The 144,179-nt window shown below is 40.8% G+C and overlaps 3 protein-coding genes across 4 annotated transcripts; 2 read left to right on the top strand and 1 right to left on the bottom strand.

Moving 5' to 3' along the window:
- The first annotated feature begins 23,725 nt into the window (after positions 1–23,725).
- Positions 23,726–27,487, top strand: LOC109368650 (transcription factor 15-like). Its single transcript, XM_085227815.1, has 2 exons — positions 23,726–24,100; positions 24,190–27,487. The coding sequence occupies exons 1-2, from the start codon at positions 23,726–23,728 to the stop codon at positions 24,220–24,222; spliced, it is 408 nt and encodes a 135-aa protein (XP_085083941.1). The 3' UTR covers positions 24,223–27,487.
- Positions 27,488–57,452: 29,965 nt separating this feature from the next.
- NXPH2 (neurexophilin 2) lies at positions 57,453–89,699 on the top strand. Its single transcript, XM_085228193.1, has 2 exons — positions 57,453–57,806; positions 87,025–89,699. The coding sequence occupies exons 1-2, from the start codon at positions 57,753–57,755 to the stop codon at positions 87,766–87,768; spliced, it is 798 nt and encodes a 265-aa protein (XP_085084319.1). The 5' UTR covers positions 57,453–57,752; the 3' UTR covers positions 87,769–89,699.
- A 14,025-nt stretch (positions 89,700–103,724) lies between these two features.
- On the bottom strand, positions 103,725–137,680 carry SPOPL (speckle type BTB/POZ protein like). 2 transcript variants are annotated; one of them, XM_085227856.1, is made up of 11 exons: positions 137,424–137,679; positions 122,389–122,522; positions 122,101–122,222; positions 121,677–121,828; positions 118,599–118,726; positions 114,285–114,462; positions 114,131–114,186; positions 112,528–112,650; positions 110,224–110,366; positions 110,085–110,138; positions 103,725–107,968 (listed from the first exon to the last, which is right to left on the bottom strand). In XM_085227856.1, exons 2-11 carry the CDS (start codon positions 122,464–122,466, stop codon positions 107,824–107,826), a joined length of 1,179 nt encoding a protein of 392 aa, XP_085083982.1. In that variant the 5' UTR covers positions 122,467–122,522; positions 137,424–137,679; the 3' UTR covers positions 103,725–107,823. The 2 variants fall into 2 exon arrangements, 1 of the variants encoding a protein (XP_085083982.1); XR_014884319.1 differs by having other exon boundaries at positions 107,825–107,968; positions 109,980–110,138; positions 137,424–137,680.
- Positions 137,681–144,179: the final 6,499 nt, after the last annotated feature.

Below are 144,179 nucleotides of genomic sequence, written 5' to 3'. Positions count from 1 at the left end.
CAGGTTTTTTATACCAAGAGTTGATAGAAATAGAGATAGCATAATATAAGGAAAACAAGTTGTTCACTGAATTGAGTAGCTCAGTGATTTTGCAGAGAAATAAAGCTGATATTCTTTAAGAACAAAAACCAGAAGCAGCAGCAAACTCTCTGAGGCATAAAGTAAGTTCTGAAGGGAGTAGAAAAGAAAAATGGTACAAAGGATCTGTGACCTCCCATGACACACATAGCAAATGACCAAGCAGTGTGGACTAAGAAAGACCGAGGCAGTCGGGGATTTAAGACTGAGCATCATTTTTTTCCAGCAAGACCATAAAAACGTATGATAAAAATATCAAATAGCCCGCAATGCGAACAAACAGTAAACATCATGAATTTTTTAAATGTATTTGAAGGATGAAAATCCTGCATGAGAAAAGAGAAAGGAGAATGGCTAATTAAGACCAGCAAGGCAGGCTGGCTGTGCGGGTTGCTCCCGGCTCAGGCACGGACACCCCGTGTTGCTGCAGCACATACAGCAGCCAGGTGAGCTGATATCACTGTGTCCAAGCCTTCTTTCTCCTGCTAACACAGGATGCATTCATATCAGACTTCGGTGTTTACACATTGCAGTCTTCCATTACAAATCAGCTGAAAAACCCCATTCGGTTATGCCGTACACATAGCAGCATTCCCTCTAATCTCAGCAATGCATGCAGGAGCTTTCTGTGAGTTACTGAAGTTTAATTTTCTGTTTGTCGCCAAACAGCGATCATCTATTTTCTATTCCCCCCCCCACCCTCCCATCTCCAGTGGAATTTTCTATAAACTAATTATTTCAGGCCTAGGGAAAGTAGGAAAACTGCCATTATGTGTAAGATTGCAGAAATACTTTCCATGCAATGGGATATTTTTTGTTTAGTTTGCCGCTAAACTGATTTAAAAGTTGCCATCCTTCCCTATAAAAGGAAAAGGATTTCTATTTGCAATTCTGAGGATGAAAAAAAAAAAGAAGAATAAAAACAAAGAATAAAATTAAGTACTCCAGCAACGGATCTATTTTTCTAAGGGAATATTTCAACAATATAGCATGTCACACTACTCAGTTGATGGGAACTTCTTACATATCCTTGTAATATTTATATAAGTTCATTATTTTGATGTCCCAAGTACCTGAATTTGGGCTTCTGAATTTGAAACTATCATCAAAGAATTCAATTAGGAATGAAAGAGACTGTAATTGTCGCTCCTGGCAGTCACCCAAGATGTAGTTCCCTGCATTCACCAGACCACAAATGACTATCTACAATTGCTTAAGTTTGCTCATAACGGGGGAAAAAAATATAATATTTCTTTCCCAGTTTCATCAAGCAATCTCAATTTTGCAGGATGTAATAGTGAAGTTTGCACATTAAGTCCTTAGAAGCTCAATTTTCTTTTAGAAGGTGTAGAGGGGGGGGAAGAGGGAAAAGTGGTTTTCTGTTGGAAAAGAAATAACCAAGTGACAGTGCCGTGTACAAAAGTACACTACAAAATGCAAATTTTTTGTAGCTTGACTACAGGAAGAAGGAAGTCAAACATGCTATTAAAGAAAAAGAAGTTCTATCTGAGGCCATTTCAATAATAAAGCACGATTGCTGCACGGGGCATACTTTCTATTGCCTCGTTCAAAAGAACTTGAAGTAATGAGATTTTCACAGTTATCTTTTGACAAATATTGAGTAACCCAAAGGCTCAACGCAAACTTGAGTGAAGGTCCTGCAAAGTGTTATATACCTCCTGAAATAAAAGAGCTGTGAAATCCATGAAATCCAGTACATTACCAACTAAAATCAAAGAACTGTCTAAGAGTTGAATATGGGGATAAAAATCATCATAGAATCATCATAGAATGGCCTGAGTTGAAAAGGGCCACAATGATCATCCAGTTTCAACTCCCCTGCTATGTGCAGGGTCGCCAACCACCAGACCAGGCTGCCCAGAGCCACATCCAGCGTGGCCTTGAATGCCTGCAGGGATGGGGCATCCACAACCTCCTTGGTTAAAAAATAAAAAATAAAATAAAATTAACACAAATTCATATTAATCTCTGGAAATATAGGTAGGCAATGAAAGAAAATCACCTTAAGTACATTATATATAAAGAAGATGGATTTTGGGTGGCTGGGAAAACAGGTTCTGGGTGACTGATCAAGAGCAGAGCAAAAGGAAAAGGTCACGCTTGAACATATTCATGCTTAATAAACATTTTGGAAAGCTCAGGTTGAAAGAAGTGGCTTGACTAGCCCAAGGCTAGAAAAATTCAGCAGCAGAATTAGGAAGACAGTGTGGGAAATCCTCACGAGGAAGGCAGTTTAACCTAAAGACACCTCGGTAAGCACAGCCATACGCTAGCAAATACATGGTCACCAAGGGACAGTTCCACTGACCCAGTAGAAGCAGATGGTGCTCACAGAAAACCAGAAAATCACAACAAAGAAAGCACAGCAATCACCAGGGATTGAACACCCCAGCTAAAACTCCAGGTTGTCTTCTGGCACAATTCAGCACTGTGCTGAGAAGCTTTCACTGAAGCTGAAACTCAAGAGGAAACAGAAAGCCTATAACACAGATAACTGAAAGTCTTCTATTTTCTGGGAAAAAAAAATAGGAGGAAATCTACATCTGCAATTTTTTGTATCTTTCTGGAGTATTCAGACCTCACCAAAATTTGCATTTTGCTCAGAGTGAGGTTTTAGCATTGGTTTCATGATTATCGATGCCTTATTATTGATTAATCACTGTTAGATTTTCTATTAAAAGCAACTGAGCCATTTTCTGGAAGCAGGTCTGAAGAAATTATGTTTTGTGCGTGCCAACACTGGAGAACAATCAAGTTCTGAAAGAAGAGACCTGGATTGTTAGAAGAAATCCACACAGAAGAAAAACCGTGATGCTATCAGATGCTCTCATGTTAAACTATCCAAATCCAGATACCTTTTTACACCATTGAAAATATTTGCTAAGTTAGAAAATCAGTAGACTTTTATAGACAAACTCTCAGCTGTGTTTTTTATATCTTCAGACTTCCTTTGTCCTTACTGGACGTGTGTCTGATCCACAAAGTAACTCCAGCATTCTTGGCCAAAACTTGAACCATCTGAACACAGAACTGAGAGCCTCCTTCTGTGCAGCTGCTCCTTTGAGAAGAGAAATGGTCCTGTCCACAAGCATTGCCCAGCTGGATGGGAAGCAGTTGGTTCACCTCTTCTCTATAATTAGCTCTTCCACCCTCTCCAAAGGGAAAAAAAAAACAAAGCCTATCTGGCTGGGACGCAGGAGGAGAATTGTACTTCTGTGTTTTTTAAGTTAGGATGTATATATATGTTTTATATATACATTTTCTACATACTATACACACACACACACTTATATATACACATGCTGTTGAAAAATCTATTCCAAGAAACTATGCCAAAGTAAACTGTTAGAGTTGTAAAATGGAGCACTTCAAAATTAAAATAGCAAAGTGAAAACTGCACAGAGGCTTGTTTGGCCCAATTAGACACACAGATTCTGATACAACTGCTATGTATTCAATCATATAAACTCTGAAGATGAGTTCCCCTTCATTCAGAAGATAAGGTCACAAATTCAAGAGCAGACACCTGGGGTTTGATTTCTAGATATGCTGAATGCTCATATCTGTAACTGAGATCAACAGAAAATGCAGTTTGAATATACAGCATGCTGTAGAAGGCACGCTGCTCTGTAAAACTGGGTACCATCATTTCAAACTGGATTTCCAACATCAGCAATCACTTCTAATCTACGCTCCAGTTCCTTTCCCCAAAGGAACCAACACTACCTCACCTTGCAAGAATGCCACGCTAATTAATTCATGAACAACTGCAAATCAGCAAAGCACAGCACTGACAGCAAATGGAAAATACCAGGATGGAAAACTTTTTTTTTTTTTTCCTTCCTTGATGCAATGTTTCAGTAGCACTTGGTAAACGAGAACAAAGACTAAAAGAGAAACTGCTACTTATTCAGTCGGAACTCTGTACACGAAACAAAGCAAAGGTCATCTGGAAGTAGGAACAGCTTTAAAGTTTCATAGGGGGCTTTGATTTGGGGTCTTCTAAGTGCATCAACCCAGGCAGAGAGGTGCTCAAAGCCATAACATTAAAGTCACCTGCTCACATAAGCAAAAAACACATCATAGGCAGCAACACATGATGAAAACGTTTACCATCTCTGCTTTCCTGATTATCATCACTCTATTACCAGACATCAAAGAACTGCTATTATTCTGAAATAATCAGAACTGTTACCTCTCCCTCCTGAAACTTAGATTTAAAATATAATATATATTATATATTATATGTATTATATGTATGTATAATACATATATACATAAATACATATATATATATATGCATAAATACATATATATAAATAATGTATATAAATACATACATATAAATATAAATATATATAATATATTATATATATTATATATAATATATATAATACATCTTCCAGGACAAAAAATCTGTAGAACAAGTGTCTGAGGATTTCCTACCAGGCACAAAGAGGGGCTGCACAGTGTATCCAGCTGCAGAGGATGCAGCTGCTGTCATACAAAGCACAGAACTGAGACAGATGTAGACATCTCACAGAGACCAAGGGATATCTGGTTACTGCTTGGCATCCCCTGGCACTGGCCAGCTCAATAGCTTCTGGTCTCCATCTGCTTTCTTAGCAAGGCAGCCCTGCTTCTACAGCTATGACTCCATCACTGCAACTGGCAAGTGTGAATACGTGCATTCTGTCCAAGTGTTTCTCTTTGTTGGTTCTTCGTGTTTCCTGCCTGCTGTTTCCTCCTTTCTGCTCCCCTATGTCCCTATATATTTCCACATGCTATATATTTCACATGCTGGGGTTCAGTTTAAAGAGCTAGGCAGAGGCTGTAATCGGACAGAATCGTCCAAACATTGACAAAAGGATTTACTGGGTACAGAAGGAAGCTTTGACATGCTCCTGACCCAAAGGAGAGACACAAGCAGATCCTGGCAGCTGTGTGGCCCCAAGCTGCTTCTATTCCTCCTGCTCCCAGGCTGATGCTGTGTCTGCCTGTGATACGGGCTCCATCACTCACCTTGATTCTTCTTCTTCCTCCATGGCACAGAAAGGAAAAACGGAAGGAAACCAACACCCATGCTACACCATAGGGCCCAGAAACTATCGGTCATGCAATGACACATCTCAAGATCAAAGGAACAGATACAATCGTTTCGAGCAGCACCTTGCGTACATTCCGATTCTCAGATTCAGCCTTTAGTTGTATTTTCTCCTGTGCAAGCCAAGTCTTCTCTTACAAAGTAATTTTCAATCTCTCACAACCCAAGGGAGCGCAGTTAACATAGACTAAATGAAATACCTTGGCATTACTCCGTCTTTCTCAAATGTTGTGGGTGTTAAAGTGCAGAGAACGAGCCATAAAGAAGCAGAGAGCATAATAGGTGGGGAAGGCAGGGAGGAGGGAGGCATTGGCTGAAGCCTTCACTGCTGATTGAACAGAACAGTACCTTTACACAAAATTAATTGGCAGCGTTGAGATTATATTACAGTAATGCCAATCAAAGGAAGCACTGATAGCAATACAATGAAACTTTAGGGAAAAAAAAGGCACTAAATCAGAAGAAATGGTTGACGCTATGTTAATTTCTTCAGCTTTCACCTCTGTTTGTGCTATCATTGGCACCCCATGTAACCAAGCACATCACTCGCAAAGAGTCAGGGAGTGGAAGTAAATGAACGCAGCTGCCATTAGGCTCCTGTACATTGTAGCAAGCAAACGTAGCAGCTCACTGTGACCTTGATCTAATAGCCCCAGCAGTCAGCTCAAAACCTCATCAAGTACTGCATTTTTGAATATTATTTCACAGATAATGCATACAGAAAGTTACATTTCTGTCACCAGTCTTCAATTGTAACAAGTGAAAGGCTATGACAGATCAGAGTCAGAAAATAAAGCTGAGAACACAACAGGAAAACAGAGAGAAGTGAATCAACAGCCAATAAGCAGATCTCTCTCAGGATTCAGGTAGGTTCTCCAAACTGTTTAACAGGTCACAGGTAATAGGGGACATTTACCTGGGTCACCTTAGCACTAGGTTAGTAAGTGTCCTTTCCAATTTCATCACTGCAGAACCTGACTCAACAAGCGTGCTCTCATGCATCTAAATAACTTTAAATAAATTACAGCAGAGTCCCGTCAGCTTGTAATTCAGTCGCTCTGATCGAATTTCTCACAGGGGCTTTTTCCACTGGGAGAGAGGATACACTGCATCATAAACTCCCATTTATTCAAAGCAATGAAAGCCAGGTTTGGACTCCCCTGAAGCCAACAGAGAATTCCCCACCAACTTCAATGGACTCTGAATCCTACACTGAGTTTTCACGAGCCCTTTGCCTCTGTTTTAATTTATCTGTTGTCCCCTCTGCTTCGGGTGCTTTGCCCTTCAGTCAAATTAACTGCTGTCAGATTCAGGAGATGGGTTTGGGATGTGGCTCTTACTGCCTCTGCTATGCTTTCACTTTATGCAGCCCCTGCTTCTTTTTAATGTGAAAATGACTTTGTTAAACTGCATTCAAAGGAAGTCTGTTCAGGCCAGCAGATGCGCTAATGAAGATTCTTTACCTTAAAATTGTGCAAAGGGTAATTTTCTTGTTTCATTTAATTTCAGAAAGATTTTAGGCCGTTATTTTTCAGTTCGCATATCATACCAGAAAGAAGGGACAGAAACTTAAGATTCTTCGTTGTAATCTTTATCGGATTAGTGGTATTGATCAAAGAGCTTTTGGTGCTGATGCGAATTTGTCACCTAATCTTATAGACATGTTTATCTATCAGAGTGTCAAACTACAGTGGTATGAGGCCAAGGGCTAGCACTTCTGCTTCCATAGCTGGAAACACTAATTAAGAAAAGGAAATAAATGCTCATCAGCATCTATGAGGGTGGGGATTGCTAGTTCTTCCTCTAACTCAGAATTGCACTTAACTTCATCTAAGCAGAGTAGTTTCATCAGTGACAGAGCAATGCAAGACAACATTCTGTAGCAAATTAGGCAGTAACCTGTGCAGTGCATGTTAATGGGAAGAAAAGCTGCATCGCTGGGATTTCTTTCTGTTTTAATTAGATACAATCAGTTTGACTAAAGGACATTGAGTAGTCTCGATTTTCATTTCAGAGTGATGTGATCATGCTTACAATATTTTTTTAGGCAATTAAAAAAAATGCCATATTAGATTATTAAATTAACTCCTTGCACGTATCGTATTGATAATTTAAATCAAAAATGATCTTGGAAGAAAAAGTTTTGAATTTAAAAAAGGATACGTTTTTGAAGAGAACTGAGGTTCTCTTGAAATTCACAATATGTTCACCATTGACTCAACACAAAACTTCAGCTCGCCTTACTTACTCCCAAATCCTTTACAGAGAACAGATTCTAGGATTCTGACTTCGTTCACAGCAGGAAAAGATAAGTGGGATAAGAGTATGTCAATTGAAATACCACGGGAAATCACTGTGACTACAACCTGTTAGTGGCTCAAAAAGAGTGGAGATAGGAAAGAGGAGCTAAGAAATAGTTACTGTCAGTGCTCCAGAGGTTCCCTGTTCAGGAAATGGGAAAGGACAGTCTGAAGGCAAAAGACAGTGAGAGGTAGAAGAAGACTTGTCCCAGCACTGGGAGTGCTAAGAAGATGGTGAGAGCTTGCCCAGGTTAAGAGGGCAAAGTGAGTCAGCGTAACTGTCAGCTGCACGAGGGCAGTGAAGAAGAGACTTCAGTGCTGGGTAAAGAAGATCCACAACGAAAACGGAGAAGGCAAAATGGATAAATTCTATTTATGTCATCAGCCTTGAGAAGCTACAGTACTTCTGGTCAGAGATAGAACAGTACAAGCATTGTAGTATTGTGGAAATGAGCACTATAAAGTAAACTGAACAGCCAAATGAGCCAGAAAGAATGCAAACCATCCTACAATTCCTACAGTTTGACAGGATGGACAGCTATCTTGCTTCAAGTGCATTTCAGAAAGCTGCAGCTGAATTCAGATGTGATAATGTTTCCATTATCAAGACTTTAATGTAGTATTTGCTTCTGGAAATTAAACTTCATTGCAATTTGGAGAAGGTATTTGCATATAATAACCTCTGATCTCTTTGCTCTTTCTTGCTGCCTGGTTCCCAGCTCCTACCACCAAACTCAGGTCTCAATCTGTGCTTTTTCAGTCCTCTGATCTTTGCTCAAGGGATGACACTCCTGCTGTGGACTCAGGAGGCTGCAATGTATTCCAGCATTGGTATGGCTTAAGAGTGCATGATGGGGCCAATTCTGTTTCCACTTGCCTGAAGCTTTCCTTCTGTGGGCATAATGGTTAGCCAAACACATCTGTTGTTTGTTTTTTCGTTTTTGTTTTTGGGTTTTTTTGGGTGTGTGTTGTTTTGGGTTTTTTTTATCCTACAGAGAAAAATTGCACATATTTTAAAAGCTGAGAGCTCCAAAGACCTGGAAGCACTGACTGGGGAGGTTTCCTGAAACACAGCTAGGAGCCACTCTCACAAGTAACTTTGTGAGCAGAACCATGCTGAGCTACATCAAAAGTATCCCACTAAAACAGACCTCCAGTTCCTCCAGGACATCCTGAGCTCCAAAAAACAACCATGCTTAATGGACTGTAAACACCTTTCTACTTCTTTGTTTCAGAGTGTGAAACAGCGAGGTTTCTGCAAGTTACGACTGAGTATCAGCGCACTCCTCCGTCTAGCAACATCTTTGTTTTCTCAGTTTTAGATAGATCACCATAAAAGCTCATTTCTCCTGGAAGTTGCAAAGAAACAGTTCAGCAATGTTTCACATTTTTTCCTCCACCTGCTCCAGGTTGGGCATAGGCTCAAACACAGACAGATTCAGAAGACAAAGCAATGAGGTCTACAAAGAGCATTTTCACTGGAAAGACAGATTTATAATCTATCCTCTCTGGGCCACAGTTTTAACGCAAGTAAAGGCCTGAAGCTATGAACACTGTGCCAAGAAAACAGAAAGAGTGACATCACTAGGCACTAAGCATTTGTGTTCAATAAACTGTTAAGAACTGTATTTCTGAACAGAACAGTTACAAAGATAGTGGAGGAGAAAACAAACTCATCACGGGATTCGTTTCTCCTCTGTTTTTAGTGGTGGAAGTAACAGAATAAGGGGAGACCAGAAGAGTTACCAGACAAGCAGAACATCTTCTGCCCTGACCCAAAACTAAAACTCTGCCGTTTATTCTGACCTGAAATGACCCCCGAAAGAGCCAAACTCTCCTAGAAAATGGAAGCCCACATTTAGCTAGACACAAATGCCATCCAGTGCAAATGCCACGTGCTTAGAGCACACACAGACGCCATCTTGCAGTATCTCCTTGCTTTACCATTTCTCCTCGTGCAGAGGAGATTCAGGCCTGCTATCCTCCACAACCATCCAACTTCTGCATAAGCAGCAGTTTGGTTATGAAATGTAAACCGCACACAAACAAAATAAAAAGATGCTGAGGAAACTTTAGAAATGACGCTGTTGTCAGCAGAGATTAAATTGTATACCAACAGCACAACGGTTATGCATTGCTACTTAAACTGTGACAAATGGCTGCAAACATGATAGTTTCAGGATCTTTAATCTAAATGAATGGCGCTTTTAGCCCACCTCTGACTGGAATTCATTTTGGAAATAAAGAAGCATTTCCTACTGGGTTCCACAAAAAAACTAAAGCTACAAGGAGCATCAGGGCTGGAGCTGCAGCTCTCTGCAGCACTACACTGCACTGCAAAAACTGCCAGCACACAGTGCCTTCGTGTGCCCATTCCTCACTGAGTGCTGAGCAATGTCTGCAAATGTAAATTAAGACCTTACCTACCTGACAACCTTACAGGAACTGTAACTGTTTTCAAGGAGGTTTTTCTACTCCCTCATTTTTCTTCCCATAACAACATGCGTTATGTAAGCTCAAATAAGGCAGCAGAGATTACATTAAAATGTAATTTTTTAAATTACAAATATCTCAGACAGTGAGTTATCCCAAGATCATTTCAATCACCATCAGTTTAAATGCAATATTCGCTGACAGCGGAGGAAGTTTATTTTACTCTCTCTAAATTTATTCTTGGAGATGGAACCGAAGGAATTAAAAGACAGCTCTTACAAATAAGTATTTGCAAAGTGATTTCTTAGTGTTTACAGTGTGGCAATACAATGTTTATAAAACAATCTAATTGCAAACATTCCAAGGTGTTCTTCAGCTGATAGCACAGGGGGAACAGGCATGTTGTGATGCTCCCCCATTCCTCCATGGTCTCAATTGATGGCTTCACTGCGTTGGCTTGGAGATATTTTGAAGTGGAAAAGAAAAAGAAAGAACAGAAAGGAAATGAAAGCTTGCATGAAATGGGGAAAGACATTAGGATAAAAATGTTCCCTTAAAAAAAAAGAAAAAAGAAAAAAAGAAAAAGAAAGGAAGATAGACTGGTGCTTGTGGTGCTTGCATTACACATCTGCAAGCCCCCCCGCAAACGGGCGACAAACTGAGAAAAAAAAATCCCCTCAAGTTACTGCTTTCAAAGCTAAGTTTGCTCCAGCCTTTGTCACAGCTCCCATAACTCCAAACACCGAAGGGAAACAACTCCCGGGCCGGCGCTGCGCTGAGCCGGGCATAGCGCAGCGCGGCGCCGCAGCGCCACCTGGCGGTGGACGGGAGGCTGAGCGAGGCCTGCTCACTGTCGGGCTGCCCCGGGCTCCTCACGCCCACCCCGCGTCCTCCTGCGCAACGCAGAAGGGCCGGCAGACTTTGTCCCACAGCTGTTCTGCCTTCCCCTGCAGGGAATGGCCTGGATATGAGCGCATCTCCCACTCCTTTTTCCTTATAGCAGTTCCAATATATTAGAGCCAAGACACTCGAGGCTGCCTGAGGGTTTAGAGAATTAGATTTGCAATGTTCTAGGCAGTTCTGAAAATTCCTAAGAGGGTGATTTTACAACGCTATGAGTCTGATCCTTCAATCCCTACTCGTGTAAGGAGTGCTTGCTTAGAGAAATGAAGTTTAAATATTACTGTCTTGGAGCCAAGTTTTGACATATAGCTGCTGGTCATGCCGGGAGCACATTTTTCTTGTGTTCTCCAATCTGCAAGCAAACTCAGTGGGAGCACAAGCATCTTCCCTTTGGGCAAGGTGCACTGCTGAATGTGCACGCAATTAGGAGAATGTAACAAAACATGAGAGATGCACTCGGTGCACATAAATGGGAAACAGGCTCGTTGTATGCCATGCTAGAAGTGGGGAAGACTTTAATTATTTTTCTTGGCTTGTTTGCCCGCTATTGTGCTGTTTTTTGGGTTGTTTTTTTTTTTTTTTTTTGTGATATCCAGGCTTACAATCCAGCAAAAGCTAACAAGTACGCAGACGAGATGAAAGGATCCACATGTCTTACTGGAATACATTCACTCCCAATGAAAAGACAGAGCAGAAGCACAGTGCTGCGGGTCTGAAGGCAACAACCCGGAGAAGATGCAGGAACCAGTCTGCAGCAGTTCCAAGGCCACAGCACAAAAGCTGTGGGGATGAAAGACCTCACCACAACTAAAAAGCAGACCCAGAGAGAGAGAAGGTAAATTTACCTCTGGTTTAAAGCAATGTAAGGGACAAACGATTCAGACAGAACATGATCTGTTAAGCTGCTGCATGAATTTTCAGGGCAACCAATACGTGTGTCTGTCTGTCTGTCCATGTGGCAACTCCTTTGTCTTTCAGCTGCTTTAAACAAGTGTGCCAGAGAGGTAGCAAGCTGGAAGGCCTTCTATTACCAACACAAATTGTGAATACAAACACTTAGACATCAATAATCCTCTTTGCATCCCCATTGAGAAAAGAGCTGCAGCATGAATCAGAGCTCAGTCATAACTGAGGCACAAAACCATAGGAAACCAGGCTTCAGGAGCTGTGCATTTTGTAGGGCTCCTATTTTAGCACATTTTTCTCCATCACTGCAATTAGCAGCTAGTTTTCCTTCTCAAAGCATAGAAACTATTATATTTCAAGTGGTAAAAAGCAGACGGGATGGAATGCTGATTGAAGAACGGGATGAGCAGTGAGATTTTGTTTGGAAAGGAGCACGGAGACAGATCTACCTTCTGAAAGAAACAGCCGGGAGAAAATAAAAAACAGGTCATAGCTCACCCTGAAAGCATAACGCCAACCCAAATTCTGGCCCTGACTGAAGGATGGACAGAAATATTCCCCATCCATGTCTAAAATAATGCTCCTGGGCAAGTATATCCTGCACATTGGACTGGGTGCTCACAGCCCTGAAAGCAATCTTGAATAAGGAGTGCATGAGAAGCTGGCACGAGTTCCCCTGAGTGTCTGATTCCACCTAGTGAAGCTTTGTGACAGGAGGAAAGACTGAGGATTTTCCACATTGTTTCCAGCTGGTAATTGCACTCATTATTCTTATTGCATACAGGAGACCGTAGCACACTGTGAGGATGTGTTTTGTTATGCAGGATAGAGATGAAGAACCTCGGCAGAACTGGCAGAAGCTTGGCAGGGATCTGAGTGTCAAAAACTAACTAAAATTTATGGTGAACTCAGATCTGCATTACTCTTTATCTCTCCAACACAATCACTGGACTGCACTAACACTTTTCTTCTGTTCGTATCCATTAAAGTCTCCCCATTGGTGCCCACTGTTTCTCAAAATACAAGTGGATGAGCATCAGAGGAGTTTTCTGCAACACATTTGACAAGCTCAACAATAGGACACTGTGCCAATGAAAAATAAAATCCCTGTAAAGCCTGTAATGAAAACATGAGGTTAGTGCATTTCCTCCAATATAATTCCATTTTTAAAACGCGCTATTCCAGTCACTTCTCAGAGATGACTTAAACATATTTGGAGTAATAACCTTCCACACATTATCAACTAATATATATGTAACAGCACACCATCTTATTAGATACATTTCTGGGGTTTGCAGAAAGCAAAACTTGGATTCAAATAAGCATAGCTTCAGATGTGCAGATCAAAAGCTACCCCCAGCTAGTGACACACAGTAGTACCAGGCCATCTGGTAACTTGCACAAATCTCAGATTGGTTTATGAACAGCAAGTCGACCCCTCTGCACATGCCTGGGAAGTGGGTGGACTCTGCTATTTCCCACAAATGTACTCTTTTAACAAATCCCCTACACCAAAATGTTTGCTATGTTTTAACACATGCAACTTCTTACTTGGAACTGCACATTCACTCCCTCTCAGCACCCAGCTCCCCTCTCCCGAGCAGGTTATGACTTTTAGCTCAGCACAGCTCCACACAGCTTACGTACACAGGAAAAATCTACTTTGTCATTGGTAGCCATTGGAAACTGTGAATTTTGTCAACGTTACGTCTGAGTGTTGCAGCAGTACCCAGAGGTCCAGCCCGGTCACCATCACACTAAGTATAGTTGCTGCCTCCTAGGAGCTAATTCACAATGAATAATTTAGCTGACAAACTTAGTCTGCTTGAGAAATACCTAGGAGCAGATTTCAATTGCTTCAACCATAATCATTAGTCAAAATATGTTAGAATAAAGATGGGGCAAAAAAGGTTGAGAAGATGAAAGAATTAAAAATGAAGGGGATCGTACCTCCATTTCTGAATAGCATAACACAACTCCATGCTCCTGATTTTTATTCCTCACACCCCGTGTATGAAATTAATTTGGGCAGAAGAGAAAGCAAAAGCTGTTCAGGTAAGCGATGCAAATGTAAATGCATGCTGGGCCAGCTACAAACTGGAGACAGCTCGCATTGGGCAAACCCCTAACTTGTGACAAAGCACACCACATCCAGGCCTGGGGATGCTTGCATCTTTGTTCAGGTGGAGTGTACCCTGTGCTCCATAGTGCCCCAGATTTAATGTAAAACATGAAAAAAATACATGTGATGAGAGCTACTAGACCACCAGTGGAGTAGGACAGACTATAAAAGAAACAGAGTAGAACCAACAGATGCTGAAATACCTGCTGCACTTCCCAAATTAACACATTTTCCAAACACGTGGGACTTGTCATATTATATCAAATGTAAATATACATAAAGGAAGACTCTTGCTTCTTCTGCAAAACACAAGCAGAGCTAGAAGAAAACCTAATCATGGGCTCATTCCATCTCTGTCAGAGTGGCTCTATGCTGACTGCCACTGGGCTAACACAGAATTACACTGATATATTTACAATATAATATTGTATATAATATTGTGTATTGTATAATTGTATATTGTATATATTATTGTATTATATTTACAATATTGTATTGACATCAAAATACTTACTAGCTGATCTATCCCTCATCAGGTGACTTAACTGCTGCAGGTTAACGGCCTTGAGAACGTAAATGTCACTTCTCCTTAAGTCTGATGTCTGATCTGCAATCTGAGCTTCTCTAAGAAAGCAACAGTAAAATATGTACAGTTTCTTATCTTTTAAGTAGTAATTGGGGGTTTGGTTTGACTCAAGTAAAGCATTGCTTTGATTAAAAATGAGCAAATGGCACTTAGAATACTATATGAATGAACAGGTTCCCTGACTCACAATGATCAGATGCACTTTTTAAGTCTGTATATTTAAACATACACTCTCTACTACCCCCTAGTCTCCAACATAGAATAGAAATTTTGAATTAATAAAGTCAGCCCGCTTCCCTCCCTTCCTCCCATTCAGCAAGTCTGGCAGCAAGACTGCTGCCACAGAAGTGAGCATGAGCATGTGCGAGCTCTGTGCCATATTAGCAGATTTTTTTGACAGGCTTCTTTATTTTTCTTAACATGGGAGAAAGACGTTTGTTTTATTTCCTGTAACATTGCAGTGAATGGTGAATAGCAGACACAGCGATCGGTCAGAAGTAGAAATGTAATTTACAGATTCAAATTCTACAGGCTCCTTTCAGAAATATGATGTTTGGGGTAAATAATTGCTCAGGAATGTCTAGCAGAAAGCCTATCAACCCAAGTACTTCCCAGGCAGACAGCAGTTCAGTCTGCTACGGACAGAACTCCTCATAGAGTGGCTTCAAAGATGGAAAAGATAACTAGACAGATCTGCCTTGGAGGCAGGTCATCAGCAAGGGGATGGCTCCTAGACAGGTACCAGTTCTTGTCTGTCTGCAAGTGAGTTATAAGCCTTTGTACAGCACCTTTCAGGAAAGCAGCTCATTGAGGTCTGTCTAGAAGGCAGGTCGGCATGCAGATATACCTAACAGGCACAGAACTATGCAAGCCTGCCTCCCCATACCTTCAAAGATCTCAAGACAAGCCAAGAATTTCATTATAATGATTTCTGCAGAAGGCTTTTATTTCCTGCAAGAAATCACTTCCAGTATGGTTGCTGGATATGTCAGGCTGCAGTTTCTTTAACTACTCACTCTTAATGCCAGATACAAGAAAAGAATTCCTTTTTACAAGGGTCTTGTAGTATTCCTAATACAAAAGGAAATGTTTCATAAGATTTGGCAGTAGGTTACTACAGAGAGCAAAATGTCCAAAAGAACAGTCAGGTACAACAGGAAAAAGGAAAGCTGAGAGAAGCTGATTATATGTGCTCTATCCATATAAACATGGGTGCTGGCATACTGTTAGCTCTCAGAACAATATGAGTAACAACAACATCTGCACAGGAGGTTTAGGTAGTATTAGCAAAAGCAATAAAATGAACTTTAAATATCATTCATATTAAAAAGTTTTAAAAGTCTCCCGTCAGCAAGGATTTGAGAAGAACCATGACTTTAATCACTCGACTAAACCGCTTTTTAATAAAGATGAAGTGCTTACTTTGTATATAATGGGTATGGTTTCAACATATTTTTTTATTCAAACAACTCTCCCTTAGGTATGCTCAAGTCAGGATTTCAAGTACTCTTCATCACAGCGCTATTTGCACATTCACTTTTTACATGAAGGCTGAGATTGGGTACAAACTGGACCAGCACCTGGAATGCTGTGATAGTGCGTGCTGGCCCAAAATGGACCCCAGAAACCTTAGACAGAGAATCTGAATGAATTCTGAAGTAAGAATGAAAAACCTGGCATGCTAATTATCAGTTGTTTGTTACGAAAAGGTCGACTCTCTCTCAAAGAATCATTCATCAGCATCCACCAGGAGAGATGAGCACCACTGTCAAATGGAGACCTGCAGTGGACATCCCAAACCTTCCAGGGCCCCACAAGGCTTCTCGAAAGCTGTAGTTATTTTCAGAGAAAGAGAAGCAGAAAAGAGGAGATACAAGGTGCTCCAAAATGTGCTCGAAGATATACATCAAGATATTGGGCACATCTGGAAGGGAAACAGCAGTAGCTGTTGAACTGCAAGTTGCACAAAGACAGAAAAGAAGGAAACACTAACCAGTGCTGCAGTTGCTGAATTCAATACTCTATTCTGACCAATACATATAGCAATCAGTAAGCTCTAAAACACTGTGGCAGTGAGTTCTCGAAATATCATATCCCAAAACATTTCATATTATTGACGGTGTCTTTGAGGATAATACCAAGCACAAAGACACCTGTCTTGCAGGGTATAGTCAGGAAACATAAGGCAAACAGCAATTTTTAAGCCAAAAAAAAGACAGTTTGGTTTAACTCAGAATATCAGTAAGCCACTCTTCCTACCTGCACAATCTTTGAAGACTAGGGATGTAAGACCCTGCACTTGTGTTATGTGGGACCACCTGGCTTGCCAACTGTCAGCAGGAATCTTAATGAGAGTGGCTGTTTCTTTCAGAATGATATCCCCACGGGCACCTGCAGAAAGGTCAACTCATTTTTGTAGAGGGCTCTCTGTGTCTGAGAGCTTGATCTTCGGTGTGCAATCTTTTACAATCATATGTAAAAGACTTCCCACGTAGCTGAACCAAGAAAAAATGTCTATTGGTACAACCCCCAAAAAAATGTGACTCATACTTGCAAGTGCACGAGATCATTAGTCTATACATCCCCCCAATCTAGATAGCTTAGTCGAACTTATTTTACACAACCCTACATTGATAAAGCTAAAAGTTCACACTAAAAGCATAATGCTGGCATCATTTCCTACTTGTCTGGCACTACAGCACACCCTTTTAAGCTTCCAGACTGTGAACTCTTAGTTTGTCATAATTCACATGTTATTCAATAAACTGTAATATTCCAGCTCCACAGAACCAAACAGAAATACTCATCAACAGCTGTATCTTCAGCTCTCTGAAACGCTCTTCAATTCAAGGACATGTTTTGTTTTTACAGAAGGTTGTGTTTTGAGCAGATAGATCGACGTTTTTTTATTTTACTTTTTCCAACTTGCAAAACGTTCTGCCTTTCTGTTTAGGTTTAGCTAGCAATTGACTAACAGAACTTCTTAGAGAACTCTCCAAATCCCTACCAAAGAAAGATAAAAAGTAGTATATGCCTGAAAGCCCCCATGCCTCAAATATGAGCAAGAAGGTCAGGAATGAGAACATTTTATTCTGAACTGCCTTCTGTTCTGAGGACCAAAGGAGATCCTAAAACACCTCAGAGATACCCAGGGGCCGATTTAATTTGAACAAACTGAAATAACCCCTTAAAGGTCCTCTCCAGCTGGTGATCAACTGATCAATCAATCACACCACACAGGCTGTGCATCCTGCTCATCACTGGGATAGCCTGCTTAAACCCCTTTTAAATCTGACTTTTTGCAGATGTTGAACTGGATTCACACAGGTCTCAAAAGTTTAGTTTTGAATCTTACACAGCACTTTTATATCTGCTGGAGGAGAGGAGAGGTGGGAGGAATGCCAGCACTGTGTGACCATGCCTGGCCACACAACAACACGTTGGCACCTCCTGAGGCTGCAGCACTCATTTCTCTACTTGGCACAAAATTGTTGAACTGTCTTCCTGATAACACATATTGGAAATTACAATAGCTTCACGTTTCTATGTTCTGCTTCAACTTCTGTTTCAAAAACAGAGAACATAAAGGCATTTAACCTTCATGCCCTCAGTGTGATACTTCCAACAGCACGTTCCCAGTGATGCCAGCTTGGAAGTAAAGGGATTACTAATCAGCAAGGACCAACTGTTGTAATCTGCTTTTGAAACACTGAGCAATTATAAAGTAACTTTAAAGTTTTGCCTACAATTCAGGAGTTGATTATCATTCTGATTATGCCATCAGTTACACTTGTGCACAGACAGTTAACTCGACTGATGACAATGAAGTCAGCTCTGACACGAACCCAAGTCACCAAAATTGAATTTGTCCTCTAATCTAATTTGAGCTCTGGAAACACAATCACAGATTTCTTTATTAACAGAAGCTTAAGTGTTCAATTGAAGGACTGAGGAGAAAAAAGTGGACTATTTGAAGAATGTCAGATTTCGAGTATCTTCATAGGAGAACACTCAAGAAGTGAAGAGGAGGGAAAGAAACCACACAACTTCAGCTGCAGTTACATTGCAGAAGTTCCAACAATTATATACTGAATCATATTTGTCAGGTCTTAGCACTTAAAGAAACTGGTGAAAATACATTCTTTTAAAGTATCTACAAAATCTTGTGCTCTTCATAAATGGAGACTGTAAAGCTACAAGTATGAGAACAAGGCTTTCTTTGCAAAATCTAGCAGTCATGGGGAGTAGAGGAGAACAAATCAACTGGCAATGTGCATTCTGAAGTGTTTGCAATAGTTGTTCCACACAAGTGGATGATTCTGCATCTCACTTTCATTATTACAGCAGACAACTTTTTTTTAATAACTGAAACTCAGCTGCATTTCTACAATATCATTCTACCATTATAGCATCGTAGAATCGTTAATGTTGGAAAAGACCACTAAGATCATTTAAATCCAACCACCAATTATTACTAAGAACAATCAAAATAACAACCCACCCTACTCTGCAAGACAACTCTATGCCTTTCTAATACTGTATGTTCTACTCTTACAGGTTCAGTGACTCAGATGACTCCAGTGAAGCTAGAAGAATCTAGATTCTTTATCAGCAATGCTAGCTGCTAAGTGAGAATTATAAAACATTGCAAATCACACTTAGCAAGTCATGAGATTCTGAAGGCAAAATGGGAAATGTGGGCTTGTAAGACAGTACACAAATTGACCATCACACTTGATAGCACCTGAAAGTGAACAGAATGAGCAGAAGTTGCCGGTACTTTGTCATATGAAAAGATTGTAGTGTCTGTGGCATGTTGCTGCCCGGTGCTTGGAGTCCCTTTTCTTGAAGGACACAAAGAGAGCACATTCTGACAGTTGTATGTTTGAGACAACACAACAAAGTACAGGAGAGTGGAAGAGCTCCACCGCCAGCCACGATGGGTCAGGATGGATTTCAACAGAATCACAGAATGGCCTGGGTTGAAAAGGACCACAATGATCATCTAGTTTCAACCCCCTGCTATGTGCAGGGACACCAACCAGCAGACCAGGCTGCCCAGAGCCACATTCAGCCTGGCCTTGAATGCCTCCAATGATGGGGCATCCACAACCTCCTTGGGCAGCCTGTTCCATTGTGTCACCACCCTCTGGGTGAAAAACTTCTTCCTAACATCTAACCTAAACCTCCTCTGTCTCAGTTTAAAACCATTCCCCCTTGCCCTTTCACTATCCACCCTCGTAAATATATTATTTAATATGCACTGAAAGAAGAGAGCATGTGGGGACTGCTCCAAACACATTCAGCTTTCATGAACAAAAAAATCTCCGCTTGGAAAATGCTTTGTTTTTGAGGGCAAATGTGCTGTCCTTACATTGTTCCAGTTTGATAGAGAAAAGAATGTGCCTTGTCATCATTCTGCAGAATACAACCACAATCAAAAATTACTTCTGAGGCAGTTAATAACAACTTTGGGAGTATCAGCAGAATTGTATAAAACACCCCTTAGATTTGGCAAGTTTAAATGGGTTTGAAATAACAGGTGAATAATACATTCGGATTTGCTCCGTGGGCAGACAGAGCAGAGAAAATTACTGCAAGACAAATTTTTTTGACAAAAACTCAAGATAAACAACTCAGCTCTTCTTTGTCAAGAGTAACAGAGTGGGCGTATAAATAAAATGCAGTAGGCAGGATGTCTCTGGAGTTTAACAAGGCCCCTAGCAAACTACCACACAGAAAACTCATTAACACACCGGAGAATCATGGCACCGATCAATTCAGATGAAGAAGAGAGATTGCAAGTGAAGAGATTGTGAGTGAAGAGATAAGTGTCATGCTAAACCCGACTGGATGGAATATCAAGAAGAGACTGGCGAGATCCCACATTAATCAACTACCAGCAGCCCAGAGCAGAGCTGGGGCTGCTCCTGCCCTGCCAGGGAAATGACACTGCAGAGAGGCTGCTGCCTTTCTTAGTTCAAAATACAGAGAGGATATTTATTATCATCTGGCCTTCCAAGATTCACCATCCCCCCTGACATGACTTGAAACAGGGGAAGCCTCCAATCCGCTTCACATTTAATCTTTTATAATTTAATGTGCTCCACAAAAGTCCTCCTTACCCAAAAACTTTCACGTACCATTCTGTATTGACTACTTCTCCACCTTTTCTCCTGAAAATCACTCTCTTACAGAACCTCCGCAGGGTAAAATGTCATTAAAGGGCTCTTCAATCAACACTTTTTTTTTTTTTTTTGGAGAAGTCACATTTATTAAGAACTGCACCACAAATGACAACTCAATCATCCAGGCTGGCTGTGAAGGACAGCAGCGGTTGTCACAGCCGGACGAAGACACACAGACAGGTAATGAATAGCACTGTGTTCTCAGCCACGTGGACACTTCCAGCCATCAATGTCCTTTATTTGTTTCTCTTCGTTAGATTTCTCAGGTCTCTCACCTGAATCTGTCAAATGCAACTGAAATACCTCATGGGTCTGCTTGTATCAAGTGCTGCACAAGGAACACCCAGGGCATTAGCATGCAAACAGGTATGTCACTGACTGCTCCACACAAACTTGCCTGCCCAGACCCTGTACATGTGGCAGAACAGTTTAATAAAGCAGCTTCCACTTAAAGCTTACAAATGCACTCGCATCACCACCAAAATGCGGGGCTGGTCAGCGTTGCTCACCTAGGAGCTTTTCCAAGCCACACTCACATCTGAGCCCCACGGGGCACACACCACCAAACCCAGAAGGCCAGCGGGTGGTGAAGCTCCAGTGAGGCTGACATTAGTCCTAGCAGTGCATGGCAAGGCCGAGCTGGACCCTCAGCCAGCAACGCAGGCTGCCCAAAGGCCCCGGATGTGTGGTGCATGGCAGGCATTGCCACACAGATGGCTGCTCTGCATCCTCCATGCTGGCCACAGTGACACTTGCCAAAGCCAAAATGCAAACCAGCAGGTCGGACCACTGAGTTGGTGGCTCAGAAATCTCTACCATGCAGATCTCTACCACTCTTCCCTGCAACAGACCTTCAGACAGAAATTAACATATGTGTATGTTCAATGGCTTTGACAGAGAACACAAACAATAACAGGTATAATCTTCCAAAAACACAACATGCAGAAATATGAGCCACCAGAAGGAAGGCTTCCTGGCTACGACCGCAAACATCTTTAGCTACAGATTAGATTTGCCCTTTACTTATCCTCTGATTAACTTGCTTTTTTTCCATAGGTAAAGCTTAATTTTTCTACAGGCAAGCCTAATTCTTTCTGTCCTTCTATTATCACTGTTCTTCTTCCAGTCTTTTGAATATAGATAAACACTTCCTCGCAATGACCCTCAGATATCTTTCTCTGTGTAGCATAAATGCAAATTTCAGGCTAAACCCTACTACCACGCATAAAATACTGCCCACTGTTCTGCCTTACGTGCATGCAGCCCCATTCTTACTTGTTATTAGCAACTCGGCAAACTTGTAAAGTAACAGCAATTCTGCCTTTCTACACCTTTCTGGAGGAATACACTCCCTCTAGCACTTACATAAATGTTATCCCAATCAATAACATTGTAATTAAAGTCAGCATCACTCTGGCCCTTTTGCAAGTCTCCTTACTGGAGGGGAGGGGTCACCCAACTCCGATTCTTGCTCTACTTTTCCAAACTGCCTTGGAAACAGAAAAGGAATCATTCGGCCACCCCTTTGTCCTTAACCTCTGGATTAGTTATTGCTGTGATGTCAGTGAAAACAGTTTTGTTTTTGTCTACAGACACAGCATCATTTTCTTCCTGAGCACTGCTCATCGCAGTCCATTCTGCCAGTTTACCAATAAACCATACGTTCTGGTTGTGTTAATAGCAGCAGCAGCAGCTTTGTCTTGGGGTTCTGAAACTGCTGGGGATTTTTTTGTTGAGGCATTTCTGTATTTTGTCTTACTTTCAGTAATAACAACAAAAGTAAATAAATTGATTTAAAAAAAAAAAAAGAAGCAGAAACACGAAGGACAGGAAAACATTGGTAAGCAAATGCCTCAGTCTGACAAACAATCAATTACACTGCTCAGCTGCAAGAACATATCAAGGGTGAAATCCTGCCTCCATTAAAGTCGATGGCAGTTTTGTCACTGACTGCAACAGAGCCAGTATTTCACTCTAGAAACATTGTACGCAACAAAACTGGAGAAATCCACGTGGAAAACAATGCAAGCTTGCATGGGGACATCTTTTCTGAGGAAATTAACATTGTCATCATAAGCACTGAAATTCAACTTCAGAATATTCTAGAATGTTCACTTCGCAAAAGCTAAGCTAGAGCCTGTAGTGCTATGGGAGTCTAACAGCTATATTTACGTCTCTAGGGAAAGCTGCTGCTTTTTGAAGAGCTTTACCCTGCTTTGCACCCCAACGCAACTGCTTCAGGTCAACAAGCACTGCAAACTGCACTTCTGCAGCCTGTACTGGACAGTAAGGGAGAGTTTTATATACATGTCACAAATAAAAATCTGCATTAGGTCAGTTTTGCTCATTGTTACGCTATGGCATGGCTATGGTACAACACACACTGCTCATGGATGTCTGTGTCTCAGGGAGGTGACACCCAGCAGTCACAGCTCCTGGAGCTGCCCCATCCAACTGCGTGTCCACCATTAACACTGAATGGCTGCTCATCCAGTCCTGCTTCGGGAAGAACTCGTGTTTAGACAACACCACTACCACAAACAGGCTTCTGGGACAGCATTAAGCAGTCCATTGAGGATGCTTAATCAGGTAGAGATGATTCATTCCAGAAAACCTGCAGCGTGACCTTTGCCGAGTTGGTGAGCGCAGACAGGCTTGTCAAACTTCTATGGAAAAGAGAGGTGGTAATAAACTAGTGCTCACGATGACCTTTTAATGAGTAAATGGCTGAGGGAGGCATACATTCGGAACAGAATAAGAAATCAGATTGGTGTGTAGGCACGGCGGCTGCTGGAGAAGGCGATGTGACACACTCGGTGCCGTTATCAGCCCGCCGTGCTCACACGCGTGTGTGACTGCACACGTACAGCGGGACACGGCAGGGGCGCAGACCGGGGAGCAGCCGCTCGCCCTCTCGCACCCCCCGGGCTCCGGGTTGCAGCGCAGCGTCGCTTTCTCAACCCGGAGCCGTCGCCGGGCCGCGGTGACAGGTGCGGCAGCCCCCGGCCGCAGGCAGCAGCAGCACGCGGGGCGAGCAGCCGGCGCGCATAAAAGTCATGGGGCGGCGGCGCGGCGGCAGGCAGCATGAAGGCCGCCGAGGGGGCGGCGGGCGCCGGGCAGCAACGGGCGGGAGACGGCGGCGGAACCGCGGGGCGACCACCGGTCGGGAACGGCGGGAGGCGGAGGAGGCGGAGGGAGGGCGGCGGCAGGCAGCGGGCGGCGGCTAACGCCCGCGAGCGGGACCGCACGCACAGCGTCAACACGGCTTTCGGAGCCCTGCGGACGCTCATCCCCACCGAGCCGGCGGACCGCAAGCTGTCCAAAGTGGAGACGCTGCGCCTGGCTTCCAGCTACATCTCGCACCTGGCCAACGTGCTGCGACTGCAGAGCCCCGCCGCCCCGCAGCCCTGCCCGCAGCGCCCCATCTGCACCTTCTGCCTCAGCGAGCAGCGCAAGCGGGTGAGGGCCGGCGGGGATGGGCGGGCAGCCGGGCTTTAAGGGATTTGGGGGTGGGCTGCCCCTAACCTGCCCTGCTCTCCCTCCCGCAGCACCGAGAGGCCGAGGGGCCGCTGGCGGTGTGAGCTGCGGACCGAGAAGCTCGCGGCGGAGGGAAGCAGAATTCTGCGCTGCCCTCCGACAGTTGCTTCTTGAGCCCTCGTGCTTCGGTTCGCGCCGCTGCGGGTTTGTTCGGGGGCACCGTGAGCATGAAATCGAACCCTGCGGAGACGCTTGCACCTGGCGCAGCAGCTATTTTCGCACAAGAAACGTTAAACCTGAGCATCCCGGCGGCCCCGCTGCCTCCCCAACCTGTGTCACATGGTGGAACCTGACCCGCCCCACGCACCGCCGGCAGGGGCTGACACGAGGCCGCCCACTCCTCCTCACGACCCCATCAGCAGCCCCAGGGAAAGGTTCCTTCGGGGTGTGAGAAGCTCCCGCTGCCAGCACTTCGTGTCCCAGCCCGGCAGCACGTGATGCCTTTCCCTTCTTAACAGAGAAGCTCCCCCCAGCCCTCCTAATAGCAGCGGGTGGTGGTATGACTGGCAGCAGCTGTGCAATAGAGGGGGGTTCCCAAGGGCTCTCTAAAATTACCCCTCACCGAGGCCGTTCCTCTGTTGTGCCTGTATGACACTGATGTCACCTATCTCCCTGCCATTTATTAACTTACATGCTCTGTGTGCTTGCTTTTTAACAAAACTAAAAAGCAGATGTGCATGGGATGGTTTTGGTCCGTGAATAAAGTGGCAAGCTAGACATATAAGGCCCACTAGTGGTGGATTGAAAATATAGCTGCTGTCTTTTACGTAGTTACATACACAATCATAGAATCCTTAGAGTTGAGAGGAACCTCTGAAGGCCATCTATTCCAACTACCCTGCAAGCAACAGGGACACCACAGCTAGAGCAGATTGCCCAAGGCCTTATATATTTCATTAGCCCTTTATTATTCATTTTACTTTGTGAAGTACTTTCTATTCTTTAAAAGTTTCTAACAGTACCGCTGAGAAGTGCTCCAGAAACAACTGCCCTTTTTGCCTCCCCAGTGCCAGCTGTTCAGTTCTCCTCCACAGCCAGATTTGAGGGCTGAAGGAGCAGCACTCATGAACTGCACTGTGAAGGGTCTGAAGCACAGACCTACGGGGAGCAGCAGCAGGAGCTGGGGTTGTTCAGTCTGGAGGAGAGGAGGCTCAGGGGAGATTCAAAGCACAAAGCCAATTCTAGCATATATTATAAAGAACTAGTATCATTACCAAGAACATCTTGGTGTATTGCTTATGCAAAAGCACATTTTGGTTTTCTTTCTCACCTCCCCAACGCACGCTGCCTTATTTTGACACACACAAAAAAAATAAAACAGTACCTAGAAAACCTAGACTACATTTCTTAAAATCCAAGTTGAGGAAAATACTGAAGCAAAGTTCCAGTGAGCCCACACACTACCCACTTACTGAAAACTACATGCCATATTTTTCTGGATTGAGAAGAGCCTACTGGCTTTAGATGTTTTCCATCATTACTTTTCTTTCAAATTGCTGCCAGATTATGATTTTTGTTTTGCTTTGGTATTGATTCTTCAAGCTGGAACTCTTTATACAGAGAGTTTTTTCATTTTTGGTATTGTCAGTGTGCATGAAGGTATAGATTTCTACAAACACATCTTCCAAACATGACTTTCTTTTTGTAGGCTTGAAAAAGTTTGTCTGTTAAAAACTTCCTTACTTTATAATTGAACCTTATCGTAGAACACGTTCTGCATCCATTAAACCAAAGCATCAGAGCTGCTTTGCAGCCAACACTATTCATTTAGTTGTGTAATTCAATGTAATGCACTGAAATGAAAGAAGTAATGCAATTTCAAACAATTTCAGGTAAATTTTGTATTGATTATCTCTGAATTTTACAGTGCTGTGATGTCACTGTGGTTACAGAAGTGGCTCTTAGGCTATTAAAATACACTGCATTTGCCATCTCTACAGCTATTAAAAGCATAAAGAGCGAGGTCTACCTTTTCACTGTAATATTAGTTGAGAGCTCATTGCTTGAAATTTGTGAATCATCTGCACAATTCCACAGGAATTTGACTTTTTCCACTGTAAATGAGATCTCCCTAGTTTTACAGGAGATATATACAGAATATTTTTTCAATAACAAAAGCAGGAGCAGGCTGGTACAACTTGGCCATATCTCCTGCTTAAAGCAGCTTTGTACAGCTTTAAATTCTTCTCTCTTTACTCAGGATGAATGGTTGAGTTCAACTGGGCTTGAAGATTTCAGTATTATGCTCAGAGTTTCAATTACTGAATAATATTGGAATTTCAGTAACACTGATTGAGTGTGGCAGAAATTGGGCCCCAGAGTGCTGTGGCCCAAATATTCATGGTATAGACAGATAATACTTATCCAAAACAATTATGATCATAATTTCTCTGAGGAACAGACCTTAAGCCCACACATATACAGACTGAATGCTATGCATTTGTATACAAACAGGGACAGATCCTCACCTTCCCTGAAATTTGTTTATAATTTACAACTTCTCTGCCCCAGGAGCGAGAAGAGTTAGAGAAGTGAGCTGTTACACATCATGTAAACCCTATATGCCCCTAATAAACCCAGGGAAAGAGTTCAATTTCCAGAGAGACAAAATGAATTGAGTTCTCAGAGTTCACCTCTAAACCGTGTAAGCATCAGGTCACTCATTTTTTTCTTCCTTGAGTTTTTACTGTATGAATTCATATATCTTATAAATTCTATTGTTTTAACCATTTGGTAGAGAGTCATTGCTCATAACATGCACAAAAATGCATTTATGAGACCAAATTGTGAAACTTGGGAGTCTAAGAACAAGTACTTTACCAGATGCTCAGGCACTGGGATGACAGGAGCTTTTCCAGACCTGCTGAGCATCGTCTTGTTTTACCAAATCTTGTTTTCCTACCTATTTGTAGGTACATTCTGTTCTGTTAGAACAGAAACATGCCTAATGCCAATTCTGGCTCTATTATCTTGTATACACACAGATATTCAATTTACATGATACATAAGTAAAAAATGGTGAGCTATATCTGTACACACACCATTTGATCTTAGATCCTATTGACTGTTAAAATATTCCAAGCACAGTACTTTGTATAAATCATTGTACTTAGTCTGCTTGTTACAGTACAAGAACAGCATCAAGCAAAATGAATAAAGCACATTTGATTGTACTGGTTAAGTTTCAATAACTATTTCAACATAGTACTTGGTTATCTATGGATTGATCATAATGTAAGGCAACGTATTTTACTGTTTGCTACTGTTTTCAGTTCTGTACTTCAAAGCATAAGTTTTCTTGAGAAGTCTGCTTCTTTACAAATAAGATTTGTTGCAAAATGTGCTCATATTTGCTAAAATAAATAGTATTTGTTACTAATTTAAAGAATAAAATTTGACTATTACAGTGGTAGTTCTCTTCTACACCCATCTCAGTAAGGCTTCAAGTATCTCCTTACATTTTTCAAATTCATCCATATGTTAATTTTAGCAACATACAGACATAATAGTAAAACTTGTAACAGGCCTGACAGAATTTTAACCCACCACCCATGGACCAGTTGTGTTTTGGAGACAGCATTCCTACCTTGTAACATTTCCCAATATTTAGCACTGAGAGTCCATGCTGACACTGAGCTAGCCAACAAACACAGCCAATTTTTCCTCCTACATCTACTCCCCCTAATAGAGCTCTGCACATTCTGCTTTGCATTTCTAAGATAGCCTTAAAAATGCATCCTAGATGCTTTGACTAAGCTGTAGGGATTGGTTTGCACGCTATGCTTCTTGACTTCCACTCTTGTTGGCATGTATTTGCAGTAGAGAAGGAAGGTATGCCAACAGCTTAGAAAAAGGAACAGGATCAGGGACTGCACAGCACCCTAAATGCCAAATAAGGGGGAAATTAATAGTCAAATGACCACCTTAACAGTGCTGAATTTACCCTTTAAAAAAAAAACTTCTTGTCAGTGATTCCCACAAATAATGGAACAAACATTTGCAGCCATTTCTGAAAGGCAAATAGCAGTAACCAACCTTTAATCACCACATTTAATCTTATGTCATCATGTATTCCTCCCTTATATATACATGCACCATATGAGCCTATGAGAGTCCTTACACAGAAGTCACTAGGAGAGCAAAGAAGCATTCTTTGAGAATGAGACAATTCTTTGATGCTCTAAGGCCATCAGATATCACAGATGCATTGGAAGAACACAAAGCAGACTTTCAGCTAAATCCCACCAAAAAAAAAAAATCTGTTCTCTGCGATTTTGGCCAGTTGCATTATGAGATGGTATCTTGGAAGAGTGTCACAAAGAATGATACAAAACCTAAGCCAGTTATCTAAATAACACTTTTCAAAAGAGAGAAGTACCACCTGAGTTGTAGCCAGAGGTAGTGGATGATATAAGGCTAATATACAACAATTAGCTAAAACAGACAGCATACTGCCAAGCCAAAGGATCTGGGATACATATTATACCTGGAGTCTTTTGAAGGTTAAAGAAACGTGTTTCTAAAGAATCAGCATGAAGGTTTGTAGGGGAGGAAGAGAAAACTAATAGCAGAGGAAAAAAAAAAAAAAACAGATCTGGGAAATCTAAGGAAAAAAACCTGACTTAATACTAAGAATGAATTGGCTGCTCTGAATTTATTTCTTCAAAAAACTTTCTCAAAGTTTGGGTATACATACACAGCCAGACAGCCTGCTATCATATTTCAAATGAAATCCTTTAACTGCTGGAACATAATACAGAGGTGCAGAAACTTTGAAAATTCTCACCATTTTTGAAGTTGCACAATAATGAATAGAAGCTTCCTCAGGAGAGGAAGGAGGAACAAGACAGGGCACAGATGAAGAAGAGTTGCCCGCTGAGTAGGATATTCACTGCAGTGCCCAGAGAAATCCCAATTCTAGTCCAGGTCAAGAGCTACCTTTACTAATCACTGAAAGGCTATACCTCCCCCTCATTCTGCTAGCAGTGCATATGAAGCACATTTGGTGTCTGCCTTGAGACTCCCAAGGATTCCCTGGTGAGAGGCAGGTATCCAGGTACTGAGCTCTGCAAGGACTGGGCTGCATCAAAAGAGGGGTGGCCAGCAGGGCAAGGGAGGTGATCATCCCCCCTCTACTCTGCCCTGGTAATGCTTCATCTGGACTACTGCATCCATACTCAGGGTCCTCGACACATCAACAATGCAGAACTCGCAGAGTAGATCCAGAGAAGGCCGTGAAGATGATCAAAGGGCTGGAAAACCTCTTCTTGAAAGAAAGGTTGAGGGAGTCGGATTTGTTTAGCTTGGAGAAGGATCTGAGGAGACCTTATGAGACATTCCAGTACTTGAAGGGAATTCTTTACACAGAGGGTGGTGAGGCACTGGAACAGCTTGCTCAGAGAGGCTGTGTGTACCCTATCCCTGGAGGTGCTCAAGGCCAGGTTGGATGGAGCCCTGGGCAGCCTGAGCTGGTGGGAGGCAACCAGCCCATGGCAGGGGGTTAGATCTGGATGATCATTAAGGTCCCTTCCAACCCAAGCCATTTGATGTTTCTGTGACTGCAGAGAAGTTGGGCATAAGCTAGTCAGCCAAGGGTTTTTTTTCTGTGGTGGTGGTTTTAACGAATGCTTAAGTATTTATGATTCTAGTGCTGCAAAATTAGGTCGCTAAATTATGCCTAATTGAACATGGGATGGATGTGTGTTTTCCCCAGCAGAACACCCATCTAAGGTAGTTGTTTCTCCATAGCAGCACTAGATATTTTTGTGCATCCTCCCTGAATCCAAATGAGATAAATCATGATTTGCATTTAAGACAAACAAAAAAGCCTAACTTAGCTCTCAGAAAAATGTGACATCCTGATATAAATGAACTATAAGGCAACAAAGAGGAGCATCCCCAGCTTTAGTGCCAGTTAAAACAGGAGTGTAACAAAACATTTAGATACCAATTGTTTGAAAGGGCCTTATCTTCTCTCATTCATACACTGTGTTACATCACACTAGCGTTGTTAGGTTTTAATTAAACATTTGGAAATTGCTATGCACTCTTCCAAGGGAGAAGCCAGTATAAATAAGACAATTACTCTGAAATGGGTGATGAAGTGATAGAAGTAGTTCTATTTGTTATGGCAACTCTCTAACATCCGATTGCTTTTCCTTCACCTTATTAAAATAAACCCTACTTTACAAACATATGTATGCAGATTTTTTTTTTTTCATTTTTTTTTAACTGCAAGGATTACAGAAAAAGGTATTTCTTTCAAGAAGAGAATTGTGCTTGGCAGAAAGGGTTGGCATCTGTCTGGATCAGATAAGATCAGACAGCTGTGCTCTACAAAGCAAAGGGTATTGTGAAGCTAAGTTTTCCTAGGGAAATAACGTCTTTGGTATGAAAAGCAGCAAAATGTAATAAAGTCTCCGAATAAGTAAGCTGAGAAAACAGTCACAGTGGTCATTTTTATCTAAAATACCAAACCTGTATCAGGAGAAAAAGAGAGCAGAAAAAGAGGAAGATAACATCTTCACCAAACAGTTAAAAAAAAAAGAGTAAGAGGATCATCTCACTGTATATTCTCAATTAAATTAATCCTTTAGATTAAAAGAGAAAAAGGCAAGAGGCAACAGAGAGCTGCTGGATAACAGCAACGCTGGGATGCAAGACTCCTAGGGCCATGGGAACAGGGGCAGCTACAATAGAGACAGGAAAGCAAGCTAGGCAGAAATCCAGTTGCTGGCTTGAAATAAATGCAGGAGAAGGTGGATTCAGGCTGTTCAGAAAGGTGTATAATGGAAGGAAAGTAGTAATTAGCACAAACCACAATAAGGGAAACATGGGTTTGACTAAAGGAAAAAGCATTCCTCACTGTTAGGTGCTGGAAGAGGCATGCCAGGAAGGCTGCATGGGGATTTCAGCACATGGCAGAGCAGGGGCCTGAGCAGCTCAGCCTCACTTTAATGTCAGCCTTTCTTTGAAAGCAGAAGATGGACTGAATAACTCAAGAGGTTCCTTGAATGTAATTTTTTTTTTCTATGATCCTATGAAATAATGAGCTTATGATTCTCTCAGAAAGAGGGCTATGGACCAGAATAGTAAGAAAAGCTTCATAAATGCAACAACTTCATGGGGAAAAAAAAAATAATTTACCTCCTATGCATGTAGGCAGTCCCAGGGTCTGTTAATTCTGATGAAAACAAGGGGCATTCTAGGCATCCATGTCAGCAGGACAGCAATTAAGATTCTTGGAGAAAGGAGGAACGCATGTCTAAAAGAGACTTCCAAAAATAGGAAGGGCTCTAATTATACACTTAGGTCCTCTCAGATCCATTTTGGGCTTAAAAGGTCTTAATTATTTGTTTGGATAATGGGTTAAGATTTAAACTTACAGGTAAGAAGTTTGCAAGGTAGGATTCGAATTTATGATAAAATGAAAAATAAAAATAAAAGGAGAAGTGTTCTTTAAAGGTTGCAGATTAATGAGGAATCATGCAGTACTACAAGACAAGGAATTATCAACTGCACAAATAAGCGATAGAGAGTGGCAAGCAAAATTATTTTTAGGTGTTTGTGATATGCAACATCATGATAAACCTTCCCAAGAAAAGTAAACCTTACACAGGATGCATATTTCATCAAGACCCCTTTGGGTGCTATTTTTTATGACTATTAGAATGTTAACAAGCTCCATCTGAAATGACTGGCTGAGTGGGTGGAAAATCCATTAAAAATAACTTGGAGTACTATGTGTAGAGAAATGTATAATCATAACTATTGTGTGCAAGTGAAACTATGGGACTTGAGACAGTCAACACCAAACTGGATCACAGTGAGCCAGAATTGCAGAAGATCTGTGACTTACTTACAGGAGACCAAAGACATCTACAGTTGTATTAAATACAGAAGTCATGAGGCCCTGAAATTTTCAAGTGTAATGGTTAAATGAACATACGATGCTGCCAATGATTGAATATGTGCTAAATAAACAGACACAGCAATTACTACATCAAAAATGCACAACAGAAAGTTTAGCATCACAGTATGGGACATAACCTGATGTATAAGAGGGAAACAGGAGCCAAGCTGCAGAGCAGAAATATCCCAATGTGTGCTGCACTGCTACCACTGCAATAATTTATTTGCCATACTGCTCAAAGAAAATCTGAGACAGCCTTTTATTAAAGATGCAGTGAAAGATAACAGAGCAAGCAGGAGTTTCTGGCTGATGAGAGAGGCAGTCTGTAGCTCTGTAGCTGTGCTGGCCGAGCCCCAGCCCTGGAGTAGCCAAGCTTAGGTCAGGACACAGCACCAGTAGCTACCACTAAGAGAGACCCAAAGAGAAACAACCAACAAAAGCAACCACGACACACTTGTACTGAGCAATATGCAGCTGGATGCAGCTTGAAACAGGCAAAAAAAAAAAAGAAGACTGCTTTTCTGCTACATTTAACATGTTACTGCCTATTTTAACATCTGTAACTGAATAAAGCAGAAATAAAAACGCATGTTATGGTGTGCCTTTACATTCCAGTAAATGCTGTACCATTGCAATGTACTTAATTACAAGAGACAATCTATTGATTGGCACATTTTAGCTGTCACTAGCATATTACAGATGAGTAGATCCTCTTCTGTGCAGAATTTCCATTTCCCTCCACCATCTCAGTGTTTGCACATACACGGGCAGCACAGCTTTCCCCAGCATGGGAAATAAAGAGCAGAAATGACTTAAGTCAGTACTGCCAGGAAAACATCACCACCTTCACAATGCTTTAATAAAGCTGCTTAAGCTGTTTAATTAAAGCTACGTAAAAGGCACGTTCTCATTTCCATCGTAGACTTCAGAAATCTTACAGCCTCAAAGAGCACAAAAGGGTCCAAAAGTAGTCATGGTGTAAATAAGTATCACCACTATTATTTTCTCAGTGGCTTTTTTTTTTTTTTTTTACAGTTAGTGATCTTGTCCTGTGGTTTAATTACCATTTGCTTCTAAAAGGCTAATAACTTCATTTTGTTACTCTGTTCTCTTTCATAAGGCTGTTGAAATACAAGATTGGCCAATTCCTGCACCAGTGATTTAGAGATTGTTGCCCACACGAGATGAACCTGGGAGATTCCTGGAGTAGCACACAATCTTATACAAGATCAATAGCAGTTTCAGACTGCTAGTTGTGGTGGTAAGGATCCAATTACTTTTGCCAGCTCTGCTACCACTTACTAATCATTGCCACAAACTTAGAACTGGGTCAACAGCTTCTAAAACCAGAACTCGCCTGCCAGTGCCCAAATCCATCTGAATTTCAACAAGATCCATGTCTGTGAAGACAAGAAAAATTCTAGTATGCAGACACAGGTTGAAAATGACAACATGTAGAACCATACATCTGCATACACCCTAACATATTCCAAGTGCATTTCTAGACCTGAAATTCACTACAATTGCCCAATGCTGAAATGAACGGGAGCACAAGAGACCATCTTTGCATACTCCAAACTGAGAAAGTGATCAAACTCAGGCAAACAAAAAGGGACAAACACATGCAAAGAAACAAATCCCTGACAAGCCAGTCAGCTGTGTAGAATTACTACATCAGAAAACATTCAAGTCCGATTTCTTTCAGGATTGGTACTCCCTTTTGCCCATTGTCCTCCCATTTTAAGCAACAGCAAGGATGCTCATGGCTCAGTTTGCCTCCACGTTTACAGTTTCAATTTCTAATAACTCTGCATTACCTAGGAAAATTGAAGTAAAGTAAAGCTCTTGTTCTGATTGTATACAAAGGTATGGCTAAAACAATTCTCATGACTCTGATCAAGTACTGTATTTACTAACCTTTAGAATCCCATTATGGACCTTCTCACAGTGATGTTTGCATATGCTGCACAGTGAGTAAGAAAAAAAAATAATCAAACTTTAGGTGCTTGCAAGCATGACAAATAAGCACAGAAGTTGGCCTTGAGCGCTGTAATGCGGTAACTGAGAGGAAATTGAACAATTCAATATTCTGAGGTGCCTGAGCCCCCTGCAGATGGGTTTTGAATACTTGCTATTACTCTAGCCTAAAAAAAAAAAATGCCTCAAGGTCTGTTGTTTTTTGCCTTTTTTTCCTATGGCAATAGGCTTTTGTTTTTTTTAAACACTGGAAAAGAAATAATTTTAGAGTATCCGTATTATCATCATTAACAACACATTCTTTGTGTTCATCTCTAAATGAAATTAATGCAAGATTTAGCTGAAGTCCTTTGTACGATAAAAAAACCTCCAGCTACATGTACATTTCTTTATTAATTAGGAGCTTTGCTGAATTTAATGTGAGGTTGCTGACAGAAAGGCTTACGATCAGGAGTATTTTAAACTTGTGACTGACAGAAACAGCAGTGCTACAGCCTATGCTATAGTTGGACTACGTGTTCTGCTCATCTTCATACCCCCACATCTCACTAAATAATTAGGTAATTAATAACTCATTTAAAATGCACATGTATTTGTGTATCTTCAGCCTTGTTTACGGCTGCGTTCTATAAGGGAGTATGTAATTAAAATGCAGACATTACATTGTTTTCTTTTATTTTTGTGCCTTTTTCTATCTAGCAAGTGTCTGGGAAGAAGTGCATTCACAGAAATAGACGACCTGAAAGTATTTCTATACTATGTCTAATCTGGTCAGGCATTCACTTTCGGTGATTAAATCCAGTTTCAACAGATATCTGATAATTAGGTGACATTAGCCCATGCACAAAGAGAAACTGTAAGCTGGTTCTACTGCACTGTAATTACAGAGGCTTAATATTTTTAATTTAAGAGCTTTACTGGATTAGATTTTCTTTTAGGCAGAAATTCTACAATTCTGAAGTAAATTTAACTGTTATAAAAGGCCCGAGAGATTAGAACAGTAATATTTAGGCTGACATTTGTTAGGCGCTTGAGAATCACTGCAATGATTTGTCGTTTCTCAACACAAATTGATGCCTAATCTTCCAGTAAGCATACTTCTGTATCTTTAAACAAAAAGAATTTGGATTATTGAGGCTGTAGGCCCAATCAGAAATGCAGAGCACCGAGCAGGTTAGAACAACAAATTGGCTATTAGTCAGTAACGCATGCAGACGAGACCCAGCAGAGGTCAATAGCCAAGCAATTTGTTGAAGTATGGAACGTTATAAATAGACTGTGCAAATGTAGTTTATATAAATAGGTGATGTATTGGCCATAGGAGGCTACAGTACAAGTGTGTTTATTACCTAAAATTAAACTGACCTGCACAAGAATACAAAAAACCCACCAGCTTCACGAAAGAAATGAAATGGTGCTTTATGAGATTATTAGAACTTGCATTGATTTTGTGAATAGTTGTGTCCTTGATTACGCTATCTGTCTTCCTACACATTAAGCCATCCCTTACAAATGAAGTTTAATTATTGTTTAAACAGGATCTGAACACATCCTCAAGCACAGCAATACTGCTCATGATAGCACAACTCAGCAGCTCCCTGCAGCAGTACACAGAACCCATCCAAAATTCGATTGCATCCCAGAGTGCTGCAAAGCTACACTTCGCTGGCTCTCCCTGTGTTATCAGACAAAGCCACGACACCCAGGGGGCAAAATCAGGTAACTGGTGCTTGTATTGCTGATTCTCCCCTAGAGCAGACATTCACATGCCTACAGTTCCACATGGATGAGCCTATGGACCCTAGTAGTGGTCTCTGCTGACAGCCCTGGCCTTCAGGGGGCACAGGGAGGATGGTGGACTGGCTTCCTTCTCACTTGAGAAGAAATGAGTTGAAACATCAGGAAAAAAAACCCACGATTGTTAGCTTGGTAGTAACCAGGACAGCACTGAGTGGTTGTTTCACGCTGTCTGAAGACTTGGACAGACATCACAGTCTGGCCTGAAGTAGTAAAATCAGCTTCATTTTGAGATATTCACACCTCCTTTCAGGGGAAGAAAGGTCTTTGAAATTTTAACATCAGCGTAAATACAGCCAAACCTCGTATCCAACTATGACATTTCTGCAAAGGTTGCAGAGTCACAAACCAGAGCTGGGCTCAGAAGCCGCCTGTCAGCTGTGCTGACCAAGGATACCAATGAAAAAGAATGATTTAAAACTCCATGATTTCAGTATTTAAAACGTACATCAAAAAATATATTGAAATACGTCCTAATCATCACTAATTTTATAAATGCATCTTGGCAAAAGCACCTTTCTGTGCAATTTAACCCTTTGGAAGTACAATCAGCTATTGGACCAAAGGTTTCTTTTAGGTTTAGAAGGTCTTAGAATTCAAAACATACTTGGCACTTATGTTTCAAGTGAAGATGAAAAGCTCATAAGAAAGTTTCACACAGAGCTAAACCCACACCAGAGTGGTGTTATAAATATGCAGAGGCTACAAGGAATAACAACAACAAAAAGAAGACTGTTCAGCAAAGAAAGCTGCTTCCTTTTCTATTCAGGATCAAATGCAATCTCCAGATTCAAGAGAAGAATGTGAAAACTATCAAAAACCATAGCAAATGAGAATCTGCAGCAAAATTTAGAACTGAAACACTCTTTACTGATGCATATGAGAACAAGGAAACGGGCAGCAGCAATGCCATAAACAGTGGTTAAATATGAATTAAGGCTGATCTGACCATGACTAAAATTGGCAAAGATGATATTATAATGTCTGGTTTCAGGTGTTTAATCTACACAACTCAGAAGGGAATCTTTTAGCTCCTGCCTCTACAGTTCCAAGTTACCTTCCTAGATGGAGATGTGCCTGTCAGTCTCTATGGTTGCTCACCAAGATGGCCACCCTCAAACTGCCAATGAAGATGGGATGACCAAATCAATACATCCAGTAATAACCTTTCCTGAATAAGAAAAGTCTGATTGTTTTGTTAGGTTTTTCCAGTTTGTTTTTGTTTTCAATAAATCACGCTATCCAATTTGGGCTTGGAAAAAAGAAAGCACTGTTCATGTTTCCAAGTGTTGGATAGAATAATTTGGAAACTTCAAATTCATTTGTATTTAAATGCAGTCATACAAGTCTTTAGAACACACTTTGAAGGATTCTATTTGTTAGAAGTAAATGGAAACAAAACTAATGGCCCCGTGCAGCAAAACAGATTCTGTCATGCTTGTACACTTTCCCAAGGGAGGGGAGTAGGTGGAGACCGAACAAAAAGAAAACCTCTGCATCTATTTGAAGGCAAATGAGCATATGCAAGGCAAACATGGAGCCATCATGCTTGCTGTAATATTCCACGTGCAGCTGTGAATGCTTGTATTAATGCCAGTTAATCTGCAGGGCTATGAAGGGAGAGAAGGGAGCATTGGCCACAGTACTGGAGTTACCCACTACTTTCCTAGCGCTGTAACCGAATCCTACACAAGCTCCTGGACTCTACCAGAGCTGAGCAGATGGAGCCTAACTGAGCTGCTCATATAAACACAATGCATAATGAAGCAATAAACATTAGGGCTTTGACATGACACAAAAGCAGAGCAACAGGACTGGTTTGACTGAAAGTATTTCTCGCTTAAATCTTTGTGGTGCTTCCAATGGATCAGTGCCTTGATGGACTAGGAGTATACAGCCAAATCCCAATAAATCTTGTTTACATTAAAAAACAATCTAATTAAAACCACCTAAAAGATAGACTGCTTTTATGCGGTGCCTCAGCTTCAAGCAGCACTGAATTTTTCTGAGGTTTTGCATGCTTGTAATTAAGGCAGGACTTTCTCTTCATTGCATAACAAGGACTGCAAGGACAAGGACTGTCTTTGTATCAATTGCTTTGATTTTAGGAATAGTTTCACATGCTACATAGTCTTACAGATCGCATCCCCCTACCCATCAATTCCCACTTCATTTTATTAAACACTCAAGAACAGCACTAGTTGTAACAGGTAAGGAAGAGGATGTGAAATGCAGTTTTAATTCTGAATTCCCCAACCAACATTGTTGTTCAAATGGAAGTAGAGTACGGAAGAAAACCAAAGAGAAGAAGGCAGAACACAGTTCTCTTTGAATAAGTAGAGGGTAACGATGTCCTAAGGGACCCAGGGAGAGAAAATGCAATTGTACAAATGATACCTCTGGTATATCTAGTAAATCTCTTAGGAAAACAACAAAAATCAATAATAAACTATTCGCAAGGATGCTAAATAAAGCAAGCTAGGGATAAAGTATTTTGAAATGCATATATTGTTTTCTGGGTTCAAAGACCTCAAAAAAATCAGTGTTCATAACCCAGGTTGAAATTCAATAAAGATATTTACCCAGTGTTTACCTCTTGTTTTATGAACCTGAGTTACTGGGCAAAGAGAGAACATGGCAAACCTCTTCAGCACAGTGCACACCACGTAGTTTCTGCTCAAAAAATTTCTGCATTCAACCAAATAGACAGATGTATTTTTTAAACAAGGTAGTTGATGTGTTATTCTGCTCTGTTTGCATAGATGGTTACTCCTGTTAAAGTTAGTTGATTTTTATGTTAGAGAAACGACAAACCAGAAGTGCAAGTTCACATCCAGAAAGTAGCGTGCCGTTCCACTCCACAAACACACCAGCAACTGAGCAAGGTGCAAAAGCATTCTGAAAAATCAACTTGACTATTCCATATTGCAGGCTTAATACAGTGTATTTTCCGTATTCCACCCAATTAAAAGGAATAGTCAGACTCTCATCCAAATTATGACCTGTTCCCATCGAAACGAAGCACAACAAAGCAGCCTGAAGCATTTTTGCTTAAGTTTGTAAACAGAGGGAGGTGTGGTAGGGAAAGCCAGCAAGAGAACTGAGATGCCACTTGAGAGAATGGCAGGAATTAATCTTAAGATTAATTACATACATATATCTTAAAAAGAACATACATTACTAGTCCAATGCTTAAATGCATAAAACAACTTGTATTTATTGATGATGATGGCATGCCTTTCTGATTTATAAGTATGTTCTTATATAGCTATCCAGTGTTTTGAATCTTCCAAAGTTTTGGAACTGCTCAGAATGGCACCTGCATGCCACAGCAGTACTTTTTCTTCAAGCAACCCAGAATTCACCTTTAAGTTCCAAGAGTATTAAGATATAAAGTACTGGCATTTCAAGCTCTGTCTGTTGAAGGATGCATCTTGTAAAAAAAGAAAAAATTCAACAAAAGCCCTGATTTAGTGTATTTAAAGATATGGCAATACCAGTGTATCAATATTAAGTAAGTTTGGCAAACCATTTTGGAAATTCGTATTAATACAGCACTAGATTCCAATGAAGTCCTTTTGGTTCATCAGAAGCATTGTTAAAGATTTAAACTAGGAAAAACACTATTGCTTCTGCAAGGTTTCTCTGCCTTGTGTCCAAACCCAGCCTGGAAGAGCTTCCTACACGTTGTATCTCCTGTATTTCCATTCATTTTCAATAAGTGTGACAATGAAAGGTGTTGGTTTTTTTTTCAGTACTACAATTAGCATGGCATTCACACTTCAGGAACTGCTGAAGGATGGCAATGATAACCGAGTTGGCTGCAATCAAACTTCACGCCACTAAAATCACTCTTGAGTGTTGCGTATTTTAGAGTAAAGCACAAGAAAGGTGCCATGAAAAAGTCCTGAGTACTCGTTAATCCTATTCCTTAGCTTAAGGACTAACTGTACCAAAGTTTAGAACACCTAACACTTACACAGCCACCCTCTATTTTCCCCCTGAGGTGTGCTTTATCACATGGGTTCACAAATAAGTAGGGATGGTCTGACTGACCTCTCCCTTCTCTTAAAAATCCAAGATGAATTCCCACTTCCTATAAACAATCAAAGTTTTCTGGACTAATGACAGTTTAAAATACTTTTTTTCCCCACTTTTACAGCAGTACTGTCATTAAGACTAACAACCTAAAGTAGCTAAGAGAATGAGTAAGCAAGATGATTTACGCAGATGATAGTGCAGTGATAAGAAGTGGGGAAAGATTCTTTGAATTTTTTTTTTTTTTTTTGGTAGCTAAACCATTAAGAAGATTTACACCAAGGTCTTTAAGTGAAAAGAGAGCATTGCCAAAGAGGTCTGGTAAGCTTTGCTATCAATAACATTCTCTGCCATATAATTCAGGCAAACCCCTCAGCTTAAAGCCTGATTATTAAAAGCTAAGAGGTACTTGTTGTGTTACCAGATAGATTCTACCAACCCAGTATCCAAAAAGACCACTTATAAAGATGCCTGCATCCTGACTGATTTTATAAGAGGTTTCTACCATCATTGCATCATCTTCATTTTTTCCAAGAGAACATATACAAAAAAAATAAAATTCAGGAATATTTAGAACAGAGAGCACAGGTTTTAACCTGGAAAAAGGTGTGTTGAAATTACTTAGGACTGGGGACACAAAGCCATATGTTTCCATAGCTGGCTGACTGAGACTTACAAGGATGCCAAATTTTGAGTTTTCCATAAGGCTTTGTATTTAACCTCTTTCTAAATATTCTTTAGTTAAAGGTTATTTCAGTACAAACTTGTACCTTTCTACCTTTCCTTCTACCATTTTTGTTCATTGCAGGTGGTCTCCGGAGGCTGTCAGATCTGGATTTGGGTGTAGGGCAGGCTCAGAGTTGAGACTCAATTTTATGCTTGTACCAGAACATAAATTTGGAATCTGAAAGCAGCAGCATTTGATAACGTTTCAACAAGAGCAAGCAACAGAAAGAAAACAGGTTTTCTGCTGCTCAGTGTACCAGAACATTATTTGTTTTGTGCTAAGAATGGGATTAAGGCTGTAAAACAAGTGTCTTGACAGTCCTTGCTTCAAGATCAGCTGCTGGTGACATTTCCATCAGCTTGGACTGCTGCCCATCCAGATCCAGAAAACAGGTGCTTTCCAGTTCTGGCCTTCACACAAAACCAAAGCAGTGGGGATAGACATTCAAATGCCCTCATCCCCACCCTAAGGGTCTGAATAAAGAGATGAGCTTTATGCAGCACACACCAACAGACAACACATTTGATGGGGATGAAAAACAGGAGCCAAAGCGGCAGCCTGATAAGAAGCGATTGGTCTTTTTATACTGCATGAGCGTAAGTGCTGTCTGAAGGCAGAGGGTCACAACCATTTAGATACACATGAGCCAAATTCTTTAACCATCAAAAAGAAACCTATAGAAAGAAGTCCATGGGGATCGCAGGCAGGGGAGTTCGCCAGCTCACAATGGTTACAAATCCTGGGACACATCCCAGGAAAAAGGTAAACCCCACTCCTCTTTCCGTTCTTTAAACACAGTTTGTATACTTTCAAGTATGATCCCAGAATGAGAACAAGGGCTCACATCAGACTGCTGTTGGCATTTATCTCTTTGAGTGCCAATACTTGTATCAAAAAACTATTAGGCTTCTAGGCATATCTGCAGTTTGGGGAGGGATACTTCTTCTGCAAACATAAATGCACCAGGTTAGTAACAGCAGATGATCAGGTGAGCCATAAGCAAAGCAATTTTACTTTCTGATCAACATTCAGCCATATAAAGCAACAAGTATGTTCCTTTTTTCTGTGTATGAAGGAAAAAATGTAGTTATTTCTCCACTCATGTAAAAAAAAAATACTTCACAACATTCAGCACGCAGCTTTTACAGAAGTACAGTAACTTTTTCCTCCTTCCTCACGTGTTGCACAGCGGTCTGGGAAAGCAGATCATGCATTTAAAAAACAGGTCTCAGAGTGATTTGTTAAAAGCACTGAGAAAAGCATTCTTGCTTATACATTCTCCCTAGCTGATGTATTGGCTGCATATACATAAGCACCCATCCCTAACAGACCTTGTCCTAAGAGACTGAGAGCATTAGAAGCAATAAGGTGTTACTTGATTCAAGTGTGTGAAGTTCAACAGGTTCAGAGGGGACTACAGACATCTTTTTTCCACCACATCCCTTTCACATGCAGCACTGCTCACTGCACACATTCACACAACATTCCCCTTTGCCCGCAGCACTGGTTGCTTTCTGATTTGTAGAACAGTTTCACCCCCCAAGGATGATACTTGAGGTAATGCTGCATCTTTTCCCCGTTCTCAGCACATCAGCAAAGAGATGAAACTCGTAAAAGATTATCCCCCCGCATTTTCTCCCTACTGTAAGAACTGTGTTTTGCACATCACGTCTTGACACGCGCACTGCTGTGATTTATGGCACTCGTTTCACTCCTTCTCACTGCAGTTCTTTACTCCCAACCAATTCATTTGCTGCTGTTGCAGTGTACTCGTTCGGCCAGCAGATGGCAGCATGCAGCTGTGAGAGCTCTGCGAAACGCCTGCAGGGGAAACTTCCTGACAGGAACGATTATGGGTTGTTTGTTACCAGCTTCTGTGCATTCGTTAATCCACATTCCTATATATATTCTCCCACACCAAAGTATTGTATTTCCGCTCCTTGCAACCCCTCCTGGAGCTGAAGCAAAATGTGAAGTTTTCCTCAGTTTATTATTTTTTTTATTATTATTCCTTTTAAAAATGAACATTTGAGAAATTAAAAGATTTCTGGAAAGCAGAGATAAGCTGGACAGAGCCTCTTGGTACAGATATTCAGAAAGGTTTTTATATTTGGAATTCCAGCCCTGTATCTGCAGCTCTGGACATCATTTCTCATAACAAAAAACAGCTCTTCACTTTATTCCTACCTCTTCAGAGTTGTTGACCATGAAAGATGGTGCTATTGAACAATACACAAACATTAACAATGTTCCCTCTCCCACTGATACAACAAGCAGCAGCAGGATAGCTCAGATATGTATATATATACACACACCTAAAAACTTCTAACATACTGGGCTCCCAAATTTTAATGCTGTTCAATGATTACCATATGAAAATTTTAAAAGTAATTCGTAGCATCAGCCATTCTAAATTCCTAATCTTTGCATTTTCAAAACCAGCACCTGAAAGAATGGTCTTGGTTATTTATTCTTGTAACAGGCAGTTTGCTCCTATAAGTATTAACCTATAGTTATTACATGCTGCTCTGTTGACCACAAGAGCATCTCTCTCCATCGTACGCAAGGTTGATTGCAATTTGTAGGGCGTGGTTGTATCAGGATTGGAAACTCGGGTTGTATCTGTTATCAAGTTCACACAGTGAACAGGCAGCCTTCTCTCGTGTCCTCTTGCACCCTATTAAAGGAGGCTAGAGGCATCCCTGTCACATACTGCTGAGAAGTATGTGCAACGAATCAAGGGACCAGCTGGCACATCCCTTGTGTCACCATGCTGCTATAGCCAGAATGGCTTGGCCATTTCAAAATACACACTGACAAAAAAAATCTATCTATATTCTTAATGCTTGCCTCCCCCCCACTTTCATATCTGAAGCAATCTCATTAGCCCACCCCATCCCACAGAAGAGGCCAAAACATCACATTTTCCATATAGCAAGGAGCAGCTGCTTCAGCACTGCAGTAGAAGACAGAACTTCTGTCAACAATGCAGTGCTTTTATGTTACAACATACTACGCACACACAAAAATCATAATAAAGCAAAGCCTCAGGAGGGCCTTCCCCATGAAAGCATATATATATAAGCAGCAAAATCATTTGTTTGGGCTTGTAACGTTTGCATGGCTGCCACAACAGAGCTGGCCTGGTGGATTTGTCTCTTGGCAGCCACATCAGGGCTCATCCTCAGCTCCTCTGGACAGGTGGGAGCACCATGCATTCCCCCAGGCTTTTCTTTATAGAGACTAAATAGTCTGAGGAGCTCTAAGTCCATCTGCCAAGTAGATGAAGTTGAAACCACCTGCTCATTCATGGGCAGCATTACCAGGCAGTTATCACCATGGTCTACTTCAAAAAAGTCCACCTTTCAACCTGCTTTGAAATTCACTGTGCTTTGAGTTGAAAAAGATGAACTGAAAAGATACAAAAATTCATCATATTGCTAAGAAGTATTAATGGAGTAAATGAACTTCTTTGCACCTTAATAAGCTTGATGTATCATAATATAGAAAGGAAAGAAGGAATCTTTTCTGAGGTAATAGTTAACAAATGCAAGGTTAAAAAGGGGGCAACAGGATCTAATGTCAATATATATTTATATAGCAATATTGCATGAGCAGGCGTGCCAGAATCCACCAGCTGCTCCCAATGGTACAAGCCAGCTTTCCATCTCCTCGCATCATAGCCCAGTTTAACCTCTGCTGTAACATATCTTAGGACAAAGTAATGGAACTTCCTCCATTAGAACTGGAGTTCTAATTTATCTGCTTTCAGAAGTGTTTTCTACCTTCAGAAATATGAAGAATACATGAAGTGTTGCAGATAAGTTTAATGGTATTTGTTAAAGCAGAGTGGGTTAGTTTGCATAACAGGAGAAGATTCTTTAGAGCTGACTTCACACGTGTACATAGAGAGAATGATGGGTTACTCCACATACAGATGAACAACGGTAGGGAAAAAAAACAACTTCACTTAATTTGGAGTCACATATGGAAAACAGCTTTGATATTGAAGTGTGCTTAAAGTTAAGCCACAGCCCACCAGAGGCAAGAGAATGAGTGCAGTCTCTAGCAAGTAGAACAACCATTCAACTGGCCCAGTAATATCTGATCTGGACAGTTTCAATTGCTTAGGTTAAATGGCACCTGAACTAACTTTGAAAACACATCAAATGTATTAAGAAGCAAACTTCTTGCCCTCTGCCCCACTATTAGGATGCAAAATAGGGTCTACAAGTTAGAAAAAGAATGAATTTCTAGGTGTGCAGATGCAAGGAATCTAGATACTTTCTTTTGGTTATCTTGTATATACATTTTTTCTTGATTGATTCTGTATCTGAAAAGTATTTAGTCTCATCTTGGACATCCACCCAGGACAAAATAGTCTCTGGGTGCCTGCTGGGCCTGTTTTGTTTCAGATCTTAAACAAAAGCTGTTTTATATTGTAGAATAGTGCTCTGAAATTCTTCTTAGACAAGTTGCATCCTGTTAGGGATTTTTTCCACTCAAGAGAGATGAATTGCTTGCTGACAAGAAAACTTTAGCTCCACTGTTACAATATTTATAGTTTAATACCATCTATATTTACCACTTCAGCAAACTTGCACACCTGTGCCTAATCAGTGAACAATCATGGCTTTGAAATAGACTTGATCTCAAAAATCTAGCCACATTCAGTAGCAAGCAATGTTCTGGTGAAGTCTCTGGTACAAAAAAACAGAAGCATCAAGCAGCCATTACCTTCTCAAAATTGTTGGAAGTCCAGTTTACGTGGCAGGCTACCAGGGACAAAAGCATATTTCACACATCATGCAGGCAATTAACATCACTAAAGCTAAAACTTCAGATGTGCTTCACATTAAGAAGAAAATACTTCAGTCATAAAGTGTCCTCTCATTCTTTCCTTGAGTGCACGGAATGCTTTGGAAATGAGACCAACTAAAAAATAGAAGATATAGTAGTTTGAAGAAGCCAGCTGTGACCTATAAGTGACATTACAGCCAAACTTTGTACTTTGCCTAAGGACAAAAGGTCTGATGATGTTAAATAACCTGGCCTTGTCCTGAACAAGAGAAAGGAATTAGAAGGAAGGAAGATGTAAGCATATAATCAACTAAGGATATAAGCTGTGCTCAGGCAATCTGAAAGCTTGACTTAGTGCAATTCCTCTCAGCAGGCAAAATCTTGGTTCCACCTTACTCTCCCTCTGAGTCACCTGAGCCAACTTCTATCATGGGTAAAGATCTAGGAGTTGGAGGCTCACATGTAAAAACACAAAACAATTGGTTATTGCCCAATACAGAAATGATTTCAAGGATTAATGAGCAACCAGTCTAATCTAATCATTCAGAAGGTCACTGCTCCAGAGATGACATCCAACCAATGTTTGCCAACCAGACACATCGTGTGAGGAGGGTTTTTCTCCATTCTTTTCAATGCTGCAGCAGTACCATCCTCTGACCCCTTACGTTCTTACAGTTGTGTAACAGTTCATGTTTGTTTTCCTTTGGAGTCCTTGAGCTGCTGTCTGTACAACTCTCACCAGCCTTATCTCAGTAGTTTCACCTTTCCTGTTTGGCAGACTATATTCCCTGTACTTCTATACAGTGCTTTCTATCAGCATCACAGATTTCTCAGAAGTCTAAGCTAAGTTCACACGGATCTGCTGTGTGCAGGCTGGGGCTCGGATCACAGACAGCTGAGCCCCTAGAAAGAGGGTTACAGGTATGACAGGCTATTCTGAGAACAAACACACAACTACTGACATTACCTGATGAAGAACTATCTCAGTTACTGTCAAATCCTGCAGCTGGGAGGAAGCAGAGAGCACTTAATAAAAGTACCTCTTCGCACCTCATTCAACTCTGACTCAACAGCTATAGCAGCAGACAACTCATCGTTTAGGAGCACCGATCGCACAAAAGCAGATAGAAGCACATACCAGACCTCCCCATTTGTACTAAGTTAAGCAACAATAAGCCTCCTTATGCCTGCAGATGGTTCAACGCCTATGTTTAGCTTGGGTTTTAACGCAGGAATATCAGAAACCGTTCGTGACAATCCTGAATGACCTCTCCTGTCAATGATTTTCTTTTGAGACTAAATACATACTACAAAGTGACTGATGATATTTGGGGTCTCATTAAGCAGTCATGAGTGGAAGCAAAAGAGACAGTAAGTAACCACCTTTGCCCTGAGGAGTAACTGCAGGATATCCACGAGGGCTGATGGTGGCTGAAGAACCTGCATGCTCTGGAAGTGCATCAGCACAGGAGAGGTTGCTTTGTATAGCCAGCAAGTGTAGCCACCTCACCACAGTGCTTTTACTATGCTGAACATCCTAGCATCTTTCCACTCCTTGCAGTAGGCTTTATGTTACCGCATACATTATGTTAAGCACCAGTGTCAACAGATCTCATCTTAAATATCAGTTGCCCTAGAACATGAATAGTGGTATTTCAAGGAAACTTATAAATGTTGTATAACTGTGGAACTGCAATTACTAAATGGCATTTTTTGGTACGTTTTACCAAGGAGCACTGAAGGAGTCCATCTATATCGTATTCCTGCTTTACAGGAAAAAATGCTTTTCAAATGCTTTTTCTGTCCCCAGTAAATTGATAATCTATGTTGGTTTTTTTCTTTTGTCTTAATAAAGTCTCATCCCAAATGCATTGTTAGTACAGCATGAAATGTAAACTGTAGGGTTTGTTGGTCAAACTGCCCTGGTGTGCAAGACCTGCACAACACATCCTAAATTTACATCTACTGTTGCTTTGCACTGGCTGGAAGGGTCAGTGCTCCATGTCCTGTCATCAGCAGTATCTATTCACAGCAATGATTTTGACTCCTAAAATGAATTTTGACCTGTAGGCAATCAATCATTGAGCACTTCTGTTTCTCTAAGTAATGTTTCTACTCCCAACACTTACATAGACTACACGTGCCTTCTGTGATCTGATTAATAAGGACAGAACTGCGTGACTGCACAAAATCCCAGGCTGTCTTTCATGATTTATTTAATCCTACAAAGCATATGTCCCCTGCTTCATTACTTTATTGATGATATTTGCTGATTGAAAAGTTACAGTAGTACTCGCTTCCACTAATCATCAGATCAAAGAAGTCTGTTTTTTGTGTTTGGCTTTTTTTTTTTTTTAATTTTATAACGCTTTGGAGAAGTTTCTACTGATTCAAGAAGCCCAACTTTTCTAATCCACCTGGGCAAACACTTGTTTTTCCACCTCCCTCTCAATTGCACCCTCAGAATTAAAAAATAGTAGTTAATTAATCTGTCAGTACTTTCTTTCTCCAATTCTGAGAGTTTTAAAGAGGGAAGAGGCTTCCTTGGGTCTTTCAAGCTTAGTCTTACAAATACAAGAACTGACAGAACTCTGCAAGTTAGATAAAATGACTATGACAGATTTTTTCAAAGTCTCAGTATATCAAAATGAAAGCAACAGGACACATATATGCCTCCTTCCTCCCTAAGAGGAAGAAAACCCCTTCAGGGAGGCCAGCTGAACACCCCCTCCCTAAGTGCCCAGTCATCCCAGGTTTGTGGCTTTGTGTCCCTGAAGCAGAGGTATTGTCTTCCAGGCGGGCCAGATGTATCAGACCCAACACAACACTAAACTCCAGTAACCTCAAGCCATTGTAGACTAATTGCTACCACACTTTTTAAGACAGAGTCACCTTAATCTGTTCCAAACCTTTCGAAGAAGCGTAGCATCACTGCTTTATTTCAATCCTCATACACATTTCTACCCCCCAAAATTCATAGTAGGGTAAAACCAAAGCTCAACACAGAACAACCCGTACCATGAACTCACATAGCAAATGCCTCAACACACCAATGTCAGGCAGCTTGCCCTTGTTAAGGCAAGCTTGCTGCAGCAAAGGAAAAAATAGAGTTGACTGCAATATGTGACAAACTTCTTTACAAACCCATGCCTGTGCTCTTAGGCTTCTTGTCCAAACAACAAACAATTTCTCCTGGCCAGGCTTCTTTACTCCCACATTTGCTCAAATGCCAAGCACCCAGTCTCCAGAGCTCACAGATTTTTCAAACCAAGTTCCAGCAAATGCCAAATGAAAAAGTACAAAACCAAAGCCGAACAACAACAACAGAGAAAGAAAAAGAAACACCACCTACCTTGATTCAGGAAGGCCTCCTCAGTCCCTCTGATTTATTCCAGAGCTCTTCATGCTCAGAATGAACCAAGCACCTTCACACGAGGTTATGCCAGATCTCTAACAGCTGTCCTAGAAGGCAAGGTCTGCCTCTCTTCATCCACAGAGGGAAGCTGTATCTCTGGAGAACCAAAGCACTGCTCCACCCAAATCTCTTCAGTGTTTCAGGTCTGGATTCTAAACAAAAACAACAGATTTGCATTGACTTCCACAATCCTCAGCCATCTTCTTGAAACATTCCTTCCCTCCTTCAGCCACCCTGTCCCCAGCTGGGTCACTAATTTAAGTGATTGCAGCAGGCTGATGTTTGCACCAGGTGCACTTACATTAAAGGGCCAACAACCACAAAACTGAGAACAAATACAAAAAAGGAACTGATATGTAAAATATGGGAAAGGGACACAAGAAAGTGAGAGTGAAATAGGGAGGAAGACAGAGGGAGAGGCAGTCATCATTGCCTAAACTAAGATGCTAAAGAATACAATCACCTTTACAGTGAACAACAGTGTCCTGGTTAAAAGCTAGGGATGTTAAATGCTAGTGGGTTTTTCATTTTGTTTCCTTATCATTTAAGCTTAAAAATTTTATGTTGAATGTCAAAGAAGACTTTGGAGTTCTGAAGCAGAAAAAAACCAATACATTTTTACGTTTCAGCTGACAGACAGACGAGTAACTAACTTGAAGCTGCAATGTTCTGCACCGCCTATAAGAAGTCATGCAGCAGAAGGGCTTGCATTAAAGCTCTAATTCTTGATCTTATCTCTAAGGTACTGAGTACAGGAAACCAGTAGTGTGTATTGTGTTTGCTCTTCACTTTGGCTGTGTAATGACAAGCTTGGAGCCAGGGCCTGGGAGGCACAAGTCCTGCCATAGGGTACTGCCATCAGCAGCCAGCACTGACACTAGGAAAGCACAACATTCCAGGTTTACTTCATGTATAATTAGCCATCTAGTAAATAATTGCTTTGGCATTGGGGAAGACAGCAAAGAAAACATACAATTTGTGCTAACATTCAGAAGCAACTAAATATGCATTTAGTTGTAGCAATTAGACAGATGAATATAATGGGAAAGGCATTACAACACACGTGATGATGAAAGGACCAGCATGATAGAAAGGTGCTATAAGGGAAGAAGATTGCTCACCTGTACCAGAAGATTCCAGGTTCACAGAGGAAAGCTCCACCAAGAAAGGATCTCCAGAAAGAAAGCCTACCCTGGTGACAGTCAGCCCTTAAATGAGGTCTAAGAGAGGTGCAGCCAGGCTCCACCCCTTCTGGTCACACACGTGAATTGCCTTCACCTGTGCTCCCAGGGCTGACCGGGTCTTTTCCCCAGGTGCTCAATCAGTGGATCAGGCCGTAACTCTGCAGTTCCCATACATTAGTCCAATATCTGTGTTATTTGTCAACCTAACCGTTCCGATAACATCATGCATGTTTTCAGTGTTTCATGAAGCATTTTAACCCCCAAAAGATGCCAAAGGCTGTTGCAGTATGCACGTAGGGTACCTACTTTGTATATAGCCTGTGTAGAAGTTACTCGTGAATTGCGTGCAGGAGACAAACAGAGTAATACAATCTGACAATTGCTGATAAATAATATGAAAGTAGATGCAGGCCACAGTGTTGTTATCAGTGATTCAAATCGCTGCTTATGTTAGAAATGATGTAAACAAAGGAATAACCATTTTGGTCAAACTGGCCAGAAAAACAATCATTTAAAAAACCATGCGTGACCTCTTTATAAATATATTAAAAATATATGTTTTACTCTACCTTTGAAAAAGTTCATTATTGTATCTCTGTCTTCCTGACTAGCTAAAGCTCTAAAAACATTTAAATATTTGAGTTGTTTTACCCAGAGTTCACCTTGATACTCAGCAATCACACGTGTCCCATGCAGATTTTTATAATCACTCCCCATATGAAAGTTGACAGTGGAAAAAAATTGCTTCTTTTTATGTAAGAGATTATGACTTAGAACTGTAATAAAGGTGAAAGTGAAGTGGATTTGGAAGTGTTCACTGAACCAAAGATCGCATTATATTTTCAATACTAGATGAATGCAATAGCAAATTCTAATCTCCAGTCACAGCCTTCATTTTAGCAAGGCTCTCTGATGTTTTTTTCATAATGTTAAGCAGGAATTTTTTTAGCAGAATTACACTGCATATATTTTTTGTCATAATGCAGGTGTGCTTATTTTGTCTTGTGGTTCAAACATAAGCAACTTGGTACAGTTGTAATGATACTATTTATTCATATCCTCTGGGGAAAAAAATAGTTAAAAAATTAAAACTCTCACTTGCAAAAACCCTTTGAAAAATAACAAAATTTTAGAACTACCATCGATTGGAAGGCTGCAACAGAAATGAATCTCGTGAGGGTCCCTTCTAAATTATAAAACACTCCTGTGCAAGAAATTAACTGGTGAAATGATATATCCATTTCTGATGATCACATTAATGATAGTGAAGGTGAAAAAAAGTCTGAGAGTATTAATGCAGGGACACCGTGCCCTCAGATGCTATGGTTGCTCTATGTGAATATTTAGCACTTCAATAACTCTAGCTGATACAACTTCTAAAGCCAATTTTATTGAGTAGTTCTTTTTAACCAGTTACAGACAAGTCGCTTGCCTTTAAAACAGCAGCAGTTTTCAGCAGTATTTTTTCTCAGTATGACATCTTATAAAATACTTTCCATGATCCTGTTTTATATGTGTCTAGCCATAGTGTATAAATTATGGAAACTTAACTATTTTACCAATTTGCCTTCTAGATCTCTTTGTATCAATTCCTTTCATATTCGCTCAAGTGTTTTGTCTCTCATTATATTTTAATTTCCTGGATTTCTCTTTTTATTCATTCTTTCACGTTCATAAAAAGGTTTAAATGTACTGACTGGCATACGACCTCCTTCTCAGATTTAATAGGCGATCTGCTCTCACTGATCTTCTTCTGGTAGTGCCAGCATGTCTACTGAAAACATTTCATTGGTCCACAGAATTTGACCTGGACGTGATTTTTTTTATTTACACACCGATCTGTGCTCACTGGTGAACTGTGTGATATTTTTCTTCATTTCTAAACTTCTTTGAATATATATATACTGTAGGAACTCAAAAGGAGTCAGTGGGTACTGGTGACTCTTTCAAATGGTTTCCAAGATCAAAAATGGTGTTAGAGTGTACAGAGGAACGACAGCTCTGTACTGCGATCACTCGGAGCCCTCTGAAAGCAAGCTTTAAATCTAAATGTGTAATAAACTGCTTTGAGCAGCTGAACTAGAACTTGTCAGCGCTGCTGCACGGATCCATTAACTGAGTTAGAGCAGCAGCAGTAAATAGCAGTAGCAGACTATTATTCTCTATTTAGACTGCTCATGACAGAGAGACCCAGTGCGCCAGTTGCGCTGAGAAAAAGAGTTAACTGATGGGATACAAAATTCCAGTGGAAAGGCAATCTCTGTTTCAAGCAAAGCTTACAGCTCTACGTAAAGACAGCTGAGCACCTCAGATAAATGAGGGAACCGCAAATGAAGAAAAATCGGGAGGTAAATGGATGGATAGAAAAGGAAGAGGAAATGCTGCTGTTATTGCAGCCATAGAGAAAAAGTGGTAAAATTAAGATTTAGAAACTTAGATGATCAGAGGGCTGGAGCACCTCTCCTGTGAAGAAAGGAAGAGGGAACTGGGCTTGTTTAGCTTGGAGAAGAGAAGGCCCTGAGGAAACCTCACTGTGGCCTTCCAATATTTGAAAGGAAACAGGAGGGGGAACAGCTGTTTATGAGGGTGGATAGTGAAAAGACAAGGGGGAAGGGTTTTAAACTGAGACGGGAGTTTTAGGTTAGATGTTAGGAAGAAGTTTTTCACCCAGAGGGTGGTGACACACTGGAACAGGCTGCCCAAGGAGGTTGTGGATGCCCCATCATTGGAGCCATTCAAGGCCAGGCTGGATGAGGCTCTGGGCAGCCTGGTCTGCTGGTTGGTGACCCTGCACATAGCAGGGGAGTTAAAACTAGATGATCATTGTGGTCCCTTTCAACCCAGGCCATTCTAGGATTCTATGAAACTATATGAAAGATACTACGTATACATTGCATAAAAAAAAAAAATTAAAAAAAATAAAATAATAAAAAAAAATTACACAGCCTGATTTTCTTACAGCATAGCTACGACATTTAAAGAGCTTGCAATGATTTTTAAAAGGAAATTTATATTGACCAAATTCAGTGAATAGAAACATAAAAATAGGCTGACAACTAAGGTTCTTAATGTCACAGTGTCAGGAGTGCTGGGCCTAGCCAGATAAAATATAAAAGATAAGCACAGGCCACAAAAATGACAAAAAGGATTGATAATGAAAGCTAATGTGTTTATTAGAGGTCAGGAAGTGCAATAAAGTGAGAATCATAAAAATTCAAATGGAAAAGTAGGCCAGCATTCTTCAGCCTCATAAAAGAGTATATGGAAAGAAAAATGCAATGCACTATTTCTTTAGGATGAAGAAAGAACTGAAAACAGCAGGGATGTGCCCTAAAATGAGTCTTCTGCTTCAGTTTTCAATATAAATGAAGATTCTGGATATTAGGCAATTGTAGATAATACAAAGGGCAGGGGAAAAAAAGTGAAAATGGAAGTTTTAACAATGATGGCAAAACTGGGGTCTAACAGTTGATGTGTTCAGACAGGTGTAGATACAGAAGTGGTCGCAGGGAACCAACATGAAAATAACCAGCATGGAAAACTGCAAGTCAGGTAGAAAAGATTTGTAATAGATCCATACCGTCAGGAATGGTGTATATGTAGAAGAACAAATTCAGTTCTTCTCTCCAAGGACAAGAAACACGGTATCAGCAAACATGAACTTTGGAAATGTGCACAGCCACTGGAAGGAGAAAAAAAAAGAAAGGCCTGAAAACATAGGTAAATAGAAAATGGAATAAATGTGTTGGACTGAGTGGTCTCTCAAAGAATCATTGAATGGCTTAGGTTGAAAAGGACCACAATGCTCATCTAATTCCAACCCTCTGCTTTGCGCAGGGTCACCAGCCAGCAGATCAGGCTGCCCAGAGCCACATCCAGCCTGGCCTTGAATGCCTGCAGGGATGGGGCATCCACAACCTTCTTGGGCAACCTGTTCCAGTGCTTCACTACCCTCTGTGTGAAAAACTTCCTCCTCATATCTAACCTAAACCTCCCCTGCCTTAGTTTAAAACCCTTCCTCCTTGTCTTATTTTCGGTGGGTTTTTCCCCTCCCAAAAAATGGAAGATTGTCAAGTAGGATGATCATTTAATTACCAGTCTTTGATTACATTAATAATTTTTTAGACACGTGAAATAGAGTCATCTATCAAGACCTCAGTCAAAATGGGATTGGATGTCCTATGGGGAAAAAATCAGATATGCTGTAGAAAGTGATCAGGAAAAAGTTAAGTAGAGCATAACGTATGATTTAACAAATGGTATTAAAGGTCTGGAATGAAATAACTAAAAAAGTTCATCAAGGATTGGTCCTGGGACCACTACTATTCAATAAGTTAATTAGTAATTCCAGGATAAAACTTAAGAGCTTACTGCTGAAAAGTGTTGGTGACACAGAACTGATAGGCTGTCAGCAGCGTGGAGGATCTGGATAACATTATTGGAACAACTGAAACAGAAGAAAGAAAGAAGACAGAATCGCACAACATACCCAGTCACACACATATCAGGGACCACAAGAAGAACTCTAATGGAAAGTTGATGTTATTGCTTACAGCAAAGCAAAGGAGATGCACTACAATCAAATATGTGACATATTCTTGAAACTGAAAATAGGATAACACCATGTATTACTGAATGCATTTCCAACAGAATAATGTCCCACAAGACCGCTAGCATCTAAATTTAGATGCTCACTCTCATTCAAGAAGTTTTTATTTTTTTATTTTACATAGAATCTGTTCACACCTTGTAGAGAGCCAAGAGCAATGGTCAAAGCCAATGTTTTAAATCAGTGCAGAGCACATGAGAATTGAGTTAGGGTCGAATGACAGATGAGCTCAGTGTTAACTACAGGCTGAACTTGTTTGTGCTTATAAACAACTTGACAAAGGAACAAACATCACTATTGACTTTGTGCACGAGCATTACAGAACATGTGTTAAACAGGTATTTTTCACTGTCTCAAAACAAAGTAGGACCGAGCTCTTACTTCACTTTTGGCAGCGGTATCATCAATTCATTTATGGAACAGCAGGATTAATTCCTGCAAGTATTATTTCCTGAGATTAAGCAACTATTTGTTACTGTGCCTTAAAATTAGACCAGAAAATTTTCACTTCCCCATTCCAATGATGTTTGAAGCCAAAGCCATGCAGGGAATGCAGAGCTCAGCCTTACATCCCGTTCTTAACCAACACTGCTGTGACTTTTCTGGGAAGTAGTACAAATAACAATACTACTTATCACTTACTGTGCATGATACTTTTCATCTTCAAAGAGCTTTACAAACATTTGCAGCTGGTTAATCTGGAAAAAGTATGATTTAGGGCCAGCTTCTGATAGCATGTGTGACAAAGTTAATGTCATTTAAATTGAGTCTGTTTGTACTTAATAGGATAGAACTACAGTACTTTAGTTTAAACGCTATTGTTCCATTAAAAGCCAATTACAGAAATTCAGCTTTCCTTGAATTTATAGAGCCCAGCTTTTCATTTCAAAAAAAAAAAAAAATCTATCTAAATACTTCATCCGACTTCGGTCTTCATAAGTCTATCTAATTGCATAATACTCTTCACCCCGCTGCATAATGCAATTCGTCACGAGGAAACGAAGCCCTCACAGCGGCTCTGCGGGCAGTGAGGCACTGCGAGCAGCAGAGAGCGCCCGAGGAGTTTGCATGGGCTGCAGGGAGCCGAGGCCGGGCACAGGACGCAGGGAGAGCCGAGCGTGCAGCCAGGGATACTTCCACTCACACGTGTGCTATAGGGATCGTCATTTCTTTTGCCCTGGTAGGAAGAGAGTTGGGGGCTTAAATTCTGATATTTAGGCCCTAACTTATGCGGCTTATGTTGATTATTCTATATTAAAAAAAGGTCGCTAAAAGTCAAGGTCTATAAAGAACTTTTTGATAGTGTTAAAAAAAAATTAACTGTGTGGGTTATGTTATAGTGTGCAGCTCCTTTCGAAAGTAATGCCTCCTGTTTAATTGCATGGAAACTACTCCAGACACAAAGAGCACGATAACACTGTTTGATTGAGCAAATTCAGCTGCAAAACACTACTTTGCATCATAGCCACCGCCATCAGCTGTGCATTTTTACCAGCCATGAACAAGAACCTGCATGCCAAGCTCGTAACAATCTGCCCCAGTGGAGGGTGACCCACTGCCACAGTTGTCACTGCTGAAACACACCAACCACCCCACACTGTACTCACGTCCACTGTTTGGTCTCAATAAACATTCAGCAGTCATTAATTGAATGTCAATGGGTTCCATTTTTTCCACGTGGAAGAGTTCAGTGACACACCTTTGCATCACACGCACTTCCATGTCAGACACCATTCTGCCAGTCTGCCCCTCTGCTATCGTCTGTGGCACAGCAACAAAATATCACAGAATATTGATGGGAAGGTTCAACCTCTACTGCTGTACCCCAATATCTGCCTGTGAGATCACGGGCCAACATCATAAAATAGGAGGTATTACTTTCGGAGCAGCCTTCATGTATTGATTCAGAGAGCATCACCGATTTGGGTATTTCTCTGTATCTCCTAAGTCTGGTGCACATTAACCCATCTTAGAGTAGTTCCGTTTAGATTTAGTTTCCATTTTAGAGCTGTACGGTTTAGATATAGGCTCCTTTGCCACGCTTCAGCGTATTTTCTCAAACTAAATAGAGGAATTAGGAGGAAAAAAAAAATCATCTCAGAATGAGCAGTGATGCAGTGGCAGAGGCTGCCCAGGGAGGTGGTGGAGTCACCGTCCCTGGAGGGGTTCAGGAGCTGTGGAGACGTGGCACTGAGGGCTGTGGTCAGTGGGCACCGTGGGGTGGGCTGGGGTTGGGCTTGAGGATCTAAGATGTCTTTTCCAACCATCATGATTCTATGATTCTATGATATTATTAATGCAATTTGTGACTCGTTCGCATCCCATGACACGTTTTGTCAGACATCCAGCAGCAGGTCTAAGGAAGGAGCCGGTGGGACACGACCCCCAGTAACCACTGCTGTCGTGCGCGAAACTCGCGGCTTCTCCCAGGCGCTTCCAAAGCTCTTAACACCGCCGGGTGTTTTAAAAGCTGAAGACACAGGGCTGGTCAAAGTGTAACCTGAACGCGGGTGTGGTAACAAGACACGACAGAGCCGCGAGAATTAGGAAACTAACCTGTGAATAACGGGCAGGGTTTGAAAACTGAAACCTCCCAGCTCCAGTGCGGCTGGGGGTTCAGACCCACGCGAGGAAAGCACAGAAGCGCCAGGCAGTGGAGCGGGACGCTTCGCACGCCTCTCAGAACGAGCGCGGGGTGCGAGGTCAGGGCGGGCTGCGGGGGGCACGGACCGCCCCGGCAGCTCGGAGGGACGGAGGGGGCGGCCGCTGCTCCTCGGCTTTAAACTTGCCGGGAAGGACCACCTCAACGCCCGGTCCCACCCCGCCCGGGTTCCGAGGTCTCCCCGCGGCTCGGAGTCGGCGGTGCGGCCGCCTCCTTCCCGCCTCCTCCGTCCCCCCCCTCCCCGCCCGCCCGCCCGCCATGGCCGCCCGCGGAGCCGAGCGGCGCGGCGCGGAGCGGCGGGGCAGTGCCGGGGGCTCTCCGCCGCCCGCCCGCGCCCTGTGAGGGGACAGCGCGTCCCCGCGCTCCGTCCTGCCCCCCCTCCCTCCCCCTCTCCCCGGAGCGGAGATGCGCGAGGCCGGCGCGAAGGGATTCGCCTCGTAGACGGCAGCCAGCATGGTGCACCTGCAACCGCTGCCGCTCGTCTTGCTCCAGGGCGTCCTCCGGATCGTAAGTGCCCCGAGCCCCGAGAGCAACTTTGGAGGTCGGGCGGCATCGCCCGGCGGCGCGGGCGCGGCGGTGCCCGGAGCTGGGGCCGCGTGTCGGTGCGCGCCGGCGGGGCTCGATGGGTTTTAGCCTAAATCGCGTCGTGTGCGATGCGGGGCGGGCGGCGGCGGCTTTGGGAGCGAGAAGGGGGAGAAGGCGCTGCAGGGAGCCGTGAGAGCGGCGGAACGCTGCCCGTTCTGTTAATTCTCCTGCCTAATGTTACGAACAGCGGTGTCGTATTTGCGAGAGTTCGCGATCTTCATTTTCAGAAGGTGCAACGTCGTTCCGAAGTTATTTATTTCAGGCGCCCGTCATTACCTCAGGCTCGCGCTGCATAACTTGTGCCTCTTTTTCCCCTCATCTGAAAGTTTGCGGCTGTGTGTAATAAACCTTGAAGGGATTAAACGCTCTCCTAGAGAGCCGGATTCCAACCTTAGGGCGTGAGCGAGTGGGTTCTTTGCTAGGAGAGCCGCTGTCCGGTCCTATACCGGCTTGGCATCGCGCTGTGCCGGCGCGGCGGGATGGAGCAGCGAACGGTGCGTTGAGGGGGACTCGGTAACGGCTCTCTCTCCCACACCACACGTTTACTAAACGCCTATCAAAGGGATTCATTAAAACTCGTAGCGACAGAGGTTGGTGTTGTGGCACGGCGTTACGAAGTCGCCGCACTCTGGAAGTGAAGGCTGAGCGCGGTGCAGAAGTTGCTGTCTCGACAAGACGTGGCACATCTGCGGGTGGATGTGGCACTGAGCTCCCAGGAGCCTTCCTTCTCTGCCTTCTTCAGCCGCGAAGTTTCAGAGCCAGTTAGTTTTATTGCCCGTGTGGGTTAGTTGTGTATAAAAAATGTCATTCTCGTTTTGCTTTGCGAGATGTTTTAGGTCTGCTTTTTAATGGTCATCTCTTATTAAGAATTGGAAGTGAATACATTTCAGCATGCTGTTACCAGAACATCTGGGCAACCTCTGGTTAAAGCTACAGCTCCTTATAAATTAGCATCTGGTTAAAGCTGCAGCTTCTTATACGTTGAGGGCAAACACTGGAGTGAGTGTGATGCACAGAATGCTGTGTTCTTTGTTCCCTGCACTGCACTCGGGGTGCTGGTGGCTCCAGGGGGCTGTTCAGCCCTCGCAGCAGGCAGGCATTGGTGATGCTCATCCCTGACACTGGCTTTTAACCCAAGAATGTGCTTAATATTAATACAATGGAAAAAGCCCCGTATTAAAGCCAATGGAGAAAACAAATGTGGCTTTCCATGTTGTAAAACAGTAGCACTACAGTAACCTAGAACTGCTACCATCAAACGCTCACTGATTCACAGTCGTGTTCTTTAAATGCAAGCAGAGATGCTACAATGCAAAATATTTTGGTGCCCATACTCTGAGTATTAATGAATCCAGAAGTACTTTATTTTTTTCTAATTAAACTTCACACTTGCTTGTCTTTCAAACACAAAAGGGTGTTATCTATGTATCTACTTTCTAAAGATGCACAGCTGCGGAGTACAACTTCTCAGATCCGAGGACATGCTATAGGTGATGGCAGATAATCTCCCTGCAATTCTGAATACACAGAGTTAGGTGACTGCATACACACAATAACCAATATCATTCAATCAGAAGTTGACATTTGTTACTCTTAACAGAGGTATATTTTTGTAACGCTTTCCTGGGTTACTTTTAAACTAATAGACTATAGCCAATATGCATATGAACTCATACATAACACATATATATGTATTTCTTTTAAACACTTTGCATATTAGGGCACATTAAGTAGTGGGGATGCATGCTGTTGTGTCAGTTGGAGGACCAACTGTACAAATGCATTCAGTTTAAGTCAGGTTTACCTTGTGCTGGCTGTATAGAGCACAACAGTAATTTGCAGTGCTCAGTCACTGTAAGCATTATTGATAAGAAGATAAAAAATTGTTATCTTGTGTTGTCACCAGTCGGTACTTTACCATTAATTGTCCTCAAACTTTTCATTTGTCCCTAATTGCTCGATGCTCTGTTAATTAATCTCTGTATAAATGAAGGAGTTTTAGAAATTGGAGATTGAAAAGACTGGGGTATGAGTAATTTTCATTTTGAAGAGTTCTGGTTAAGGCTGTTAGTGTTCGGTGCCTTTTCTTCCTGTTTTATTAATTTTCATGGTTAACATATCATGTTTGGGGTCTTGAAGATGTACGAGACTTCTCCCTTTCAGAAAGAGAGAAGGGTGTTTGTGGGGGTGGACACAAGAGAGGCTGTGTGCAGGTTCGACATCCAGTCTGCTGCATCTCCAGATAGCCGTCATGGCGAGGCGCAGCAAGAGACACTCACATCAGGGTCGGTGCTTCCGTGGGGCAATCAGACACCCCCACTGATTATTTATTCCTGCAGCCTCAAATTAACAAAGGGTTACGGCAGCGTGTTCCAGTGCCTACAGCTGAAGGTGTGTCAGCAGCCCTAGCAAGTACCCTCACCCATCTATCGGTGGGCAGAGCTGTCACCACGTTATAAGCCCAGGAAAGTGATTATTTTACAGACATTGGGCTTGTATAGGTAACAAAACAACAACAACAACACAGTAGATTATTTTAAGATTTTTCTCCACCTTGGAATGAAGTACAGCATCACATTTATGTGAAATTCAATGACGCTTCGTTTTGGACTTTTAAAAGGATGACGTTTTTACGTATGATGAAAATCATTTTGTTTCTCAATAAAGCCAAACATTTTACAGAATATTTAGCAGTTAAAAGCTCTCAACAGCTTAAGTACAACATTCATACTGTGCTGTACAATGCTTCATAAGCAGAAATAGCTTGAAAAGTGAGATAAATGTGCGTGTCCACCTAAAATACATTTGTGATATGAGGAACACAGGTGTCTTCCTCCTGGCTGCTTGAATTTTGCTCCCATTGCCTTGCAGACTGGCTGTGTATTACATGCCCTTGCAGTGATAATCAGAAATAGCCACCACATAAATATCCAACCCCCATTTCATAAATGTGAACACTCCCTTCCTGTCATCTTGAAGCGCACAGATGGAATTCCAGCCCTCTTGATTTCAGTGGGAAATTTGTCAAGAAATCCATTCGGCCCCACGTTTCATTTGGTGCATTTTGGCATTTCCCTCAGTGCTGTAGGCACTGCATGCCCGCATCTTACTGTTCTGTAACAAAGCACTAGAAGTAACGTAAGGAGTGAAGTGAAAGAATCTGAGTTTGGAGCTGAAGATAGCTTGAGAAGTGCTGAATGAGATGTGGTCATTCTTGGGCACTTCAGGGAAATAGTTGTGATAAGGAAAGGATCTGTGCTGTTTGATGTTCAAATATAGAGTTCCATAAGTAAGGGCTGCTGCTTTGGCAGAAACCAAGCAAGCTGTTCTAGTGCTCAGGGCAGATAGCCGCGTGTGAAACCGAATGCAGCAAGGAGAAGGGAAGGGTCTGTTGCCTTTATCACAGAACTGTGTGATAAGTGACTATCTGAAAGCAAGCGTACTTCACAGAGCAGTGCATTTGCTCTGTTACTGTCTCTAGTTCTGACTTTTGCCTGCCTGTTTCTAACTCACTGCTTTGATATACCCTGTTACAAAGCAAAAATGTTGGCCTTGAATTTTTCACTAGATCACAAGGAAAGTTCCCATTTACATGACTGCTGTGCATCCATCCTGACCTTGATTTCCAAACGTCCTCTTTTGGACCTTTCACCTAAACAGCCTTTACTTCAAACCTGAAATATGTTGTGTTCTGTTTCCAGCAGAGCATCACTTGTGCTGAGTAAATCCATGAAAGATACATTTCACCCTATTAGAAGCCCTTTTCCATAGCTTAATATTTCTCACGCAGGTTTTCTCTGATACTCTTCAAGTTCATCCACTGTTGCATCGTGGTTCATACTTCAGAAAGTGGAAGGGCAAGGGAACAAGAAAGCACTGAGAGAGGAAATAAAGAGCTGTGAAAATGGGTCCATAGTTAAGACAAGGAGATTTTGTCAGTGTGGTAAGGATTTCAGTGCTGTCACAGTGCTCTCCTGCATGGCAGTGCTTACTGTAAATACAGAATTTGAATAACTTTACGTTGTAGTCATTTTTAAAGAGCTTTAAGAGCTATAATTCTTGGGGCTTTCTCTTTGTTTCCGAACGGCTGGTAGTAATACAAGTTACTAACAGTAGAGTAGTGAAAAGGTAAGAACAGGGAGAAGTAAAAATAAAACTGAAGATCTAATGTCTCTAAAAGCAAGTGCATTGGGACCGATGGTGGTTATTGTGTCATTATAATGCAGAGGTAAGGTTATTTAGAGAGCTCTGATTGTGCTTCTCCAGATGTAGCATGTTTGTAGCTTAAGTTGGTAGCAATCATTTGACAATTTCTTTTCAATACTTGTTTTTTTTTTGGTGAAGACCTGGTATTTCCAAAACTATGAATCACCAGTGCATACTCAACCTTAGTTTCATCTTTCTGTAGCCTGTATCTAAGAAAACAGTGCTTAGCAATACTGCTGTGTTTGTGTTATTATTGCCTAGATTTTGGGGCTTTTTGTGGATTTGATGGCAAAAGAGCTGGCTGTTTTGGAGGCTTCCCTGGAGAAAAGAAGCAGCAGGACTTAGCTGTGGAGATGAATACGAGAGAGGAAGACAACCTGAGCAGTTACTGCAGGAGGCAAGGGATAGGCACAAAGCTCTGCAGTGACAGCAGTGATGCTGCTGTTCTGCTGCTGTTCTTCCACATGAGAAGCTGAGGAAATGTGGATTGCTTCCAGTGGCCTTTCAGTAGGGAGCAAGCAGAGAAGGAAGGTTTGAACTCTCTGGCTTGGTTTGTGTCTTTGATTGGATACATGTGAGGACCTGTTGGTTTCCATGAGCAGCTGTGGGTGCCGTCACTGCTTTTATCTCTTGAAGAGAGTGGGAACCACAAAGCTTAGCAACCCCAGGATGCTGAAAATATGGGACTCTGGGTCTGTTGTCCTCTAAAATTGATTGCTTGGCTTCTTTTCTGCTTGCAAGCATCTACTGAATGCTTCTGTTTTTCATTGTGCATGTTGGAAAAGATAGCATTGCTGTTCCCCATGAGGCTTTAGAGGGTCTTATGGCCAATGATGTCCCTTAGGCCTCCAGCTGTAGCTGTAACTACTGAGTGTGTTGCTCCACCACTACCAGCCTTAACCACACAAGGCAGAAACCACTGCTACTGTATCTTGCTGAGAGAGAAGATCAGTGTATATCACTACGTTGGAAGCATCCTACAGACAGAAACAGGAGAAAAAAGTCTGTAACTCCCGGTTCTGGGTCATGTAGAGATGTTCTGGGTTTTCTCATATATCAGGAAGTAAGTGTCGCATGCAAGAAAAAGCTGTCTTGTTCTTTGTTTGTTTGTTTGCTTGTTTGTTTATTTGCTTTTGTCCTTTGGTTTATTTTTAAAGGAGAAAGTAGCATAGCAGCTGAAAAGAGCTGCTGAATCTGATTCAATTGGCTAGAGATGGGAACATCTGGGGAGGGATATGATGTGAAGTAAGGGAGGAGCAAAACCCAGTTCTTCAGTTTCTTGGGCAAACAGTGTCTCAGGGAGATGGCTAAAGCCTCTGTTGTTTTCCACTCATTATGCTAACAAAATGCTAATCAGCTTTGTGGATAGATACATAGCAGATAATGTTACCTTTGTAGCCACTGAAGGGTTATCTGGTGTGTTAGGCTGGTCCTCTTTAATTTAGATGATTGAAACAGTTATATACAGCAATCACTAACTAAATTGCATGTTGCTTTCTTTAAAAATGGATTTTTTGCCATTGGCTACTCTCAGTATTATGACGAAAAAACACAAAAAAGGCTGATGATAAACTTGTTGGGCTGAGATGGATGCTGTGGTACCTCTGGAGTTGAATGCAAGACCTCGCTACTGAACCATTGTGTAGCTTACAGTAGCCATGGAAATAGTTTTCCATTCCTAGAAACATCAATTTTTGAGTTAGTTTTGAATCACATTTCTTATACTTCTGTCTCCTAAGTTAAAATCATAGGATCATTTCAGTTAGAAAATACCTTCAAGACTGTACAGTCCAGTGGGCTCCCTTTTCCTCCTGGAGATGCCCACCCCATCCAGAATACAGCAGCAGGACTGAGTAGAAACACTGCCTTCCTTTCTACTACCCAGACACACTTAATTTTTATTATTTTTAAGTAAAGCATACTTTATTTGTACAAAAAACAGGAAACTAAGTAGTTACAGCCACGTTTCCAGGATCTAATAGGGGCCATTAATTCACACCTTGCTGAGAGCAGTCAAACTCTCTGGTAGAAGCACAATCCAAAGTCCTTATCAGTTTGAATCCCAGATTGTCTTAGTTTGTATTTATGGAGGCCAAAAATACCATTCTGCAGGAATCTGCCTTCTGATGATGTGTACAATATTCTTTCAAGGAACAACAAATTCTTTTTCTGGTGGAATAACAAGATTGATGTGGCAAAATCTCTATAATAGTTTTTGTATCTTTGGTTTTGATGGATTGGATTGTGTTATCCAGTTCCAACCAACAAGTAGAATTCTTTTCATGGGTGCCAATTAGCTGATAAATGTAAAGGAAATTTAGCTTTGTATTATTTAGACTACAGTAAAACTATAGTCCTGAAAATGCAAACCTATAGGCTTGTCCTATACCAGTGATACTCCCTAAATGCCCTGAAGGATGTTAGTGTTGAGATAAACTGGTCTGTGAGCAGGTATTAATAAAGCCTCTTCTACAAAGAATGTGCACTATGTCCAGATTTGTCTTACCCACTACAGCTATTAAATAGAAATCTAATTATCGTGGAGGTCAGCAAGTCTTTTGGATCCAGCTGAAGTGCACAGAATGGATGAACAGTTATTAGAGAGAGACTGACATATAGCTGACAAGCAGCAGCATCATAGAAAGTTTGATTTCCATAGGAAATGGCCTAAAATAACACTCAAAAGAGAAATGAGCCTAAAAGCCAGAGCAAACCTGCTTCGGACTTTGTGGGTTAGCTGCACTTCAGAGTTTTGGTTGTTATTTTAGAGGCTACAAGACATTTTAATCTTTCCTCAGCTTTGATGAAAATGTGGGCTACTACATAATTCATCTGGTTCAGGTTCCTCTTCAAAATACTCAGCTGAAAAAGAAGTAATCGATTTTAGTGGGGCAAGAAAACCTAGACAAATAAAGGATTTTTTGCTCACTTTCTCAGTTTGAGAATAACTAAGTGGTCAGGCAGTTCTCTACATTTCTGGAAAATTCCAGGTAACGTAAAGATAGCACAGAGATTATCCATATCTCAGCTTGGAATTAAACACCTGCAGTTTGCATACGGTGCCTGAGATGGGATTCAGAGGTGCACAAAGGGAAATATAATACCTGATGAGACACCCCAAGAAGGGAGCTTGCCTTTTAGAAACTTAGAAGCCCTCCTTTAGCTTCAAGGAATGCTTCCTTTCCCTCTAGTCCAGCAGCCTTGTTACACTAAGCTGTTCAGCTTAACACACAGCAGCAGGTAAGGACCAGAGGTGCCAGGACACGGTAGCAGAATCATTGTAAGAGTTTTTTTCCTCTTCTTTGACCTTAGTCTAAGGTGTGTGAAAACTGACTGGATCCTTGATGGAAAAAAGCCTGTATGTGGACTGGGGGCTGCGCAGTGAGGCATGCTCCAAAATAACCTTAAGGGAATTCTCATCCTTAAAACCTAAGGAGTCATTTTTCTTACAGGGTGATTTTAAAAATGACAGGTTTAGGACCTAGGCATCCGTTATGGACCTCTGAAAAACTTCTTTGCTGCCTCAAGCTCTCCCTTATCTTTTCTCATTTACTTTAAAAGACAGGCAGATGCCAGGAAAAGGTACCCCATATCTTCCTGTAATGCAGGATTGCTGCTGTGGTACATTTCCCAGTATTCTACCTCCGTTTGTTTTAAAAGATCTTGTGACAGCCCCTAGGAAGCTTCACAACTGACGGCACTGTATTTTTTAGTAAGTTTTTCCTAACGTTCTGCACAAAGTTATCTTAATTCCTGCCTGTTCTGCTTAGCTCTTTTCTTTTCTATCACTACTGATGTATTTTGCTTTAGGCTGCATTATTTGCCTGTTCCTAGGGATCTTTTCCTCAAAGAACTACAGTGGTAGCATTGTGAGTCACACCAACTTTTACTTCCCTATTGATCTTTTGTTTACCAATCATGTGGGTTTGAAGTGAATTGTGTCTTTTTTTCCCTTCCTTCTTCCCTGGTGGCTTTCATAGAACTTCTTAATGTGCAGATATCTGCGGTGCTGACCTAGTCTATGTTAACACAGCTTATTGGTGTTGAAAGGTGCCATCTGAGCGTGAGGGGTTGTTAGAGAATCTGGTAATTCTGCAAACTAAGAAAATGGGCTGATAGATTCAGGAAGAAGACCTATTCCGAATTCTCTTTACTAACTTTTCTTTTGAATGAAAACAGCCTGAAAATGGTAAAATTAAATAACTCGTACTTTTATCCCACTGTCTTCTTTCCTGATCTATTGATAGAATTCTTTTTCCTGTTTCAAACAGTGATGCTTTCACTACCCTATATTCTCATCCATCTCAGGACACTGTGTCTAGGCAGTGTTACTGTGGACATCAGCAGTGAGCCTGTAAGAATGGGACACTGTACACTGTGTGTCTGTTCTGAAGATGTGAGCTACGTGACAGTGCAAGTGAACAGCACAGTAGCAAAAGGTAGGAGGAGTACAGTCACTTTGATCAGCTTAGAGCTCAGAGAGAATGTTCTCGTTTCCAGCCAGGATACCATTACCAATCTCCCTAATATTACTTCCATTGCAAGCTCTTCAGGAGTGCCTTCTGCTTCATGGGCAAGATTGAACACACATCAGTGCTCAGAGAAAATACGGTGATGACTGAAAAGTAACAGCAGGAATTACATATCAACAGATTGCATACCTACATATTTTGCTCAGTCTCTTAATTTCTGGTTAAAGATATATGCCACAAGTTCCTTAGAGACACATTTCTTTGCAACCAGCACCAATTCTCATAGCTGTCAATATGTAAAAACAGCTTCTGCTGAAAGATGCTGTAAAAATTCGTCAGGTGTTTTGTTGATATACACCTGATAATACTTCAGATTTCCTATTCCTGAAAGAAATGTATCTGTCAAATAGCCCTCTTACCTGGCACCACAATCTGTTTCTCATACAAGTGATCATCTTTAATAGATAAACTTTCTATTAGGAGCTAGACAAGGTGCTATTTTTTTCTTGCTGTAGTCAGAAATAACAATAAACGTGTGGGAGAAATTCATCAATTTTGTTAGAACATCAAGGTGCATGCCTATCTGAAATATAGACTGTATGGAAACACAAATCAGTTCGGAGAAGGCTCCAAGTATAGAATTATTGACCCTGGAGGATAAGACACAGAATAACCTTTCTAGGCTGCGCTTTGTCAATTTTAAGCAGTGCCTGCAAGGTGAGTATTTTAGTATTTTAACAGTCTCTTTCCTCTCAGCAAAGACTTAATAGTTACTGCATTACAGCTTTTCCTAAATTTTGTTCTTTTTATAAATTACACTATTATAAATATGTATTAAAAGTCTGTGCTGCTCTCTAAAGCAGTATAAAGTAGTGCAGCTGATTGATGTGAGTCAGTGAAGCACACACACGTCTCTATTCTTCCAATCTGATTGTAATCCCAATCTTAGGACCAATTGATTGGGTACTCTCTGCAGCATATCACAGTGCTGGAAGGGATGGGGTCTGCAATGCTGCATTGCTGTGTAGGATGATAGATGAAGACAGTAGATCACAATGAATCATTTTTCAGCCTTGTGAAATATAAATGCAGTTCTCAAAAGTTAGCTTTTAAGATAAATTCTTCTCTCATGTGGTGTTAGTCATGACTGTACTGGGAGATTTTGAAGTCCATCAGCTCCCCCCCAAAAAATGGAAAAGTCTAAAACCTTTGTTTTCTTCAAAATCCTTTTGAGCACTGGCCTTAGCCATATATTCAAGAAGTGCACTTCCTTCCAGACAACTTTAATATGAAACAATCTGTGTCTAGTTTTATTACTGAGCAAGGACAAACATCTCATCCTATGACACAAAGTGTGTGTATGTGTGTGTATGTGCACAGGGGTCCTTGTCCAAGGCAATGTCCTTGGAAGTTAGCAGATGAAAACTATCCTTGAAGTCTACCACGTAGTCGTATTGTTATTTGTTTCAAAGGATGTGTAAATTCATTTACATACTGCCATACTAAGCCTATGAATGACAAAATCAACTGTGAGTCACCATGTTTAGAAAATAAAGCTGCTAGGAAAATGTGTTTTTTTAATGGGCCATATCCAGCATTCTGACACAGGCATTTCTCTAGTGAAGTCTGAGTGGGAGGATGAGGTGACAACACCTCTTCTGCTGGCCGTGCTTACTTAACCTGCCGAAGGGAGCCCACCATTCCAGTTTTATTGCATCACTGGATGCAGACACTATGAATGTGAAGAGCATCCATCAGTGTCTGTCAGACTTAAATTTTCATGACTATAGAATTTCAATGCGTCCCTCCTTCAAATTCTTCAATTTTGACAGCAACAATCAATGCAGTTTGAGAGTAACTTTATAAAGAAATTTGAAGCAAAAAATATTGTTTATCTTATTCAGCAATTCTGATTTTTTTGTTTATACCATGTTTATGAAAAACTATCTCAAAACAGGTAGGAAAGCTGAAACCTAGAAAATCCCTCTGTGAATACTGTGTCCAGTCTTACAGAAGACTGGGACTCCATTTGTTATTGACCTCCAGTACAAGTAAGACCCACAAGTCACAACTTCTGAGCCCAAGTACAGACATTCTCTCATCCAAGGGGCAGCCTACTTACCTAGGCTGTGACATCCCTTGCTACTCAAAGTAGAGGTCATTCCTCTGCTCCCCCTGCACCCACAGATCAAGTCTTCTGATAAATGTTTGGCAGTCAGTTTAGTCAAGCATGGTAAATTTAGTAAATCCATGGTAAATCTAACTGGCTATTCCCAGTCATCATCTTCCCCTTCATGTACCCAGATATGACTTTAGAGAGGATTTGCTCCCTGATTTCTCCAGGGACTGAGTGGAGTCTTAGCAGCTGGTAATCCCCCGTATTGCCCTTAGCCTTCTTTGAAAGCAGTAACTACATTTGCTTTTCTCTGCATCAGGGGACCTCTCTCAGTCTCCAAAACCTTTCAAACTTGATAGAGAAAAGCCTTGTAAGAACATCAGCCAGCTTGCTCAGCATGAGCTCACCCATCCAACCTCACAGACTGAGATTGTGTGCTGAGATTGCTTAGGGGATCCCTGTCTCTGTTCTCTTCTTCTGATAGTAATGATTATGTAGGGAATAGAATCAAGGTTTCAGGGGACTTGAATTACTTGCACTTAGATGTGCAAAATCAAATTAATCTACTGTGCTGCCTACATTATATCACTCTATATTCAGTGTATCTCTGAAACTTGCACTGCTGTTCCTGCTTAGTGGCAGATACTAAATGATCATTGAGCCAAAATTTAAAGAATCTGCTGCGAAGAAACAGTTGCTGCTCATCTTTCTTTTCTCCAGTTGAGCTAGAAGGACATGATGATCGCACTGCAAGTTTCTCCAGGGAGATCTAAGACTTCCAAGACTTGAATTCAATCTTCCAATGTTGCTGCAGCAGATAGGCATGCAGAGTTAGAAGCAGACATGCTTCTGAGCAGCAGATATGCTACTTTAGGAGGAGGATGTTCCAGGGAGAAACAGCACTCTTGTGACTCTGTTTCACTCTTGTGAATCCTGTAAGAACTGCTTCAGTCCTCCCTTTTTTTCCTCTCTGTCCCTGTATAGTTTCAACAGGGTACATCTCTCCCTAAAGTCTTCATCAGCAAAGATTCAACAAAAAAATTAAACATTAGTGTGTGTCAGATACCTTTTGGAGTAGAAACTTACGACCAGCTTGCCTAAAGCACTGATGATTGCATTCTTAGCTGTATTACATATAACTATACCGACAGGTGTAGATACAATGTCTGCTTAAGGCAGACACAGAAAGGTGATTTGTGGTTCTCCATAAATCTTGTCTTTCTGAAATCAGCTGGTATTTTATGGATAGAAGGCTCAGAGGTAAAACTGCCAGCTGATGCTTTGAGTCAGACTAACAACTTTTGCTCCTGCAAAAATGATTTGCATTTTTAATCGTGTTAGTGTCCTACGTATTAAGGGCTTTTAGATAAATTATTAAGTTGAGCCATTCTAGATAGATAAATCAACCTCAAAGCAATTATAACACCTGAAAATTGATCAAGCGTAGTGACACTGATGGAAAGGAATTACAGTTAACCACTGTGAAGTTTTCTACCATACGGGAACTTCATTCTTCCCTTAGTTTGTTAGCTGATGTAGTGACAGGCTGCTGAGAGATGACAGATTTAGCGAAGGATTTGGAATCTGAACACCTGTGCAGTGTCATGCATTTAAAAATAGAACGTGACAGCAAAACACATCAGCCCTCTAATGTCCAAATGGAAACCACAGGGGTTTTTCCTTCAGCTTTTTGCCGGAGAGGTAGCTCTCAATCATCCCTGCTCAAGTAAACATATACAGCTAAGGCTGTTTTGTTGAGGTCCAAAATAAAGGGGAACAAACTTTGATGGTAGGCATAGGAGCAGCAAAAAGCACCATTTCTTTCCTCCAAATGTTGTTCATCTTTGAGGGGTGAAGGTTATTCCTGGTTAGAGGGAACCTACGTCATTGACAGTATTTGAAAGGATCATCTCCACTTCCCATCTCCTCTAATAGTATCCTTGAAGCCTTAATCAAAACTAAAGCGCATCATCTTGTTCTGCTTTCCTGCTCTGCCGCTAAGCCCAGCACAGCCTCGCTCACTCCCGGAGTGCTCAGCTCTGGGAGCACTGCAGGCTGGGAGCAAGGCAGCAAGCCTGGCTCATCCCCTTCCTATTGCAGAGGTAACCTTCCAGAGTATCTTTTCTTCAGCAAAACAATTCTTTCTGAAGGTCGAGTATTTTTTCTAAACATTGGGTGCAATAATTCTGAGAGGGTAATTTTTGCCTTTCTTTTCTGTTGCAATCCTATTAATTGCCTTAAAAAGAGCAATCTCAGCAAAGCCATTTATTTGGTGTTTTGGACATCAGTTCTGTGTGATTGTGTGATGGGGAATTAAATAAGGTCCGTATTTAGCTCATCTGTGTTCTCATTTATGTATGAGATACTTTAAACTGAGATAACAGCTATCACACATGAATGGGCTGCTTCTTGAAATCAATGATATAAATTAGACTCCCTGTTCAGGAGCATCTGGCACCCTTAGAACCTACTTCATATAATGATATCTCTGTTTATTAAAAAGAATTATGTAACAATATGGTTGATTCATTTCAATGTGATTGGCTTAGCAACTTAATTGGACTACACAGTATACGAGGGCAAAAAAATAATAATAATAATTAGCTCATTCATCTGTGGATGACTGAAAGCGTTGCTTAGCAGGCTCAGCTTCTTTAAAGGTGTGCAGCCATTTGATCCTGCAAGGAACTGAACCTTTTCAACACTCACAGAAGCCTCCTCCGCATTTTACGGGGCTGCTCAGCACCACACTGATGTTCAGACTCTGAGCCCCAGTCAAAGCCCACAGAAACCAGCAAGAAGTTTCCTTTGAACTCAAAAAGCACTCGATGACTTCGTGCAGATAAAGGAACCTTCCTTGAGAAACAGCAGGACAAAATGCGCCTTGAAGAATAAAGCAGGTTTTCCCCCACTGTGGTCTTTCTTTTCCCTTGAGCTGAAACTCCCACTTTCCAACTCCCAAATGCTATTAACATACCAGAAAATTAGCATGCAGCATCTAAGTTTTCACATTCAGCCTGGTGCTGAGTGTTATTTCCTCTCTTGCCAGGGGTGACTTACTCGCACATGAGAAACATGCTCTCACAACACCGTCTGATTGCTTTATGAGGTTACCACTGCTCAGCTGTGAGAGAGCAGTAATCGTTTTTGTTATCGATGCACCTCTTAGTAACGCAAAAATAAGTGAGTTATTTATGTTCAAATTTCTTAATATCCAAATAGTATTTTCAGAGTATCGTTTGACAGCGATTCAAGTAACTTTCGGGATCCTCCGCTTTATTTTAGTTCCAAATGCAGCTTGTTGTGTCAGCCAAGAGACTGCTGTCTCGGGGCCAAATTCCCCTTAAGTGGAATTAATCACATCAGCCTAAGTTGTTTCTGTCCTCTGGTTTTACACCAATTTAAATAAAATTAGAGGTTTGGATGTGGATTTCTCTTGTGTTTTTAACTCAAGACACTCTTAGTCCCAGATGATTATTCTTTTTCCATTTCTGTAATTGAACGCCAAATTCCCCATCACTCTCCCACCCCCCAAAAAAACCACACCAAAACAAGACAGAAACCTAAATTAAAATCAGAGTAAGGATTTGACTTGAAGCATAAAAGAAGAAATGAGGCTGAAATTCCATACTTATCGCACCCTGTTGTACCTAGATACTGCTGCACATCTGGTGTGTGAGATAATGCACTGTTTAGAGAATGTGCTACGAACACAGAAAATTGGAAATGAGTTTCAAGTCTTAACGCTACATTTCTTTACTACTGGGAGCAAGCAAGGCTCTGTTTTTCACTCTTTTTGTAGGCTGCGCGATTTGATTCCCTCTGTCTGCTATATGAATAATGTAAACATGAAGGAAACGAGAAAAGGGATGGTTCTGTAAGAAGTACTTTGTGCAGCACAGCTCAGAAGACTTTTTAAAAATTCCCAAAGCGTATACCAAGGTTTAATTACAATATCAGCCATCCAGCAAAAAATAAGAGCTGCTCAGTCGAAGCCATGTGTGTAGCAATAAATGCACGTATTTCTTGTTCGGTCATTTATCACGTAATGTAAATAATATGAATATAAATAATTAAAACCAAGGGCGTTCTTGGCCTTCTGCAACAGAATATCTCAGTACTACCTGATGTTATAATTTGCTCTTGAAATGACCACACACGTCAGTTATTTGCACGAGTCCTGTGGCTACAAGACATGAGAAGTCAGATCTGCACCCAGCATGCTTTTGAGATGCTCCTCAACAACCTGTCACTGGCTGTATCAGCCTTGGCTTCTTGGAGGGAACATTTTCCTCATGCAGCCACACAGAATGCAAGATCTTTAGTGCAGATATGACCCAGGTGCAGTACATTTGGATTTGGGCTTTAACATACAAGAAATCAAACACATCTCTAAATGTAGAACTTCAAACTTTGACTTTTTAGTACCTACATTCTTCCAAACGACCTGCTTTCTCTGTGTTGTGTGCATATGGCTGAACACCTTTCCCCTGACAACGTGCAGTGAGGGAATTCCAGTGACACAGTATTAAAAACGTGACTTTACAAGTCTCCCAGCTCAGGTCAATAAACTGCTACATCAAATAACGTTACAAGTCCTGATCTCGGTGAAGTATTGGCTGGCAGTGATGAACTCTTTCAGGAACGGCCAGGAAAGCTGCAGTCCCATCTAGAGAGAACACCAGTGAGCTCTCCTCCTGCCTCCCATCCAGACTGGGCTTGCCACATGTAGTGGGCACAAGGACAAGGGGAGATAAAGCAACAAATTGAAGCATGCTGTTGGAACCTCAGGGAAAAGCATCCCCTTCCAAGCATTGGTCAGCAACAAAGTGCACATCCAAACTGTTCGATCCATTTTCCACTATCAGAATTTTGGCTGAAATTCATCCAAGAGGTAAGCAGTCAGACACAAGCCACAAACACCTTATCTGCTCTTACGAGTATTGCCCTTTGCTGTCTGGAAGGCCATCTGCTAAGATTTTCCTTTCTGGAGCATTATTTGGAACTATAAAGTCTCAATGTAGTGAAAGTGCATTTGAGCACTTGTTCTCTGAATGCAAGTGACAGCAACCTGAGTATCACTGCAGACCAACAGTCTTGCTCTCATTGGTGTGGGACATGCAGGTAGCAAGGAGCTGCTATGCCTCAGATGGGAGCTGGGAGGTTGTTTGCCTCCACCTCAACCAAGAGGAATGTGGAAAACAGATTTATTTACAAATTCCTGATCCCAAACCCCTTTTGTCCTTCCCTCTGCAGGCAGACAGGACAAAGCAGCCGTTCCTGAAAGGGTTCATTACTGCTAGCCAGCACTTCATAGAGATCAAGACTTATAACATTATTTGATGTAGCACAGTTTATTGACCTGAGCACGGAGACTCGGAGATTTGTAAAGTCACGTTTTTATTACTGGTTCAGTCATGCACATACATATTTATAGACTTTAAAAAATCTTTGTAATTGATCAACTAAGGCAGCACATTCAATTTTAATACAAGGGATTACTCGCAGTCCCTGTAGAACCACCTTTTGTATGCAGTAGAAGCTATTTAAAACATTTACAAGAGTTGCTTTTTTGGCTGTCTTAAGCTTATTACCATCTTTGGTCTAGGCAGCAGTTACAGTTAGATTTCTTTCCTTCTTCGATCGCCGTAATGTGTATGAAAAGATGCATTAAAAACAAGTAACACGTGCCTCTGTACCACTTACACATCATCAGATGTACCTCGTGCTCATCAGATCTCATCTCATATCCTCCCTGAGAAGCTGTCCTTCCCAGCTCTGGTTTGTTCAGTTTTCGAGTATTAACAAGCAGCATGAATAATCTCAGTCCCAAACCCATTCATAAATTTTGGTAAGGCTTTGTATACAGATTCAGAATATAATGAGAAAGGCTTTATTTCATGTTAAACCCCTTTATGCAGGAATTGAACTAAGCAGTGACCTGTAAGGCTTGTTTGTAGTTATGGATTCTGGAAAGCAAATTGGAAGCAAATTCATTATCTGCCCAAGAGATCAAGACTACGATTAACTGGAAAAGAAAAATCTCCAAAGAAATTTAAACACTGATTTACAAAAGAGGCACTTGTTTCCTGTGCATGGTCAAGACCAGGATCAGTGAAGAGAATGGCAAGAATTTTAACACAGAATCATGGATAACGCAGACATCATCTAAACTTTTTGGAGGAAAAAAAAAAAAAAAAAAAGCTGCTGAGTGAAGTCACCAAAGTCAACAGAGCCAAGATTGCTCACTGAATGTTTATCCAAACTGAATTCGTATTCAGGCCTGCTGAGGTTCTGCAGTCAAAGGATTGGGAAACAGCCTATATAGAAACATTGATTTTTAGAACACAGATATCCACTGAAATATGCATTCTTATTTGCATTATTCATGGTAAAACAGGGAAAACTTTTTAAGGTTATGCGTTTTTATAGCCTTTCTTCAGAACACCCTTAATATGCATATGAAGAGAATGCTTCCTGCTGACTTGTTTCTAGGATTGTACATTTTCTAGTCCATACATTTTAGATGCACGTACCTTGAAAGCACTGTGCCAGAGTCCCATCTCCCCCAGCCTTCTCTGCCAGTGGGGGTCTTATCTGCCTTTTCTACTTGCTTCACCAACTGCAAGCACCCTGCCAGCGTTGTTCTTTTATTCAATCTGGAAATGTTGTTCTGTGTATGCTAATTGAAATACTTCGATTGCAGCCTGTGATGAGGCCAAATTAATGTTTGGGGTTACATGCACAGTAATTTACAGTAAAAGAAAGATTGAAAGCTGTAAAGAAGCACTGAATTTATTCCCTTCCTGTTTGATACAGATACACATGGAATAAATAGGCTTGAATTTACATTTTTATATGCAAATGCAGCAGTTTGTATTAGTGCCTGTTGTAGTAGAACATAACATTGTATCTGATATAAGCTGTCCTTTTTTTTTCAGATCCTTTTTATGTTCTGACAGTGCAAGCACAAAGATCCTAGACATTCAGCCCCTCTGTAAATCACTGAGCAGCAATGAGCCACACACACACACTGTGACATTCTTCCAGTCAAACTGGGTACCAACCTCAGCTCTTCTGTTTTGGGAGCATGAATTGGTTACCTCTGGGCACAGGGCAGATGACAAAACCACTCCTAGTTAAACTCCATTAAAATAAATAAACAAATCACATAGCAACCTGGCTTTCACGTTTGGGCCACACCATTTTTTAAGTGTCTCAAAACATCCGTTTCCTTTTGGCATTAACTATTCGTGTACTTGCAGTGATCTCGAATGGGAGCAATTCTTTGTTTTCAAAATTAATCCAAAAAGTTGAGTTGTTAGATCGATCAGTAGCTAAAGAAAAAAGCTTAAGGAAAACATTTCTGTTTTAGGAAGGTACTCATTTAGAAAGGATTTGACCAACTAATCCCTAACTGTTCCCCAAGTCTTCAAAGCACAAACAATTTCAGACTGAAAGGAATTGTGTATTTCCTTTTCTCAGGGGCACAAAAGATGGCTGACTAAATCAAAAGGGGTTAACACTGGCTTTAAACAGGACTTGATAATGGAAGTTGGTATTTCTGTCCCACTGTGTGGAGCGCAGTGGCTGCAGGCAGGGCTGACTGCTGACGGCCAAAGGGCAATATTGTTTCACCTTCAGACTTAATAAAGAGGCAGCGTCAGTCTACGATTTCCTCATCTTTAGGAGAGTAATTCATTTAGGAAAGCAGCATGCATGCCTGTGTGTAGGCAGCAGTAAAACATCTGGAAGTGCCGTTGTGTGCTACCTCATGCTAAGTGGTTTCAAAAGGGAAAAGATTTTAATTTAATTTACTGAACCCCACGGTCTCTCACACACCGGGGCTGTGCCCACAGCCAGGAGCTCAAACCAGAGGCCCCTACAGCCTGAAGACAGCAGTGGATCTGCCACCCAGCATGGCTTAGAGCCTCCTGGCATCCAGGCAGCCCCATCCTGCTCTGGGAAGCCAGAGCCAGGAGAGCACCTGGTTTGCATCCTCTGAACAGGACATTTCCTCCCTAACATGTCAGACAGTTACGTACCCTCTGATAAGAGGCACACAACAGTGAAAGCTGAAATCAAGTTCAGAAACTTTGATTTTTGGAGCTCTCCCCTAACAATGGTTGCCTCCCAGGGAAAGCAGCAGAGTTAGCAAGCACACAGTACCTTGATGGAGCTTATAAGCAGGAGAGGGACCAACTTAGTATGTGGTCTGATAATGATAGGACAAGGGGGAATGGCTTTAAACCAAAAGACAGGAGATTTTGATTAGATGTCTTTACTCAGAGGGCAGTGAGACACTGCACCGCTGCCCAGAGCTGCGTGTTCCCCACCCCTGAAGATGCCCAAGACCAGGTTGGATGGGCCCCAGGCAGTCTGAGCTGCTGGGGGGCAACCAGCCCATGTCAGGGAGCGGAACTGGATGATTTCTAGGGTCCCTTCCAACCCAAGCCATTCTGTGATGGACTCTTTTCATTATCTCCATCACTCCAGTGACAGCTTGTTAGGAAATCCAGCCTGCAGTGAAGCAACAGAAAAATCGTATGCCTTATTTAAATAACAGTGTTCATTGCCCATTAAAATGTAACTTCTTGCTTTAAAATAGGATTAATTAAAATGTACAAGAATGCAATTCAGTTACATTTTATGCTTCAGCCCAGCGCACGCTTTTCATAACTCATTCCCAAAAGTAATATTCATGGCAGCACAGCGTTCTCAGCCCTGCCATTAAAAGCACAAATGAATATAAAACCTGTTCTTTTCAAAAACTTGGCTCCAGTATTGCCATTGTTAGGCTTTTCATAACGTATTACTTTGGCCATTACTGTTTTGCGAGATAATTGTATCAGCGATCTAACTTTTGACTGTATCCAGAGTGGCTGAAAATAGTTTGCTGCAGCACCTTTGTCTTTTAAAGGCCATTTGGGGCTTGTTATTTTAATCCTTGTGCAGCCTGATTTATCACTTCAAACATCTGTCAGCTGCGCTTTGTCTTGAAATTGATAGTGATAGTGTTACTGATTTTTCAACAGCAGCTGTTGGAGGTTCATTAGTTAGGCTCTCAAAGGGAGTAGATAACTGTAATATTTTTCTTTGTTAATCATCTCTTACGCACTGCTATAATACAGGGTTTGAAAGCTGCTAGAAATCAGCTTCTCCCTGTTTCTGAGTTGTAGGGAGCATCCTTTTATTCCTTTAATCTGTCTAGATTATTAAAACTCTTCCTCATAACGCAGTAAAACATTTGAATCTGGCACGTGAGTGGTGAGATAGAGAAATCACTATTTTATGCATCGTGCTCAGCATGGAGGAGGTCAGTCAGGTTTCAGAGTTCTCATCCAAAAATAAATCAACTCCAAATAGGAGATTAAGGGCCGTTCTGTAATTGATTTTTAATTTAAAATTTATAAGGCATACAAAACCTAGGTGACAACTTGAGTAAAATCAGGTTGCTTTCTAACAGGCACAGCACTTTTCCACTTATGTACTTTCTCCAGTACATAAAATAGTCTTACTAGGTGACTATGACTCTTGAAACACTTCCCCTAAGCATCCTTACACACCCACCTCTATCCAAGCACCTTGGAACCTTCTCCTTCGGGGGACTGGAGCATCTATGGGCTCTCCTGCAGCCGAGAATATAACAGTACTACTGCTGGTTCAACAAGCAGTACTCATCAACACATAATTACAATTTGAAATCAGTATCTTAATGAACTGATCTCAACTAAAGTAAAGAGAAATCTCCCAGACATTAAAGAAATCAGCATGAGAGAGAATTATTAATTGAAAAGTTCAACAGATGACCAGACAACAGATGCTACGTTACAAAGAAGCTGTTGGAGCATTCCCATTTTAGTTTGGTGTAAGAGGAGCCTTTTGTAGGTTTTAGTCCTCTGAGCTGTCGAGCAACATCTGCAGGTGTGGTGGTGGAGATTGGAAGCACCTGGGACACCTCGCAGGCTCGCCAGGTGAAAGAGATGCCTTCAAAAAACACCTACATATTGGTTGGATCTCTAACTTCATCCTAAAACACAAGTCTTAGTCCCGTAAGCTGATATTTGTGTCCAAGGCTATGAGAAGCTCAAACACAGAATAGATTACAAGAGTACAGCTGGGATTTTAAGCAGCTGTGTTTCTCTAGCACCAATGGTGCTTTCTTCTTAATGCTGGCCGGGTGCCTTGGTGCAGTTCACGTCAGTTATGTGGCCAGGCCAGTTCAGAGAGAGGGCTGTAGAGGGGCAAGAGGCTGGCAGCAGCTGCTGGAAGATGCCTGCCTGAAGACGTGCCCCTGGCACACGTGGGGATGAACAAACACAGCCCACTGAGGCTGAAACCTGCGTGTCTAGGTTACCTTTCATCTTCTCCCTTCCCCTTACCAGGATTAGAGACGTTTCTTGAAGAAAGTGTGCTTTGATTTTTGAAGTCAAATTTTCAGCTTTCAGCCATCTAACTTCAGAAGTTCCTCAGAAGCCCCATCTGGCAAGATTATCCCATTAGTATCTCAGAGACTTGATGACCTTTTTGCTTATTTCCTGAAGGACAGTTCAGCTCTAACACAGTTGAGGCCACTGCCATGTAGGTCAGGTAGCTCAGAACCACACCACAGCATTTCCTTTTTTGTCCTGGGATCAGCCACGTCCTTCTTGACCATTTCACGTATCTACATACCTCATATCTCAACTAAGATTTGTATATCTTACTGAAACTGAATTAGGTATTTGGTACAGCACTGTTTTTCAGATCATTCACTTAATGTCCTTCATTGCTATTTCTTCTCCAACCTTCAAAAAGAGCTGGATGCCTCTCAAATGCCAAAAGCTACTTAGAAATACCAATATCTATATCTAATTAATGTCAGACAAAATTATGAGCCTTCCTTTAGAATCGTAGAATCACGAGGTTGGAAAGGACCTACAAGATCTAGTCCAACCGTCCTCCTACCACCATTACTACCCACTAAACCATATCTCGTAGCACCCCATCCAGATGCCACTTGAACTCCAGATGCCTTTTCCTACAGATAAATAAGGTACCTTTTTTTTTTTTTTAATCTCAAAAACCTCTATTTTAACCTTATGGGGAAAAAAAAACCACATAGAACAACGTGAATTCTTCAACAGCAGAATTTGTGCTCATTTGTTGAAAAGAAGCAATTCTCAGAACAAGTTTTCTGTTGTTTCAGCAAAAAAAGGTGCATCAATGCAATACACACATATCATTTAAAAGCCTGCTGGGCCATTTCTCCAACTGGGGCTGGAGGGAACACTTAAGCTAAAACTACTGGTAGGCTAGTAAGAAAAAATGGCAAATACTTTCCCCACATAGGAAAGTATGGAACTGTTAGGAAAAGGAATTAATTGTAGGCTTCAAATTGTAGGCATCAGATTTTCAATCTTTGCTTCTGCTTCTTCCTCCATGTAAATTCGTTTCTTTACTGAAGTGTTGTCTTAAGTAAAAGATTATTTTGCTGCCTCACAAAAGTGGAAAATTTTAAAGCAATTTTTTTCTCTGTAAAACACGACTCTGAGGTTGGAGTATCTGTTTTGTTGAAAAATATGCAATGGAATCATAGCCTGAATTGGAAGTGCTTCCAGTATGGCCATTTGTTTTAGACTGATATGTTTGTCAGTAGGTTATTTGAATGTTGGCTTATATTCTTATTAAAGACTTCTACTTGTTACCTTCTCCAGCCTTCAGGTGTACATAGGTATAGAGAGATTTTTTTCTCTCAGATCCTGGGAGGAAAAACAGCAAAGCACATTTAGGTAGTGCTCAGTGAATCAGCTTCATTCAATCCCTGTATTTCTGCAAGGAACTTGCCGTATTATAGTGAGGGAAGGTAGCACTGAGTCTGCACATTTGCTTCTATATTTCTAGTGTCTGTTTTCTGCCTTACCTTCTGTAACAGTCTGAAACTCCTGAAGGGCAAACAGCTAAGAAGTTAAGGAATGCTTTGGGCTCACCATTACTGCTGCATCCCCTGCAGGTGTTTAAGTTTTTCTTGGCATCAGTTGACTTTCAGACAACGGTATGTCAGAAAATCCAAACATTCACAATTAAAATATGGTTATATAGTTTGATTCTCCCCTTTCTCCTTTCTCTCTGACACTTCACCCAAGGTGCTGGGATACTGGGAGGACGTCACATAACATCACACCAGCACAGTGCTGCAGTGACCAGCTGCTTTGTAGGATTCGGTTCCAATCAGAAAAGTTAACAGGCAGCACAGTTCAATCATGAAGGCTTGTTATTTCTGTTGAAGTAGTTTGTCAGTGTGGTATTAACTACAGGAGACAGGGCACAATTGTTAAAGCAATCCAATTATATTCGCTCCTGAGCAGGGGATTTCTGGCCCCCTTTCCTGGGTGAAAGAAAGTAACCATAGCTGCATGAGTCTTGAAAACTTACTGCATTGCAACCCCCTGACGTGACCCTGGGTGTCACAGAGCAGAGCTCAGTGCTGTCCCTCCAAACCATGAGGTGCTGCACCACCATGAGGGCATTGCTCAGCTCCCCTGCTCTGGGCCCAATGAACCCAGGGACCTCAGCCACATTCCCTGCTATTGGGGCAAGGAGGAATCAGAGTAAAATCTTATACCTCACCAGACATGAAATATCTTCAATTCAGTGCAAGCAAATCCTTGTTTCTCGGTGCAGGCTGACCTGCACAATCTCTTGTTTCCTCAAGGGAAATATTAAGTTTCCCCACAGTTTTTTTGGAGTAAAGGGACCAATGATCCAAGTTTTCCAAGCAAAAACCTAAGTATGAGTTTGGGCTGCTGAAGGTCTGGGTATCCTGAGAGATTTTTCTGTGTGACAACCCAGGGTGTTAAGTCAAAGTTTTCATTCCTAGCAAAAGCTGCAGTGGTAAAAGAGTCAAACCACACTTGCAGCACTTATGCCTATAACACCTTGCAAAATAAGGCTGTGACGAGACAGAACAAACGCATCCCTTTCGTGTAGTCCTGCTAAAAGAAGACATTGCTTAATTCCTAAATTCCTTGAAGCATTCCTGACAGCAGTCACATCTGCTGCCATAAAACCTATCACGGCCTCAGCCTTTGGGAAAAGCGTGTTTAATAATCAGCAAAGTTCAAACTCAGCTTGTTGTGATGAATTATTAGAACCCGTCATCATTTTCTAGCAAAAAAAGGCCATAATGGAACACAATTTTATGTTTTTTCCATTTAATTCATGACAGTCTGAGTTTTTATTAATCTTTCTGGGCTCTGGTGTAAGATGCTGAAAAAGCTAATATGAGATCATTGTATCTGGTTAATGCGTGTGCTTTGCAAAATTGATAAGGCCCGTCAAGGCATAAATTATTTAAAATTTGATAAATGTGTTGAAATCATTGAATTTTCAAACAGATAAAGCAGAGCTATTTCTCTTCCTTCTCTCCCCCCTATTCAAAGTGAGGTTTTTGTGAAGCTGCTCAGTGATCCTGCATTATTGCTGCAGGAAGATGCTGAAATTAGCAGGAGGAAGCCAAAGTGATCAGCATCCTATGCAGCTATGGCAGTGGCATGATTCTGAACCCTTGTGATGCAGCGTCAGGGCTGGGACCAGTGGAGAGCTCAAAGTCTGCTGGAACTCCCCAGGATGAGTTTTCCCCACTGGTGAAACCCAGGACAGGTGACCATTGCTGTGTTCCACCTCTGTCCTACCACCCCTTCCTCTTCCTCTGCAGAATAAACACACTGCAACACCAACCAGTGACCAAGTAGGGACTTGAGCTCTGCTTATCCCAACAGACCTATTTATTTCAGCTAATTGCTGACAGTTTTTAAATGATTCTTGGCAGGGGTGAAGCTATAGAAATGATTGCTGGTGAATGATGACCTGGATAAAATCCCCAAGGCATTGAGAAAATTAACTCTTGTATGGCTACTCTTTCATTAAGTGCTTTGCCCACAGAGAAAGGTGTGGGAGCAAATTCCAGATGAAGGATTGTGAGTTTAACTGTGCAAATACAGAAACACAGCCTTCGCTAACACCAGCATCTCCTCCACATGGGCTGATTTCTCATAAATGGTTCACGAGAACATTATTTAATCCCAAGCCTCGCTATCATGATCAGAATCATAGAATCCTAGAATGGCCTGGGTTGAAAAGGACCACAATGCTCATCTAGTTTCAACTCCCCTGCTATGTGCAGGGTCACCAACCAGCAGACCAGGATGCCCAGAGCCACATCCAGCCTGGCCTTGAAAGCCTCCAGGGATGGGGCTTCCAAAACCTCCTTGGGCAGCCTGTTCCAGTGCATCGTCACCCTCTGAGTGAAAGAAATCATGCTTGGATGCAAAAAGTCTTTGAAGAGTAATCACAATTGGTCAGAGAAGTGCTCAGGAAGGACCAATGGTTTGAAGTTTGAAATATTCACAATGTTATGCTTTGGTTTGAACTGTTTTTGTGTTTAGTGTACTAAAATGTAAGGGCAAGGCGCGTCATGGATTCTGTACATCTCAATGGGTCCAGAGAGTGGCCCTTCATGGAAAATATCCATAGTCTAACAGAAATTTTGGGGTAACTGGGTGACACTTTACAGCCTCCTTAATACAGAAAATAGATTAGATTATTTCCTCTGCTTGGAAATTGATGGTTTGGAGGGAATGGGAAAATGCAGGTGCAGCAGAGGAGAACTACAGCAATAGCCATCTATTTAAATGTATATACTCACTTCCTTAAGCTAGTATTTTTTTCAAATACCCTACCAGCAATATTTTCCACTATAGAGAAGCATTATTGTGAAATGGGAAGATGCTGAGGAAGCCATTTTTCCAGCATGCGCTGCATTCTTTTAATACAGATTTTTTTTATTTCCCGGAAATTGCTAACCAAAGTGAATCAAGTGGGCATGTGCCCAACCTTGCTAATAGCAAAAAGCTGTCATCGAGTGAAGGGCCTTTGCAACGCATAGAAGAAAATGATGTGTTAAGCGTTCGATTCTGTCATTGCAAGAGGCTTTATTTAAAATAGAGCAACTTCTGAAAGTGCACAGAAATAAGGTTTTATTCTTATTCTTTGAATTTTACGTTCAAAAGGTACGAATATTATTCACATTTCTGAACAATGCACCTTCATTCCTGCTCCAGCACTAAGCACTGAGCAGAAGCAGGCTCTTTTTTATTAGCCATCAATTACTGAACGTGTGCAAAACAACCATGTACTGTTGGGCGCTTGCAAAGTCCTCTTTCCTGCAACTGATTGTGCTGACAGCTCAGCCCCGTTCCTACAACCAAACGAGTGAAACAAGGCAGCAGCAGGGCAGAGTCAAGAAATAAGGCTGCACAAGTTTGGAGTCCTACAGTCTGCAATCTGCTTGAGAATTAGAAAAACTGCTCATTTTGATAAAGGCACAAATTGTAGCCGTGTTTATTTGGTGCTGTACCTGCCTTAAACAGGAATAGTGCATCGTCATGATTCAGCATCTGAACCATCGTGTGTTCACGTGTGATGAAAGCTATTTAATTGCCACCATGTCACCTCAGCTGAAGCAGCTTGTTTGCTGTGAGCATGCCAGCTGCTCATGCACTGTAACACACGTAATTAAAAGTGGTTTAGCATGATACCACTCTGAAATAATTGAAATAATTTTGCCCTGATACCTCACTGATGTGACAAACCTAGCCTGTCTGAGCATGCATCACTGCTTCCCATCCTGCAGCCTCTCTGAACCTCATAGCACATTTTTCTTCTTTTTATATCAGAGCCTGCTGCAAAAAGCACTTGAGGAGGCAATGCTCTGCTATCTCATTTGGAGTGAGAGCCCCCAGAAGAGACATACATTGAGCATTACCAGTAGCACATGACTCGGTGCCCTGTAGCTCTTTGTGAAAGGAAGGAGAGAAAAGCCAAAGAGCCGTAGCGTGGCTTTCAGTAAGTGCTGCAAAAGAAAAGTAGCCCAGGAGGACAAATGCGGTGTTCCTGTGCCCTTGCCAAAGGACAGGCACAGCTGAGTGCAGAAACAAGAGAAGTTAGAACCGCCTGTGTGCTGAACAGCTCTGATTCCATGTATTTCTCCTTCAGATTTTTAGCTGCTCCCAGCTCAGTTACTAGCAGTGACACCGGCTACAGGTGCCCACATCTTCGCATGGCTATGAGCATTTCATGCAGGAGGCCATTTAGCCATGCAGACACTGAGAAACGTTTTGTCAGCTCTACCAGGGCCCTGTCTCTGCTGGAATCTGGAAGTGCAGCAGTACAGCTTCTCATAGAGCTCTGAGAAGCCTCCGGTTGGGTTGGGGTGAAGGACAGGTGAGTGTGTGCCTCAGCTCCTGCTGCTCTGAACCCAGCCCTGGCTGCAGCTGGGAGCTCACCCAGGCCAGCTTCTGCAGGTTCACCCAGCTGATTTTGAGCATGTGGACTGGCTTAGAAGTGGCTGAAGATCCATGCATAAACATGACATTGCTTCACTGAGAACTTTCCATCACCGTGACAGCTTCCCTCGGCATCGTTATGACAGCTATTTGTGCTGGTGCAGATAAGCATCTGTCACTGCTTCCATTAGGATCTCCTATTTTCCCAAGTTCATAGCTCAGCCATAAAAAACATTGTGTGGTGGCAGAAACTTGACATACAAGGTCTCAGGCTGAGAGTGATCATTGGTGCCTTTTTTCTCCCTCTGTAATCTGAAGAAGAAAATAATTTGCTTATGTGAGCCACACCTAACCCCAAAGTATGGATCCAGCCACAGATTTATTTAGCGATGGCTGCCTCTCAATACACAAGTAAGGTAAAGCCTATCTCAAGTACTGCATTAGGGAAGGTAGGAAGGATATGTGTTAAGCTGGGTTCAGGCTTCTGATTGGTAGAAAGCAGGAAAGGACCAGTGGTTTTGGAGTTCCAGGTAATTGAATGAAAAAAAAAATTGAAGATTATAGAAAATAATGATTGAATATGATAAAGTGCTAAGAACTACGGGTAGCTTTGGTACATAGCAGGGGAACAGTAAGCCCAGCATTGCTTCTAACATTTTCTCTTGTGAGACAAGCAGCACCGAATTCCATCCCACAAAGTCAGCATTACCCAGCAAGTGAAAAGGATGGCATTCATTCCCTGTTTTGGCTGCTTTAAGCAACCTTCCACCCCATAAGTGGTGCTGTGGTTGCCTACTGATTAGTGAAAACTGTGTCTCAGTGCTAGCAATACTAGGGGTCTACCACACTGACTCTGGCCCTGCAGGAGCAGAGGTATAATCCCAGCAGCATTTTGCCAGGAGGAAGAGGAGGGAGTATTTCACTGGGGATTGGACCTGGTACAGCACTGTTCTTTCCCTCTTGAGCTTCTTTACATTTTATTCATGCATGTGTTTACGTGCTGGTTAATGATGAATAGAGCAGCTGAAAATCTTTTCTTTGTACTTGAAGATTCTGGCATAAGCTTGAAGGGAACAAACAGAACTAACAGGCAAACATGTTTTACAAAACTCGTGTTCAGGACTTCAAGGATGTGCAAAGAAAGGTCGACGTTCATTTCTAGCCTGCAGAAACACACATCCTACTTCTGATCTCTTCAGAGCATGCTCTAGTTCTGTATTTTCAACAGGGCTCCACTTTCAGAGTGAAGAGGAAGGCTGTACACAGGCAATATGCCTGTGCATTTAATTGGGCATCTGATACTAAGACACACCTGTTTGAAAGCTAACATCTTTCTGTTGATACTGGATGTAGTAACATGCTTCCTGATTGCAAACCTTTTTGCATTAGACTTAGCTTGGCCTGATCACACTTCTGTAAAATGGTAAGATGTGTTGCTCAGCCCTTCTTGCAGGCTTGGCCTTGCCATACACAGGCAAGTTTAGCACCTACCTCCAGCACACCAAAAACCATAATTACTTTCAGAATCTGCTAGAAACTTGGGCAAGACAAAAATACAAATGTAGAGTAAGCAATTTTAGTACACACAGATAACAGGATTTTAAGCCTAAAGCATTTGTTAGGTTAAGTAAGGAGAATAACAAAGAAGAATGGAAAAGTTCTGCTTTTCTCTTTTCACTCTTTTAGCGGAGGTACCACTTTGCTGTTTCCAGTTTTCTTGCATCCTCAGGCACGTTTTTATCTAACATAACTGTGAGAAAAACATGCTTGCCTTGCTTGATGCGTGACGGTCCTTGACCCATCCAGAGATTTATGCATTTTTTCCGCTGGATGGCTCCTAGTGAGTGTTTTGCATCTTCTGTAAGCTATTGAATAAAATCTTTGAGATTTCACGGGGCTGCAGAAGTTACTCATTACTGCAGTCCACTGGAGTGATACAAAAGCGAATATTAATGGCTCCTGTAGTAGCTTGACATTTTTCTTTTCACAGTTCATACAGTTCTTTTTCTGTTTTGGAACAGGTATTTTGTGATGGTAATCAAGTCGTACAAGCTACAGATGTGCTGGACTGGGAAGACAAGGATGCTGCAGAGACATTGGTGGACAACGTGGTCCACTCCAGGATCATCAACCCGCTACGTCTGTTTGTTAAGCCATCCCCAGTACTGAAACATGGCCAGGTGTCCTACTCGGACAGCATAGAAAACTTTTGGGATTGGTTGTCCAACATCACGGAGGTTCAGGAATCTCTCGCACGAACTAAACGCAGACCTATAGTAAAAACTGGGAAATTCAAGAAGATGTTTGGATGGGGCGACTTCCACTCTAACATCAAAACTGTTAAACTGAATCTCCTGATCACAGGGAAAATCGTCGATCACGGCAACGGCACCTTCAGTGTTTATTTCCGACATAACTCCACAGGTCTGGGAAACGTTTCTGTGAGCCTGGTGCCACCTTCCAAGGTGGTCGAATTCGAATCGTCTCCACAGTCAACTTTGGAGACCAAGGAATCCAAGTCCTTCAATTGCCGCATCGAGTACGAAAAAACAGATCGCGCTAAAAAAACTGCCTTGTGCAACTTCGACCCCTCAAAGATCTGCTATCAAGAGCAGACCCAAAGCCATGTCTCCTGGTTGTGTTCTAAACCATTCAAAGTTATCTGCATTTACATCGCCTTTTACAGCGTAGATTACAAACTGGTGCAAAAGGTCTGTCCTGATTATAATTACCATAGCGAGACTCCGTACTTGTCCTCTGGCTGACACAGCCCTCACTAACTGTAGAGATCCAGCACCAGTCATAAAAATAAGCATCTCCATTAACCTTCTGGAGAGGAATATGTTTTTCCTATCAGGTTCAAAAGTCTTTAAAAACCGTAGCTGTGTTTGTGCTGTATCGTAACTAATCAAACTGTTTACGTAACGAACATTTTCATTTGAGACCATTGCATTTTAGTACTCTCATCGTTCATAAGGGAGCTACTAGGCAGACATGATAAAAAAAAATTAAAAAAAACAAAGAAAATTATGTCTGTAATGAGCATCGATCTTGAAAATCAGTTTTTTTAAAGTACACTCCAAGGCAGAGAGGTTATCTTTCACTTGAATTGGACAACACTTAGCAGGAAATGAATCTCTTTCTCATTGGGAACCTTAGGAGATGACAATATAAAGAGCAAGTTATAAAGATGATTCTCAGCTGCTTCCATACAAAATCCAAACGAATGGCTCTCCCACTAATTTCATAAAGTATCGAGTCCAAATATGAAAAGAAAGCATTATTTCTAAGGGAGGGGAGAAAGGAAGGAAAGGACATTTCTATGAGCTGTGGTAGTTGTACGTATTCATTGAAGTGAAGAGTGAGTAGTTCTTCCTTCAGACTTCTTGTCCATGAATATGCAATGATGTAATTAGATATTGATGAGCTTTAGTTTATTAGGCCCACCAGGTGTGCAGGTTTGGTGTACGTTTCCTCCTTCTATTGTCACCAATGCTTCTGACCATCCCCAAGCATTCACACATGCACCAGTACTCGTTTCACAGTGACTGAGAGCATATGTACCCTAGAAAAAGATAATCTCTGTTTCAGCTGCAAACGGTGCCAGCTGTGAGGGAAGTGACTGTCTTGCTTCCTAGGCCTCAGCACCACGTTGTGGCAAGGAGAATCCATCAGCAGGAGGAGGAAATTTTCTGCTTAACGGCACCCAGTTGTCTTCCTTAGTACTCCGTATTTAAGATCAATATATTAAGCAGTGAAAAACAAAGAGGACAACACAAATCTATGCACCTTCACCTCATAGAGCAGATTCCAAACAATTGCTGTTGGTATAAAATCCTCACCTGGACCAGCACACCCACATGGAACCACATTGCTCTGTCACGGTTGGGTGTGACAGAGCAGGGTCTGCCTGTGGTTTGGTTCTGCAGGACAGTTAGCTCCAGCAGTGCAGCTTCAAGCACAAATTCCTTGCCATTTCTTTGGGTGTTGATTTACCACTGCTGTCAGTCTGCTGTCACAGTCCCTTATCACAGGTCCTGTGGAAAAAGCTAGCTGAGGGAGTGCTTCTATTGCCTGTAGTCTAACACGCAGGGAGCAAGAAGTTGCACGTGGCTTAAATGAAGTACTGCTAAAATAATCAGTTTGAGTGCTGTGTACACCCCAACAGCTCAGAAGGACTCACTCATGAGATCAATTCCCATTTCACTGATAAAATCTCATAGAAAAAATTACTGTTAAAATATGAAAGTAACGATTAATTTGTTTCTTCTTCAGGTGACCAAACTAAACGTGTGGTTTTGTTTCGCCAAGAACCTAACTGCTTTGCTTTCCTTCTTCTCATACAGAGTCCCTCCTGTTCTAAATAATGTTTTTCAGTTTGTCTCTCACTGTTGATTCCTACAAGGTGTTCTACTTTGTATTCTGTATAGCGTGTCCTTGTTCCAGCTGTATATAAGCTCGGATTTATTGCTATGAGTTCAGTGTCTGGTGCTTTTGTAACTTAGCTGTAAGCCATGATTTTATTGCCATGTATTTTTACTCAGCACTGTAGGCAATTAAAAGAAAACCCTACATGCTATTTATTGTAGAGTATGTGGAAACCATGTATGTATATACACTTGAATATGTGTACATATACAGAATGTATGTGTACATGTATTTGTATGTAAATAAAGAGAGTTTGCTAAATCTGTCACTCACTCGCAGCATATTTGGTTGTGTTTTTTCTCCCAGTTTTGTTTGGTGTCTTAATGGGGAAAAATTAAATGACAAAACACTCAGACCCCACAACATATTGCTGAATATTTGTGCCAAGTGCCATTTGTTCTTCTGTGAGGTATTGAAGTCTGCAGTACAATGGGCAAAATAGGTTCAATAGCATTCATGAGGGTCAAGGAAGGAAGTGTATGCCTTGCTCAACACAGTCATGAACTGCTTCAGCAAATGCTCCCAAGCAGGTCACTGAAAGTAGAAGAGCTGTACTAAACGAGAGGTGCTATGGAGCCTCAGGGTCTGCATTACAGCAGCCCAAGCATCTTCCTGTGGAGGAGACTGCCTGCATGTTGCTCTGGCCCTCAGCAGCAGCATCTCACCACTTTTTGGGCGCCGTGCATGGTGTTCCAACCAGCTCCTCCCCAAGCTTTGGCACAAGATGACAGTCTGACAGCTACGCCAGAAAACTCACTGTGAACCACTGCATTTTTTCCAGTCAATGCCTTAAAAATCAGCTTAAAAGCATCACAGTACACTTTTTTCAAATCAATTTTGAGAAACTGACTGCAAGAAAAGACTTGTGATCTGATTGCAGTCAAAACCAGGGGAAAAAGAAACCGCTTCAGCCTAGCAGGTTCAGCACAACGTGCACCAATGAACCTAACAGTATGGCTTTGCACGTATTTAAATACTTATTTGCATTGATATAAAGTCCTTAGTAAGTATGCCTGTTCCTGTTCTCCCCATCACTTGGATATACATCGCTAAAGCTAGCAGCAGCAGGCAAATGATGATGTGCACCGGAGTCAGGCGGCTTTTTTTCCTTCAGGCAGTACATCGTACATAAATGCAGGAACGACAGCCATTTGGTGTTTTATTTTTAATCATTTCGATGGACGTGGAAACCCCTGAGCAATTGTGATGTGGCTGGAAACGCTCTCACGGCAACGAGGCGAAGGCATTGGGTGCAAATCAGCATCCCGTGCTGCCCTTTCTCCCCCATCAATCACCTGTAATTCAAGGACATTAGAATTCGCTGTTTGTTTTATGCTCTGTTGACCAGCGTAATCTGGATAATGTTTTATTTATAGTATAATAATGATTTGTCATTATCACTGTTCCTATTCAAATATGCACAGTAGAAACGACAGTAACAAGTCACAAACCAAGCAGCTCAATGAGACGCACATCACTCAAGTACACTTCTAGCTGTAGGCTGCCTCATCTGAAAAAACAGATCCTGCCATTCCCATCTGTGCCTCGTGAACACCTCAGACGTCCAGCAGAAGCAGTTTTAATACAGCTAATAAAGCTAATAAAATGTGTCTAATGGATTGGCAACTGGTATTGAACTGTACTTTGAGAACGTAGTACTGTATTCATCACTGACAAAAAAAAAAAGCCCCTAGAAATCAGAGTAATTCCTTCCCAAGTTACGAGGTAACTGGATGGGAAGAGCTGAACCCAGGTTCACCACCGGCTCAAGTCTGCACTTGGAAGTGACACGAAGTGGACATGATCTCCTGGGCGCACAGCAACACTTTCCTGCAGTGCTGTTGCCTCCAGCCCAGTACCTCGGTAGGCTTCAGACAGAAGCAGGTCTGCAGCTGTGGGTACTCCAGCAGGAAACCTGGAAACAGAGACTGAATTTTGTAGGCAAAAATGCACAAAGGATGCTTTTCCTAAGATGCAGCTCAACACAAACCCCCCGGGTGCTGGGATGCAGAGGCAGTGCAGTGCATCCTTCAGGTGGTCACTATGCCCGAGCCTCAGCTTGACATCAGGCCACACCATCAGGCCAAATCTGATTTATAAAAGCCGTATACGGAGTCAGAGTGCCACACTCATCCCTTTCAGCTATCCAGAAGCTGCTTCTGGAACACTTGCTGTGTGCCATTGCTCTCACTGGGAAGCAGCACAGTTCTATTACCACTGACCCCAGACCATTGCCTCACATCTCAGCTATCACTCCCTATGCCCGCCCCTTCCTGCTGTACACTTTAGCCACCTCAAATGCAAATCCAGCTTCTCTATTCTCCTGTCTCATTCCCAGACTGTATGTGGCTCTTTTGTCATTATGCAGCCAATTAAGTTTTGGCTACCTTATCTTAACAGCTCCAAATAAGCGGGCGATATTCCTGAAAGGTGATACATTATAATTGGGTCCAAATTGGCAAGGAAGGGAACAGTGAAATAGGAAGCAGTGAGGTTATTTGCATTAGCTCTTAAGGTAAAAATGAGGAAGAAAGCAGAACCAAAGCTATCAGTTATCTCCTAGTATTTCAAGGTTCGTATTGCCTGCTACAGCCAATGTCACTTCCCAAGACATGAGACTTGGGATGTTTTGGTGTGGGGATCCTACAGGTGACAGTGATGCTGCCAGATCCAGATGCACCAACTGCAGTTACCACATAACAGCTCGCGTTATTTTCGTGTAATCTGCTCTTAAAACCATCAGTCCAAGTTTTCAAAACATATCAGGCTGATTTTAGGTCAAATGTTTCAAAACTTGAGCTGATGTGTTCCAGCTTAGTGAGAACTGAGCAGTGCCTTTGGTCTATGTAAGTCAGTACAACTCTGTTCTTGCCCCATCCCTTGGGTGCTCTTGAAGCATACACCAAAACAGCAGGCAATGCTGAGCAGACTTACACTGCTCACCTCACATCTAGGTGTGGGATATTTAACACAGATTTCTGGGGAGGGAAACCAAGGGATTAAAAATATTTCAAAAAGCCACATTTAGGATGATAAGTGAACCTATTTAGTATCATACAGTACTTGAGAAGTGGATTGAAATTAAGTAGTTTTATGTCAGATATATTTAACTGTGGTGTTTCTGACGTCCGTCACTGAAGATTTGGATTAGCCCAAGAGCTCTGGGAAAGCAAAGGAAACGATGCTCACCTGAGCTAGAGGTGATGCTGGCTGCCATCTCTGCTCCCTCTACCATCTCCTCCTCCTGGTTTTCATACAGATGCAAGCAGCAGACCGAGCACAACCTGACTGCTCACAGTAACAGCAGCACGGTAGCTGAATGGCACTCGGCAGCTCAGGTTCTCTGTTGAGATCTGAGTAGCAGCTGTCCTTTCATTTGGCCAAAGGAGAAAGGTATTTTCATACATTGCACCAGCAGAGCCCCGTACTTAAAACTTACAACACTAGTATTGAGTGGTGTTACCAGAAGCAGATTAATTGCAGCTTCCAGGGAAAACGGAGCTTATTTCACACTGACTTTTATTCCCACTTGAATTAAGTTCCTTACGTTGCTCTGCCTCATTTGAATTTTTTGAATTGGTTTTGCATAGTATCATTTACTGATGTGCTATCTTTAATTACATAACACACATGCTCTCTCCAACTGCATTATTAATGGAAGCGTTTTTAATTAAATGGCTCTCAGCATAATATTCAGTCATTAATTTCACACATTCGGGACATGGAGAGATTCTATTCTGATGGTCCAGAGAAGTTTTGTACTTTAGATGAGGAATACTTCCACAGTGATAGTTTTAGAGTGAAGTTGGAAATCATTACGAGCACTGAATCACCCTCTCAGCAGCTGGTGCCACCGTTCTGCTCTGCTGGGTGTTATCTATTCTTGGGCTCAACTGCTCCTTTTGCTCTCCAATGCTTCACCGTTGGTAATTTTCACATGCCTCTCACTGGGCTCATGTATATTCCGCAGTGCATAATATCAGAGTTCCTTCCAAGGAACAATTTGGGACAGTTGCCACTAAGGCTGCCCCTTCTAGAAGGAAAAACGGCACACCCTCCTTTCTAATTGCACCCTGCCCATTTGCCTCAACTCCTATGCTTTTGGAGCATCCCTGCCCCCAGGTCTGAGCTTCCCTCCCCCCTCCTCCAGTTGGAGGGAAGAGTGACCTTGGAAGTCACTTTTTGGTCTTTCTAAAGAGCTCAAGGAACTCAAGAGTAATGGGTTCACATTACCTCACACGTTTGACTGGCAGGTTTTGCAGTGTGTGTCCATTTCTCCTTAAAAGCAATTTCACATACAAAAATATTCCAGTAAGATTCTTTCTGGGACTGATCCTGCTATTAGTCTTGAAGCAATCAAGTCCTAGATTGAAAAGGACCACAATGGGACCACAATGCTCACCTAGTTTCATCCCCCTGCTATGTGCAGGGTCACCAACCACCAGACCAGGCTGCCCAGAGCCACATCCGGCCTGGCCTTGAATGCCTGCAGGGATGGGGCATCCACAACCTCCTTGGGCAACCTGTTCCAGTGCATCACCACCCTATGTGTGAGTAAACTTTTTGAATTAAACTCTTCCCAAAGAGCTGTTCTCCGACATCTTAGGCTTAAAAGCCTTCCCCCAAAGCAGAGATCAGCAGCCCTGCACGTCCTCTACACTGCAGGGAGGTTGGACTCAATGACCTCTGGAGGTCCCTTCCAGTCCCTACAACTCTGTGATCCTATTCTTCTGGCTGACATCACATTCAGAGGTTCCTCTCTGCTCATGCTTTGAGATTTCTCTCTGCTCTGCCACTGTACAGCTGCAATCCTGTGACACCGTTATGCCGCAGCAAGGCATGGCCCCACACTCCTGCAGCTCCACCTCTGCAAAGAGCAACTTGTGAATGAGGAGGGGAGACACAGGGGCAGTATAAATCAGAGTAAGTGCTGTGAAATCTGCCATCAGGAAGGTGAAATCTATCTCCGCCTTCCTGGAGCATCAGAACCGAAAGGACTTCTGTTATGACAACAGGATAGTACACACAGACCTCCAGTGCATTAGAAATGGATTTCAGAAGAGAAATATTTCCAGTGCTTTTATGTGACAAGACTAATTATAAAATATGCCCACATCCCAAGCACTTCATGTCTACATAACACATTGCGCCATAATGAATATAATTGAAAGTATGACTTCCATCAATATTTAATTAGCATTTGGTGCTAACTCATTATTTTGGCACAATTAATTTGACATCTTGCTATATGGCCGGCGCAGATCTCCTTCTAGAGGGCTGTTTTATTGGTGGGGCACGAGCAGCATCAGACATGTGCACCTTCCCCGAGGCTTCGGAGAGCTATGAAATATGATGGTGTGATTGACGTTTTAATCTACTGCGGGATATGAAACCATAATATTGATGCTCAAAATATGCGTGGGTATTGGGTTAATGCATTTCTGTAATAAAGGAAGTATTCTCCTCAGCTCACGTCTTCAGAAAACAAATTGTGCCGTCATTGTGCCTTCTATCCCTGAATCTTCTGGCTCACACACTGAGCGATCACTCAGTACGGCTGACTAACAGAATAAAGCAGATGATCACAGAATACAAGGTGATACCTACTGGGATACACTTTGCAAAGGAATCATAGAATTGCTTTTGAGTTGGAAGGAACCCTTGAAGGTCACCCGGTCCAACCCTCTGAAGGAACAGGGACAGCTACAGCTCCATCGGGTGCTCAGAGCCTCGTGCTGCCTGACCTCGGGTGTCACCAGGGATGGCAAAACAGGGAAAGGACATCCTTAGCCAAGTGCTTCTCACCCAAAGGACCCTGCACATAGAATCTTACTGTGATGAAGGAGAGGCAGTGCTAACAACAGCCTCAGCTGAAGGAAGCTGGCTTGTGATCCCAGATGTTAAGCTAGCAGTTTGCATGCATGTTCTGAACCACCCTGAGCCAGCAGAGCCCATTTCCAGAAACAGAAAGCAACTGCTTCCATGGGAAGCATTACCTTTTGATGGGAGGCAGCAAGAAACAAAGCTGGAAGCAGAGCCCACAGCAGTCTTGTCTGAGCTAGTCGGACTTCATGGTTTTGACTCACCTGATGAGACCTCAATGGATCAAGGCTCACATCTGGCTCACCCTTCTCCAGCAACCATCTCGACCACCTGTACTGTAGAACTACAGTGCTCCCCCTACAAAATAGCTCCATTTCAGCAAGCATTGTGAACCACGGACCCTGCAGTCATTACTCTCACAGAGCATAGGACTGCCTGAATTTTGTGGTCAATTTCAGAAGGATATACGAGCACATTTAATGCATCAGGACGCCTGTACTTCCCAGTGGAAAACTTCAGGTGCTTTACTGTTTCGATTGCAGCAGTGTTTAAAAGCCTGCAAGAGACCCTCCAGTCAGCATAGTGCATTCAAGGGCTGCAGCTCTAACCTATGCTGTGGCCATCTTCACACATGCACTTAAGTTAGGGATCAAAGAAGGCCTTCTGTAAGTAAAACAAATAATTGCACTTCCAAAATACCACTGCAGCACATTCTAAGTAGTCATTCTTTGGAAACCTGACCAGTTCAAAGCATCTCAAAAGTTGGCCACAGTCCTGAAATTTGCTTACATTTAAGAGGATGGAGTGAAGTGTTCAACAAAACTCTAACCAAGGTCACAAATTAAGAATTGGTACCGAGAGCTGTAAATGAGAAGTACCAGGATCTGCTTTAAGAGCTGTTTCTCTTCACTTAGCACACACCTACTTGTGTTATTAAAGATAAAACTCACACTTGATTGATCTTCAGCATTTTCCTCACTCGTAAGGACATTTTCAAACACGTACAACCTGTTTTTAAGAGAAAAAGAGCTTTTTAAAATGATTTTCAAGTGAAGGCAAATCTAATGAACAGCTTCTATAACTTTGTCACTTTCAAAGGCTAATAAGACAGCAATATTCATGTCTGGCATGCTAATGCAGCAGAATATCTAAAGCACCACTAACAAATTGAAGAGCATTTCCAGCCAGCTCGACAAGTACCATTTACAACCTGCAGCTTTCGCCTATCTTTCTCAAATCCCATTACAGGGCTCCAGAAGGACACACATCTCAGCAACACAATTCTGGGCAATGAGCAAAGAGATGACTGCACCCCCTCTGAATTCCTGCTGCAGATTGCCCAAGTGCAGCCCGAGTGATAACTCTGCCATCCACCTACTCAGAAACACGCTATTGACCAGTGCTCACAGTGCAGCCAGAATCTATTTCTCAGTGTCATTCCTCTTCATCTGCTCCTGGAGCAGCTGTCACCCTGGGGAGTGGAAACAAGAAAAATCTGCTAGGTGCAAATGGAAGGACGAGTACTTGGCCTGCAGTGCGAAGGTGTCGTGCCCTAGCAGCTCCAACTCACTGGAAACAGAAGGAATTAACACCTGTGCACATTCTTCTTATCAATTATTTGATAACAGTAGCAGATATTTACTTGAGGCATAGAAGAGATCTGCAACAGCATCTTTCTCCTTCTGGTTTGCAGAAGACATTCCCACCTAGGACTGTGCCCATGCATAAGAATTAAGCATGAACAACTTAGTAAATCCTAGACTGGTGGTTTTGCTTTGTACACAGAGCTTATAACCATGCCAGCAGTGAGCTGAGCTGCAATATCCAACAGTGCAGCATGCTCATGGGGGTATATGTTAAGTATTGATTCAACAGCTGAAGTCTGGCTATAAGACACAGCCACCACCAAAACAGGCAGTGACTGGGGTCCCAGCAATGCCCAAATAACTGCAGAAGCACACACAGCCCCTGCCAGCATGCAACTGAGCACCGAGGCCCCAGCCCTGCCCTTCCCATTCCTTTGGGCAGCTTGGGGGCATCGGAATTAGACACTCAAACCCTTCTTATCTGCAGGAAAAGGCAGTTCTATGACACTCAAAATTTAGCCTTGAAGAGCCCAATAAAAATGACAAAATTATGCCCGCACTACTGATATTGCCAGCAATATTGATGGTTCTGCAATAGGAATCTCTACATACAGCTAAATAAGCTTTTATTTTTATTACTCGTGTGACCTCAGTGGCACCGAGCATTGCTGAACCAGCACTGTATTTTTGTGGGTTTGTTTTTAAAGAATGAAACAAGAGGGAGAAAAAACAGATCATGTCAGGAAACACTCATCTGTAATTCTTGCTAAAACACAAGCAAGGATTTTTATTATAGACCCTCTTCTGCCTCTACACATTTTGTTTGTAGAAAGTTAGAGCAGATCTGGTTTGCTGTCTGCTAACACGAGAAAAGGGAAGACACTGAATTTTTAGCTAGAACGTTAATCATAGAATGAATCACAGAATGACCTGGGGTTGAAAAGCACCACAGTGATCATCCAGTTTCAACCCCCTGCTATGTGCAGGGTCACCAACCAGCAGATCACGCTGCCCAGAGCCACATTCAGCCTGGCCTTAAATGCCTGCAGGGATGGGGCATCCACAACCTCCTTGGGCAGCCTGTTCCAGTGCGTCACTCTGTGTGTGACAAAACTTCCTCCTACCAGTTAACTCAGTTACCTAGCAGCCAGCACAGGGTGGTCACCATCTTAAGAGAAGGGTACTGAAATGCATATTGGAGATCTTACCTCAAACTGCACATATCAAAACCCAATTTGGTTATCATCACTGAATCCAAAAGATGTCAAAGGAGAGACAGTACAACCAGTGTATTCCAAGTTGTGAACAACGCTGCCTAATCCCTCCCCACCACACCCTGTTCCCTCTATTCTGTAACTTTCCAAAACCTAAGCAGTTTTCTGCGCTGATGCCCTTCTCGTGGCACTTGGACCAGCTTACCAAGAACACATGTGGAATATGTTATCCGGTTGCTTAGACTCCATCTCGACAATTCCTGGATGTACATACAACATTTCTTTCAGGAAAATTCTTTTGGAAAGCCAGCTTTGGTATTCTGCTCGAGTATTTTGTATGGAATATTTAGAGAGGTGAGCATGACCAGGGCACGCTGCCCCGCTACATACCGCATACTTAACTACACCAGTGACAAGGCAGGTATGAAATATTTGTTGATAAAGCAGCTGAGGCTGCAAGCACTCCATTGCTTTGATAAAGCACATCTGAATAAATTGCCCTTCTGTAGCTTTCAGACACGCAGACTGCAGTCCTTGCAGGCTTCCAGGGCTCTGGCAGCCTCATTCCTCCACCTGTGCCAGATCCAGCGGTAGCTTCAATCACTAACACTGAAACCTCACCAGTTTAGGAGTACTAAACCAGCCACAGGCAGAACACAGCCCTGAATCCAGCCAGAAGCTTTCTGAGGGTCTACCAGCAATGAACTATCCCAATAAACATCTTATTTCAGATCCTACTTCATCTCATTTCTGCCCTCCAAGCTGCAGGCTGGAAAGCTGTGGAGAATGACCAATCCTCTCACAAGAAGCTGGTGAGGACACAGCCAGCTTTAGAGATGATGGGGCAGCACCAATCCAAGGAGCAGAATGCTGGAAGTTTATAGTGAACCATTGTTTGTTTCTGCAAGGTTCCATCTGCGTTCATTAGAATCTCAAGGTATTTTTCTGCATTAGCAGCTTTAAAGCATCTCCAAAAATCTGTTTCAGTTGATTATTCTGCCAAGCACTGAGTTGCATTTCTTCAAGCTGCTTCTTCACATCTTGCCAATCCATTATAGATTTTTATCCTGCTGTTCTTTTATTTATGGAGAAAATATGTACTTGTTTCATCTCTTTTCTTTCTTCTGAATTAGCATTTGTGTAAGAGGCAAGACTAATTAAGCAGAAACCAAGATGTTTTTAGAGTTAAAGGTTAAGTACCTGCAGAGCAGCATGGAAAGCTTCAGTTCCTACGCAGACGAAATACAACAAAAAGCAACAGTAAAAATATCCGACTGATTTTAAACAGAATTCATATGTATATTAGCACAAATCTCTCCACGTGTGCACGTTACAAGCAGGGCAAAACTGAATGACATCAAGGAGGTATGCAGACACTGCATCCCTACGTTCCCTATCTCCCACTTCAAGAGGAGCTGAGCAGAAACCTCTTTACAGAAGAGCTTTAAGACATCAGTTATCCCCAAATTGTATCTATGGCAAAGGCATAAGAGACTGTTTAAGGCATCCACCATATTCTCCCTGCTTAGCTGCTTGAAAAACTGAAAAACTCCAACAGCCCAAAGAAACAACAGAAACGTGGCTCACCTTCATACACAGATCTATGTTTTTTAGAAACACTGGAGCCTGAAATATGCAAATGATAAGAATGTATTAATTATCATTAATCATTCCTTCACAAAGACTAGAACTAATTGGAGAAACAATTTGAGAAAATTGAAGTACATGACAGAAAGCATTAAGATTCATTAAGTCTCAGTCCTCTGGTCTGTCAGCTTGTCAGAAGTAGATGTTTGCTATTTTGCCATTAATGGTAAAACACTCTTTTCCTTATCTGTTATACAATGTAACCCCTCTTGTAGTTTGCTCTGAGCTGACTCAAGTTGATGTGATGTGTGTTCAGATCAAAGGCACTATTACAAAGTAGATAGAAGTTCTATTCCCATGTCTTTTAAATGATGAAACTAAACGTGCAGGTATTTTATTATAAATTATTTGCAGGTGTTATTGCTTATATCATTTCAAAGCCAGCCCATACTCTGGGGAAAAAAAAAAAAAAAGGGTAAAAAGAGAGAAGACAGCAAATCATACAAGACATTTACAGGGAAAGGTCAAAAAGATCTCCATGCTGTTCCATATAAAGCCTTCAACCATAGCCAGAAAACACAACAAGCTATGCAATGAGTTTTGGACATTATTCATCACAACAAGAACAGCCAGAAGCATTTTGATATTTTTAAGTAACAGCAGTGAGGCAGCTTAGAAGTTGCCTGTATGCAGAAAGACATTGCAGCTGCAATCAGAATTGAACAGCTCTGGTCAACTTCAGCTGCACTTTTTTTTTTTAATCAGATGTGCCTTCACCCAGTAGTTAAAATGGGCAATGAAATCTTACATCCATGTATTTGATGCCCTTAGGCAATTCCACCTGAGTTGAGTTGCTATGAGTGTTATTAATTAAAACATAAATAATTATAAAAACATCATAAAACACAGTCCTGCTATATGGGAGAAATGAAGCCTTGGCACTGTAAGAATTCCCACGTGTGTCTGAAGGGAATAACCCATCTGTAAGATCTGACAGGGACAAGATGAAAAACTTGTTAGACATTTTCCATTTCTTTTACAACAGGTGGTGTGAGCTGTATGGAGAGCATCACAGCTCTTAATTCAGGGTGGCACAAGGACACTACAAAGCTACAGTCCTTGCTGAGCAGAGCAGGCCAATACTTCAGCTCCATGCTTTGGTAGCAGGCACGTGGTTTGTTTCAACATTTCAAGACTTGATAAACTTCACACAGCTGGTTCAGAAAATTATACATACATAATACATAAAATTAATTTTACAGCTCACACAAACTTATTAACTTAAAAAAAAGAAAAAACTGAAGCGTCTACTTGGCAATTTAGGTTGAAGTGTGTTAGCCTGCAATTAAAACTTCTATGCTTTAAGTCATGCTATTAGAATGTGTGGCATCCTCTCCAAAATCTACCTTTGCTACCAGAAATGGCTCAATCAACTCTTCAGCAATGTGAGAAGTCACAAACCATAGCTGCTTAAAATTCAGCACAAATTGCCTCCCTTCTGATTAGCAGCACAAAGTCTGACACAGTGCAATTTATTTTCTACATGACTATCACTGCTAAAACATGAAGCACACACAAGTTAGGCAAAGTACAGCTTTACATTCATCATATATGTGCCCCTGATTAAACTATACTATCTGCACAGAAATATCATTATGCTCCAAGCTCTACTAAGAATGTAGCACAAATGAAGGTAATTGAAGGTAATGCCTTCAAAGCAACGAGAGCAGCCTCTCTGCTTTACAGGATGGTCACCACGTATTCCTGCTGATAAAAAGTCTGCTTCAAAATACTTGAAATGAGCTCAAAACAACCTTAGTAGTTGTTCTACGAGCCAAGGCCAAGCAAACTCTGCAAAATTATTTTTCCCCAAACATAGAATTACAAGCTCATTTATCATTTATACTTATTAGAAACCTAATTTTACACTTAAAGCACCAACTTCATATACGACATAAAACACATTATTTGGCAACCACAGGAATAGCACCTCTGTTCAAAAGCACTCATGAATCCTCACAGCTGCTTTTCTGTTTGCTTTGCCTAGATGCAGCAGTTCTAGTAGAAAAAGCCTCCATCAGAGATCTGAAATTTTTCATTCAGCTTCCATTGCATTCAGCTGCATTTCTTCCAGCTTTCTCTGTGTGAACAAGGAGGAATCTTCAAAAAAGATGATGTAAGATGTATTACTCTGGGGGAAAAATAGCAAAATTAGCAGAAATATCATTCAAAAATGCTACAGCTTTAACAGTGATTATTTCCTCTGTTATCAGACAATCAGAATGTTAAATGTAAAGTTACTTCATGTATAACAGAAACAGTTTTACATTTAACATAATTTACCCAAATTTGGAAAGTAACATCTGTAGTGGAGTGTGCAATACTGTTGTTTAAATACTAATTTTAACAAAAGTCACCTAAACATGGGAGAACACAAATATTGTAAGGTTATATTCCTACCTACCAAACACAAAGCGTTCATTAAGCTTAGGTAAATCAAACTTGCAAGATCCTAGAATAAATCTAAACTTCTTAAGGTAAAATTAAGGAGTTACTGAATAGCCACGACAGCATGCAAACCACAGTCTGGACAAGTGGCACAGACACACACCTTAGTTGGTATACATTACCCATGGCTGCTTAGTCTGCACTCTGAAGTACTCATCTTCTGTTGGCAGTAACAGGAACTGCTCAGCAGGACATCAAACCACACAGAGCTGGCAACGCTGCACAGAGAGATGCTTCTTGTTTTAATATCTTTTAAAGAAAGAGGATGCACATCGCCCTTCAAGGACCAATTCTCAAAGCTGCTGAAGAAAAGCTTTCTCATGGTTTAGTTAAAACAAGATTCATACAGATTACACTGTGAAATACTCATGCCCATTTTCCACACAAAAGACGATTCGAATCCAGTTTAGAAGGAAAACAGGTATGGTGTGCTTTTTTTTTTTATTATCAGAGATTGGCTGAGTTATGTAGTAACCTGGTATATGATGACAAGATATGCATTTTAGAGAAAAAAGTACTTTAAGATGACTAAGGATAAAACACAGCCTTCTTACAAAGAAGAAAAAGCACAACATCCTTTATCTCAAAGTTGGAGCCCATTTGAAAACCTGGGACCTGCACAAATAAATTTGATTACCATTCACTGTGCAACCCAGTCAAGTTCCACTGGAAGCTGCTGACGAGCTGTGATGGTACAAAGTTATGTCACTGCTGCTATCAGCCCCACGAGGCACTTCAAACTGAATCACTGCAGAGCAGTGATTAAGGGATGCAAGTTTTGGGCACACATTGAGAATCTCATTAGTACCTTCACACAGGGAAGTGGCATTCCACAGAGACACTCAAGCCATCCCTGTAGCCGTATTTGTTACCCAAATCATCTTGGGAATAGCTGCAATTACCAACTGTGCTACATTCTTGCAATAGCTAAGTAACACAAGGTAGTTAATTGCATTCATTCCAATGGCCTGTGTCATTGTACAAAAGGTAACCTACCTTGATTTCATCCTTTCCCAGGGTTCAGTGTTTCCAAATTCAAATGCATAGAACAATATACTAACAGTTCTACATACTTTATTAAAGAAATTCATCTACGTGGATGAAAACCCGTGACCCACACACATAGATTATGCTTACAGACCACTTCACCCATGTAAATGGGAATTGCAGTGCATGTGGTCACTGTAAACCTGCGTTCATGGACAGAAAAAGGAACTGTAGGTAAAGAAAGTCATCCTCTCAGAAACCACAAGCCTCACCTTCATAGCAACAACTCTCCCTCCCACTGAGCATCAGTTCTGACAGTGCATGCAAAGGCAGTCGTTTCTCAGGCCAGCAAGTTATAGACTACCCAGAGCTCCCAGATATTCTGAAGTGTCAATGCAGAAAAGTAATCAGTGGATTTCAGGGCAAGACAGCAACAGGAGCCTGCCCAATGATTTCCAAAAGGACAGCAGTACGTTTTACACCAGACTGATACAGTGCTGGTAAAATAGCTTTCTGAAAGGACACAAAGTTAGGTAGCCATTGTGAACACATACATTGGGGGAATAAAATACAAGCCACACAGACACGTTCTGTATAAGTAACAACTTTATTGTAACTTGATGTGCTGAAACGCAAAAATATTTTCAGCAACAAGGTACAAAAAGTATTTCACCATTAACATCAGCTGATAAAAAAGGCTGGATGGTTCGATACAATTGTTTACATATCTGAATTCTCTTAATCATCTCCACCCCAAAACAGGTCCAAGTCATTTCACTGGCTTGATTTCTAAAATAGGACTCATTTATCTTAAGCCTTCAAAAAACAGGTTACAAATACAGTGAAGTTCCTTGCAAAACACTTGAAATAGTGAATTCCCTTTACAAACATAGTCCATTTACTGTAAGCAGAAGCCAAGTTATGAAATTAAGTCAGTGTCTTGCTAGCTAACAAGCTAAGCTCTTTACTACAGAAGCTATCAACATCAGATAAAGAACATTCCATTCGTCAAAAAAAAAAAAAAAACAAGATATTTTATTAACCAATAGTAAAATTCAGTGTAACTCAACAATATTTCAGGTAGCAATACCTCACATCTGCAATTCACTGTCTTACGAAACACAGTTTCAAAAACTGCAGATCATTTTATTCTCCCAAGGGAGAAGCCTTTCCATGAGGATTTAAAAGGAATAATCTCCACGTAGGTCTTCTACTGACCTGTAGAAAGGTGAGTTTTGTGTTAAATACCCATTGTTGAGAAAAACATCAGAACTAGAGTGACTTTTAAAAACTAACTTCATGTCCATGATTATCACATTTTGATACACACTCAGCTTGTAACAGCAAATATTTTCACATTTTCACAAAATAGACCATTATTCAACTTATATGTGTTATTCCAGACTTTTTGCAGCAAAACTTAACTGCAAAAGCAGGAGTCAACATGCAACAGAGCTCAAAGGTATGATCTGTAACTTCTGTCTCAACAGCATATCAAATACTCTCCTTCACCTTTAAAAAATACCTTTTAAAAAGATTTTGTTTCCTGTTAAATCTTCCCTTCATTCCAACAGTTTCCTAAAAAGGCACAATGTGTTCACACTTCTGCATGCAGTAAATGGACTAGAAAATAAGGATTGTTTATTGAAGCCTCTTCCACCCAAAGCATCTCCTTAGGAGAGGTTCAAATGGAAAAAAAAATAATAATAATATATAATACATAATAGCATTTTAACAGCAAATGGAGTCCTTATTTTTAGAAAGTCATTCTTGACAAAAAACACCGCACAGTCATACATACACACACGCACACACACAGGACACACATGCAGGGTTCTCCCCAGAAAAGTATGCAAGCGGTGGTTCACATCTATCCAAGGGAGTAGTGTTGGCAAGCCAAAACGTGGCACCTTCATACAATATATTCCTAATCTGTATACAAAACTAAGAAAAAAAATCCTATGATTTCATCCTGAAAAAGAAAAAACAACCCAAAATCTGTCCATCGTATTACATAGTCTTCTATCTGCTGCACTTAGAACTGACAACTGATGCTTTGAAAGGCAAGTGTTTGAGATGTAGGGGATGAAAACAAGCTACTGAATCCAAAGGAGAGGGTTGCAATTAACAGCTATCCCATCCCAGAAAGACAAGAACACCGCATGTGTTTAAAGAACAGAAGAGGTGAATTTTAGTGCACTCACTTAAGAATACAGCAACTGTTTTGCCTCTTTCTTAAGAGCTGACCAAACTTAAAAATATACATAATAAACCCAAATCCAATCAGATCATGTGGTTTGTTTTCTCTCCTGTCAGTGTAACGTACGGTATACACTGCCTAACTTGAGAAGTGGACACTTCACAATGTAGGTAATACCACAGCACAGTGTCTGACATTTTTTGGTACAAGTGTGTGCTATTAAGCTTCTGAAAAAAAAAAAAAAGTCTTGTAAAATCCTTAAGCTTTCCATTAGATTACTGTATGTTGTTACTTTAGATCAAGCTGAGCTGGACAATCATTGCAGTACTAAATATTCAAGTCACTCAGTGTGCTAGGGCTGCAAATCTTACCGGTGATGGGTATGAGGGTAATAATGTGTTCTAACATTAAACAGCGCAGCCACAACAGCACTGTTTTGGAGGGAACAATCATCTCCACATCTTATTGTGGAAAATGCTTGTCAGACCTTATTTTAGATAAATATTTAAAAATTGATATAAGGATAAATCTCTGTAAATATATAATTTGATGCCTTAGGTACTATTAAAGTTTCTGGTTTTACACTTTGTCCGTCATAAAAGATTTAGTTGGAAGGTCAGAAAATGCATGTTTAGAGATTATTTTGTTAAGAAATTGGTGTGGGCATTTTTTCCAATTTGCCTTTGCTAATGGCCAGAGTATAAAAGTATACATTCTTTCCTCTAAAAACTTCATTTAGAGCAATTCATAAGAATAAGAACCTTAACGAAATGAGGATGGAAAAAGACTGTAAGAGAGTAAACAATTCCTCCTCTCTGTTCCCTGCATAATTTTTTTTTTTTTAATTATTTTTAACAGGCAAACTAAAGCCTTTATCCAAACATGATCATAAATTAGGTGAGATCTCCTCCCAATCCCCACTGCTAAACCCAAGTCTTCCCAAAGAAGAAATGCAACACATCACTATTACAGTAAACTCAATGTAATAACTCAGGAAACATTTTGAGTGTGCACTACTGCAAACCTTTCCTCTCAATTGTAAACAAAGCTATCAAACACTGAGGATGTTGGTATTAAAGCTAAGGTTCATGGAATAAAGAACTGGCCCATGACAAGCATTTTATAAACGTTCCATCCTTTTCACATTATGCAGAATTTCAATACCATCCACAATGCTAGTACAATAACTGAAATGCAAGACTGAGCAAGTCTCTGCCTGCCGACACATCTGACATTTCAGGGAAATATTCCTCCTGATGCGTGTGGAGCTTCCCAGGTGCTAAGAGAAGCTGTGCACACATTGAGATGGGGAAAGCTTTTCCTCCACAATTTTGCCTTCCACATGCCTCTTTCAAATAAGCAGAAGTATTCTGGTATTTAAATATGAAAGCTTGCAATAGTCACCTTCAAATGAGTCTTAAAAAGACATGCCTTTCTTTTCTAACAAAACTAAATCCCATGTGGCTGTGGGCATCTGAAAATGTATCTAAAAAGTTAAGCCACAATTACCTGTACCTCATTAATTCATCAAAAGCAAAATATATATGTACCACACAACATACAAAAGTTACACGTTAAAAGTGCATATTAAGAATCCATTTGGCCCATTTTCTTCAATTTACATTTGGTCATTCTATGCATTCTTTACTTTCCTATGTAACCGTACATGTGGGATATATTTTTTTCCATATACAATACTTCTCTGTTTTCACATTGAACTCTTCACCTCTCGTTCAGTTCTGCATTAAATGTAAACTAGCGATGGACCACAAAGAAACACAAGCAAGAGGTTCATATTCTGTGTTTCTTTACACCGTTTGGACAGCTTTGACACACACACAATAAGCATTACAAACTGTAATGAAAATACATTTTTGGGCCAAACCATTGCATATTTGCCCCCACAATGAAAAATAAATTATGTTCAAAGCAGTATATTGCCATAAATAGCCTGTAGGCATTCGCTGAAGGTAAACAGGCTCTCCCCATACACAGCACTTGTCTAGGGTACATTTGTGCCTCTGGTTCAAGTGCTTTCAATGAGAGGCTAGTTAAAACCTTCCAGTTAGCACAGGACCAAACTATAATAATCTTTTTTTCTTCTGAAAATAATGGAAGATCCCTTTCAAAAAATTAATCTTCAGTTATCAACTTTACTGCATTATGGAGCTAGTGCAATCCTGCAGAGCCTAGTCAAAAAGACAAGGCACATTAAAAAATAATAATAATAAAAAAATCAAGATACATTAAACTATATGGACTAGAGTCATTGAAGATAATTTAAGGCCTTTCAGTGAATTAGAGTAATCAGTCTAATTTAAAGCTGAGGATTAAACCATAAATTATCCATCTGAAAAGCAAACAATAGGCTTTTTCAGCTTCTGTTCTGTGGACAAGGATAACAAAAACTCTTGTTATGGTTTGTGAAAACACCTCTGGACATGGAGGAGTAGAGTCAATTCAATTTCTCTAAGTCCATGGAAGATTTCAGGACTGTTTTAGCCGTTTGCGTGGAATGCCAAACTGTGGACACTGTGCAGACGCGAGTGCACGAAAGGCCTCTGCTACTAAGTGAGGGTGGGAGTGGATCATGGACTTCCAGCCTGCTGTTTCCATTATGTCTGTTGCTTGGCTGAAAACAAAAGCATTGAGAACAGTCACACACTTTTACAAATCAAATGCACAAACACACGGTGGAGAAAAGAGCAGGCAGGGCACGATTACAGCAGAAGAGCAGCTGCACATTACAAGACAAACATTATGAAAGCAGTAACAACACCGTTGGGAAGCAGAACCAAATTTGGATATACCAGTAATAGCGTGTGTAGTACACAGGCTACTCATCCTGCTCTATTCAATACTTGGCAGACCTCAGGAAGGGAACTGTGTCCGATAGAGCACAGTGTAACATAACCACCTTTCAATCACACACGAAAAGCAATAAAAATGTTCATATAACTAGAAGAAATATAGAAGTTCATTGCTGAGAAAAGAAAACCAGGGGAAGACATAAGAATCTCATTACATAGAATACGCTCTATGTGGGGGGTGAAGGAAAGACAACAAGATGAATCAGCTGAAACTGCAGCAAAAATGAGTAGTTTGCATACTAGAAAAAGTCATGAAGACAGATTAGCTAGGTGACAGCAGAACCCTTCAGTTAGAGATTGCAGTCTCAGTACCAGTGACAGATACCTGGGGGATATTCAACTCTTTTCAGTACAAGATCCCAGACTGCATTCAGAATAGCTTTCAGCAGCCACTGTCAATTTTTAACAACAGATTTCAGCAAGCATCGTGTTGACATTCATGAAATAATGTATTTTCTCAACATATTTATATTATTTACAAAAAAGTTGATGCAATGTTGTTTTGAAATAATATAAAGCAAAACCATAACATTTACTCTGCAAACAAAGAATACTATGCTGGTTGAAACATGTGGCACATGGACACAGGATAAATTTGCAGTTTGGAACAAACAGCTTAGCCACTGATCCCAGATTTCCATTGCTGCATTTTCATAAGAATCTTCATATTGTCTTGGGAAATTGTCAGGCATAAAGTTAGCATCTGATCTCTATGCTGTATAATCTCTCTCAAAAAAAAAATGTTTTGCCGATTTCTAATGCCAGCCTTTAATCTTCTGCTGCAAGTCAATAGAGGTAAGTGCCTTGAGCAATAACACCAAAGTTTGGACTCCTTAGTTCTCAGGCAGTTAAGCCAGGCCCTCTCAAATTGCTTCAGTTAAATCATCCGCAATACATCAGAGAAATAAAGACGGCCAGCATCCTTACTAGCAATTACCCAAGACCAAAGTCAACTAGTAAGCTCCAAATCACAGGAAAAATAACACAGCGACTAGTCCACACTGGTCACAGAGTTTTATTAGTTTTCCTGCTTTGTATGTCATGATTTCTTTCTACCATACCCTTCCTTTTCCACACCATGCTCATTCACGACTCCTGTGAAAATCAAGTTCTTCAGGGAAAACACTACTAAAGTAACTGGTATAAGCACAAGTTCTTTAACTGTTCCAGACATTCTGACAGCAAGAAGCAAAACCCTGCTGTCCTTTTACTACATTTCAGCTTACCACTATTCACCGTGAAGCTGGCTGTCTTCTGTCCCATGATTTACTTGAGCTGCTTTAAGTATATACTGCAATCAGTCCTACAGTATGGGGGACATATTCTCAACTGATTTTTAGTGCAGGTATGAGCACTAGAGAATCAGTCAGAGAATCAGTCAGATCAAGGGACACGACTGACCGGTTGTGTGGCCTCAAAAGTATGAGTGCTGGCACATGGGAAGGTTTGTTTGTAGCAACAAATGTGTTGCCAGAGGCATGAAGAGAAACTGCCCTTCTGTTTTGGTAATGGTGCAGGCTCAGACTCATCTAAGCAAGTCTTGAAATCACACCAGCGTTGCCAGTGCACCAGGCACAACCTGGATAACTGAAAGATTTCCTTTACTGAGGGCTGATGCTGCTTTTCTCACAGCACAGACTCTTCCTCGGAAAGGGACTGAAATCTAGCTGTTGTTATGACCTCGCACCGGAGGGCAGTTAACTCCCCATATCATCTAAAAGGGAAGTCACAATCGTAACTGTGGTAGTATCTGCCAAATCCTATTTTACTTACAGTGAGTGACAGGCCTCAGTAGTGTGGAAATGAAGTAACAGTTCTTAAGATCTGCGGTCTATGTAGCAGTGTTTGTACAGAACATCAGGAAGCAGGGAAACTTACTTGCTATTCCAGTTTTTCCCATCTTTACACCCAAGTTGTCTAAGAACACTGCACCTGAAAGAGAGAATACGTGCTAGTATTGAGAAGGTGTGCAAAGCATAAGTTAAAATATATTTAGATTCTCATTAACATTACTTGCCTGTTAATAAAGTCTATTGCTTGTGCTTTTAACTGCTCAGCGCTGTGCAAATCTGCGAGGATAAGAATGTCAGCAACGTTTTCTACCGAGAGGTTACTACAGAGTGCTTCCTCACACATGACCTTCAGCCGTTCCAGTGCATACTGATAAAAGAAAAAACTACACTAATTATTCTTCAAACTTATTCTTTTTACCATTAGTTCAAAAGACAGACCCGGCCATGAAAACACTTAGTGTCTCTCAAGCTTAAGAGCCAACAGGAAATTCAATACACTGCATTGGAGTCTTCCAATGGTAAGACATCAGGTTAGAAATTATTAGAAGGACTTTTATTAAAAAAAAAAAAAACAACACAAGAAGTAACTCATTTAAGAGTTTGTTTTCCTCCAGTTTGGTAAAAGAAGAAGAGCAAGGAAGACACGCACTTTATTAAAACCATCATCAGATAAGTTTACATCTCAAAGCATGAGGCAAGAAACTGTACAATGGAAAACTTCATGAAACCTCTGAAAGCAAAAATATATTAGTCTGCTTGAAACTGGCTTGTTCCGAGGTGTTTTTCCTCTATGAATTTATTCTTTTAAAAAGAACTACTTAACTTTAACACAGTCTACCAGAAAAGGTATGTAAAATGTTTCCATACTATATTCTGCATGAATAAAATGTGCTTATATTTTGAAGGATGTCATACATTGAATAGGTTTCATTCAGCTGTATACACTTCTGCTGAAATCATCTCCAACCCATTTAATTTAGCAATCAGTTTTCAAGACTGAAAGAAATTTTAGATGCATAAATGGCATATATATAGTCAAACTGCCATCTAATACATTTGTATTAGTAACTGTACCATGCAAGAAATAAATGCTACTGAGGAAAAGTGAAATTCTTGGGCCAACTTTCAATGTTTCTATGCCTATGCATTTTTTACATCCATTTGTATCACTACACTACTCCTCAGGATACTTCTATTTCGAGAACACAAAAGTTATGTTAACTCTGTACATACCAGGTAATAAAGCAGTGCAATCTCTCTAGTAATATGCAGAACACTATATTTAGATTATTACTCCATACTCAGGAGAAACTGAAAGATTTTAACCATTGCAAGAATATGAAGGGACCTTCTTGCTCACTATCTTTACGCCTGCTATTGCAGACTTATTATGTAGATTCACCTTAAGACATTCTCCAGCATCTATCAGTGTAGTCAATAAAACCAGCATTCATAACATGACACTGTTCCACCTTCCCACTTGGGTGTATAGAACTGGACAAAGCACTGAGTTTCAGAAGATGAGAGGCTGGCAGTGAGATTTCAAATGAATACATGTGGTAAGTCACCAAAGCCAGAGCAGTGCCAGTTCAAAAATTCTTAAAAAAAAAATTGAATATTAAATTGCCAAGAAAACTTAATTGTTTCTTGAAATTAAGTACTGGGATGGCTTACATTACTGTGATAGAGTTGACTATAAGAACAGAAAGCTTTTCCACCAATGTTTTGAGGATGTACTTCCACAACCAATTTAGAAATCACACAGGTGGTTTAAGAAATTACCATACTCTGAATTGAGAGTGAATAGGTTACAGATTACACATACTAAAAGGAATATTCTGAGCTCTAAGCTACTTACAGCTCCCCAAGGAGAGACAACTACATGTCCTCTCTGCTGATAGCTAACTAAAATCTCAATCTAAGCTGTGAAGGAGTGAAGAGAAGAAAGAAAAAAAGCATCAAGTTAAAAAAAATAATCAGAATAACTAAGTTACAACTTCAGTGTTGTTTTAAGACCTCTCACCTCAAGCAGTAAACAAGAGAAGGCAAGCAGATAATAGTAGACAAGATTCCCAATGCAGAAGAGTCTATGGAGTTTGTAGGGAAGACAAAGATAAAAGTTCTGAAGTAGTAGTAACTTTATGGTACATGGTTTATTCAAATACTTGCATAAATCCTCTAATGAATATCAAGACCTAGGACAGATTTTAAGATCCACTTTTCCAAATCATATCAATGGTCCCTATTTTTTATTTAATTAATTATAGTGCATTGTATTTACTATCCTTACTTATCCTTACTATACTTACATAAAGTCTGGAACACTTGGGTAAAGAAAAACTTATTGACAGATTGCTAAGATTCTACTGATAAAGAATTCTGTTCTTCCCATCTTTCTGTATTTCAAATGAGATCTTTCTCATGGTATTTCAAAAATTGAAACAAATCAAACTGAAGGAAGATTATTTTTTAGAAGAATGTTTCACAAACTAACATCAATTTTGAGACCTTAGGGGTTAGTTACTTACTTTGTCTGCAGCAGCCAACAAATTGTCAGCCATTTTTTCAAGGTTTGGTGCTTTTCCTGTGTAAATGAATCTCATCATTTCTTTAAAAACTTCAGGGTCTACATCATTTATTTCCACACGGTTCTGGTAAAGGAAAAGAATGGTTATCAAAAACCTCCAGAAATCAGCTATGTTTCTGAAGCAAATGTATCAAGTATTACCTGTGTGCACATCATGTTTTCACTCCACACCCATCATACAAAACCCTTACAATTTCAAGCTACATTCTAGAACATTAAGAAGAGCTACTGTTTACTTTCTGAAGAGTCAGGGGGAAATCAATTAGGAAACTTTACACGAGAAGAATTGATTGCATTTTCCTTCTTGAAATATCTAACTTTGTGGACTGTATTACACAAGATGCACCTGAAAATCAAGGTAGTTTCAGGACTATTTACAAGTGCTCTGAGTTTTGAACCTGACAATGACATGCTTGGAAAATCAGAAAGCAGAGCAACAGAGAACACTGAACCGACTTAAACAGTCAACACAGTTTGGTTTTTTTCCTCAAAAATCCAAAAAGCAAACAAAGAAACATCTCATGGACATCACATATCTCACAGCCTTCCTAATAGAACAGTGGTATTGCATGTTCAACCCCTTACACCATCCCCTATAAGCAAATAAGGGAGGAAGGAGTGACAAAGATGCAGAAGCAAGCATTAGCCTTTTGAAGCAGGTATGAAACCATCAAAGCACAGGACGATGTACAAGAGCAAGGATGCACAGGAGATTTGTTGTTAACATAAAGCACATTACTGAAGGTGGAATGCATCTGAATTTCTTTAAATCAAGAATTCCAAGCAAGTGCTTTTTATATTCCAATTCTGTCTGAGAAAGTTTCCTGGGAAACTGCAAAAAGGAAAAAATGCCACACAGTTGTATTACACTTGATGGATTCATAGACACAAGTGCTACCACAGCAGCCTGCAAGATTCAATGATGATCATCCATTACAATCCTTCAGCAAGCTGATCTTCATAGGTTCTGCCTATAACCAACCCATTTTAGATGTGGATAAAAGCAGAGACAACTCTGCTGACTAAATACCTATCCAACCAGAACACTTATCCAGGTCAAGTGTTTGCAGGGAATCTGAATGAAAAGCAGTTCATCCCCTCAAGGCTTAATGTGAGTTATAATTCACCTGTTGGTCCTTTCTGTCCTAACAACCATATAAAACTTTCATGTTTTGCTCTATCATACTAATCAAGTCAGTTGGCTTATATGGGAGTTGAAGCTTAAGCTGAAGGGGAAAGAGTACAAGATCAATTGCATTAGCAGCTGAAGTGTTAAAAAACAAAACAAAATGCAGTGTAGGGCAGATTTAAATATCTGACAGAACAAAGTCCACCAGAACCTTTCCACAGTCAGCCCTATATGCCCTTTCTACACAAAGAAACTCCAGAGAACTCATGCACGGGAGTCTGCAGAAGTATCAACTCCAATCATGCACCACCACACAGTACACACCTTCCTGTTAGCAACACTTGAGCCATTCAGCAAGCTATCCCTTTTTCACAATGTAAAAGTATTTATGTGCAAAGTCTTCAGTAAGGCTTACCTTTTTGCTTTCTTCCATTTCATGTTCAAACATTGCATTAAAAACTGGAGATCGTGCTAGAGCAAGAGAGGTGAATATTTATTAAATATAGCCAATTTTTAAGCTTTCAGCAATTTTAGTAACAAAGTAATAGCAATACAAAAGTAGAAAGTACCTGCAAGGACAGATTTATGTGCTTTGAATTCTTGTCCTCCTACGTAAAAACTGCAGTCTGTAAATCTTGTTGTTTCCCAGAGATTCCCTAAATCTTCTGCTAGTCGACATTCAGGTACCTTCAAAGTGTTTGTGTTAGACTGTCCTGATATATTTACTGAGTCTTGGACCACACTTACCTAACAGAAAATCACAGCAAGACAATTCTTTCATAACTGAACACCAACAGTAATTAAATTACAGCACCTATTGCTAGAAGTTCAGCAATTCCAAAGCAAAGCAAAACACAGTGGTGTCTCTGGCATTAGGCCAGAACCATAAAACAGTTTCTTACAGTTTACTTACAAGTAACATAAAACAAATAGGATTTTACTTACAGGCTAACGTTGTGCATTCATCCAACCAATACACCACACGATAAAAAAGCAACAGTAAGTCAAGAGATATGGTTCCTTTGACACCATAAATACATGTTAATTCTATTTCAGAGATAAGCTAACAGTTCAGTCTTTACACATTTAAGTAAAATGTATACAGAATCAAGTTCTAAACAGATCAGTAGGATCACTAGAGCACAGAAATGTTTTGTAAAATACCAGTAGCATAGCTCTCTTGTTACCCCATTTTACTCTCACAATTGTTTCTTCAAGCAAGATTAAAGTCATTATTTGAGATGTGCATGTCAACAGAATATAAAACATAGTAAATAAATAATGAAATGCATACTCACACGTTTTAAGTTTCATACAGAACTAGATAAACTGAAATACATGCAGCTGAAGTGAATGCTACCACTACTCTCCATGCTTAAGTCTCTCACATAAGGAACAGTATGGTATCATTCTTACTTGCCCCTGTCAAATACCTTTGCATACTAACTCCTTTTAATCAGTCCATTGGGAAAATGCTCAGCAGGTTTTATTTCTGTTGTCTGAGAATACACACCTGAGAATAAAACCTTCCTTAAAATAAAACCTTCCTAAAGAAGAAAAGCTATGGGATTTCAATTACTGCAACTCTCAAATGCAGAAAATTAGAATTACATATTAAGAAAATGCTGATATTGTTAAGATTGGTGCTCCGTTTGATTTCTAGAGGCAAAGCAACTGGAATAAATCTGGCATAAAGCAAAAATAGCACAGCTAAGCTTCACAGAAAGTCAGTGTGAACCAACCAGCTCAGAAGAGGATGACGATCCAATTAAGACAGCAATTTGAGGATTTGACTCACTGACTAATTCCCTTTCATCCCATACCCCCCTGTGATTATAAAAACTTTCCTTCTATTCTTCCACCTTTAAAAAAATGGAATAAAAACATTTTTTTCATTTTCACAATAAGACTGTATCTTTAAAACATTCAAAGATCAAAGCTTCAGTTTTCACACAAGGCAATCTCACGAAGTATGCATACACACAAATGGAGTCTCAGCTTCACAAAGCTTATCATTTGTCAATGGAAAGGGTTGGCTCCTCAAGACTTCACCTTAATTTTCTGCTCCAAGTTGTCAGCACAGAAATCTCTTTTCTTGTTAGCTACAGACTATTCCTAGAAAGGTCATCTACATGTTCTTCAGATTTACCCAAGCTGGTCTCCAACATTTCAGAACGTATTTCAGAATGATTTCCAATATATATTTGATGGTTGTACATCACTGTATGAGTTATTCTTTTTAGATGCAACCTGAACAAAATTTTTATCTCCCATAGCTGAATGAATGTATTGTATTGTCTATTGGTCGGAACTTTAAAAGTCATTACTAACTTGCAAATCTGATGTTTCATGTATCACATATCCGGGCAGTATGCTTAGAATCTAAGTGCTTTGGGGTTCGTTGTAAATGAATCACTAAAATCAAGCTATAATCCAATCACTTTAACATCACAGTCATTTTTTTCCCCCCCTCAAACACCTTATGCTAAATATTTCTTTCAGGCGCTTCATAGTGGTGTTTATAAAATAACTCATGACAGTAAAGCTACTTCTTCCCTAAAATGCAGGATGAGGAGATTCTAAAACTAATTGCAAACAACCTATCTTAACAAGAGTAGTATTTTAAGCAGGAGATTCAAATATTCCACGAGGTCCGATGTACTTACGTCATAGAAAGCTATGCAAGATGCAGCTTTTCACACTACACCAGTGGCTGCACAGATTTTTTTAAATTGTATATCCTCGTGTATATGGATATATAAAAATATATGAATTATGACTTGTCCAAGTTCAGTAGGCAAGATGACAACTAACATGGGAAAAGTCATCATTTTCTTGAGTTTGAAGCTGGTGGTCCAACAGTAAGTGTGATAATCTGTGATACTCCAGACTGCTCTCTATGTAAGTCACCTAAGAGCAGCAAAAGCACTCCATAGGAAAACAACTCTGCAGACAAATTGCTGTTCTATCAGCAAGTGAAAATAGTTGCCAGACTTCGGAAGTTTCAGATTCTGTGTAACTAAAAATTTGATCTAGAGGCTCCAAAAGATAGTTATGCAGTTATATTCAGTAGGTTTGGCAGGGGCAGCACTAGATTTTGCAAAGTATTTGACCTAACCCTTCAGTTTTCAGTCCAAAGACATATCCAGTGATCTTGAGAACATTCTGCAGCATCTTGGTACACGCTGCCTGGGAAGACCAAATAATCCTTCTGCAGAACCAGTAGGATAAACAGGAGAAAGCCAGTACAGGTGCTATTCAGTGATCATTACTGAACACCCACCACGATCAGGAAGCTTTACTAAGCAAAAACCTTCTCAGGGAGGTCAGTCAGTCTTCAAACACAGATACAAGTAGGAAGGTGAACACAGAAATAAGTGCTTCAAATTTAAAATGACAGATTTCAGAACTGCATACAGAAACAAGTCCTTCAAAGAATACCTGTTATTTTTAGTAGCATGTGCAAATCTGTTTTTAAGAATCTGCATCTTCAATCTTTTTGCTCGAATTTGAAACAAACCGGAAGATATTCTGAAACCCTCGCTGTGCATAACTCAAAAATGCTGTACTTCTTGCAACACTTACAATCAGGGTAGGTCAAACACTTGAACACTCCTTAGAACTTCTCCATGTTTTGTAAGGAAACAGTTATGTTCAATTATTAGCATCAAGACAAAGTATTTTTGAGAGGAAAAAAATATCAGCATTTGTTCCCACTAAAATTAAAGAGACACAGTTCCAAAAACGAACACTAAGAGCAGCTTATAGCAAACTATTCATAACAAGAAAAACTTCAAGTAAGGAAATACTCCTGAGTATCTCTGCAGAACCATAAAACACTTGTTACCTCTGCTTTTATCGCCAGAATAATTGTATTCATAACAAATTTATCATGCAGCTAATTTAACTTGTCTATGTGAAAATAAGATGCGCTATATTTGCAATATCTAGTCTCAGGGGCCACATTTCAATTATTCTTCCTACACAGCATAATGACATATAATTAAATTGTAATCTTGCCAAGACAATTTTACACATTTCCTGTAAATACACAGATCAAAGCAAACTTATTAGCAGTTAAAGCATCTATCATCCTCCTAAGCCACTAATCACTTCATGGCAGCAGAGATAGCCAGTCAACATGCATTTAACATACACAGTTCTTATACTGCAACTTTCTCTAGTTTCCATTTTTAACATGTAGTAAGCATTTTACTCAATTTTAATATGACATCTTAGGTTACAAACAAAACCAATACTATAAAAGCATCTCATAACATTCCAGGAAGTTTATACTGCAGTTTTCCATATTCATTCTCAGTATTAAGAAATATCCTAGAAAACTTGCATTTGGTTAGAAAAAAAAAATACAACAGCTGCTGTAAAAATCAAGGGTTTAATTTACTTGAAAAAACTGTTCACTGATTAAAGCCACAAATAATAATATTGCAGTGTAGATTCCAGCCAGCAGTTGTGCTTTTATATTTTTTTAAATGCAAGCCAGCACACAGATATTTCCTTTTGCCTATCCAGTGATGAACAATTCTTTAATTCCAAAACACCACTTCTTTATTTAAAGAAGACCTTAATAAAATAATACTCCTACAGACATCACACATCAGCCACCTTTCATAGATAACTGTACAGCAAATTTCAGTGTATCCTTGCTGATTCGTGGAGTTTACAAGAATCATTTCAGAATTGTTCTGCATTTCGATGTATGTGTACCAAAAAAAACAAATTACAATGTAGACAATGCAAGTAAAAGCATCTCTTGCCATATCTATCATTTACAGAAGGCAACTATCATAGTACTCTTTAAATGAACATAAAGCAGAAACTTTGGATTTTTTAAAGAGAACAAAAGCTTAAAGTACACCCACCTCACAAAATAACGTAAGCTTGTCATCCGGTAAAAGCCCATTAGCTTCATCTAGTAAAAAATCTCTTCGGATAAACTTCTTAAAACCCCAATCCTTGCCTTGCACAAACCGATACGCTCTTTGGCTTTCTGATAAAAAGACAGTTATGAACAGATCAAGCAAGTCAAATACAAATATTACCAGACATTAACATCTGAAAAGTCTGTACTATCTGCAATTCAAACCACAGCACCTCTTCAGATTTATCTTAGGCACCAACCAGCAAGAGACTTTTCCAATTAAAGTGTAAGAGTGCCGATGCGTCCAAACAGAAACTGCTCATCGGGAAGTACCATGACAATGAATTTGTCATCACAAATGCATGCTGACAACACTTCTGCAGTTGTCATAACAATCTATTTCAGCTTCTTCCTCAAACAGAAAATCTTGTTTCCCAAGTTCAAATTACTTTGGAATAGAGTAAAAGAGCAGAAAAAAAGCAAAACAGAAATGAAAGCTTTCAGCTAACTATTTCTCTGGTTGTAAAAACATATGTTGACAAGTGTTTTTTTTTTTTTTAAGCCACATACTATGACTATTTTTATTTTTTAAATTTAACAATTTGCTGTGACCACAAAACCTTTTATTTTCCCTGTACTAATGGTCAGAGCCCACAAAAGGGTTCTCATGGTCATATTAGTGCAAATACATGCACTGAGTAAGGTTAGTCACTCTACATGGCACGCCTGCTATAAGATGGTCATTTGTTCCACAAAATGGACCACAGGAAAGTACACTGTATACTTTTATTTGAAAATAAAACATGGGAAGTTATATTTAGAAAGAGAGCAGAAAAAAAAGAGAGCAAGAATATTTCTGAAGTTATAGTAGAAACTTAAAAAAACACCACACACACTCTCATATGAGGGGCTTTTCTTTAATTCCAAAAAAGCTGGGTGAGAAATTGTATCAACATCCACCTGCTATATGAACGCATGTAAAACACAGAAGCAAAGGCAAATGCACTTACTGAAGTGCAGTGTGGGGCCTCGAGATGAGGGGACCAAAGTAGAAGAGTGTTCATGTTTTTAAATCTGTACGCCAAGAAAAAAAAATTGTCTGCCGTTGTAAAAACACAGTTTAGGTTTTTGGCATCTGTCAGCATTTTTTACATTTTTTTTAAACCAACTTTCCAAGGTCTCACAAAGTCCATGAAACTGAATAAAAAAAATAAAATAAAATTTATTCAAAAGAAAAAAAAAAGAAAGGTTCTCTAGATTGAGTCCAAAGCTTTGTTCTGCAGACTTAGATGCTACTGTTACCAGCAAGAACCAGTATTAGCCCTCTGAAATTACAAGATCAGTAGCCATTTAAACATACAAAACTGTAGAATTAAAACAGCATAGAGTGTTTTCTTTCTAATGAAGTCAAAATGTTAGTTTTACCTATCTTACACAAGCATTGCTTGAAGCAGCAGTCTGTGCATGAATTATCTATTAACAAAGAATGTCTACAGTTGGGCATCATTACATGTTACATATAAAAATAGAGCATCTCCATGAGCAGATGGTAAATGGCTGGAAAGTCTAAGAACTAAGATTTCTGTTGGTAATTTCCCAAGATGAAAATATGTTTAATTTCTACAGTGTCAAATACAGGACTGCTATTATAGCAGAAACCGAAGACATCTATTCATTGTATTTTTCTTGTATCTTGTGAATTTTAGCATTTAGAATACCAGTAAGCAAATGCTCTTCAGATTCCTCCATCCTACACTGGACAGCCCTCACACCTTTACTGAGAAAAGAGCACAACTGGGTGCCTTTCTCAAGTGTTTGCACAGTCATGCACAACAGCGTGGGGAAGAAAAAGGAGAAATTAGAGGCCTGTGTACAGTTGCAGGGCTAAGAACTCATTGGCCTCATGGAGATGAGTCTTGCAAGGACTGATGCAGTAAAATCTATCAGTGGATGAATATGGAGCAAAATATGTACATCTATTTCTCTTCCAAGGAGTCAAATCATTTAATGCATTTAGATTTGCACTCAGCCTTGTGAATTTACATTCAAGATTACAAGTGGGTCTAGTCACATTAGGAGAAAGTAGCACAGGAATTGCCATTTTCAACCAAAACTTTAAGACCCAATATGTAAAGAAATAAAGGCAATTTAGAGATTGAAAATTATAGAGCTACACAAAAACAGTAACTAAAAAACCCAAATCAAAGCAAACCCTCCTGAAGACTTTGGAGGTAAGTACTGAAGAATGACAGATGTTCAAACAAAGAAAGAAAGAAAAAAAAAAGCCCTGCAGTACAAGAAGAGAAAGAAAACTTGCACTAAATTGTTGACCTAAATCAGATTTGATTATCTTTTTCATATCCCACATCTGGCTGAAATGTACCCTTCAGAAGTCATACTATCATTTATGATTTTTCTTACCATACACTAAAATATTTTATTTAAATGCTCAGTCTAAAATGTCCATAGCCTGCTAAGCTATCAGGGGCGTTTAGTGTTAAGAAAAGTCCAACTTTCAGAAACATTTCTATAAGAATTCCAGCTTTACCAAAAAGCATTTCCAGTAAAGGTTGTGCTTTTAAGACAGAAAACAAGAAGGCAATTAAATCAACTCATCAATTATTACGAAGTCTTTGAGTTCCTTGGGTATGTGATTCATGTTTTTAAAATAATTAGTGTAAATGAGATGAAATAGACAAGAACACTCTAAAGGAGCATCTAAAGAACGTTTATCCTAATATAATAAAGCACTCTAACTTTTACTGTAGTTAGAAAAAAGCAAAAACAACTCTACTAACAGGAACCAAGAATAAACTGCTAGAAAAATTAGTCTACAAGAATCTAGAGTGATAGAAGTTAGTAGCCCATTGCAATTTATACTGCTCAGCGAATAGAACTAAGAACTGAGAGTGAATAGAACTGTGCGAAACAAGATTTTTAATTCAGTTTCTAAAAGGATCTTAAGATGTTTTCAAGTTTTCTCAGGGTTAAACTCTGTTCAAGAGAGAAAAGATTACTAAGCAAGCCTTCTGTGGAATGGTCTTATAAATCTGCAAGCACCACAGTGAGATTCTCTTACCCATTGCTTTAGTTTCTTCCCTTTTCGCATTCAGCAGTGAAAACTTGAATTTTGCTCTGACTTCACTTTTTGGACAACTGACTAAAAGCAAGTATAATGACAAGTAGTCTTTGCTTTCATCATCTAATCCCTTTGGATTCACTCTCAGGCACCTAAAGGAAAGGAAAAAATGTGCCTTTTAAAATCATACACAGAATAATTTCAAATAGATATGCATTTTTTTTTTTTTCTTTAAGAGAGAATGCCATACCCCATTAAAACAAGTGTTTCCCTAGTGACTGTTGAAACTATGAAACCAGAAGCAAACTGTACCTGCAACTAAACATCACAAAGTTTTGATACTTATTTGCAACTTGAATTTTCAACTTTTGCTAGTGAAAACAAAACAAAACCAAAAAAGCAGCTGCCAGAATGAAAATCTTACCATTTCATTTTGTCATTTGGCCCTGATGAAAATGTAGAACTCTTTAAAACTTCACCCATCTCTTCTCGGCAGAAACTGAAGTTATTAATGGTCCACATGTAGGAAAATTTTACTACTTTGACCTGAAAAAAAGACATAGAAAATTTCAGTAAAATGTAGTTCGCATACCAACCATTAGCTGGGAAAATATTAGACTGTCAGCACAATTCAGTGTTTTTAGGGTTTTTTTTTTTTGGTTAATGGTAATTATGAATAGAAAATGAAGCTGCAGGAATTCATGCAAATTACCTGTGTGTAACACCAGCTTTCAGCCACAGGTCCACTGGACATCTCCCCAGGAGGAGGTGGGGTAGGAACCCTTGACATTGCCACTTACTGCAGATTGTAGTATCTAAACAGCAATCCAAACTTCAGTAACTCTTCTAAAAAAAAAAAAAATACGTAATGAATATAGATTTGGTTGCTTTCTGTAAGTATGAGGAAAATATTACGTTTTGATCCTTAGTGGATGGTCTCTTTCATGTCCTCCAGGTCCTTCTTCTACTCTAAGAATTACTCTCGTATATTAAAGCCTGCTGGCACGGGAATCACTCCAAATAATGCACATATAAAGCCTTCAAGGAAAAACACAATTCTCAGTTTTCATCAGATGAGGAAGCAGATGCTATAATCAGCTCTCTTAACAGAACTCAGTGAACAAAGGAAATAAATCACCAACTAAGTCTCCAGAAAGATAGAGATCACCAAGACGTTCAAGTGTAATCAAAAACACAACTCAGCAGGCCTCCCATAAGCAGCAGAACTTTTCTGTCAAAATAAAACTTACTTATGGCAGCCCTCAGTATTTAATTACAGCTTTCCACAAATGTTAACAGATGACAATCAGCCACTGTACATAAAAGATCATGGAATTTGCTTGGTCCTTCTTTTCTGGTTTCCTTTTAAGTAGGAGTCACAAGTATTGCATAAGCTGCATTTACACAGATTTTGTTTACACGTTCACAATTCATTTTGATATTTTAGACAGAGCCATCCAGAAAAAAATTCCTTGAAAGGATACATGTGAACATCCCTCTTTCATAAAGCAAGCATTTTGGTGCTTATATGACCATTATTTTTGGAAGTACATCCTACTCAGTGATAACAACCAACGCTATTACCCAAATAGCTGATGGAACTTACATAGAATTATAGCCTAAATTTTTTTTAGAGTTTACTTCAGGTTCACTCAACCCACCTGCTCTTCAATTCTCCAAAGTTAAAGAGTAAGGAATAAGAATAAATACAGACTATTCCTTGTGGTCAGATACACAGGACCAAGCCAGTTCTAGTATCTCCCTAATTCTTTCAGTACTTTAGGACAGGCAGCACCTAGAAATCCATGATCTTGGAAGAGGCTTTGAAGGGTTCCCTTTGTGAAAAAAAGCTTCAAAAATGGCTGTATCATAGCCTCTCCATCAAGTGCCCCGTAACCTCAGGCCAGCTACCAGTAGTTACCTGTTCCCTCCTGCCTCAGCCAAATCAGCCTGACAAACTGAGAGCTGACATCTGAGATTTTACAATGACAGCTGGACTATATGATCTCAGAGGTCTTTTCCAATCCTAATGATTCTACAATCTACAATCATGGATGTCCACTCTTTTGGCTTCCTGGGCCACACTGAGTGAAGAGAAATTGTCTTGGGCTGCATATAAAACATACAATATAGTTAGTGTACACAAGTAATTTGACTTTTTTATATAATTAAAATACTAAAAAAGGGCAACAGAAATATAAAACTAGTGGGTTGGACACATATAGTCTAAGTAAAGGTGGTTAACTTCGTCACTCCATCGCTTCCAGGTCAGTCTGTCACTGCACCTGGTTCTCCATTGGGCATTTGTGCTTGAGACTGCTCCAACCTGCTGTGTGGCTTTTGTTATTCACTACAGTTTCTGACAGAAGCCATGACTAAGTACCTTTGTCAAGTCATTCACAAACTTCGGCTCTTCATAAAGTTTCTAATTACTGCTTTAGCGGCAGACAACCGACTTCCCTGAGCTCCTGACATGCCTTTGCAGAAGAAAGAACAAGAACTCAGGATTTGGAGGCAGTGGTAGGGATCTTTATCAGAACTACGAGCTGAAAGCAATGATCCATAGAAATGCTATCCTGCCACACAGAGACATGAGGAGAGGGAAGGATTTCCTCTCACCAGGTGCAGGTGCCCCATTGGCCACATGTTCCTCACCCACTGATAGTGGCACAGGACCAAGAGAGGACCTTGCAAGGACAGACTGAAGGCAAGAAGAAAGATGCACCTACACGCTTAGCTTTTGTTCTACGTATTATACTTTGGGGAAAAGACTAACTACTACCTTGAAGAAAGTGTTTATGAATCATTGATCAGCCACTGTCATCAGCCCAGACAAAGAGGTTTCCAAGCCCAATCCCCCCTCACAGCCTATTAGATCAAATGGCTGGGGACAGAGCTGTAGTTCACAGAACCTGTCAGCGAATCACGAGGTGGAATTAAATCAATAAAGTGCAGGAAGACAGGCTTGTTATCCGCAGGATGAAACCACTTACTCAAAGGTAACACAATTTCACACTGGAATCTGCATTTACTCCTGTGCACATCATTCTGAACAAGCATCAGAGGTGACAGGACACGGCCACGTAACACCCTCCAAAAGTTTTCAGGCAATGTTATAGCTGTCTGGATAAGGCTTAACAAATCAGTTCCATTTTGCTAGCAAGACTTCTCCAACCACCAGAAGAGGCACGCATGATTACATTCACTTGGAAACACTAAAAAGCCTTAGGGGATGAGGACAAAAATTTGTGGCTTTAAAAAGTGGAAAATAGGTATATTTCTGAAACATGTCAAGGAGCTTACTCTTTTTTTTTTTTTTTTAAATAAACTGATATATCCATACTAGACGCCATGCAGCTGTTACTGACAATTCTTAGAGTCTGAGAGTTTACTCGTCTTACTTCAAAACAAGGTAAGAGATGCTCAAAAGTATGTTACTTAACCTGCACTCTTATATCCTGAACATAACGGGCTTCTTGCTTCTCCTGGCCTCTTAAGGTACTGATGGCAACTGCTAATCATTCTGTCAAATAAACCAGTCTCTCTAGAATTCAGAACTTCACAGAGCTCAGCACTACTTGCAGAGCAGGAGAGGACAAGTGGAGGAAAAAAAAAAAAAAAAATCAAAGTGGTTCCTCAAAGCACATTTTGCAATTGAAGTGCTTGCCTACTCAAAGAAGTACCTGTATTGAACTCCAGGCTAACTGAAGTTGATTACCATTATTATTTCCTCATGGAGTGTAAATAAAATACAGACTATCTCCCATAAAAATTATTTACACTGAATTTCATTAAAAGCTGTATTGGCTGTTCAAACTTTCTTCCTGTAACTTTTAAGACACCTTCAAAGACACCTTATATGTAAAATGTTAAATTTCAAGCATACTGTCATGCTTCCCTTACCAAAGTTATATTCAAAAACTCAATATTTATGAAAATTATTCTACATAAATTAACTCTTCAACTTCTGAACTACAGAACTCCACATTCAGTCTCACATCTCATGTTGGAACCAACAGTTTTTATACTTGAAAAGTGACAACATATTAAGAAAGCACTGCAAGAATATCAACAGGAATTCTCTAATCCTTCAATAATAAGTCCACAAAACACTTTAAAGCTTAATTGAAGAACTGTCTTTAGCATTAACAGGATCTTGAGCCAGCTCTCACGTGTAACAGTGGAAGCTCAGTGGAACTACTACTATACCCTTGTATTTGTTTCATCAGAGTAGTTGTAGTATTAACATGTGCTTGTGTGCACCTGTTATGTAAGTAGTGACCATAGCAATGTTTTTATCTTTCTATTTCAATAAAGTGTTAGCCAACAAATTACTGATAGAGCTGGACAGACAAACTGCTTTCCACAAGCCATCCAATGGACTCTAGAAGCACACGCCTGCCTGCCAGAACCTAACCACAGATCAGTCCACCAAGCAAATCAATGACCCCATCCCACCCTGTAAAAAGCAAGGGAAAAAGCACACCACAAACTGGAAGGGCAGTCCTTCCCTGCTGTCCCTTCTGGCAAAGGGTTCAGCCTGCAGGATCAAAGCACTTCCCTTCCCTGCTGCATTTTGGCACATCACAGGACATCAGCACTCACTGCATGATAAGAGTGGAGCAAGAGCTGGTCAGGCACAGCATGGGCTTCTTCTCAAGTTCTGACAAGTGACTGAAGAACAATGCAACGTTTAACAGGAAAGTCACGGTGCACTCCCAAACCATCATGGGACAGAGTTTCCACAGTGCCCCAGAAATAGGCCAAGGAGCCTGCTCTGCCAGAAACAAACATCTCTAGCCAAACTACATCAAGCATTTAATAGCTAACAGAAACTAGAGTTACTTACTGTCTCACAGTGACTGAGGTTAGGATCATTTAGCAATGACTAAGGAAAGCCTAATGAGTATGCCAAGCAAATCCCACACGCATGTCTTGTGTATTTCATCTGAATGGCCAGTCTTTCCTGAAGGGGCTGAACATCTCAAGGAAAAAAAAAAAAGCTGTGATGAAAGTTCCCCACCCTCCAACTTTTGGAAATACTGATATTTCATCACTGACTGAAGTTTAAACAAAAGCCTACTTTCTGAAGGCTAATTGCTGAACAACTCAGTGTTCCTCCAAGTTTTTATTCCGAGTAAACAGGTAGTTCAGAAGCCACATATAATTTGTGTACTCCCACAGCCAAAACTTTGTGGGTTTTGGGTTGGTTTTTTTGTTTTTTGTTTTGTTGTTTTTTTGTTTTTTAAATCTAGGGTGGCAAGTCTTCCAATCAATAAAATCATCTTCCAGAAACCCATCCAAAAATAATAGAACCATAGAATGGTTTGGGTTGGAAGGGACCTTTAAGACCATCTAGTTCCAACCTCCTGCCCAACCTATAGGCAGGGACACCTCCCTCTAGACCAGGTTGCTCACAGCCCCATCCAGCCTGGCCCTGAGTGCTTCCAGGGAGGGGGCATCCACAGCCTCACTGGGCAACCAGTTCCAGTGTCTCACCACCTTCACAGTGAAGAATTTCTTCCTAATATGTAGTCTAAATAAACACACACTAGCTACAGAGATACCACTTTCAGTTTAATTTGAGGAAATATCACCAGTGAATCAGTTTGTTTATTTTTCATGAGACACTTTTTAAAATTGAAGGGAAATTAAAGAGAACATACCAAATTATATTAAGATTCACTCTGTTCTTGGGTAAGAGAAAATACAAAAATGGACTCAAAGGTAGAAGTAACAGAAATGAACCAGTGCAAAACAGTCAAATCTGAAAGGAAACACATTTTAAGGCCCCAGAATAGGTACCTTTTGAATTTCCCATCTTATTCCCTGATCTGATGCTCTACTGGATTCACAATTCCATGTAGCATCAACTTAAAAGACAGAGCCATGCTCCTCCCAGCTCAGTGCAGAAGTACTGACTGGTGTAAGAACCCTGACCAGCTGGGTCAGGCTTATCTCAAGGAGTCATGGAACTCCTGAGCAGATTAAATCCACAAGAAACATCTTCTCCAAATCTTAGAGACTTAAAAATATCATTCAGTTGAAGAGAGAACTTGTGGTTTTTTTTTTTTTCCTATGTAAGAGTTGTTCTTTTAAGCTGATTAGGAAAACTCGTAAGATATTAGCAGTAGAAAAAAAATGTGGTAAAAGACAGAATTGTTCTTAATTGGCAGGATTTGCAGTTCCTCATGATTGAGCATTATAAAAGAATTGCTACACATTTCCTATATAGCTAACTGTATTTTATAACCGAATTTTCTGCCGGATGATACAAAGCACAATAACAGACATTTGAAGGATCTGTTTAGCTTAGGCAGTTTTCCAATTTATTCAGTGTCATCATTTGCACCTCTGAAAATAGACTCGGGATATACCTAGAAGATTATTTAAATGTAGTGTTTAATATTTATTGAATTTAATCTCTATCATTGCTGCATTTGAGTGCATGGAGTTACTGATACTTAACTGTGGGTTTACACACACACACACATACGTGTATGTAGGTATTTATATATTCCCACCTCCTTCACACTGAAGCTGTTGACTGAGCATATACTACATCTTAATGTTGTTTGTAGCACTTCCAACACAAAAGTTTTTCTTTTCAGGGCAAGCAGAAAGGAACATCAGCTGGGTTACACACGGAGAAAATCTATGGAGACTTACTGAAGATGTGCAAGGCCTGTAATAGTTAAAAGGAAGAGGGTTTATAGAAAACACAAGACTAAAAATGCTTACTTAAGCATGTATTTACTTGGAAACCACACAAGCCTTAACCATCTTTGGGGCATAAATCACAAGCTCTAGCTGCTTCAGCACAAGGTCTCACCATCATCAACCTCCAGTACCCACACCGTGAGCTGAACAGTAACTCCAGAAAGAAAAACCAATGCCCTGGCCTGTCTTGTGACAGCTGAGAAACTACATATGCATCCCCCTCCACCCTATGCCAGGGACACTGAACTCCAGCAAAGAGGACAGACAGCTGGGGTCAGAAACATCTTAAAATAGCTGCAGCTGAGACATCAGTTTAAAAGCACATCCTTGAGGTGGCTACAGCAGAAGTCCCAACAAGGCAAAACTGACCATGTGCAAAACACACAGCTCCTCTAGAGGATGACTTTGCAACTATTAGCGACAGCACTGAAGATGGCAGTTCAAATTTCACAGGATTATACTATTAGTTGTCAAAACTACAGCTGAGTATGTGTCACTTACAGGCTTTTCTCTGAATTTTCTTTTCCTTAAGCTTCTGAAATATACAGATGATCTTCCTTAGCCAAGAGGAAATGCAGTGCCTAGCAGAGTTTGAACTCCATCTAGTTTACATCAGCCAAGCTTATTAACAAAAATCCCTCAGCATTAGCCTCGTGTTACTGTTCTATAATAGAGGAAACCAATGATGTTCTGTATTAGATAACCTAAACTATTCCCTACAGGACTCATCTATACATTTCCCTGGAGAAGAAATGCAAAATTCTTTCTTATAGCATTTCAATTTCATTTTAGTCTAGTTTTATGGCATCCAAAACATTGGCATTTCCACCACTACTCCTCTCGGGAAGCTATTCTATTCTAATAATCTACTGCTGTCATTTTTTTTCCCCCCATGGTATAGAGCCAAAGCGATCTTTCTCCTTCCTTAGTTTCACTCTATTTCTCTTACTTAAATCACTGTCAAGTGGAAGTACACTAAAGGAAGAAATACTGTATTTCCATATAGTTCAGTTACACACAATCAAGAATTTACCAAATTGAAAGCAGTAACCTTGGTTTTCTTCCTTCATAACAAAAGCACCCTTCTTTGGAAGATTTAGTTCATGATGGGGAGGCTGTCTTTTTTCCAGTAAGTAGAGGAGTGTAAAGCATTGTACTCCACACTTTGGATGTGGGAGCTCTCATTTGCTCCAGAGCAACAACAGCATAACGCTCTGCTCACTAACCCTTGCAGATTGTGATTACCTGCAAAATTCACATTGAGAACTAACAAGCTAACAATTGCTTCCAGTAGCCAAGAGCTTATACTAACAAATAGATGGGATTTTTGATCATTTACTTCTCTGCTACCTATCACAGCAGCAAGTGAACAAATCTGCATGCACAGCTGCATCACAGAAATGCTCTAACAGGCACAGCTCATCTCAAGCCTATTCTATACCTCATCCCAAAACAGTCATAAAGAATATTACATTTTGTGGGAAGAGCAACAACTTACATTTATATACTAGGAAACTGAACAAAAACCCCCTACACGTGACTTCCAAACACCAAAAGAAAATTCTGTCAGAGAACAAGACTGCACTTGATGCTAGCTCACCTAAACAGTCTCAAAAGAGAGTTTCAGTGGACTGGGTATCAGAAGTCACCCACAGCAGCTGATTAAGCAGCACCACAATAAAGGCAGGCAGCTCAAGAGTTGAGATGCACATTCACTTGCTCTGGTGAGTATGAAGTAGGAACTTCTGAAGGTACAGCACTGTGAACACATCTGGTGAAAACCATCACTACCAACAGAACCTGAAACAGGCTGAGACAGATGTCAACATGATCACACAATGTTAAAAAAAAAAAAAAACAATCCTAAGAGTTCTTAGGTTTCCAAAGCTCAAATACAAGTACACAATCTTCCCTACTCAGCTGTTTCAGAAACAACCTGGTCTTTGCTGTTTTGCAAAGCAGCATTCACTTTTTTTTTCCCCCCCTCTCACAAGGGCTATTGCTTTAAAAGTTGTTAGAAGTTTTCTAAGGCTTTCAATTTCCATTGAACCATTTGCTGCCTCACAAGAAATGATCACTTAGCAACAACTGCTGTGGCTTTACAACACTGAGCCCCATTGCTTCCCCAGCTGCTCTTATTGCAGCTGTAGGCCGCTTACCTAGGGGTGAGGGAAAGGAAGCAGGGGATGGCCCACATCAGGCAATGCTCACGATGGCCAGAGAACTCTTTCCCCAGAAGGCTAAAACATCATCTGTTCAACTGAAGAAAATCCATGCAAGACATTTGAGGATTAGCACCGGAGCCTAGGACTACATTTAGAGCAATAGGAAAACACGCTGTCTTGCAAAAAGCCCTAGTGACTGAAGTGTGAATACATAAAACCTTACTCACCCTTTGCTAAGCAGGATGTTTGCTCACTTTTTTCACCTCCTCACACCATCCTTTGTTCCCCTACACAGATTGTGTTTTACTGATGGTTAAAAGGAGCAATAAGGCACACAACAAAGGCTGCTACAGAGCCGCTGGGGTGGCAGGGCTTATCCGGGCATGGTGAAGCAGATCTCAGTCTGACAAGAGCAACTGAGCTGACAAAAGGCAGCAAGTTCAATCAGACCAAGCCTTCCTCGCTTATCAAAAACATCTTCAGCTGCCTTTGCAAGACTGATGTGAGAAACATGCTCAACAGAATGCGGCTAACTACCACTGCGGCCAGCTGCAGTGCTGGAGGCATGGCTTCTGGCCAACAGGCTGAAGCCCTGGACACAATGGCCTTTCAATTCCACCTGAAGTCAAATCTTCCCCTTGCTTGACTCTCATCCTCAAACAGCTGAGCTTATGAAGGCCTCCACAAGTCCCAGGAAGTCACTTCACTTCCATCTTCCCAGAGGCTGGAAGCAAAGCTGCCTTCTGCCCATCTGCATCTGAGGTAAACCCACCGAGAGTCACACAGCAGGCCTCCTCCACCACCCAGCAGCTCCACAAAACTGCTTTCACAGAAAAGGAAAACAAACAGGCCATTTACTATCAGGAAATCAAGAAGTCACTAAGATCAAGTGATTGCAAACAGACACAATTTGCCATAAACATTACAAGAGCCTCTGGGATGTTCCAGTATAAATCAAGCCATATGTATATGCCATACCTCTGTTTTCAAGTCAACCGCGTGCACAGTGCTTTTGTTTTTTTAAATTAAAAAAAATAATAATCATTGCACAAACGATATCACATATTTCACATTAATGATTCTTCCCTTTTAACACCAGAAGTTCTTTTCCCCTCATGCACAGAGCTGCCAAAGTCTACGCTGGCAGATACTGCACAGATGAAACACATCAAAACTAGACTACACTCAATCTATTCCTCTGAAACCACATATACCAAACACACTACCAGTCCAAACAGCAGTAAACTCACATCAACTTCAATGCTCAGTACAGAAATATGCTTGCTATACATCAACCTACAACTACCCAAAGAAGCTAACTAGAGATTTCAGATAATTTGGTTTCTCGTCTAACATTTGATTGATACTACTGCAGTTTTGGAAGTCTTTAAATGAGTTTATGCAGACTGCAAACAGAAGTTTCTGATTGCATAGAAAAAGCAGCTAAAATCAGGTACAAATTTAGTTCTATGTGATTAACTGCTGAAACTATCCTCACACACATCAGAGACATGAGCTGCAAGTATTGCATTTTGACCTCTTTTACAAGAACAGTTACTCAGTTTGATACTTAAGTATCAGTGTGGCCAGTAAATAATGTTCACTAAAAGCAATTAAAGAAGTTTAATGTTATATTACTGCATGCCAGAAGTTGAGGCAAACTATATTAAGCACTTGTTTTCTAAATTCATTACCCAACAATTGTAATCAAAACTCTTGAAGATAAAATCAGCACAACTGTTCTGAGAATAAACCTAGTTACCAAAGAATCCATCTGTTTGGTGCCACTTTCTTCAATTTTAAGAGTACTGTTTTGTTGCTGAGGTAATGTCTACAGATTAAGCAATTCAGAGCCTTACTGTGTTAAATGCTGCAGACAGTCAACAAGTCCTTGCTCCAAAGAATTTTAAGAAATCATTAGCTAATACGAATCATTGCACCCATACACTAAGTGCTCAAAATAAGTGACTCGTCTTCAGTTTTCAACTGAAAGCAGTGGGTTTGGGGTTTTTTTTTGTTTGTTTGTTTTTAATCTGAACATTGCAAATGATCACCCTTCAGAGGCCACAGGCAATGCTAATGGAGAAAACAGATCCATCAATTAGGAACTGAGTACGAATAAAGAAAGCCAGGAACAAAACTTCTGGGAAATGTAGTTTTCCAAAGAAAATGTCAACATGGAACAGAGAACCAGAAAGTATGACACCAAAGGAGAAAGTTACAGCAGCTATTCCTCAGGCCAGAAAGAGCTGTTTCTACATGCAATTTCAGCTGTTCAGGAAGCAACAGCTGAGTTTAAGGCAACTAACCTCAAACCCTTTAACACCCAAGCATAATTAATTTTTAAACATTTAATACACAACAAAACAAGGCATTTTAAATAAATCAAGTGCAAGTCATCACTTCCCACCATTCCCTTCATCGCCATTTGTAGCCTTGCATGAAAAGTGACTCGACCAACAGGTATGCGAGCACTTGGGAGCCAGACTTTCTCTTCTTCCTGATTGCTGCTCTAATGCTTATCCCCTCCCAAGTTTCATCCGGAGATCCTCTCCACAGCACAGCACAGGCTGGTACAACAAGATGTTCCCACCCCGTGAACTTTGGAAGTTTCCCAACTGTTGGAGACATTCCCTCCACCAGCAGCACTGCCTTAGCCAAGAGCTACTCTATTGCATTCTCCCTGGAACACGATTACTGTTTCATTCTATAAAGCAGCAAGTTAAATGACATGTCAAATGATAAATTCAAATTTGTATTACTCAAGAAGGAAGGTCGCAATATAGTGCAGAGAGCAAACATGACTCCCATGAAAGCAGGTGGGACTTAACACCAACTGTTCAATACTGAACCCACAAAGTACCACTAATTAAAGGCTAAGCAGTTGTGCATTCTACATAAATCATACAACAAGAGAAATGATCAAACCTGAGCTTCAAATGCAGCTTACTAACTAAGCAAGTTACAGCTTTTCACAGAGATACACTCACAAAAAGTATATAATCACTTCGCTAGTGTTCATAAAACCCCTCAGCTTCATTCCATACATTTAGAAATGAATTGAAGGAAGAGCACATTAGATATTTCTAATGCTAAAAAAAAAAAAAGTGGTTAAAAGTATATACAGGAGCTTCTTTTATAAAGACTCACCACAGAAAACCTCTCCTCTACTCACATAGCATTCACCTTTACACAAAGTCCACTTAAAATCAGTTAAGTCCATCTTTAACATCTGAACAAGCAGCACGGAAAAGATGACAGCTTTTTTCCACTCAAGCAACTGTTAAATTCTCCAACTGTGAAGCAGGACAACATACTAAATTGAGTGTGTCTCACTTTTGCTGAGGACTTCCACAGAATGAAAAAGAGTAGTGATCAACAAAGAATAGCAAACATAACATTCGAAAAAAAAAAAAAAAATATATATATATATATATATATATATATATATATATATATATATATATATATATATATATATATATATATATAAATGGCTTTTGGGAGATGCAAGGTAGCATCATGAGTAACTTGGGTAATTCAAGGAATCTGCATGTATGATCTCCCTAGATTATTCCATGCTAATGAGTCTGTGAAACAGCAGGAACATCCCACTTTCCACTACATTTCCTAAATGCTTTATGCAAACACTGGTAAAAGAATACTGGCAGACACAAGGAATCTCTTTGCAAGCATGCAGACAAAGATAAAAACCTTTACAGCCAACAAAGAACAAATTTAAAGCTGGTTACCAAAGGTTACAGAAGAAAGCTACTGAAGAAGTAAAATGGTATCAAAGTTGAAGGTTTTTTTTGCTTAAGTTTGTTCCAGTACTGAACACAGTCCTGCCAAAGCACACGGAGGGATAAAAGCAGTACAAAAACTGAAGCCTTTGTGCACCACAATACACATGCTATATAACACAGTACACACACTACTGAAAGCCATCCAACAATGGCAAGTGCCCACTCTGTCTAAGAAACAAAAAACTGCATTATGAATCTCCCTCTACACTTCACACAGCAGCAAAGTTCTCAATCAAGCACAAACTATGTGTAGATTTCCTCCTTTCATTTGAAGCTAGGGTTCCTGTGAGATTCCTTTTGGGATGGGTAAGACAAAGAGCCATACGGAAATGGACTGGGAAGTTTCTCAAGAAATCAAAGCAGAAAAAGAAACCTGTTGTGAATACGTAAGTATTTCAAAGAAGGAGGAAAGAGCCACGAGCAATGATATGGAAACCTCTAGAAAAGCCATCTCTGAGAGGATGAAGCAGAAGTATATCACAGCCTCAAGCCAGGAACAATAGCTCCAAGACGTCAGATAGTAAGGGCTTCCTACTTTAGCCTCAAAACCTGGGAGTGCAAGACATGACAAAACAGCGTTTAGTTATTGGGTTTTACTTCCTCTTCAGCATGAGGACCACCCCTGCCAAGTCAGGAGAGGATTGTATGTTCCTCCAACTTCACCATGATAACTGACTTCTGCAGCAGTGCATTTCACACCAGTTGATGTATCAGTGTATTGTTACATTAGCCCATCATTGACCCTGCAACCTATCAGCTGATTTGGTGTTTCCTTAATCACCTCCACCAACTGCGATTCCTAAGAAGACATTAGTATTCCTAGTAACTTAAAAAGATAAAGGAGAGAATGACACAACACTGACATTTTTCAAATTCATGCTTTCATAGAATCACAGAATCTCTCAGGTTGGAAAAAAGCTTAAGGATCATCGAGTCCAACCACGACCTAACCATACTACCCTAACAACCCTCCACTTTGTGATCTGAACTCAGATCACACCCCTGAGCACCACATCCAAACGGTTTTTAAACACATCCAGGGATGGTGACTCAACCACGTCTCTGGGGAGCCTATTCCAGTGCTTAACAACCCTTTCTGTAAAGAAGTTTTTCCTGATATCCAACCTAAACTTCCTCTGGTGCGACTTAAGGCCATTTCCCCTCATCCTGCCACCTGTCACCAGTGAGAAGAGACCAACCCCGCTCTCTCTGTAAGCACCTTTTAGATATTCGAAGAGAACAATAAGGTCTCCCCTAAGCCTCCTTTTCCTCAGACTGAACAGCCCCAGTTTCTTCAGTCTCTCTTCATAGGGCTTATTCTCCAAGCCCTTCACAAGCCTTGATTTAGGTAGGGTATTTTGTACCTAAAAAATCTTCAAGTATCAGGTTGATACACTAATTAAAAGCAATCATCTCAGTTTGATTTTCCTGGACATGATTTAGCATAGGACTGTTAGCTAGGATAATATGGTCAAATTGTGCTTGGACTTAATGATCTTTAAGGTCTTTCCCAACCTGAGCATTTCTGGGATTCTAACAGCCAGTTAGATACAGGGGCACACACTGAAAATCCTTCACAAGCATCCAGGTTTGCCCCAGTTGCACATGCTAGAAGGACATGTGTAGGACATTAGAGGAGAGCCACAAAGATGATCAGGGGACTGGAGCACCTCCCCTACAAAGACAGGCTGAGGGAGTTGGGCTTGTTCAGCCTGGAGAAAAGAGGGCTGCGGGGTGACCTCATTGCAGCCTCTCAGTACCTAAAGGGAGCCTACAAACAGGAGGGCAATCAACTCTTTGAAAGGATAGATAACTGCAGAACAAGCAGAAATGGTTTTAAGGTGAGGGAGGGGAGATTTAGGTTGGATGTCAGGGGGAAATTCTTTACAGAGAGAGTGGTGAGGTGCTGGAACAGCTGCCCATAGAGGTTGTGGATGTCCCGTCCCTGAAGGTGTTCAAGGCCAGGTTGGATGGGGCCCTGGGCAGCCTGGTCTAGTATTAAATGGGGAGATTGGTGGCCCTGCCTGTGGCAGGGGGGGTTGGAGATTCATGATCCTTGAAGTCCCTTCCAACCCTAGCCATTCTGTGATTCTGCGACCAGGTGGAGAAAGCAGATAAAATATTTTACAGTATTTCAAGTATTTTTACTTTACAGTGACTAGTAAGGTATTAGTAACCTTTTATAAAGGAATTTTTTTACTTCCTGAACTAAAAAATTTAGTAGAAACCGAAAAAAAAAAAAAAAAAACACCTGAGCAGCCATACAAAGAGCTTCAACACCGCTGTGGCACAAAGCCTCCCAACCATATGGAATAGCTATCAAAATAACGCCTTCTGCAGAGCTGATAAGAGCAAGGAACGACCCAGCTGGAGTCCTACAGCGCTTCCTGGCAGGAGGTTGCAAACAATCCTTTTTGTTCAAACGCTATTCCTGTACCTCCTGACACCATGTCAAAAGTTAGGAATACCTTCCCGAAACCCAGCCGCCTTTCTAACCGTACAACCGTGCCCGCTACAACGCGGCCGAAGGCTGAAGCGCCTCGGGAACAATTCTGTTTCACTTCTGCCTCCTCGTTTCCCTCCTCTGACGATCACTGACGCATTGATTCACCGGCGGATTTCAAGAGATGACATCACCAGGTGAAACCCAGCCCCGCTCAGCCGCACTTCCTGCCCATGTGTAAGATGCGGGCACGGCACACCGCCGGCTCAACCTTCGCTGTTATTTCACCTCCGCCAAGTTTTTCAGCACCCCCAAACCCAGCTGTTGCTGCGAGACGGGAACTTCCCCGCAGCACGGCTTCGCATCGGCCAGTAGCCGCACGCACGGATCCCATTCGCGCACACACAAAGCCGACAAGGGGAGCTCCGCGGGGCCGGACCGGGCCCCCCTTTACTCGCTCTACCGGGGGAGGCCCCGCTGCCGCTCCCTCAGGCCCGCAGGCCGCTGCCCCGGGGCACGGTGCCGAGCCCGCCCCTCAGCAGCCCGGAGGGCGCAACAAAGACCTCCCCCCCCCCACAACCCCGCTCCCTCCCGCCGTTCAGTCGTTACGTACCGGAGCGCGGCGGCTCTCATAGCGCCGAGGCGGGGGAAGGCGTGGCGGTCACCGACGGCCGACGGCCGGCGGAAGCGACGAGGTCGGACGGGAGCGAAGCCGCATCGCTGCCCGCACCGAACCACGCCGAGCTCACCGCCGGTAGCGCCGCGGCTCCCGTACAGCCCGGCCGCTGACCGCCGCTCCAGCGCCGCTGCCGCCGCACTTCCGGACAGGGAGGGGTCACGCGGTGCCGCGCCGCGCCGCTTCCATCCGGGGCCTTGCGTGACGCCACGCCCCTCACCACCCCTAAAATCCCCCGCGGGGCGGGGCGCCAGGCGGCCGTTGGGACGGGGGTGGCGGGAGAATCGCCCTCGCTGCGCTGAGGGGACGCAGCAGCCCAAGGGGCCGTGGTGTGAAACAGGCTCCCAGTCTAAGGCTCGGAGCTTCCCGGGACGTTTTTTTTCCTTTTTGTTTCCAGTTGAAGTTCAGCTGAAAATTACAGTACCAGCTGACCCAACCAGCTGAGGCTGTTGCCGCTCTTAACAACACGTCGGTCACACACACACACACAATGCTGCGTGCTGACACAGCCCTCGCCTTCCTGTCCCTGTCAGCACGGCTCCTGACACGGCTGCTTTAATCCCCTCCCACTCACTCATAGCACCCAGCAGTTGTGAGAGGAGCCGTTTCCCATGGTCCTGGTGGGATAGATTGCACCAAGTCACCGGCGGATCCTGAACCTAAATGCCATACACAGTGCTGCAAACAAACTTCTGCTGTGGTCTCACTGACCCCTCAATTCCCTCATTCCATTTAGCTGGAGGGGCCATTGAGAGGAGGACCTTCTAACTGAACAGCCTCTATGGTGATTTTAAGATTTAGCAGACGGGACAAGCAGCGGGCTAAGGTATATTTGTAAATAGCAACTAACGACCATCTCCTTTAAATTTCACTTTGGAGAAGGTCTACAAGGGTGGATCATTAACAGAAGTTGTGAAGAACGCATGAATATTTGTCAACAGACAAAAGGCGAGATTACAGCTCAGAAGTTTTTTGGCTGCCACCAATGCATAAATCCATTGGCCTACAAACTTCTTTTGCTCACCCTCAGATATTCCTTTGTGTGGGCAAACGCCACAGATGGGCATGTAAATGGTTGCCAAGTAAAGCAACTAGCACTTTCCCGATCTGAGTCTCCAGTTGATTTTATGAGAAACTGAATTTATTTTCCTGTACTCCTTTTTTTTTTTTTTTTCTTTTTCTCCCCAACAACAGCTCTGTCCTATTCTCGGCTATTCCCATTTTCATATCCTAAATTGGTTTCTCCTCTCTGCCAAATTAGAGTGCACCACACAGTACCAGCCTCTTGCATCACGTTAAGGTGAAATACCGTCAAGTCTGGACGCATCACTGTTTGTCTTACAGCAGCACTTAGTAGGTCAATTGAGATAAGTGGCCCTTTATGCCAGACGTTTTACAGAACATATGAGACAAAGGGAGAGTTTAAATTCTAATTACAAAGGACAGAAAACGGTAAATAAAAACAAGACAGAATGAAATGATCAACTACTCTTCAAGAACAAAGATCCTAGCAGAGGCCAGAGGGAGAACTCAACTTTCCTGAATCCAGAGTGAATTTCTTACTTAGAATGCACTTTCCCAAGTCAGAAAGAAGCTCCGCAGGAATACACACATACTGTATGGGCTAATTTCTGGCAGAAATTCTAGTTTTCTTTGTTTTAACTACTATATCCTTATCAAAGCTTTTCAGGGAAATGTGCCATGTTATTTTACTGTCTATAAAGAGGTAATAGCCAAAAAGAAAAACACCTCTGTAGATGTTCTTTCTTTTCATCTTCCACTGCACTGAGGTGCTGCCATCCTTCTCTGTGAAGTTCTCCCTCTGTGGATCTACTCTTGAGGATGCACTTCTTTAATCACCATGCCTAGCAATTCTTAACAGAATAATTTTATTTATGAATGCTCCTGCCAAGAATAAGGAAGCACTTTGAAGAGGTGTTTGGAGATGTGACCTGCTGAGATCTGGCAGACAATACAAACTTTTGTCTTTCCATGGTGACCAAGCTACAGGTTGCTGGGACTTTCACCTTAGATAAACCCTTCAGCATCACAACTCTGTCTGCCTGTGCTATTCGAAATAGAGAATGTACTCCGTGTTACCGACCAGATTTCCTCACCCTTGTGTGATGTGAGGTGGACTGTATGAATTCAGCTGCTGTACATGATGTTAACACAGTGCTTAAAATAGACTCTTGCCAGTGCCAGGCATCTGAGCAGGCCCACAAATTTAAGGGAAGTAGCTGCATATGTAAAGATGCTCTTCAGTGATATGCAAGTTGAAGTTACAAATGGAAGTAATTCTGTACTCAATAGGTAACCGCGTTTCAATAGTGAAATTATGCATTCTAATTTCTCATTCATGATACAACTCTTTGAGATCCCTTCAGTGAAAGGAAGCATTTAACACACACATATAAACACGTTTTCCAGATTGAAAGCGAGATTAAATCACTAAAATAAACTTTGAGCGAAACTTGAAACGTGAGTAGTAATTTTGTCTAATTTCTTAAGCAAGTTAGTATCAGTTAATAATAATGATTTAAAAAAAAAAAATCAATGGCAGGCAACTCATGATACTGTTGGTGCCACTTGCTTTCTGTTTTGCTTTCATATCTGTTGTCCAAATGAAGAAACTTTGAGGGAATCATTATAAATCTGTAATATTTTTGTTCTACCCTATTTATTTTTAAAAGAGCAACATTTCAAAAATACTGCCAAGACGTATGTTTGGTTTTGCATTAAAAAAATTTGAAGCCTGCTTTGGCTGATGTGAGTCTCAATTTTATGCTCAGTTTTAAAAGAATATAAGATTTTAATCAAAAAGTTTTTCAGTCTTTTTGAAGGCTGCTACATTATAAATTTGAATTACTTTTTGGTATTAGAAATTCCAGGGTATTAAGGTATTCATTACCAACTTATATTGACTTCACCACTTTAACTCCTTTGTATATTTTGCCTCTAGGTATTCTTTGTAAAAAGGAAAATAATAAATCTTATTAACCTGCAACAAACAACTAATTTCTTACATGTTAGTGAAACTGCTGTAAAATTAATCAGTAACATTTCAACAGAATGGTCCTTCACTTGAAAAGGTCAAAGTATTGAAACCAGCAGCCTCCACTAGAAAACATATGCTAGCTTTGGTAGAAAGGTTTTAGCAAACATGCAATTTCTGAGAGAGATTATCTGAATAGACAGCTGCTATTCCAATCTATCGTGAAGCATCTGACAGTGTTGGGTAGGTCAGATTCAAGTCTCAGTTCTTCCCCATTCAGGCGAGATTTTTCATCCCGTCTTCTACATCACCTTAACTGCCAAGCTACCTGCTGACATGCAGTAGGAATTTTACCCATTCTTCCCTGCTTATGCTATGTCTAAGAAACATTCATTTTAGTAGAAGCTTGAACTTGGGACTTCAAAGCTTTGCCTGAGCTCAGCAGATGTTCTTCGCGCTTCCTTTCCTCATGCATTAAAAACAAACATAAAATTTTCCTCCAAAATGTGAAACAGGAAAACACTGAGTTCTGCTTTGTTCCCATTTTTTTTTTAGAAATACAGTTTCCCAAGTTGTAACTTGGAAACTAAATACATTCCTGTATGCAGTAGAATTTTTTATAACATTCTCAAGTGGGAAAGATGGAGTTTTTGTTGAATTTTACAGAAAGGATAAGAAAGCCTTCTTATTGTTGGTTTTTGTTGTTTTGTTTTGGTTTGTTTTTGCTTATCAGTGTTCCTCTCCCAAGGAAGAGTGAAATCAAAAATCTATACTTTTAAGTGTAATACAGAAGCTTTCTTCCTGCTCTCTGAAATGCAACAGAAAAGAACATACACTTGTATGCCTCTTATACCAACCACAAAGAGCATATTTTGCAAATTTGTGGCTTATATTCACGAATTTGATAGTGAATCCAAGTGGCAAAGTCTTTGTCCTCATTTAAATACAAACTGCCTTTAAAAGCAATTTTCAAAGAAAGAAGCACGTGTGAAGTTCTGCATTTTTTTTATATGCCTCAGCCATCATTTATAAACACAGATGTACCTAACATCTGAGCATAATTCATTTGGCTCTGAGAGAATACAAATAGATTCACAGAAGATTCAATAGATTCTTCACTGAATCACTTTGCTAAGTTACATTTAGAGAGGAAAAACTACGCCTCCTTCAGAATGTAAGGAATGCAAGTTATTTTGAACTCTTGCTTTTTTGAGATTTCTATGGCATTGCCTCTTGAAATTACCTCCTGCCTTCTATCTGATAAAATCTTTAACTGTATTCCTAACAAGAATACTTTTCAATATCAATATTCCCAAAGTCTGTAGAGCTCCATGCAAGGGCTTGGCTCAGTTTTGTCACTACTCATAGGAAAAGCCCAATACTGCTTGTAATTTAATATTTTAGGATTGAGCTCTTCTGTAATATTCTGCAGAACAAATATTTTGAGCACGGAGTGCTAAATATGTCCCACATAATAATGACTAAAATAAATCTGGACTTTCATTTTAGTAAATGCCTGTTTTTATACACAGAACAGGTAGCTGCGTCTCCAAGAAATACTGAAGATTTGTATGATATGAGTCACTTAATTACAAACAGTCAATGTAGCTGTCTTAAATAGTAAGGGAAAAGAAATTAAAGCACATTCTAGAATTATATGGAAGATACCAATACCAATGCTGAATGCAGAGTTGAGAACACAGAATGTTGTGATTGCTAATAGGACTGTTTGACATTTAAAATTCTGAAGTAGCAAACTTTTTGGTTCTAAGATAAATCAGAATTTTGCTATCCATTTTTATTCACTTTGGTGCTTACTGAGACTTAACACCTTTTTTATGAAACAGTGCTCACTTTAAGTTCTCATTAGCACAGATTTTGCACAGCTGATGATTTCATTAGTTCAGTCCTCCTTGCTGACAAGCACTTTGTGTCTCAAGACATCATGATTCATAAACTTCCTTTTGCTATGGGATTTGAGAGACCAGTATGGGAGTATCCTATTCCTACAGCAAAAGCTCAGATGAATAATGTAGTATGAGTAAAACGTGTCAGTCAGCAATGGAGATATTCTGTATGTATAGATAGCTTAAAACTGCTAGTCAGGAAAAGGTAGATTGATGCAGATAATGATCTTCTGAGTAAGATTTTGTCTGACATAAGAAACATAGTGATAAAACAGTCATTTTGCAGTACTGTAATTGGATACAAACTTCATTTGAGATTTTGTCTTTCAGCTGCTTTACCAAATTTACATAAGACAAGTGCTTGTTGCTGAAGAACATTATACATTCACATTATCCTCTGAGAGGTTCAGGATTCCACTGTTATCAAAATGTAAAAGTCACTTTTGTTTAAATATTCTATTGACACCACTGATTTGGAAAATTTGAAACTTGCAGTAGTTATTCATCATGACAGCATATTTGCACGCAGATTTCATTCTGTATGTATTTGTATTAATTAAAGAATAACTTTCAGTAGTTTTCCCATATATATTTTAAAAGACCAATTTTCTCACAACTCAAAGGTGAGTTGTTTAATTTCTTTTGTCTCCTTTTTTTTTTTTTTTTTTTTTTTTTTTTTTAGTACCTCCACCATTTTACTTGAATTAATTGAAGCTTAGAATCTGATATTTTCATCCGTCTCTTGTATCCCCAAGTATCTTTGTTGGTTCAGTAATGATCACATCCAAAAAGCAGGAGCTGACCTGACAACTGCAACACAGTGTATTTAAGTTCAGAACAAGTAAACAGTAGTTCCCTAGCGTGCTCCGATGATAAAGACCAGATAAATAACGGAATGGACATACTTTTTGTGCTTCAGTAGTTGTATAATTAAGAACTGGAATGTAATGTATCTTTCTGAGTTTCAGTTTTTTAAGATGTATTTAGGAGCATATAAAGTAGTTAAAAAAAGCTAAAGATATTCATCTTGGACAACTACCTTGAACTGCCTTTGAGTGCCAACACACTCTTGAAGTGTGTTACCACCTCAAAGTCTCAGCAGTCATAGATGAAATTTTAAAAAATATACCTTCTAAGAATACAGTCAAAGTTTGGATTTGTCATCTACAACAAACGTTCTGTTCTATGAGTTTTAAGGTAACAGAAGATGACAGCAGCGTATCCTCAAAATGAATAGATTCAAAGGAAGTCATGATCTCATAAACACAGAATAGCTTGAGGCTATCCAAGGTTCTCTGAGTCATATTTCCTTAATGATAATTTTAAGGTCACTGCTGAAAATGATCAGTTTATTTTGAGAGACAAGAAATAAATCAGAAGCAATACCTGGCAAGAAAGAAACAAAGATCAATTGGCGCAATACGTAGCTTGAGCTCAGTTAATCAAAATGCCTTTTGAAATACTTTTGATTTGTAGCTTTGCTATTCTGTTGTTCTAGAAATCTGTTTTAATTTTTCATCCTGTACTCTGTGAAAGAGGTCTATGAATTCCATAATGTCTGGATAGAGAACAATTTGGTTTTAGTACTTTGATCAGTCTTTGTTGACAGAGTAAGCTTTATCAACCATTATTGAGATCAATTTTTCCGATGTATTATCATCAGTTGGGCTTCTCTAAAACCTATTTTGAGTGCATGTAAGTAGCTAGTTTGCATGAATAGAGGGGAAAAAAGGTCAAAATATACTGAGGGAAAACTTAGTATCCTGTCAGCTATGCTGAAAACAGTTTATG

Source organism: Meleagris gallopavo, chromosome 7 (genome assembly GCF_905368555.1).
Source record: "Meleagris gallopavo chromosome 7, MGAL_WU_HG_1.1, whole genome shotgun sequence".
Lineage (NCBI taxonomy): Eukaryota > Metazoa > Chordata > Aves > Galliformes > Phasianidae > Meleagris > Meleagris gallopavo.
The sequence above is the reverse complement of the archived record's forward strand: the minus strand, read 5'-3'. Positions and strand labels throughout refer to the sequence as shown.

Excerpts from the sequence above, each read along its gene's own strand:
- SPOPL (XM_085227856.1), bottom strand. The coding sequence starts at position 122,466 with ATGTCAAGGGTTCCTACCCCACCTCCTCCTGGGGAGATGTCCAGTGGA. Across the intron at positions 114,187-114,284 it reads ACATAAATCTGTCCTTGCAG|CACGATCTCCAGTTTTTAAT; the intron begins GTACTTTCTACT and ends CTCTTGCTCTAG. Across the intron at positions 107,969-110,084 it reads GGGAAAAACTGGAATAGCAA|CCAAGCAACAGACATAATGG; the intron begins GTAAGTTTCCCT and ends TTTTGTTTTCAG.
- NXPH2 (XM_085228193.1), top strand. The coding sequence starts at position 57,753 with ATGGTGCACCTGCAACCGCTGCCGCTCGTCTTGCTCCAGGGCGTCCTC. Across the intron at positions 57,807-87,024 it reads TCCAGGGCGTCCTCCGGATC|GTATTTTGTGATGGTAATCA; the intron begins GTAAGTGCCCCG and ends GTTTTGGAACAG.
- LOC109368650 (XM_085227815.1), top strand. The coding sequence starts at position 23,726 with ATGAAGGCCGCCGAGGGGGCGGCGGGCGCCGGGCAGCAACGGGCGGGA. Across the intron at positions 24,101-24,189 it reads TCAGCGAGCAGCGCAAGCGG|CACCGAGAGGCCGAGGGGCC; the intron begins GTGAGGGCCGGC and ends TCCCTCCCGCAG.